The sequence below is a fragment of the Grus americana genome, chromosome 7 (genome assembly GCF_028858705.1).
Source record: "Grus americana isolate bGruAme1 chromosome 7, bGruAme1.mat, whole genome shotgun sequence".
Lineage (NCBI taxonomy): Eukaryota > Metazoa > Chordata > Aves > Gruiformes > Gruidae > Grus > Grus americana.
In genome coordinates this window covers 23,161,523-23,278,224 of record NC_072858.1, presented here as the reverse complement: position 1 = coordinate 23,278,224, position 116,702 = coordinate 23,161,523, and the positions used below count along the sequence as shown (strand labels likewise).

The window sequence follows — 116,702 nt, the reverse complement described above, 5'->3', positions numbered from 1 at the left end:
CCTTCTGCTCAGTTGGATATCTGTCTGCCTGTAAAAGTGCCACAGCTCAGGAGAGACAAAGGGATATGGCCAGACTGAGCAAGCTGAGCCACAGCCCTGAGGGTCCTTCCTACCTGCCACTGCTGTTGGGACCTCACAGGTATGCGGCCCCTGGACTAATCTTGGGCAGGAAGGCTCCAGCTCTTTTTGAAGTCCTTGCAACACACCAGACATGCCCTGCACCTTTGGCCTTTCCAGGGGAGCAATTCCTCATAGTGAAGTGTGTTGGGTTTGCATGGCAAGGTTTTGGTAGCGGGGGGGCTACAGGGGTGGCTTCTGTGAGAAGCTGCTAGAAGCTCCCCCTGTGTCTGACAGAGCCAATGCCAGCCGGCTCCAAGACGGACCCGCCGCTGGCCAAGGCCAAGCCCATCAGCGCCTCTGTGATAACATATTTAAGAAGAAGAAAAACACTTAGAGAGAGAGAACTTTTGCAGCCAGAGAGAGGAGTGAGAAGATGTAAGAAACTCTGCAGACACCAAGGTCAGTGCAGATGGAGGGGGAGGAGGAGCTCCAGGCGCCGGAGCAGAGACCCCCCTGCAGCCCGTGGTGAAGGCCATGGTGAAGCAGGCTGTCCCCCCGCAGCCTATGGAGGAAGGATGAGGGGGTGTAGAGATTCCACCTGCAGCCCGTGGAGGACCCCACGCCGGAGCAGGTGGAGGCACCTGAAGGAGGCTGCGGCCCGTGGGAAGCCCACACTGGAGCAAGTTCCTGGCCGGACCGGTGGACCCGTGAAGAGGGGAGCCCACGCCAGGGCAGGTTTGCTGGCAGGACTTGTGACCTCGTGGGGGACCCACGCTGGAGCAGTTTGCTCCTGAAGGTCTGCACCCCGTGAGAGGGACTCCATGCTGGAGCAGGGGAACGACGAGAGGAGTCCTCCCCCTGAGGATGAAGAAGCGGCAGAAACACCGTGAGATGAACTGACCATAACCCCCACCCCCCATCCCCCTGTGCCGCTGAGGGGGGGAAGGTTGAAGCCGGGAGTGAAGTTGAGCCCGGGAAGATGGGAGGGGTGGGGGGAGGTGTTTTAAGAGTTGATTTTATTTTCTCATTCCTCTACTCTGTTTTGCCTAGTAATAAATCAGATGAATTCCCTCTCTAAGTTCGGTCTGTTTTGCTCGTGACGATAATTAGTGAGTGATCTCTCCCTGTCCTTATCTCGACCTACAAGCATTTTGTTATGCCTTTTCTCCCCTGTTTATTGAATGAGGGGAGTGAGAGAGCGGCTCTGGTGGGCACCTGGCCTTCAGCCAGGGTCAACCCACCACATGAAGTCAGACATCAACAAACCAGGAACTTGTGCATGCCACCTTCCAGTAGTAGGTTGGGTGGGCTTCTTTGGTCATTGCAAGGACTACTTGCCAGATTCCACTAACCTATACCCAGCCCCTCACAAGTGCAGCTCTGTCTCAGCTTGGGAAGCCATTCCCCAGAGACGGTCTCAAGTTCTTGATTGCTCTCTTCTCTACCTACTTCTCTCACTCTTTCTCTCCTCTAGGAGACCTTGAAGAGATCAGACTCCCAAGGTCTAGTCCCTTTTTCTTATGTCTTTATCTTATCTCTCCCAGCAAGTCCTTTCTTGTCTATTGTGATGTCTAGAGACCTTTCTGCCCTTGCTAAATGAATATTTTATACTTTCCTCTCTTGTGAGGCCAGACACCCCTAGGGAGAGAGACTGAGGCAATTGCTGTGCACTGAGGAGAACACGTCAGCATGTTCTTTGGCGCATCACATGCAGTGTAAACTCCACTGATAATGTCAGGAAGACTTCAGGAACCAGCTGGTGAAAGTGGCTCACTCCACTGAAAGCTTGTACAATTAATACTGAAGAATAAAAAAACCCAAATGGCATTGAAGTACTTGTAAGATGCCCTTGTGATAGTGAATTTCTGGGAGCACCTCAGTAGAAGAGTACGCCCCTAGTGTGATCTCTTTAACAATGATCTTTAGGATAAACAAAACAAATTTTATGAGCACATTATAAATTTCTTAACCTCTGTTGGCCTCTTCAGTTGTTTGAGATAAGGCGTGTCTTCAATGACCAATTAACACCAAGAGAAGTCCTAGTTTCATAACGCAGGGCAGTCTAGCAAATGATTGACAAGTAACATTGACTAACTCAGCCACATGATCCAAAATCTGCTATTGAGGTAACATAGCTAACATAGCCCTTCAGTATATAAACTCAGGCTCTGGCAACCAGAGTCACTCCCTCCGGAGCTGCAGAAGCAAATGGAGCTCCTGGGAGCAGCCACTGTTGTCCTCATGGTTTGCATTGCTTGCCTACTCTCCTTCACAGCATGGAGAAGGAGGTCTGGAAAGGGGAAAATGCCGCCAGGACCAGCTCCCCTTCCCATCCTAGGTAATCTGCTGCAGGTGAAACCAAAGAACTTGGCCAAAACCCTCCAAAAGGTAAGGTCGCTTTCTTCTCTCTTACTTTCTTCTGTTGGTGAGAAATGTGTGTGGGACAGCCTGTGGCTATGGCTTGATGAGCGGCAATCCCAGAGGAGCAGAAAAGTCATGGAGATCTCAGCTGCTCCCCCTCACTGCTGTTGCCATTGTTGTTCAACAACATAGCTGGGAACCCTCTCCGCACCCAGATTTATCATGAGAGGACCAAATCTGGACATTGCTGGTTGCTGAGGCTGCACTGCCTGCAGTGGGATGAAGCAGCAAGGACACTTTTCAACTCCTCCCTATCTGCTCTATGGCCATGTTCTTTCTTATATGTTGACAGCTCAGTGAAGAGTATGGACCAGTGTTCACAGTGCACCTGGGCTCTGACCCAGTGGTGGTGCTGCATGGACATGATGTGGTGAAAGAAGCCTTGGTTGATCGTGCAGATGAGTTTGCTGCCAGAGGACACATGCCAATAGGAGACAGAGCTAACAATGGATTAGGTATGTTTGCTGACTGAGCTCCTTCTGAGGAGAAGGGAAGGGCTGAGGGTGTGTTTGGTAGATTAGAGATGGAGCGTACCATGCATGAGGGAAGACTGGTGAGTCAGTGGGTCCCACCTGGATAAGGGAAGGCAGAGTGGGCTTCCACCACACAAAGAGAGTAGCAGAGAAATGGAGCCAGATTGATGTGAGTAATGGGCAGTGAAAGAGCAAGAGCAACAGCCACCAGCTGCAGCAAGGGAAATTATGTGCAGATATGAGTGATGAATTGCTCACAAGGAGATTGGGTATGTGGTGGAGAAGGCCAAAAGCAGGCATTTGGACTATGGAACCTCCAGAGATTGTTTCCAAACCACAGTACTCTGTGACACTACCGTGTCAGTGCTCTCCCAGGGAAGAGGGTTCACTGTCACTGTGAGCCTCTGTTCATCATCACCCAGCACACCCAAGCCAAGTCTTCCCTCTTCCTTCTTCCTCTGCAGGGATTGTTTTTAGCAACAATGAGGAGTGGTTACAAGTCCGGCGGTTTGCTCTCAGCACTCTGCGCAACTTTGGAATGGGGAAGAGGAGCATTGAAGAGAGGATCCAGGATGAAACTGAACACTTGCTGGAAGAGATCAACAAAACAAAGAGTATGGTCCATTTTTAATATAGCTTATGTTTGCAAAAAGAGGACTGTATTAAGGGAGACCATGTCTTTAGCACAGAATTGAAGTTCCCATGTGTTTGGTCCATGGACCAGCTACCCCTTTTTTCAAAGCAACAAATAATTCCTTGATCACATACTGTTCATTTTGGAGGACCCTTCTGTGTCACTCAGAGACTGTGATCTGGTGTTTCCACTAACAACCAGAGGTCAGGTTACCCACAGTAGCCATAAGTAGCCATAGTTTAGTTTGGTTTGGTTTTATGGTTTGTAACTTTTCTGAAATCACAGGAACACCTTTTGACCCAACCTTCATGCTGAGCTGTGCTGTCTCCAATGTCATATGCTGCATTGTCTTTGGGAAACGATATGACTATAAAGACAAGAAGTTCCTGTCCCTGATGAACAACATGAACAACATCTTTCAGATGATGAACTCCCACTGGGGACAGGTACATTCAGTAGCCATTTCACAGTGGCAACATCCTCCCAGGGTAGCAGGAGGTCTCTCTTGCAACAAAGTCCCATTTCAGTCTTCTAACTAGGTCCCCTTCAATGCTCTGCTGCACAGGAGGGAATTCATTCAAGAGCAAGAAGCACCCTCACCAATGGAGCTGGCTTTGCCAGCTAAGTGCAGCTTCCCCCTAGTCCTGAATACCCTTCTCCACCTCTAAGGTTCATACTGCTACTAAGCAAGCCCTTACCACCCTGTCAGACTGCTCAGCCTCACAGCCCTTCTGCTTGGTTCAGTTGAGAAGGTCGTGGCCTTCCTAGACTTTTTGCTAATATCGAAGGATGGGCAATGGTCATGCAAGGGACCTTCCTGTTTCTTTCCTTCCAGCTCTACCAGATGTTCTCAAAGGTCCTGGATTACTTGCCTGGCCCACACAACAACATTTTCACAGAATTTGATGCTCTAAAAGCCTTTGTGTCAGAGGAGGTGAAGATGCACCAAGCCTCCCTAGATCCCAGCTCCCCTCAAGATTTCATTGACTGCTTCCTCAACAAAATGCAGGAGGTAAGGAGACAGCGTACAGCCCCAGCTCATCCCCAAACATGCCTACGCTGAGCCCCTTCCCTCTCCGAAGTAACACAGACATTGGGATGACCCCTTCCCAGGCAGCTGGGCTGTGCGGTGGGAAGACACCAACGATACCTCAGATATTGCCTGTGCTAAAGTTTATAGCTCTGGGTCTGCACACTCACCAGCCACTACCTGCAACTGCTTGGACATGAAGACGTTCATCTGCTCACACAGATACATTTGCAGTCTGGTCTTGTAGTTCTTTTTCTGGAAAGCAGTTGGCACAGCAAGGGCAAACAGGCAGCTACATACCATTCCGTGCACAGCTTGAGAGAAGGTTGCTTTGGGGTTGAGCTTAGGGCACAAAGATAGCATTGCAATGTCCCATATGGCTGCTGCACCTTAGCAGAGAAATGCAACAGCTCTAGGTGAAAAGGAAGGCCTGGGATGACACAAGAAAGGGCCACTTTTCTCAGCTCTGCCAGAGAAACAGCCCAGCCTTTTCCCTAGGAGAAAGAGCATCCCAATTCCAGTTTCCACATGAAGAACCTGATAACCAGCGCCTTCGACTTGTTCATTGCTGGAACAGAGACAACTAGCACCACTGTAAGATACGGGCTTCTGCTGCTTCTCAAATACCCGAAGATACAAGGTACCAGTCTGTGACCTCTTCCTCTCTAGCTATTCCCCTGGGCTGGGTGCGTGTCTACCGCCACACTCTTCTCTCAACATTTCTCGTCTCTCTCTCATATTTTACCCAAATGGGCAAAGTCCTTGCACTGTCATTCCCCAGGGTGGCCATTAGAGATCCCTCAGCCTCACTGGCATCATCATCAGCTGCACTCTCCTCACAGCCAGGGACTTGACCGTGTCCACGTCTTTATCTCCCAGTACTCCTATTTAGTCAAGTCACTAGGAGGACATTCTTTGCATGGGCTGCAGTGGACTTGTGTTCTAGTCACTACTAACACCAACTTCAATTCTCCTGTCATTTGTGATTTGTGGACAGCTTAGGGAAACCTGTTTAGGTAGGCTTGGTTTTATTTACCAATTTTATGGTTTGTGCCTCTCACGGCAGAGAAAGTTCAGGAAGAGATTGACCGGGTAGTAGGACGATCACGAAGACCTTGTGTGGCTGACCGGACCCAGATGCCCTACACGGATGCGGTGGTCCATGAAATCCAGCGCTTCATCTCCCTCATCCCCCTGGCTCTCCCTCACACTGTCACCAAACACACCCGCTTCAGAGAATACGTCATTCCCAAGGTTAGTGGGCAAGCTCCCTCAAGTTCAACAACGTGGCAGCACATTTGCTCTTAGGGTGTTAGTTACAAGCCAGAAGCTAGAAAAGCTGTGGCCTGACCTTGCTGTCACTCAGCCCTTCATGAAGGTTTTATCATCAGGCTCCTGTAGTTCACTTGCAATCCCTTTGTTGTCCCAAACGGATATCACCTTGTTGCCTCTCCATGGGCCAAGACTGGAAGTAGTTCTGCCCCACACCTTTGCTCCCTTGCTCTGCAGCTTTACCTATCTGTGGAAACACAGTGGGTTCACAAAAAAACCAGAGTAGTGACTCCTCACACAAAAGGCAGCAAAGCCATGGAACTGCCTAACACCATCCAGGAGAGCCTGTGCACATGCTTGGAAGCAAAGTCAGTTGGTAGTTATTGGGCACAGAAAGCCCCTGAGCCACAAAGTGCTGGAGGTTATGTTTGCATTCACAGGAACAAGCATAACCCATTTGCCTTGTTCTTACACACTTCTTGAGGCAGTCGCTGCTGGCCACTGCCAGAGGCAGGCTGATGGGCTAGAGCAACCCATGACCTGGCCTGGCCCACTGCAGCAATGCTGATTTTACATCCTATCTTCTGGGTGACCTGTACAGCAGGGGAACAGCAGCACACAAGCTGTTGGCATTTCGATTTTCAGCTGTCTGTGTAAAATCAAAAGGCAGGATCTGGGGAACTGCTCAGCTTCCAGCTGAGGGCTCTTGTATCATCACTGCTGGAATATTTATATTTTCCCCCCCCCATCAATGGCTGGCCAGGAAGAGGGAAGGAGGAGGATCGTGGCAGGAGAAATTCGTCAGGAGAGAGGAAAAGAGTTTCATTTTCACAACCTTGTGTACTTTTGCCTTTGGAGGCTCGCAGAAAAGTAGGAACATAGTGCAGCTACAAGTTCATTACTGTGAAACACTAAGAAAGATGAAGAATTATGTGGGGTGTTCCCAGATCACCAGAGTAAGGTGAGGATAAATGGTCCAAAAGTGAGAGGGAGCATTCAGGAAGAGCAGCCAACAACTGTCCCTGGTGTGACATCTAGCAGGGTCTTACTAAAGCTGCCTTCCCAAAGGAAGGGTCCCCAAAGGGAAACCAAAGGCACTGGTAGGGCTGAGCTGGGAAGCTCAGTCTTAACTTGGCAGGCAGTTGGATTTAAGTGATCTAACTTAACCTCCCCTTCATGTTCTACTCTTCTTGTGTTACCTCAGGGCACCACAATCTTTCCCATCCTCAGTTCTGTCCTTCATGACAGTAAAGAGTTTCCAAACCCAAATGAGTTCAATCCTGGACATTTCTTGAACGAGAATGGCACCTTTAGGAAGAGTGAGTTCTTCATGCCCTTCTCAGCAGGTAAAGCACAGGCTTTCTTTCTCTTCCTCTCTCTGTCCACCTCCTCCTCTGGAGACCACCCTGCCTTTCCCTATAACACCACTCCCTCTTCCCAGCATGGTGCACAAGTGCTTCCTTGGGGCTCACTATCCTCTGGAAAACTCTTCCCTGCTGCTCCCTTTCCCAGCTGCATCTCCCATCTTATTTGGGCCTGGTGGCTCCCCAAACCTCCTTAGAGTTGCCAATGTAATGATGTGAATCAGACCCGTTGACACTTTCTAAGATACCTGTCACCTTCCTATACTTAACCAACCTGTCTTTCTGTGGTAGCTCCACTTTTCCCCAGTACCTCTTAAGTACGTCTCAGGGTACATGCAACCAACTCACCTACCAATAGCCCCAGCCCTCTGTTTTCTCACACGTGCCTTACATCACTTTGGTCTCTCTCATCTTGCCTCCTGTGATACCCCCTCCACGTTTAAGACTTGTCCTACTCCTGTTCTTCCTTCACACACCCAACCAAACTACCAAGGGGCTTTCTCCACCAAATTCTTCTCTTGCAAATGTCCTTAGCAACTCTGACAGTCATCTCACTGCTGCGGCTGTGCCTGCTAAAGCTGCGCAACACATCTGCTTAGTACAAACTCTGGCAACACCTGTTGAGTGCTATTTGCTGGTTTTGCTTTCAGGGAAGCGAATATGCCCTGGAGAAGGCCTGGCACGCATGGAGATATTCTTACTCATAGCCACCATCTTGCAGAACTTTACCTTGAAGCCTGTCATCGACCTTCAGGAACTCGACATAACCCCAACACTGAGTGGGACAGGCAACGTACCTCCTGACTACCAGCTCTGTGCTCTCCCTCGCTGAAAAGCACAAACCCTCTCTCTACAGTGTCCTGAGCCTGGCTACTCCTTTACATCTCCCTTACCAAAACCAATGGCAGGAGCATTGGCCCACCTTTCCAAAGCTTCCAGGAAGGCAGCCCAAACACAGGTACATGCACAGAGTAGACAACTTCAAAGCCTCCCAGAACTGCTCTACCACATCGCAGGGAGGCCCTGGGTGACACTGCAGCCTGTTGCACTGTCCATGGGCTCATTGAGCACAATGGCTGCATGAAACAGCTGATTTTCTCACAAACACAGTTCCCATGGCTGCCCACAACCTGCTTCTCCTGCAGCACATGTCCTACTAAAAGCAGCACGCTTTGCAGATGGATAGTGCTGCATGTGTGTATGTTAGTGACCCAATAAAGAAAAATCTATTTATGGGGGTCTGAGCCATTATTTTCTTTGGGTTGGGGCAGTGCCCACATCTGCTCCTCCACTGCAGACTACATCTACAGCACCTGCGGCCAGTGCCCTCTGAGAAGGGCTGTCCCTCCTGGGGCAAGAGTTCTGCCTGCTTCAGCTGCTAGACCCACTGCTGCTGCCTGCAAGGAGCCCCTAGCCAGTTGCAGCACTACATGAGTTGGGAAGGCTCATGGTGTGGGAGGTGAAGGGGGTCCTGTGGCCTGGGGGCTATCAGCAGCCCTATCTGCTGTTCTTAGGGCTGCCAATCCTGCTACCCACAGCCAAAGGATAGCTGCAGCATCCCTCCTGGAGGAGAGCGCTCCCATACCCCACAGTTCAGAGGCTGAAGTTCCAGCTGCCTTCATCCCATTGGTGGGACCTGTGGCTGCTCCTGGGGACTTCTCTCATTTCTCAGGCACTCTATGGCCCAGCATTTCCACAAGCTAGGAGCACCTTCCCTATGGCTCCTCTCTGTCCTCCTCCCACCATCTCCCCCAGGCCTTCTGCTCTCCTCGAGGCATTTGTCAGCACAACCCCACCTGTCATTGTGGCCACTTGGCACCCCCACATGAGTCAAGATGGAGCTGCTGAGGAGATCTTTCCTCTGGATGGTGTCTCCTGCCTGAATCACACTCCCACCCCACCTCACAGCTGAAATGCCAAGGTACAGAGGAGAGAACAGTGCAAGTGAGAGGACATTGCAGGTAAGGAACTGCTGAGAACTAAGGTAAGTTGCCGTCACGAGTGCTGAGTTCTGCAGCTAGAGTTGCATTTTTCTTCCAGTTTTCTTGGGCATATCATTTCATCTCACTTATGTTCTGGACTCCTCCTGCCAAATGAAAAGCACATCCCTGTCTTTGCAGGCTGTTGCAAGGAGCTCAGGCACCTGACAGGGACTCCAACCAACTCTCTGGCTGCTCTTTTCTACCATCATCATCACTGCAAGGTTCTTTATTAAAATGAATTAATTTAAATTTAGGAGGACAGCAAAACCATCTCTCCCAGAGAGCTTGGGTACTCCAGGGGAATCTCATTTTGCTTCCATGTCTCAGAGGCATCATTGCGAACAAGTTCTTTCCCCATATAGAATCTCTTTGTCCTGTCCTTCACAGAATTTCATGTATGCACAAAGAGGAAACTCTCTTGTTCATAAACTGCAACTGTGTGACCCCTAGTGTCCAGGAAAAGGCTAGTGTCTGTTATTTCTGGTCCCAGCCACTATTTGGTGCTTTGCTTTCAGTGATAGGGCGGATGGTTTTCATAAATGGATTCCACCACAGATGGCTCTCTTCTGGGTTTCTTCACCCTCATGGGCTTTGGTTGTTTTTGGATGTCTGGTTTGCGGTGTTTGTCTGCATCTTCATTTACATAGATATTTGTTGTCGCCTGCATCATGGTCATATAAAAGTCCTAGGAGCAAAATATAATTTCTGTGATGGTTGTCACAAGGTACTCAGAGATCTTGTGAGTACTACAGAGAATACAGTATGCAAGAATTCCCACCTCTCTTTGGAAATGTTTGCTAGTATTTTGAAGAAAATATCATATTTGCTCACATGTCAGATTCATCCCTCTTTCTCCCTCCATTTTTGTTCATGCAGGATGCAGCTTTAATGCCTGTGTACTCTGAAACAATGGCAAACCATTGCTGGCCTTTCATCTGGGATTGCACCAAATGGACAGACATGCAACCAAAACCAGCAGTCATGAAGGAGCCCCAGGCAAGCATGGGGAGAGAGCTTACCATAAGCTTCTCTGTTAGACTAGGGCTACCCTTAAAGCCAGTCCTGCATTTAGTAACTCACTCAGCAGCATGTGTGCTATGTTGAGAATCATTTAAAAGATTACTTACGTCTGGAGGTCTGGGAGGGGATGATTCATATTCATGTTCTTCCTGCCCATTGGGATGTTGATTCGTCTGAAACAATGAACAAAACAGTGACAAACAACATCTAGCTACAATTCACAAACAACTGCATAAGCAGCACAGGGCAGCGATAAAACGTTCTGTTACTAAATAGCTCCAGAACTCAGGACACAGGTGATAAATAACTACACGGGGGATAATATCGGGGATAATATCCAACATATTCTAAGCTGGATGCCAAAACGCTCTTTCATTTGGAACAATCACAGGCTCCCCTTGATGCCTGCCCATAAGAATGACCTTGCAGAGGGGGAGGAAACTTCTATGCCTGAGTGTTGCCCTTACTAGAATATCCAAAATCTGTCTGGTCTTTTAACACAGGGGAAAAACCTCACTTTCACATTTACACCCAGAAAAAGAAAAAAAAAAAAAAAAAAGGATGATGTTAACCAACAACAACTATAGGGAAGTCATCTCCCTACGTACTGTTACACCTTTCTTTCTGAAGTAAGGAAAGATCTGTGCAATTATTAGAGCTAGTTAAAAACATCTGTAAAGTGGCAGGGGAAGGAAAGGGCCCTTTCCTTCAATGTTGGCCTGCAAGAGTGCTTCATGGCTTTCTTCCTCCATGGGCAGGTTGACTATCTCTTTGGTGATGTGGGTGCTTTTTTCACCCCAGAGGAAGGAAGCATGGCGCTACAGAAACCCCTGACTCTACTCCAGCAGTGAGGAGGTAGGCAAGGTGCAAAGACCCACCCCCCGCCATGGGCTGGAATACAGAAAAAAAAAGGTGACCAAGCTATACATACTATGAAACACCTTGGAGTATTTTGGGTGCTAAGTAACGCCTTTTTGGAGTGAGAGGATCCCTAAATGAATGATTTCCTGTGGGAAATGACAGAGAAATCCCCTGAAGAACAGTTGTGATAGATTCTTTTTTTTAATTCCCTGCTAGTTAACAGATAATTTGGAGATACCCCCTCAGTATTTTGATATGAAATTCTCTTTTATCCTTATGAACCTGCACCTCCTAAGCTGAGGTCCAGCTTTTGAGAAACAGCAGAGACAGTCTGAGTGCCTAGAGATGTGGTCCTGAACTTGCCGAGAACTTCAGAGGGTGTTGAATCAGGTTTCTGATGTGGAGGTCTAGGCTTGGAAGTAGCAAGGCACCCAGGAGATGGAAGGTTAGTCACCTGATTCCAGCTGTAGGTCTTCTGCTGGAGAACACAGACCACCAAGATGACTGCAAGGACCAAGGCCAGGAAGCTGGGTATCCCTGCGGCTACTCCAACCACCCAGGGCTCATACTAACTCACAAAGACAGACAGTCAGGTCAAATGCATGCAGTGTGATCCTTTAACTCTGTGCTTAGTAGCTGAGTGAGTGGTACCATACAACAGCAAGAAAAGCCAATGCAAGGAACAAAACTGCAGTCCTGGATCAAAACAGTGGTGTCCAGCCCAGCTGTACTGCACACTGAGACAGACAGGGGAAGCAGAGATTTCATTTCAGAGGGAAAACGTTCTGCATAATCAAATGGATTAAATAATGAAACAAACTCTTACCCTAGAAGAAAAATCTGCCTGGATGGTTGTGTTTCCAGATGTATGTGCAGAAGTCTAGAAATAAGATGGTTATAGAACATTTACAAAAAAGTGTTTCATACAAAGCAAGCAAGGAGAGAGGCTAAGTGAGCAGTTGTGGTCAGTAACACATGGAGCACCCAGCTGCACCCTGAGGTTGTGGCCTGTACTTGCCAGTCATAAGCAAGAACCCAAACTCTGGTTCTTCCGACAATAGCTTTGACTGAATGGAAGGAATATATATTTTTCCTCAAAAAGGGGCTTGAGTCTGGAAAAAAAGCATACACAAGAGATAAGCACAAATACATGCCAGAGAAAGCTGTATTCAGAAGGAAAAGCAGCACAAAGGGGAGTGGGAAGCCCCAAGAAAAGATGTGCTTTTGCAACAGTCTGTTCTCTGTCCTTGCCATGATGCTGGAAGCAGCTACCTGCACAGCCTTGCCTGGAGGATCAATCAGCGCCTTGGCTCACAGATGCAAGGCATGCAGTGCAGGGCACTGGCAAACCTGGGGTACTCCAAACCAAAACCATCTGGCTTTTTCTAGCCATTGCAAAATGTACACCCAGCTCCAAATGACAATGTAGCTCCAGCAAGGAGAAAGTCCATCACCCAGGCAGTGATGACAGCATGTGCCTTGCTTGTTATCCCCTCTGCCAGGCTGACCCACCATCTCAAGCTGACATTGCTGCAGCTGAGAGCCACAGGACCCAGCAGCCACCCCAGGCAGCCAGGGGAGCAGCCTCCATGTACAGGCCAGAGCTCAAGAGCTGTACACATCTCCTCAAAGGCCACAGGCCAGCCAGGTCTCCTCTGGCTCCCACAGCTAACAGATGCTCTGTTTAGTCAAGAACAACCATGACCAATACCCACATCTACATCCAGCGTTCAGTAACTCAGTAGCTGGAAAAATTGCCCTTCCCCATTCTGAGGCTGGTTGTGGCTGGACTGATTGTCCTCAATGCCTGTAACTCAGCAGTAAAATGCTGCTGAACCCTGGCTGGGAAGATGCAAAACCAGAAAGGGTCTCTGTGTCAGAACAGAGACTACATTTCACGGTACAGCAAGCAGGAAGGTAGGATTAAAAAGCCCAGATCTTCGCACGCCCACAACTTTTTGTGGGAAGACAGAGGAACTTCATGTCTTTTAGCAAAGAATTAGCAGTGACACATATCTTAATTGAGTGTCAGGACATGTAAAGGGCCCTCTGGTCACTGCTGCGATGGCTATGGCCTGCTCCCCTCGTCACCCCCTCTCTCACTGGGAGAGAACAGAAATGAAATCTGAAACAATGCTCACATTTCCTTTGGTAAAGGAGCAGGAAGAAAGTTCAGCTGCATTACAGGCTTAGCAAACTCACCTCTCTCTGGATTTGCTCATTTCTAAACAGGAAAACAGGCACGAATGCAGGAATCTGGGTACTTTAAGCATCTCACCTGTCTTTACTGCTATAATATAATGTCAGCAGCCTTAGGACAGTCTGTCAGAAGATTCGCATCAACACTCAGCCATAAAAGCAGAAATTTCTCTTCCAGATTCCCACCACCCCAGCTCCTACAGATAACATTGATACCAAGTAGTCAATTGATTTTCATCCTATGCAGTGTACTTACTGAATTTACAGTTGTGTTGTAAAATGGTGAGAAAGATGTTGTCTCCTGCAGAGAAATAAAAAAGAAAAAAAAATTAAGAAAACCAGAACTGAGTATTAGCAATTGGGAGATGCCCCTGGCCAGCTGTGGGAGTGGGGAGAGGTGCTTCTGAAGTAACTGGAAATGATAGCATGAGATACACTCATTTGAGCTGAACAGGGAAGGCACGCTAGTTAGTCCAGAGAAAACAAAACCCGTGCCATGATACTGAAGAAGGTGATATGAGGTAACATGAACTGGTTTGTCTGAATTGTTTATACCATGCAGGGCCTCTGAATAGTCAGGGCCTTATCACTGAGTGCATTTACCCTGACAGCTCCTGAGTGAGAAAGGGTAAGGCTGTTTAACCCCACTGTGGCCTGGGAGCTGAAGTACAGCAGCAGCTTGTAATATAGCAAGGAGTTGCACCTGCAGCCTTTAAGCCTCAAACTGTTCTATGTGCCTGCTTCTGTTGATTGAAGGACAGCTAGAAATGATAGAAACATGTTAACTCCTTCTTGACTGGATTGTTTCCACACATAGAAAGGGAGGTATTCAGAAGAGTCTCTGCTAGATGAGAGACTTGGCTCAGCCCAAGTCCCGCAGTCTAGGAGCAGGGCACATCACTGGGTGTCGAGGACTATAATCCACAGCAAAGTCAAAGAGGGGATGAGTTATTGAAATATCCAGAAGTCATCTTCCCATTACAGACTCCAGCCAGAGGCTTGTTTAGAAGTGTGGTCTTTATATACAAGCTGTGGACATTGCACTGGAAGTGTAACCTTTGAACAGTTTAGCTGGGGGCACTGCAGATTGTGGGAAATGCCTCTGAGCACGCAGACACAGCTGGGAATATCCGAGTGAAAAGGATCTCTTTTGAACTCCTCAGAAGTCCAGGGATTGCTGCACCCAGACTGCCAGCTGGGAATGAAATATAACAGAAACATTTCTCACCCAAATTTTCTACTGTGCCTTCTTTGAACTTCCTCACTGAAACACACCTTTGTGAACAGCCGACCTGTTAATGTTTGAGCTTGGATTTTCATACCTGCCTCTTCTCTGAAGCTGTAAAATTATTTTATTTCCTCCTTCTTGGTTAAAGACAGTGTACTTAATGGACTTCATGATTATTTCCAGGATTGTACATGCAGGTTAAATGCAGCTGTTGGAGCGAGTCCAGAGGAGGGCCACGAAGCTGATCAGAGGGCTGGAGCACCTCTCCTATGAGGACAGGCTGAGAGAGTTGAGATTGTTCATCCTGGAGAAAAGGCGGCTCTGGGGAGATCTAATTGCGGCTTACCAGTATCTGAAGGGGGCCTACAGGAAAGATGGTGAGGGACTGTTTATCAGGGAGTGTAGTGACAGGACAAGGGGTAATGGGTTTAAGCTAAAAGAGGGTTGATTTAGATTAGATGTTAGAAAGAAATTCTTTACTGTTAGAGTGGTGAGGTACTGGAACAGGTTGCCCAGAGAGGTTGTGGATGCCCCATCCCTGGAAGTGTTTAAGACCAGGTTGGATGAGGCTTTGGGCAACGTGGTCTAGTGGAGGGTGTCCCTGCCCGCAGCAGGGGGGTTGGAACTAGATGATCCTTAAGGTCCCTTCCAACCCAAACCATTCTATGATTCTATGATTAAAGTTTGAATAGAAAGAGCCACACAAAGAGCACATTTACATATGGGCACCTTTCTGTGCTGAAGTTATTTGTAAAACTATATTTGTGTGAGCAACTGACTATTTACAAATTTAAGTTGCCAGCTAGGAATAGGTAGCCCTTGATTTGAGTAGAAATGTTTTTCCTAGTTTATTCCATCACAGTTCCAGATCAGGGTTAAATACTTAGTTTCTTAAGGTGGGACACAAGCAAGCAGACTGTATGAAGTAAGTCCTTATTTAAAGAAAAAGCCCAGTTCTGCACTTAAATCTCTGACAGGTGACTTGCAGGGTACTGGGCATTTGTGCTCTCCTCTGAGCTGCCTTTACTTACAAAATGCAGGATTCAGGGTATCTTACTAAGACTCTTATGTTTGGAAACCAAAGGGTCTAACTCACTAGCAAGCAAATGCAGAAAACTCTAGCAGGACACTGGGAAATAAGTTGTTTCTCTCAATTGTACAATGGTTTAAAGCCATCATCTCAAGCCACTTGCATGAATGGATCAGTACGCACGTTTGTATGCTAGCTTCGTCAGGAGAGACAAGGATGTCCTTTACGTGAAAATTACTATTGACTTCCAATTTATTTAGTTCAAAAAATAAAGCACACTTCTAATCCTCCTGATTAAAACTCCTGACCACTGGTCTGAAATTTCTAAATGTATAGTGAATGTAACTCAATATTGTGACATCTTTCTATGCCTGCACTACCCCTGCTCTTGCTCATAGATTGCCCTGACTACTCCAGAGTGATGTTTATAGGGCTCCGAGTATCAGTGACCCTGACGTGAGTCAGGTAGGTCTCCCAGCAGCACTAACTACAGCATCTACTGTCTGCCAAGAGCACATCTTGGCTGAGAGAAGGCCTTATACTGCAGCTGAGCTAAAAATAACTGCTGCAACCTCTCCCTTTTTGCCACTCAATAACTCACAGCAGCCTACAGTCCTGGAAACTGATGGACAGACCACAAGGGGACAGGCCTCTTCCCTAACCAAAACCAGTATCACTGGGCCCCTGCAGCTCTGTACAGAGAGCTTCTTACTGAATGGAGCAGAGGAGAGAAGGATGAATGCAGTTGACGCACACATCCAGCAATCAAATGCCCTGGATTTACTTCTCGGATTTACCACAGATGCTTCCAACTCTCAGCATCAACTCTCCAGCATATGGATAACACTCCCTTTCCCCCAGCTATTCTCACACTTGCTCAAATTGTGCTTGCTCATGGGCAGGGGTAACACCTGGCCAGCTCTTGGATGTAGCCAGGACAGGCTACGTGCCATTCACTGGATAGGGCTGTGAAAGAGAGAGACAAAGGGAGATCCCAAGGGAACCAATATGGGGAAGTGAAAGAAGATCAACAGAGGTTAGAGACACCAAAGCCACTGATCCATTTCTGTTTGTATGCCACTAACAAGTAACTTTGTGCTGTGCTTCCCTAGCTCTGCTGTCAATCCAAGACTTTTCAGACCATGTTTTCAGTGAATGCTCATGGAATTAATTCATTATTACATTTCAGAGGATAACATTGCTTTAGCCTCAGAGCAAGCTAGCTGCTAGGAGGAAGTAAGTTTTTCTCCCAGGCACTCTCACCTGGCCATTTCTAAACAGACAGTGTGTGTTTCAGCAGGTCCCATCTCCCAGGACAGGAAATATCCTCAAGAAGGCTCCACTGCATGATCCAGAGCACAAGCTTCCTCTTCGCTCCAACCACCCTAAGAACAGGTGATACCTCCAGGACAGAAAAATTGGGGTAGACACTAAAATCCAAGCAGGCATCTGAAACCACTGGTCGCACTGTAAGGAAATGCAGAGCTAACAAAAGGGCCAGCTTGATTGATCTGGTCAGGGCAGAGAACAGGAGTGTTAAACACTCCCAGGCAGCTTTTCATCCAACAGCTAAGCAGATCCATGGCCTCGCCTCTCCTGTACTCCGACCTCCCCACACTGCTTCCATCAAAACAAGACCCAATGACTCAATGGATGACTCCTACTCACCATTTTGCTCTTCTCCCCAAGAAATCCCTGCACGCGTTAACAGCAGGCTGCCTGACGGCAGGGTTAGCACTCCTTTTAGGACGAGTTTCTCTTCCTGCTAAAAACCAAACTGCAGACCTGCAAAGAGGAAGAGATGATGGCATTTCTCTCTGGCTGACTCAGACAACCTGGCTGGGTCCCAGCACACCTGACATAGCCAGGTTCCTGCCAGGGGCAGGGTCTTGCATGCGCCTGGAAAGCTGGGCTTCAGGGCACTGGGGACTCCGCCTCTTCTCTGCCAGCCCCACGGCAAATAAAACTGCTCCTGGCTCCAAGAGCATATTTAATATGTACCACAGATGAGCCTGAGGGGAATCCTGCTTTTGCTTTCTAAGGCTCACACTTTGTTTGCCAGAGCACTTTTGCTGGAAACACCAAGACAAAGTGGAGGATTTCTGCTGGCTTGATGCTGAAACCAATGAGCCTGCCTGGTCTGAGGCATCATTCTGTGTCTGAAATATGCTGTACCACCAGGTACTCATGTTTTCAAAAGATGAAGAATCTCCTGGCAGACAATGGATATTCCCTTCAGCATCTCACACATGGCAACTGGACAGTCCTTGAGTGCTTTCTGGAAAATGAAGTCCTGTTTCTAGAAATAAGTCAAGAAAATGAGGACCAGCCATGTCACATGGCACCGGTGGCAGGCAATCAGTGTGGAAAGACACATTAAAGGAACAAGCTAGTTGAACAACAGGGAAGATATAAGCCTGCAAAAGATCTTTACAAGTACAACAGATAGATCATGCACACAGCAAGAATCTATCTCGCTGCGATTGCAAATGTCTGTGTGTTTCTCTAACAGCTGTGACTCCTATTTTACCTCCTATTTCCCACTCGCTTTACTTGGGCTGCATCGTTTCTAATGTTTCAACATTTCTTTGGACTGTAACTCTCTGTGTGACTGTAGGCTTCTGGCTCTCATTTTGGGGATGACATCCAGCTGGTCACTTGGCTGTCAGCCTCCAGGCTCATTCCAGGGTTATACCATGCCATGATACTTGGGAGCAGGAGGCCGCATGCAGGTGCTTGTTCCTTACTTCATTTCTGTTGCTGCTTTGCCTTTGGGAACAGCTGGGAGGAAATTCAGTCACCATGAAGGTTTGAGTGGCCCTGACACATACCATAGGAAACGTTCTGGGTGGTAAGACATGCATGAACTGGGTATGTGTTGGGGAAGGAACACAGGCATGATCCTTAGCAAGCAGCATAGACATCAAGCAGTGGACAGAAAGAGGAACAAAAGCATTTTAGGTGCTGCCTAGTTACTAAACATTTTGCTGCCACAGTGAGAGTGCAGACCACAACTTTGCAGTAAGGAACATCTGCCTCATGCTCATCCTGCTGTCCTTTGCACAGGAGTTTCATGTCCCAGGGTCTTTAGGACCTGCTGCTGAAGGCCATACCCTGTAGCGTAGTAAGTGAGCCTCCTCTTTTGAAGTCTGCTTAAGGACTAATTCCCAGATCCCTAATGTTTATTGCTGCAGATCTGCATCTCAGCCACTAAAGCATGAGTGCAGAACATGAAACACAATGATGTAGCCCTTTGGCTGACCAACCTGCCCCACTTCCTAAATGCCCTCTTGATTGCAAAAGCCAAGACAAAGCTAAAGGCTTGAGGGAAAGTTGCTTCCTACAGAGAGTAAATCCCATCTGGTATTAGCAGTAGACACAAACAACATTTGGCAGAACAAGGAATGTATTAAGAAATTTCCTCCCCTTGAGGAAGTGGTAAATTCATGCATACAACAGAATGTGCAACTGAATCCACAGTCTTTAATGAATGCAGAGACTCGTTCTGGGCACAGGTACATTTGTGATTGCCCTCACACCCTCCTCGCCCCTCTTCTAAAAAATTATTGTAGTTAGTGAAATGTAAAAGCACACAAAGACCAGAATAAGTATACACACCTTAGAGGGTCTGACATTTTTTTCTTTTTTTTCTTAAGAAACTTTCACATATTTAGAATTATTGACTGTTAAGCCCAGTCAGTACAGCAGAAATATTCTACATAGATCATTGGTTGAAATGCACAGTACAACATTTGTGAGCACACTGTCACAAGAGACACCTGCATGAATGCTAACAAGTGTAGTAGATCTGTCACACCACATTGCAAGCATCTGCAATGAACCAGTCTGGGGAAGGTGGGAAATGACCAGAACATGGACCAGAGATGTTAAGGTACATGGAAAGCTCCTGCAGTCACTTGTCTCCAGAGTCATTCCTCCCATTAAAGAGCCAGGAAGTCTGAACTGCTGCTTGCCACCTGAAACCTTCCTTCTGTTTCACAGGGATTGGTGTCTTGTTTTTATTTCCAGACCTGAGTCACTGTGATTTTGCTTGAATGGGGGCAAGGAAGAGAAGGACAAACGCAGACCCCATATAGCAGAGCTCACTTCCCCAGACCTGCACAGTCAAACAGCTTGAGATCAGAGGTCTTGCCTGTAAAAAGGCCACAAAATTTGAAAAGGAACAAAACAGAGCTATAAAGTCAAAACAGAAGTAACATGGTTTTATACAGCCTGCAATAAAGCTATAGTCGGTGGTACAGTATTGTTCACATGACACTTATTAAGGCTTTGACTACTGGTCTTCTACATGCGCATTTTATATACATATAATCTTGTGTGTGTGTATAAATTACTTTATTTTTCTTGTTCTAAGCAAGAAAATATTTTCATGCATTGCTTCTCCTAGTATTCACAATACTTGGACCATATTCTGTTCAAGGACTTCTGGAGAGGGCTGGGTTTATCTATTATCCATCTAGAAATGCCCTCATCTCCAGGAATGGTGTTTGTGCCTGACAGTGGTGCTGGCCCCACATTTCTCCACAGTCATACACCAGAGAGGAGGTGTCACCCCAGAGCCTGACAGTACATTGGTTATGTAAACATAGTAATCCTTGGATTATAAATACTTTATTAAAGCTAACATACCTCAGCTTTTAGCTCATAATTGCCCATGAGTGCCTTAATGAAATATCATTCAGAATAAAGTCTTTTTTTCTTGTTTTTTTTTTCTTCCCATATCAAGAGCTCAATTACAGTGGTTCCCCCAAAAGCAGAGTTTTCCCTACTTTTTCCCAAGGAAGTGCCAAGCTACCTGTTAATTCTGCAAGCCCATGGCTCGGTAACTTCCATGTACATAAATAGCTGCAACACAGAGCATGTCTGGGCCTTATAGCTCAAAGTGCTTAAGTCATCACCTCACTTGCACCCCTGCCATGAATTAAGAGACTGGGCCATGGGCCAGCAAGGAAAAGGGAGAAAGCAGAAACCAGCAGAGCTCTCCCGTTCACTAGTCCCATGCCTCGAGCTTGCACATCTTTGACAGGTTCCCAGAGCTCACTAGACCTGACCTGTAGCATGGCCTGTGTCCCTCTGCCCCAGGGACACCCCGGCTATCTCTGGTCCAGCATTTCCTTCGGTAAGATGCTCCGGCCAGCTGATGTTGCAGAGCACTCCTAGGTTGTGGTGGGGAGCCCTGGGGAGAGCAGCTCAGCTGTGAAAAGGAAGAGCTCACAGGGAAGTGGTACTAAGGAAAGGAAGCAGCATAAAGAAGGCTGAGAAAGCAAACATGGGTGGATTGAGCAGGAAAGACTCCTTATTTAAGATAAGGCCTGGACTGCTGTCACAGCCCTCTGATCTGCCTTGTCTGATGGTGTAACTGGAGCACTCTGTCAGCACTCCAGTTGCTAAACTTTGCCACCATCACACAGTCATGCCTTGCATTTCACCATAGCACTTCCCTGTCAGCCACCACTTTTCCCTTGGCCACTGCATTGAAGTACTTTCATTCAACATCAGGCACTGGGCCCTTCTCATTCACCATGATCCAAGTAGCTAGCAGCCCTAAGAGAGTGTCTCTGTGCCCCTGTCTAGCTCTTGACCAACAATAACCAAGACGACAAATAGATGGGACAGAAGGAGTGATGGAGTTTCAGCCATCTGGTTGTTCACTTATTGCACAGAGTATTTTGGGCTGGTAGGGGAGAGTGGATGGCTCCCAAGGTCCTGTGAGAAAATCCTACTGGGTGACTGTCCACATCGCCTGCTCCAAAAAAATGTGTTCAGACAGCTCATGTGTACCGGATGTTTAGGAAATGTCACCTAGAAACAGGATATGCACAAGATGAAGGCTTTTCTCAATTCAAGCTCAGTCTTCACTCAGCCCCATGGCAAGCTGTGCAAAATACAATGTTTATGCCCTGGCAGGTATGATTAGAAGACAATTTTTGGTCCTGGGTATGTTAACAAGAAAGTGTCATCCTAATAATTTTAGAGGCAAACCTTTGAGACTAGATTTAGTTTTAGTTACAGAAAATACTGTACATTGCTTTTGGCCAGGTGCACAGAAGCCTTAAAAAAAAGACAAAGATCACAGTTAAATGTCTCAATCTTCAGATGGGAATGTCTGTGAGGGGCAAACTACTTTCTCATGTGCAATGCATCCTGAAATTTGGTACTTATGTATCGGGCGTGAAACCCTTTCTTGTTGATGGTGTCGTCTGTATGGAATCGAATCATGATGGAATCCCCTGCAGAGTAGATTTCTTCCAGAGGCTGCAGAAAAGTAAAGACAGCACAGAGTGGTCATGTCTGTGGGCTAAATAACTATCTGTGCTATGATATTAGAATTTAAGCTCACAGTAAAGACAGACTAGCCAGGAAACACAAACATTGAGCGCTCAGTACCTCCTGCTCTGCTCTGGCTTCCTGAACACATTCTCTGCTATTTGCATGCTTGCCTTTTATGTTTGAAGACTGATGCCAGCCCACTACAATCCCAGTTCTTCCAGTTGTTTTTTGTAGGTCACATTCACAGGACTCCCTGGATGTTCTTGTTCCAATCTTCTAAATTTTCTTTAATTTGTCCTAATCTTTTCAGGAAATGACACAATCCAAACTGGACCCTGTTGGGCAGCTGAGGCTCTCCCAGGTTTTACTAGCAGCAGAATAACTTAGCCATGTATTTTACATGATAACTCTGGCTATCTCCCCCACTGTTGTGACCTGCTACAACCTCCATGTGCTTCTCTGCAGGACCAATGCTTTTCCAGCAATTCTCCGTTTGTCAGTGTACAGGTAGGTAGATTACTACCCTGCTGCCCTGATTTTTTTTGCACCAAGCTGCTATGCCTTTGTTTATTTTCAAGACCATTTCCCCAATTTGCAAGGACTGCTCCAACACACCTGCTCCCTGGATGTCTCTCTTTAAATGCAATAAGAACCTTCTCCATTTCATTGCCAAAGTCCTAGAGAAATTAAACATAGAACCTCTGGTTTTAAATACCACACAGTATTGCTCACGCTAACAGAGTCACTTCTCTTAATGTGGACAGAGATAACAGTTTAAGAGACAGCACACCACCCTGGACTCAACAAGCTCTGCAAATCCCTCCACCCTTGCCATAGCATGGCCACAATGTGACTTGGCTTCAGGCAGGAAGTGACTGAGAATGAAACTGGCCTTTGGAAGCTGTTTCCCACATTTACACAATGCTTTTGTGGGAGCACTGGGGCACAGCAGTGCTGGCAGTCCAGTGCTGCTGCATGTGGCCCTGGGCTAACAAGGGAAAGTCAGTCAGCAAGGTTTTCAGACCAATTCTGCACCAGATAAAATGGCTGTGATCTCTAGCAACAGGAGAAGCAGCAAAACCCAGACACACAAGGCATTCTCATCACCAGTTTGAGAGAGCTGCCCCTGGCCAAAAAGGGTACAAGAGTACCTTTCCTTTCCACCTCCAGTTATGCCTATGAAATCCCCACCACCATAGCTTACCCCTGAGCCACAGAAGCATCCCAGGCGTGGTGCAGTGCTGTCATAACCATCATAAATCTCCATGTAGTCATACCCACAGTCGGCCTCCTCCTCCATCTCAAATGTCTGGAATATCAACTCCACCCCATAACCATCTTCAGCTACAATCACCCATTCACAGTTGGCTTGACCTGGGTAGTTGTTGTCCCCAAACTGAGCATGGGAATATAGCTCCTTAGTTCGTACTTCAGCCTTTAAGAGCCCACCACACTCTGGAGGAAGAAAAAGGCACAAAACACAGTCTTGTCAAAGGCCCTACCTCACAACAAAAACTCACCATCCTGCTTTTGGCCAGCTGTGGCGAGAAAAGACCTCCAGCATGAAGTGCATGAACAATAGGGAATGTCATTAGCCACTGCACCAAACTACCGTGAATCAGTGAATTCACCAGTCACCCATGAATCCAATGACCCACATAGTGTAGAGAAGCTTGGCCCTTTTAGTAGAGAACATGCAGGGAAAGAGATGACCAATTAAAACTGGCAGGATAGGGTTCCTGCCACATTATACTCTGGAAAAACGTATTATTTTAGAGAGCAATTGCTTAAAGGAAGACTTAACATGTTCTTTGCACTCGTCCTGCAGCTGCAATTCTGACCCCAAGTATTTTGCCAGCAGGAAGTTGAATCACGTTAAAAGACTGGGGACCAAAACAATCCTTTTCTGCCCACACAATGCACAAAAGTAGCCCTGTGCTTGTGCAAGACACGTGCTTTAGTTCAGTTTCCCTGCAGCCAAACAAGACGACGCCTCTTCACCAGTCTCTCACGCACTGTCACTCAGAGCACGTTTCACCTGTTTACAGTGGAAGGGATTTAAAAAAAGTGAACCTTGGTACAACACGCTCACCTCCAGGCTGCCACAGATAAGAGGATCAAGCTGTGTCTGGCCACAGTACATCTCTGTTTCTGCCATAATCAATCTAGCATGGGCCTGTTCTGTGCATGGGCCAATACATGGGCTAAGTTGCATCACCTCCTTTTCCAAGGGTTGATGAGGAACAGAAGGGGTTGCTGCTCAACCAAACACATCCAATTTAAACAAAAAAAACCCACGAGCAGGAATGTCTGCCATCAAGAGACCTCTGAGCTGATAAGGAAGCTGGCATTTATGGTATGGTGCCAACAATGGTCTGGGAACTGGTTAGCACAATATACAACCACTTAAAATTCAGGCTAAGTTTATTTGGGAGAAAAGCATGTCTGGTTTTGCCTGGTCAAAAAAATGCAGTGAGACTTGATGACATCTTATCGCACTGAGGTATTGGCAGGCAACCAGCTTACCTGTGCTGTGCTTTGCCTGGAAACCTTTTCTTTGCACAGAAGCATCAGAGTAAAACCTGAGGAACATCTTGTTGGTAGAAGCCACTACAGGGTCTGGTTTCTTGCTGCCACAAAAGCGGCCAAGGATAGGTGACTTGCTGTTGGGCCCATCATACATTTCTAAGTGGTCATAGGCACATTCTTGGTGCTGTTCAATCTCAAACTCATTGAAGGTCTACAGCAAGAATAAGGAGAATTAAGACAGACATCTGTAAATCTGAATATGCAATTTAGCAGAGGATGAAATGCCAAGTGAGAAACAGGTCAAATGGTAGGTCTGCCCCACTCCTCCCACAAACTAAAACAGAATAGCGTGCTTTCTCACAAGAGTGATCTCAGGGTGGCAAAGCTCAGAAGTTCATATGAATGTGCCGTGTAGCCTTAGCTTTGCTGCCTCACATATGTGCATGACAACAGTTTTCAACAGCAAGCCTTATTTTTCCTGCTGGGAACTCTGCCTAGCACACTGAATGGGCAGTTCTTCAATATTACTTCCACTGAGCACAGGGATCCAGGCATTATTTCCCCCAGCGCATGGGCCATCTGCACAGCTTTGGGCATGTCCTGCCATATGCACCAGGCCATGCTGTAAAACGTGCCCGATGCTTCTCCCTCAGAGGGGCTGGGGACTGGTGCTGCCACCACCTCATGCAGAGATGGTCCCAAAGGAGTGGCTCACGAGGAGGGGTAGGGGCGGGAGAGCATGTAATACCTTCTGTTAACAGAGACAGCAATGCTCTACAGTTGTCATCTGCTAGAGTCTCCTCCAAACTGCCTCACCCTTGCCTCGTGTCCCTCTGAGACCTTCTGCCCTTTTGCCTGCCAGGAGCAGCCTCCTGGGACGCCCTCCTCTGAGCACCCCAAACAGGAGCTATGGGGATCAACCTCCCACTCACACAGCAGCAGGGGAAAGTCACTTCAGCTCCTCACAACCCAGGCTGCTTCTCCCCCTTGCACTCCTGCTCACTGGTTACTCACTACTTTTACTCGGTGGCCAGGTGTTGCAGAGATGTCCCAGGTGCACTCTTTCCGGCTGGGGTACTTGTCAGGCCAGTTTGGGCTGCTCATCGTTCCCTCTGCACCACTCAGCTTGTGCTCGCAACCAGCTTGAGAGAGATCACAACATGGAGGCATTGAGGCAGGTCTCACGTGGGAATCATGTAATGTCCCACGTGCTCCTCTCTGCTCGAGACCCTCAACAGGGCAGAGGCTTCAGTCACTGAACAGTATCTTTTAGGATTACTGCCTAGTTCTGTTGGGTTTGTCCTCAGAAAGGCCTATACTTTTTTGAGCTAACTTGGTAGCTGGTGAAATGGACCATCTTATTCCCTTGGGCCTCATTAACTCATTCACCTTCTCACTCCCAAACATGGACTTGGCAGTGCTAGGTTAACAGTTAGACTTGATCTTAAAGGTCATTTGCAACCAAAACGATTCTATGATTGTATATTCTCCTGCTCCTCCATCTTGTCTGCTCTGCTCCCAGTGACATGGTCTCCAACCCCACCATGTTGACACTGGTGCTATCTCAGCATCGAGTCATTTGTGTTTCTGACTTGGAAAGCTGAATCAGCTCATGGAAAGATCAGACAAGGACCAGAGACGATACACAGAAGGGCCATGACAGCACACAGCAGAGGTGAGGGTAAAGGAAGAGAGGTATTTTTGGCAGCAGCAAATGGTTAGATCAGCTCAGCCTTTCTCTTCTGACTCAACCCAATAATTAAACGAAGCAACAGTGACTAGTCTAATGGTGATGTCCCACAACTGCTCTTTTCGCTAGCCCAGTTTCTTGTCCCCACCCTGTCCATCTCCATGGCCATATAGAGGGCCAGACTGGGGAACAGATCCAGCTGAAAACAAGCTCTCTTCTTCCTTTTCTTAGGTAGTTTTTCAGCTAGCTGGGGCTTTTTCAGCACCCCAGCCTGGTACACTGTACAAACACCCTTCCAACGCTGGGCAGGAGGCACCGTAGCTCAAACCATGTTTGAGACACCTTGTCTTTCCTGACAGCAAGGAGCAAGGACCTTACCTTCTTTACAGTCGTGGCCATTTTCATGCAGCATGAAGCCATTTCTGCACTGGCATACGTAGCTCCCAAAGGTGTTGATACATTCGTGCTGGCAACCACCATTGTCTTTGGAACATTCATCCTTGTCTGGGCAGGATCAAACCAACAAACACTGAGTTGCCACTGAGAAATAGGCTACTGCAATTGCCAGCTGGGAGACCCAGATGGGCAGATACCAGTGCAAACCTCCAACCTCTGCTGCTGGATTGGTCTAGTCAGCTTTTTAATCCAGATACAGTTCTCTTCAATTGTCTTTCAATACATCACAAAGTGTTTTATTATATAATGTAGGTTTTGAATGATTAAAGGCTCCTATCTAAAAGAAACCTATAGCAAATGTCTCATTCTTTTAGAATAGGGTCCAGGAAAAGTGTCACACAAATTCACTAGCCTAGGCAAAAAAAATCCACTGGCCAATCTTTATACTTTCAAGTTCCTACATGCTCTGATGAGCCTCCATCTTTAAATAGCTCTGAGAGCAGAAGCAGCCAGATGGAGAAGAGGGTCTAAGGTAAGAACTGCTCTCTGATGCTGAAATATGCCCCAGTGGATGTTCACTCCTGTGTATTCAGGACTACGTATTCCTGAATGTCACTGTTCTGAGCACAGGATCTGCTCCTGGTTTGCAGTCTAATTTCATTTATGAGCTGTTTGTATCCACTCTTTCTTGGGCCAGTGCTCTCCCTGGACCTTATTAACCTCATCTGTCTCCTCACTCCTAAAAGTATTTCTAGATAAAACATACCCCACCTCACCCTTCCTCTTGTTAGATTTAAGAGGCCAAACCCTAGCCCCAATTCTACCCTAACTGCTTTAATTCAAGGTCATTTGCCTGATCACCCTCCTCAGAAATATTAATACTCCTTGACCTCTGCTGAAAACATAGAACTGAATTTCCACTTCCATACAATGTACAGTTAACCTCTGGAACTACCTGCTAACAAGGGGCATCACTGACACCAAGAGCTACGAAGGATTCAGAACAGAGGATTAGAAACTTCCACTAGCATGCGCTGCTTTGATGGGAAGGATTGCTATAGAAAATGTCCAGAAGTCTTCTGTAACTCTTGTAGTTTCAAAGGAAGAAGCTATACTCTAATGACACCAGAGAGAGCAATAACTTCTACGATCAGGTTCCCCATTGCTTCCTGCTGTGGAAGGACTGGAGGCATTGATGAAATCCATACATCTTGCCGATGACACGCTATGAAACTGGACCATGTGTTGCACTGAGAAACCAAGATGAAAGGTGACATAGCACAGAGCAACCATGCTTTTTAGATGTAACTAAGCATGTCAGGCTCTGCCTGATTTGACAGGAGGTTGAAGAAAATTCACCAAAACCAAGAGGTTCAGTCAGAGGAGACAGCTAAGCAAGTGAAAGAATACAGCCACATACCTGAGAAGTAGTGAACTTTAAAGCCTTTCTTGGAGACCGTGTTGTCTGATTTGAACTCCAGTCTCATGTTGTTGCCATACGACGTGATTACTTCAGGTTTCTCTGAGCCACAGAATTTGCCATGCAGCTTGGAGTCAGAAGCCAACCCACTACGAATCTCAACATAGTCATATTTACAGACCTGCCGAGAGAGGAGGAGATTTCTCAGCTCCGCAAACTTGGAACAGAGCATTTCAGAGGAAAGGGACAGAGGCTTGACTGAGAGGGAACAGAAACAGCCTTATACTGAAACACACTCCTAACTTTCCCAAATTCTCCTCTGTCAGTGTTCTCAACCCCTTCCCTTGCTGCCCTGGTCTTAAAGCATAGGTGTGTTCATCAGAATAGCAAAGGTTCCATTTAATTTAGCTAAAATAATTACTCCCACCTTTATCCAAGAATGTGACAGTGTTGAATGAACTTCAGCAGCCTGCTGAATTAAGGAAGAGCCACTGCTCCCATTTACAGTGGGGAAAGTGAGACCTGAATGCTTTGTTTAAATTTCACCCTACCCCTGGCAGGGCAGAAAACGGACTCTATTACTCGTTATTTTGTTTATCCTTGAAGAACTCTGCTTCATTGTTCACTTCCAATTATTTTCCTGCAAAGGCAGCTTGGGGGAAGGGGGAGGATGGGACACCTATTAGGGATGGAAAACACCTACAATTATGCAAAACTGGTAGAGAAAAGAAGCCCTTTTATAACAGAACAGCTTTAATCCTTCCACTCTATAGAGAAAGCAGATCCAGGCTTCAAGGAGAACAATCACTGTTATTGGCTTATTATATCAAGGGTAGGGAAACAACCAGAAGCTCCACCAGCAAGACAGAGTCTCCTATTCCTTGTACCCCAAGGACTTATCCAATTCTGAGTTAGCCAATAGTCACACCTCTGAGATGCAGGGACTGGTTACGTACATCATTGCCTTCCAGCTCAAACACTTCGAACTGCAGAGAGATCCGGTACTGGGCTGGAGCTACCACCTGCCAGACGCAGTTTTTGTTAGTAGGATATTCCTTGGGCCATCCAGGGCTAGTAATGGTCCCATTGAGCTTGGTGATGAAGCCCCCACAGGCAGCTGGAGAGGCAATAAATGAACACAAGTTTTACTTGGTTCTGTTCAGACACACAGATTGGGCCACACTGTTAGCTAGGAAATCAATCTGATCCTGGTTGGTGGCACATTTCAAATCCTGGCCTCCAGAACAGGTTTAAAATGCTGGGAGCTGCAAAGACGACAGAAACCTCACCTGCTATAAATCACCAGTGAAACACACACAGCCAAGATATGGCCCTGAGAGGAACTTAAACTGTGTAAGATTGATCTTTTTACTCTCGAGCCTTGGGCTTACTGTGGCTCAGTTGATTTGACATGCACAATACAGTCATAAAGGCCAGCTTGGTAAATTCAACCACACTTAGTCCTAACAAACCTTACTATTTCAAGTTTATCAGTAATGGAATAATTAGAAGATTATTATTAGAAGATTCCTAGAGAAGACATCTCTGTCACATCTTCGGTGGCTTACTTTATATAAATTGCATCTTCTCTAGGGAAAATTGAAGACAAAGCCAAAGACTTAACTTTACTATCCAATTTTCTTTAAAAATTTAGGACATCTAAGCTTCATCCTCTTGTGGGAGGGCATGGTTTTTACCTCAAAGGAATCAACCTCAGTCTGCGCTCTTGCTGAAAAATTGTACTTGCAAAGCAGCAATTTTTTTCTTGCTATTTCTTGGGAGTAATGAGATACGGCCAGATCTTGAAAACCCACAGGGATAAAAGCTTCCTGCCTCTTGTTCCCAGTGTAATTTTGCATTAAAAGAACTAAGTCAAGGGAGCAGCTTCAATACAGAAAGGGTAGCAAGCAACTGTGTCTGGAGAAACAAAAGCAATTTACTCTGATGTGCATCACTAGAATCACAAAGACTATCCTTCCTGTATTGCCCACAAATGAAGTTTAAAATAAAAAGTTAAGAGCAAAGTTCAAAAAACACTTGCCAAATTATATCAACTGGCTTACTCAAAATTGCAAGAAATTATTTTAAGAAATAAAGCTTGCAAAATCCTTTTGCACACACCTAACATTGCCCTCACCAAGTCAATAGCAACCTTCCCCAAACAATTTGACAGAAGCAGAAGTCAGGGCAATCTGGGTGACTCAACGTGTGGAGCTCCCTACACATCTCAGCTGAAAAGCAGAGCTAGAAGACAAGAACAATGGATGGATTCTCACCACACCAACAGCTGTATTGATGGTGGGAGCAAATACTTGTCACAAGAGATTAACCGTATGAATAGAAAGCTGACAGAAACAGTTTCTATCAAAGACATGGGAGTTTTTCCCCCCATAACAGAAGGGAATTGACTCCTCAGTATGGAGAATGTCTGTTTTGCAAGGCAAATGTTTGCAGGCAAAACATTGATATTTTATTCCACAAAATAAATTTCTTTAAAAATAATTAATAAATTCAGCCGTAGATTGAAATACTTTGGGGCCATTCAACAGTTAGGTTGTAATGTCTGCCCTCCCTTATGCTGCACCGTGCAAGATCTGGGCTGAACAGGGATCTCTGGCCATGAAGGACAACTGGTTTTAGAGAAGTTTAGCAGTAGAGAATCAGAGTATTTTCAGTTTTTGAACCCAAACTTGGTTTTCAATGGAAAATGTTGACAAAAAAGAGTTTCAGGTAGGGGAAGATAAACAGAAACAAAGAGGATGTAGGGGCAAAGAGAATCATCTCCAAGACTGTTCCATTTCATTATTAACTGTAGTACTCATCCTATAGACGAACGCCTCAATCTGTAGGTTACTCACCTTCACAGCTCTTTTTATCAGCTGCCAACTCATAGCCAGGCTCGCAAGTGCATTTGTAGCTGCCCAGTGTGTTTTCACAGTGCTGCTCACACCCACCATTGTCCGGCAGAGAACATTCATCCATCTCTGTCAGAAGTAAACCAGGACAAGTCACACTTTCCTGACCACCCAAACTCCACCATATTCCTCATGCAACACTTCTGGACAGAAGGACCAGAGCACCACCTGACAAACAGAGGCCATGGAGCAGGCACTGCAGCAAACATCACAAGTGCTAAAAACCCACCAAAACCGTAAAAGGACTACAATTACTATTACTAGTGAAGAGTGCTTTTTCTAGACAGGAGCAGGAAAACATGGTCTCCTGTAAAGATTTCACTGCATTTTGTTCTCAGTGGGAATCCCCCACTGCAACAGTTCCAGTCCAAACAGATTTTATTTTCTGGTTTCTGTTTATGGACTCACTATGAAGAAAGTAGAATATTTGCCAGTCCATGTGTGGGTACAGGTTCAATAGCTTCTAATTTGGCTGTTAAAGCACTTGCTTGAGAGAAGAGAGAGGCTGCAACTCCTTCAATCACTAAAACCCCCCGTGATCAGTCTTTACCATGGGAGGGACATGTCCTGGCTATGGGCAGGTATATTTTGCAAAGTATTGTCTTTCTTCTAATGTTTGCTATGAAGAAGAAAGGCACAACAATGTGAGCGTAAGACAAGCACATCCCTACTAATGCTTCAATTGTATACAAAATAGGCTTCAGTGATACAATTTGTTACCAAAATGAAGATAAATTACAAAGAATAATCCTAGAGCTTTCCCTTGAGATATATGTGATGGGATGGACATAAGGTAATTGCTCTTCCTATCTTCCTGACATCATGTCTTGGATATGACTTACCCTCTCTGAGCTGTCTCACTCTCTCTGAGCTGTTTGCAGGTTTATTTTCTCTGAAAAGTTAGAAGTTACCACTGCAAGTTCTCACAAAGCATAACATTCAATTCCATCCTTAACTATGTTTGTGGGTTTTTTTAAGCTGAGTTATTTTCTTTGTTGAAAGACATGTAATTGAAGCCTTATTCCTTTCATAGCTCATTAAGGCGAAGCTGACCTGTTGCTCAATCAGCTATGGGTGGCAGTCTGAGGAGTGCCTGCAGAACCATCTAATTTTTTCATTTACTTTGTTCATGGAGTGGCTGGTAGTCACGATCCCTCTGGATATGGAGGTACAGGCTGCAGACTTCATATCCCAGCTTGAAACTCCACATATAGCCTGCAGGTATGTCTACCCAGCTTTTGCAAACTGACGTGAGCTCTGCCCACGATACAAGCTGGCTAGAAGTTGCGTAGCTATGGCTACTGTGGTGCTTGATCCAAGCAAATACACATTGCTCCTCAGCTGGACTTACTGGCATGGCCTTAGCAACACCCTAACAACTCACAAACTACACGGTTTCTAGTTCAAACGTGAAGTCTGAGCAGACTGCAAGATCTAATCTGCCAGCAAAAATTCCAAAGACAATACCCATGTCTGCAATTGTACTAGCAGTGCATGTTTATGGTTTTTTTTTTTTTTAATAAAAAAGAAAAAAGTTTATTTCTCACTATCTGCATCACAAGGAAAGCATCCCAGGTTCAGGTGTGTAACTTTCTTCCCCTACAAACTTGCAGAACCTCAGATTCTACAAACTGACTTGCTGCTGGTCAAGAAGTCTCCACATAGCGCTAAATCCTGGAAGACACTTCTGCTGCAGTCAGCCTGTACTATCAGCTCCTGAAAGAAGCCAAAATGTCTTCAGGAAGAAGTATTCTCTGTTTCTTTATGGAATCTGAGAAATTTAAACAAGGAAGTCTAGGCACTGTGAGAGCTGTTCAGAGACTGGAATTAAACATCACAGTATTTGCCAGTGATCTTGCAATCACCCTTTTTCACGGTCCATTTGGATCTCTCAAATTTACAGAACAATGTACTCTGTGAATTAAACTTTATTTAACTAATTCTTTTTTCTTGCACATAAGTGCACAGATTAAGAATTATGGCTTATAAGTTACGTAACCTTATGACTTGAATGGTGCATACATAAATTCACGTGATAGACTAGTCTGAGCAAAAGAGATTGAGCCTTGCCATGTTTGCTGTATTTCTTAATGAGCTAATGAAATAAAGCTCAGAGTACATTGTCTTGAAAATTTGAGATACAAACGGACTGTGACACCCTTAACATAAGACAGAAGTTAAAGTAGAAATAAATAAAGGACTTAGGCAATCCAAATATTGGCATTGCAGCTATCATTTCTGTACAACTGTCACTGAACCTAAGAGAAACATGACTATCTACCTCGCAGCAGCTCTACAGGTATTTTCCCAAGAGGTAAGGTATTTGGTTCTTGCCTCTATCAAGTCACCAGGATGTTGGTAAAGGACTATGGCTTGGGTCCAGCTCTTAAGAAGAATCTTGGTCTTCATTTGCATCTTCTTGAAGAGGGTCTCAGTTTGGGAACATATTTGTCTCCTGATGCACTCTGAAATTTTCCCAGGTATTCTACTTGGAATCAAATTTATCCTCTCTCCAGAAGTTTCTTTTTGGAATAAAACTTAAGCAGAGAGTTGTTTTTAACACTCTTTGTAGAGTACTAGTACCTTCTTTGAACATGTCAATGTCCCCTGGCCTGGGTAAATGGGGGTCACATTCTGTCCAGCTGTGCTAGTGCCTGTGCTAGTACTGAACAGTTATTGAAAGGCTAATGTTTTCTGAGGTAGGCTTTCTGTCTTAATCAGCAAGGTGGTGTTCATGCCTCAGCATCAAATCCCTATATGCTCTCAAAGCAATTTGTATATAAACTTGATATTGGCAGTTATACAGACAAGTCTAACAGACCTTAACTACAAGTACATACAATAGTAACTGATCACTTTGGGATGGCAGTAGGTTAGGGAATGAGTGATCCCTACCTTTGACCTTGAGAGGTACTAGATCACATACCTTTAAAGAAATTTGCTGCAAAGCCTGCTTTATTGATGGTTGCATCAGATGCAAACTTCATCCATACTTTATTTGAGCTGGATTTGATATCTTCTGGCTTCTCGTAGCCACAGAAGTGACCAATCAGTGGGCTGTATTCAGTGAGGCCATCTCGGATCTCCAGGTAGTCATAAGAACATGCATCATGCCATTCAATCTGCAACGGGAAAAGTGTATGCCTGTAGCTCACTGGTATGAGTGCTCTGAGTCAGGCTAGCTACCCAGTTAGACTTTGGCCAGAGATCAGCTTCCAAAGGAGCATCCCAGACAACTGGTCACAGCTAGGTACTTGCCTCATGGTTGCCACTGAACTCTCCAGTAGTTGAAATTGCATTCAAGACAGGGCACATCTCAGTTCTCTGCTATTTCATGGCTACCCTGCAGTGAAACCTGGTCCCTGACCACCTGCAAGCTGCTTTTCCATTATAAGTTGTAAATGACAATGCAGAACAACTACAAAAAGGCTCAAGGAATAGCCATGGGGTCACAGCCAGGAGGTAATGGTGTCAGCCCTTTCCAGGACAAGCACAGTAAGTGCACACAAAGCCACAGGAGCCTATGGACTAGATGCGTTTTATGCACTAATCTAGGTCCTGTCCACTCCTGTCTATGACTTCTACATCAGTAGTCAGAAACATATCACTGGGCACCTAAGAGTGTAAGACATCTTATAATCAATAGGAGAAAACTTCTTCTGAGCTCTTCAATTTCTGAACATTCAATTTCATTTGACCAGAGTGAAAATTTAAGGACTCATGAGTCCCTACTTTACATCATCAGCAATTTTGTGCCCCTTCCAATTCTTTCTGTCTAGAATAACAGTTTTTGAAAACTCATAATACTTAAAAACTTGGTTTCAAAATCTCTGAACAAACTTCTGGTGAGGAGAAATGTTGTTCTGAACTATTCAAAAGATTTATTTTATTATTATTATTTACATCACTTCCTTCTTAATTTTAAAGGACCTACGGAAGTGATATCTGTAATATAATAGATAATGACATTTCTCACCTCAAAGGCTTGGAACATGATTCCTATGTGAAAGCCCTCAGAAACTGTGATCTTCCAGATGCACTCTTTGGAAGGTCTGTAGTCATCTGGGTAATTGGGAGATTGGATCTGGCCAGCATCTTTGTGAATTTCGCCACCACAAATAGCTTCATAAAAAAAACAAACAGAAAAAACATGAGATTGCAGGCTTTTCCTTAGGTAAAGCCTGTTCCATACATAGCCTTCTTCCTCATTCAAATCTGTATCAATACTCCTTTTTCCACAAAGGCAACACACAAGTCTTGGAAGTTTTTACACATTTAACATTTTGTCCTAGTGACAGTGTCTTCTGTCTTGCTGTGTCAACCTCTTTAGAAGGTGAACTCACTGGGACAGAGAATTTTTATGGATTTGTGCGTTTCACACTCCTGGTCACCTTTATAACTGCTTAAAATCTGGTACCAGCACTACAGACCAAGAAAAGCTGGCAAAAAAAGCCAAACAAAAAATAGTTGCAAACCTAATCCAGCCACATGAGGGCAATATTAACAAGCATGAGTTGAGGACACCAACAGGCTGACTGCTATGCATGAAAAATTAAGTTTTGTGCTAAGTGTAAGAATGAGTAAGTTTAAAGACCAAGAACAGAAAATTTAATTAAAATCTAGTTTAATATAAAAGTAGCAAAGACTTCAAAGACAATAGCAGTTCGGCATAATTGTCTGCAAGACTACATAACAATTGAAAGTAAGATCACACGCTAAACCTTGTGTTACCCCATGATGCAAGACACACGTGTCTAAAGAAGGCATAGGAATGTTTTGGCTGTCCAAAACATTTGGCTGCTCATTTAAAGTCCAGCAAACCAAAACCGCTGACAGTAAGTACAAGAGAGATGGCACCGAAATGACACCTGCCAGACATCAACCACCTTTGCACTTGGGGTCTCCCCACAACACATTGCAATAGCATTTCAGATGTGGGTCTCCCTGTAGCGTCCTGGAAATTGCTTGCATTGGGTAACATTGTCTTGGGTTTGCCATGAAAGCTGCTAGTTTAACTGCGACCTGGTTAAAGGCACTGTTTCACGAGTGCAGTGCTAATTTCTTTCTTAGAGAATCAGTGCAAAGGCACCACCAAATAGTTGCACCCAAAATTCAGCTGCAGAGCACAATTTAGATTGTAGTTTGAGTTCACGTATTCAGAGCTACAAGTGGTGCTAGAGAGAGCCTCTGAGGGACCCGTTAGAGAACTGTCTCCTCCACCTAAGAGAAAGAGGACTACATGAGCAGAGAACTGACAATTACATTTTTTTTTTTTTTTTAACAGCCATAAAACTGTCAGCCAGCAAACAGTATTTTCTGTATCTATTGAAGTAATTCACACTGAAATTCAGTGGAGCAGCTAAGTATACTGGAAGAGCTTTACTGCAAAATGGAAAGAACATCTGCTCGTAGAGCTTGAAAAGGCAGTAACGATGACAAATTTGGGGCTGCCAGCAGTGCTGTAAGGCAAAACCACCAGCATCTTCCCATCTTGAATCTCATGAAAGAAAAGGAACAATATGACTGAACTCTGAGGACACACTCACTGCTTTTACTGTCATCTAGTATCAAGTAATTCTCCCATCATGTGGCTACATGCTTCTGCCTCTTTCCTCCCATCTACTGAAAACTTCAGGGCCAAGACCTGGAGGAATCCAAATCCAAAAAATCAGTCCTCACGCACAGAGCTCCCAGCAAAGTTCAGATGCACAAGTATTTACACGCACCCTCACTAAAGCAGAGGACAGAGAAGCAGTGCTAAAACCCACTTTGGCTTTTTAGCATGTGAGGGAGAAGAGTTCAAAAGAAAAAGAGGAACTAACAGCAATACAGAGAGTTTTTGGACAAAAACTGATAGAAAATTAAACATGTAAGATCAATCCCTCCTGGAAACAAAAATCACCCTTATTGCATAGACACAGAAGGCACAAAACAGCTAAGCAAGCTACCTGACAATGGAGGAAAAAACCAAACCATTACCAGAGCTTGCATCAGAGGGAAATAGGGATTAAGGGAGACTTTTGGAAATGCTTATTTCCGCAAATACATTATGGAGAGGGATGCAGATAATCTCATTACCTGCTGCTCTGATAAGAGGAGGCTGAGCTAAGAAAAGAACTATGCAACTGTTTCTGTGCTACAAGCTGGCTTCCACCAGTCATACTCCATGCTTGCTCTCAGGCTTAGCAAGAGATTTCATACCTTTCCAATGGCAAGTTTCTTGCAAGAAAGGGTTATATAAAAAGCCAGAGCCTTGAAGAAGCAGGAAAATATGAACAGCCAGAGGGACACAAAGTTTGACCACTAGATGAAGATTTCACTTTCATTTGCTCTCCTCAAAAGTCCAGTGAAGCAAGTATTGCTTGTCTTTACTGAACCTTCAGGGGTCATTTATGAATCAACAGGAAATACAGAAAATTATCAAGAGAAAAGTTTTGCAAAGTGACTTCAGCACATAGCCAACATATCATTTTTTTTCTTTCAGTATCATTTAGCAATATGAAGCATGATGCCATATTAACACATATGATGAAGAACAGAGAAGTTGCTTCCCAAAAACATTCCTCACCTCGTTTTTTTCTTTTTCTTTTAAAGTTGGAGCAGATATCACTGCGGGATAACCCACTGTAAGAATTAAGCTGACTAGCCCGTCAAAGTAATAAGCCAAAATAAAACAGTCTATTAGAGACACAGTAGTTTGATCACTTCTAATTCCAACAAACTACCATAAAAGCGGTGTTACAAACCACATGGTTCAGGCAACAGCTGCTTCTCAAGAGAAACAAAACAAAACAAAAAATCAGGCAAGCTACCTCTGTCTCTGGGGCAACAATTCCTGCAGAAACCAGATATTTCTCCTGTGAAACAGGTTTGTTAGCCTCACACTGCTGTGAGATCCCCAGGTACTTTATTTGCACCTCCCCAGTAGTCCCATGTTTTCTTCGCTTCCCTCTGTTAGTATCATTATTCATGAGTACATTGGACACTTGGGCACTGGGATTCCAGTGGCATGCTTCTTCCTGTGGCTGCAGAAAGACGATGTGAAGTTGGTACCAATACAGTCAACCTCAATACTGTTGACAACACTGGTACTTCTAGTAAAATGCCTGTTGCTCAGAGAATAAGGAGGGCTTTTAATGCACTTTAGAATCATTATTGTAAAAAATAAGCATATATGGAGAACTGATTTGTTAGTGACTTTGATAGTATTGCTCCTCTGAAGTGGTTTCAACATCCCAGTTCCATTCAAGTTTCCAAAGTACCTGACCTGCAGAAGATCTGATGTGCTAATTTCTAATCTTGTCTAAGTAAAACATACAAGGGACAAACTGAAGAACAATCTTTGCATTTGAGCAAAAAAAAACCCAAACAAAACCCAAAATAAGCTGCATTAAGTGATATAAAATGTATGATCCAAAACAGAACTTTGCCTGTTAAATTACTGGAAGGAACTCCTGCTATACCCAGCACTGCTGCTTGCAGGAGCTAGTTAGGGCAAACAGAACCCGGCCCATGAACAGAAACTATTGCTCTGTGCTGCCATCCTGTTGTCCCCCCAAAAATGTGATGATCTAGGTGAACAATCCATGCCTTGTCTGTTGAAACTGCCCACAAAAATCTGCCAATTCCCATAAAAACAAGAGTGGGGGCTGCGTATAGCCACATGGTGAAGCAGAACTCCTACTGATCCCATAAACCCCTGCATCCTGTCCTGGCTGCTCCAGGATGCGACAGACAACTTCCAGCTAAAGGCTGTACCTTCATAGACCACAAAGAAGCCTTTGCCCAGGATGTTACTGCTGCTCCGGAACTCGATCCACAGCCTGCTGTCCGTGGAGATTACCGGTTCAGGGATCTTGTCGCCACAAAATCTACCTAGAAGGCAGGAAAGAGACGATCAAGATCTCCTGGCTGACAGGTAGCACAATGTAGCAGGCACCTGTGGCTCCAGGAAGCAAAGAGTCTGTGGTTAAAGGAGCTGTGCTTGTGTAAAACACTCTTTCACTCTCACCACTTGTGCTTTTGAATGAGTTTCTGGGTTTTTTACCCCATTAATTCATACCCTCTTAAATTATTAAATTAATAAAGTTTTCTTCAGCTGGAAGCAGAATCCAGTAGTCACAGATGCAGCCTCTGTTGCCCTGGTAAATTCAAAAAACCTCTTGTTTTTATCACCTGATGGGGCAAATGAGTTGCTGTATTGAGTCTGGCTGAGATGGAGTTAATTTTCCCCACAGCAGCCCTCACAGCACTGTGCTGTGTATCGGTAGTGACCAAGGCGTTGATAACACACCAGTGTTTTGGCCACTGCTGAGCAGTTCTGGCACAGCACCAAGGCTGTCTCTCCAACATTCCCCCTCACCAGTAGGCTGGGGGTGGGCAAGGTCTTGGGAGGGGACACAGCCAGAACAGCTGACCCAAACTGACCAAAGTGATATTCCATACCATACGATGGCTGCTCAGCAATAAAAGCTAAGAGAAAGGAGCAGGGAGGTGCGGGGCATTCATTATTTATGATGTTTGTCTTCTGGAGCAATCACTATGCATACTGAAGCCCTGCTTCCCAAGAAGTGGCTAGACATCACGTGCTGATGGGAAATAGAGAATAAATCTTTTGTTTTTCCTTTGCTTCTGCATGCAGTCTTTTGCTTTATTAAACTGCCTTTATCTTGACCCATGAGGTTTTTTCCATCTTATTTTTCTTCCCTCCCTGTCCTGCTGAGGAGGGGAGTGATAAAGCAGCTTGGTGGACACCTGGCATCCAGCCAAGGTCAACCCACCACAGCTGCAAGGGTGGGGAGCCATCTCCTGTCCTTCTAAGAGGTGACATGAGGGAACATCCTTTCCACCTGCTAGGTATCAGAAACTCCTTCATTTATTTGCGCCCAAGAGCAAAGTCAAACCAAGAGTGGGATGCGGCCATGCTGACAAGAAAACACTCTTTATCTCATCCTCTTCTCTCACTCTCCTCATAAATCTACGTCTTCCCACTTAAGCCTCTGCAGTCATTCAATCTCTTCCAAGAGCTTTGTGACCAAGGGTCTCTTTGCTCCATGTTTCACCCATCTCTGAGCTCTCTGTCATGCACTAGCACTGGTAAATACCCGAATCCTACCAGTGAGGGAGAATCCAGAAACAAAACAGCTGCAGATAGCATCTGCAGCCCAAACAATCTCAACGACCCTCACGTGGTGCTCCTCTACCTGCTCCAGCCAGAAGCTCCTCACGGAAACAGAGCAAGCACCAAGTATGCACTGAGAGCACACAGTGCAAATGTGTTTTTTCACTTCAGCTGACACCAGCAGGGCTATATACTGAATCCAACTGAATCCCCAGTGGGAATTTGATAGCAGTGGAGAACAGTTCCTCAGGTTGAATTCAGTCAGGACAGCGGTGATAGGGATCCTGGCCTTGCAACACCAGGCAAAGGCTTCTTTGAACAACCTCCACTGGGTAAAAACCTGGTTAATGCCTTACCTGCACGGCAGCACCTTAGTTCCCATTAACAGGCTACATTGGTGGTTCCCTACACGGGACAAGGAGACAGGTAGTTCAAGACCTGTTGGCTGACAGGCAGAGAAGGCTGTTGCTTTTCTTACGTATGGGGGGGCAGAGTATAGAATCACAGAATCATTTACATTGGAAAAGATCTTTAAGATTATCAAGTCCAACCATTAACCTAGCAAGTCCACCACTAAACCATGTCCCTAAGCACCACATCTACATGTCTTTTAATGCCTCCAGGGATGGTGACTCAACCACTTCCCTGGGCAGCCTGTTCCAGTGCTTGATAACCCTTTCAGTGAATAAATTTTTCCTAATATCCTGGCACAATTTGAGGCCATTTCCTCTTGTCCCATCAGTTGTTACTTGGGAGAAGACCCCGGCACCCACCTGGCTACACCCTCCTTTCAGGTAGTTGTAGGGAGCGATAAGGTCTGCCCCCAGCCTCCTTTTCTCCAGGCTAAACAACCCCAGGTCCCTCAGCTGCTCCTCATAAGACTTGTGCTTCAGACCCTTCACCAGCTTTGCTGCCCTTCTTTGGACGTGCTCCAGCACCTCAGTGTCTGTCTTGTAATGAAGGGCCCAAAACTGAACACAGTATTTGAGGTGCAGCCTCACCAGTACCGAGTACAGGGGGACAATCACTTCCCTAGTCCTGCTGGCCACACTATTTCTGATACCAGCCAGTAGCTGGCATGAATCCTGTGCATTAAAAGCCATGGGGCCCCCTGCTTAGATAGCTGCCCTCACAGTCAGCTACTGCCACTTTTGGCTCTGCCTGCCCCACCTTCACCACTTGGCAGCCTCGGGAAGGCTATGACCTTCAAGGATGCAAGAGCTATGCCTCTGTCACAGGCCAGTCAGTGCAAATGAGACTGCAAAGTGAGTTGCAAACTTCATTTCTCTTCAATGCCAGTTTCATTGCCAACGTTTTCCCCTTGGAGATTCCCCATCCAAATATTAGCACAGACTCTAGCTTTATCCAACTATTCAATTCTGTGCCCCTGTACCCTAAAGCTGCCCAGCACTGTTGGGGCAGCATGACAGCCCTGCAGCATACCAAGAGCATCTCCCATCTCCACTTCCAAAGGGGATGCTAACAAACAGCATAAGTGTTGCAAAGCTCCTTCCTCTAGGGTCACTGAGCAACTGCCTCCTGGATTTAGACCTGGAGTTTAACAAGGGTGTCAAGGAGAGGAAACGCAGATGAGGAACGAGAATGAGCAAACTCCTTAGAGTGTGATAAAGGGCCCATTCATAAAAAGTTATACACCATTTAAAGGCTGGGTTTTCACACACTTCTCTGGGAAAATATGCAGCGCACATGTATTTTTTTCTCTCCACAAGAAGCCCATGCTTTCACAATTCACACTAATCCCCCTCCCCACCCCCTGCTGAATTGCCGTCTGTCTGCCTGTTCCGAGCTAATTTCATGGGCTCAGCCCCTTGCGGGAGCCGTGGCCACTCATGCAGCATCTCTTTCCAGATGGAAACACTCACGAGTCCACCTGCATTAGGGGGATGCGGAGGTGCTTGGCTTCTGAAATACCTTTAAATTACTCGGCAGAAAAAAAATAAATAACGAGGAGCTAAGTTGCAGCTGCTGGAGCAATGTTACCTGACGCATGTGCAGCAGAAAACAGCAATAACTGCTGCCAACCCCAAAACAGGCAGGAAACAGTAAAACTGGCTGCCAACTCTGCACTGAAAGGCAGGCCCACAGAAACCTCTAGAGAGCAGGACGGCTCCAGCCTCAGCACTACACCTGGTACTGGGGCTGGGATGTCCAGTGGGGCCAAGGCAAGCACCCAGACCTCCCCAAGCCCACTGACCCCACACTGACTAGCCCGGTCCTGTGCTGCAGCATGGAGCACAGCACCTCTAATGCAGCTGGTGATGCTACACAACTGGATTTCTTCTTTCCTTTCAGGCAGAAGGGGTTGTTTGCGGTGAAGCACTTCACACGTTGGGACACTGAGGTTAGGAGATGGGGTCAGGATCAGAGCCAGTGGCAAAGCAGGCGGGGACTCCTGACTGCCACAGAACATTTGCGGTTACGATAGCAGGAGGCAGAGGAACAGGGAGGACATAGAGGAACTGTGCTTCCTTGAGATCTTTGGGAGCAGGAGCAGAGTAGAGCCCTTGCACAGTCTGATATCCTAGGCATGGTCTAGCAAGTTCCCTGCTAGAAACAGAAAGGCCCAAAGTACAGATTACTGTGTACTTGTAGACACAAATATTTGAGAAATAATGGCAGGAGCTTGGGCCAGGAGCTGTATGGCTGCCTCGTTCTGACTGCCTGACAGTTCTACCCAGGTTTTAGGAAAAAGCAATAATAAAACTCCAGAGACCACATTTTTAATCCCAGCCATGCCCCTGACTTGATTCCCTCTCTGCCTCAGTTCTCAAGCTGAAAAAGGAAGGAATAAAAGTCTTTGCTACCAAAGGACATGAAGCATGGATCATTTGGTGTGAATACCACACACCAATATCTCTGGATGAAGACATTAATGGATGGCCAGTGCACTGGCTGGACATAAGCTCCTTCCAGGTAAAGGAAGGTCTGTATCTGTTTGGGTTTTTTCCTCAAAAAAGCTTCAAGAACAACATATGAAATGCAATTAAAATGAAACAGCTACTCACCCAGTAACGGAGCCTTCCTCCAGTAGCCATCACGCACCTCCACATAGTCATACCAGCAAAGGCGACTTTTAAACAGGTCCATTGATGTGAAGTTTAACATAATCTGAAAGGAGAGAGCGAGAGCACACGCTTCTTTGGGAAGGGAGCTACTTTAAAAAGAAGACCCTAGCAGTTATGTGCTTCACCTCTGCTACAGTGCTGCCTCAGTGAGTATGCGGGAAAAGCCAGTTGGACAGTTGGTTGGATTTTTTAATCAGTTTTCCTCAAAAAAGAAAGGCATCTCAAGGTATTTTAGTGAAACCATGAAAGTACATGACAGCAGACAGCACTTTACTATCCATTCTGTAATTCACAGTCACTGCTCCTCAGTTACTAAAATGCTACTAAAAAAAGCCCAATTTGCGGTTGGTTTGTTTGTTGGTTTTTTGCTTGGTGGGTTTTTTTTTTAAATTTAAAATTAAATCCTTGGATTTGATTAATGGGAATATCATAAAGAAACATATTGCCCCAAAATGCAGCTGGGGTTTGGGGTCTATACCCTTATATAAATGACAGAATATATAAATGTAAGAAAGAGCTAAATTTGCTGACAAGCTTCCACATTCTGATAATTACACTCACATCATCATCATGATGCAGTTATGTTCAGTGGCTTTACCAAGCAGAGCTTAGCAAGAAAATTTTATCCCTTTGGTCTGCTTCCTCTGTAACAAGGATTACATAGGCTTTGCTCTGGGCCTATGGAATTCACCAATGGGGATGTACTTGTGGCATTTTTGTCCTTACAAGATTTGACCCATGTATTAATTCATATCCATAGTCTGCTACAGAAACATCATTAGATTAAAATAGGTATAGATACAACTCTTCTGAAGAGGCTGAGAGACAAAGGGAGAATTTACAGTAAGATTTACACTGAAAAACTCCCAGTGCCAGAGTTTCAAAACCTGGATGGTTCTCAGCACCTCTGTCCCTGGCGAAGCTCTCCCTGCAGCTAATGGCGGGTGCTCAGCACTGCATGGGACTGGGCTTGCAGGTGACAGAACTGGGTCCCAGAACAAGACAGCTGCTGCAAAATGAGTGAGCTCTGCTCTTCTTTGTTCAAGTCCAAGTCTTAAGTGTGTCTTGAGGGTGGTCCTCAGCAAAGCCGCTCTGTCGAGGAGCTCCCAAGCCAGCCTGTGCATTCCTGCAGCCTGGTACAGCATGAAAGGCCTGAAGGGCTGGTATTAGTGGATTAAGGAAAGATTTAATTTCCACAGGAAGATCAATAAAACAAAAGGAGCTGCGAAGAAAGCAGACAGGGTGGGTGATTGATGCGCAGCTGGGCTCAGCGTTTCAAGGCAGGGAGCGGGAGTGCCCTGACAGGGACATTATGCCTGCATGACAGGGGCAGGCCGCTGGTGTCACTCATGGCTCCTCAGCTCCCTCCGGGACCCCAGCTTGCTGGCGTATTTTATCTAACTCGTCTGACTGGCACCTGGCTTTGAAAGGTAGCTCAGCCAGAGCATGTGGGTGGCAGGAAATGTCCACACAGAGTTCAGCCTCAAATAGAGAGGACGGATCAGAGATCAACATGCAGCCCAGACCTGTGAGGGGTCTCTGCTCCAGCATTACCTCTTCCTCCTCAGCACCATGTATTGCTGACCCCATCTCTGGGAGGACAGCAATGGTGCTCAGGAGCCTTTCCAGGCTCCATCCCTGCACTCCAGGCATGCAGAGATCTTTTGGCAGCCGCTAACACTGTCATCATGGGCAAAAACACACACAAGGGAAGTGCAGAGTCCACCTTGCACTGGTGTGGCACTTACCTTCTCCCCTGGGGTCACTGAGATCCTCCAGACACAGTGGGAATAGGATGGGTAGCCATTTGGAAAGCCAGGGGCTGAGAAATTCCCTGTTGAGTCCTGCAAGGTCTCTCCACAAGCTGTGAGAGAGGGAGAAAAAAAGAAGAAAACCAAACCAGCAACAAGGAGTGACTCTCTGAATGACATCAGGGTCTATCAAAATGTTTGCACATGGCTGCTGCGTGCCTTTTGGTGGCTGGTACTCTAAGGATGTTCGTTCATGGTACTGGCCCAAAGGTCATTGACCACCTGAGACCTTGCCAAAGGGTGGTATGAAATTTGTCAGAATTCCCAGGATAGATGATGATCAGTGCAAGGACACAGGGAAAACAGCTTTAAAAGAGGCATCGTTCTTCCTTCATCTTCCTTCCACATGCCAGTACTTTCAGATTTCAAACCTACTGAGGAATATCTCATCCACTAATCAAATGCAAAAATATTAACCCCACCCCACCTTGCAATTCCATGACAACTGACAGCAACTCTGTTTTCCCTTCATTACAAGCTGCTCGACGAAGTTCTTCTTAGATACCATTGCTAAGTGTCTTTTTTAACAAAAGCAGGGCAAGCCCCACTGCCCTCATGCTTTGGCTGTCCAGCACCTATCCTGCCGTCACACTGCACAGGATAAAACGTGAGCAGTGCAGCTCACTCTGCTCTCCACCTTCCCAGTTTTGTGGCCTGATGCAGTTGATGAAATGTAGTTCCTAGGGTGACTTTTGGGAAGCAAGTAATATGCAGACGTATATGCTCCTTTAGGGAACTGCAGCTTCCAACATCTGGGAAAGCTGCGACTACTGTAGCTCCTGCTCTCTGAGCCAGAAGAACTGAGCTGGAACAAGGAGTGACCATCTACATCTGCAGAGCAGCTGACTGGCTAGGTCAGAGGATCACAAATATCAAAGCTCCCATTTCTTTGAGTGCACAGTAGACACATGAAGATACCCATTCCAAGGAGCAAGGACCTTGGTTTGCCTGCTTTCCAGTTGCTTCTTCTAATTTCATAACCCACTGATTTTACAAAGCTGCCCTTGACATGCAACTTGGTTTCCTCAGCGATGGTAAAGCAGCTCCCAAAAATCCCTTGTTAAGCAGCAGTGCTTTGAAAGATCTGACAAGGCCAAACATCTGGCTCCCTTTCTCATGGAAATGCCAGGGGATGTTCCTCTGCCTGATGCTATCACACACTCACTAATTTTTCAGCCATGATGACATTTAGATGGGCAGGTTGGAAGTCGGAGGTGAAAAGAGACTGGTCCCATTCAAAAAGCTTAATATCTTCAAAAAGGAGAGAGGGAGTCACCTATGCCAGAAATTCTTAATTTCCCTGACATACTTTGACCCACAGCTTGACAGGTCAGACTAAACGAACAATAGGCAGGGACACAAAAAGGGGTTTTGGTCAACCAAACAGCTCCTAGGGGTGCACTGGAAGGTGAAGTCACTACTAGGAACAATTTGCACATATTTCAAGGCACAAGTCAGCACGGGATCTGGCAAAGTGATTCCTGTCAGGAAAGACAAAGTCATTTTAAACTACTAGAAAAAAGCACCACTGACCAAAACAGGCAGGTAAATGCACACATGTGCCTCAAAGGAATGAAGAAAAGAGTACAAAACCTCTACACTGCCCCTTCCTTCTCAAGCAGTTTTCAGCCCTGAGAACTGCCCCTACCACTATGCAACTATGAAGGAGCATTGCACAGAAAGTTTTACTTTCAATTCTGCAAAAATAGCTAATATTCTCCTACCTCTCCCAACATGTTTGGCAGGCGATGCTGTCTGTATTCTTCAGGTGGGTAGGGAGAGATGCTTGTAAAAGGTAATGACCTGTATGAACTAGAGAAGAAATCTGGACTTCTATTTGCAGAATAAATACACTTCCTTCCTTTCTACCTGTTGCAAAGATTCCTTGCCTTGTTATCTGTGTCAGAATCTGTTAGGATAATTCCAGCTCTCAGGATGCTCCTAGGACCCTCAACCAGGAAATGCATGCTGCCCCAGCAGATAAACTTCTCAAGGAAGCTGAGTGTCGGCCATATTTATTCTGAGGACAGCAAGCCATTCTTCAGCTGATCCTCCAGCATCACCACTAGTCTGGAGTCACCACCACCTTAGGATGGCTCTAGAAATGGCAACATCTGACAAGGTGTCACAATAAAGAAGGGATTCCAATCCATAACTCACCAAGATACATAAATGTTCTTTTTCTCTGCTAAAAAAAAAATCTGTTTAAACAAATATGAAATGATGAAGAGAGCTCTAAATCATTTGGAACACGTACTACATGACCGTAATGACACAGGACAAAGAGGATTACTGCTCTCAGCTGAACCACAGTGAAGGTTTCTGACAGCCCAGGCTGAATTCTCTCAAGTGTAATTACACAGTACCTGGCAAGACTGTGTAATTATGGAACAGGTACTAACGTATCTACCACCAAACACTGCTCCACTGAAACATCATGAAAGGAGACCTAGCTAACTATCCAACCCTTGCAGAGGAAACTCTCCAGACATGCTAGGAGAGGCTGGCCTTTCAGCACACGCAAGCTGCTAGAAAGGAACAGAGGCAAAAAGCAAGGTAGAAAAGGTGAATGTTTCAGAAGTCATCTGTAAATTAAGTAGTTGAGTGACAGGCACTTACTGCTCATCAGCAGTTACTGGTACACCACACCTTTTTGAAGCTGCACGGAGAATTGGATGGGATGACATACAGCAGGACCATTCTCAATTTATAGTTTAACCATTTCTGCACAGTTAGCACAGCCACACAGGCCTGTTTCCTTTAGCACAGCACAAGGCAGCAGGATGTGCTGGTTTAAAGTCTTTGGTAGTGACTATACTCATCAAATCCTCAACCATACAGCCATATCAAATCTAGCATTTACCACTGTGCAGCAGAACGCATCTTGCCTTGTAGAAATTCCTTCAACAAATTTCATTTGGTTTCACCTGGTTTGGCACTAACTGTAACCCAGCAGGTATAAGCTTTGGGGAATTAAGAGCAATTTAAAACAGCAGGGTTTTAGAATGGAAAAGCTAAGCCAGCCCTAACTGTAGCAGCCACAAGAGCTCCAGTCTAATGAGTTGGAAAGCCCTGTTTCTTACAATAGACACAGCAGTCATTCAGGCTTATACCGGTGCATGCTTGCAATTCATCTTCCACCACGCTAGCTCTTTTTTTTGGGGCATTTTCTCAGACATTCTCAGGTGGATACTCTCTAAAAGTGAAACCATCTGCCATTCAACTTCTGCATTATATTGTTGTGTTTTACCTAAAAATCCTCAGCTTCATTACTGAACAAAGTTGTCCTCAACCAAAAGTCTCATTCAGACCCTGCTCAAACATGCAACTGAAGTCCCTTGGTTTTGAACTCCTGTAGTTTGCATTTTGCAGAAGAGAACTTTTCAAGCTAGAGATTCAATAAATTTTCACGCAAAGCAAAAGAAAAAAAAAAAAGAAAGAAACAAAAACCCAATAGATATTTGAAGAAAATTTGTTTAGTAGGCTTAAAGCTCTGATCATTCTGCTGCCAGGTATTTTCTGAACTGCAATAACCTCTGCTAAAGCTTTGTGGGAAAAAGCCTAAAAAGTAGAAAAGTTCTACTTTGCAAATGGAAACTTGAGACTCAGAAGGGTCCTCATTTTAAGAAAGTTGCTTTGTAGCTTTTAGTTCGACTTTAACCTCAGGCCAAAGTGGCTTTTCAGCTTGCCTCAAGAAATCTGAATCTAGTCAATGCTTCTAGCTATGAGAATGAAAAGCTGCTTGGATTAAGTCTGACCCAATCAAAAAAACATGGTGCACGACATTCCTTTTTTTTATTTTTTAGTATTCAAACAAACCAATCCCTAAACTAATCCGTGAGATAATTTTCCAAGAACTACATCTTGTTCAACCAAAAGCAAAGTAGAGAAAATTATGAGTGGTAAAAAGAAAAAAGGTAGTTAGAACTAGCACACCTAAGAAAGTTACATCACTCACTGTAAGTTAAGCAGTGATCCTCAAACATCATGGACCCTGAAGCACTGCTGATCCTCAGAATTTATTCTAGACCATTATGAACCCATACTCTCTGACTCATAGCTGGATACAGAGCAAAAATGGATTTGCACACCAGCTATTGACATTTTCCATGGCCTCATGAATGGTTCACAGAGCAGTGCTAGCCAGCCATTCACTTAAGGTGTGACTTTATATCGGTAATACTTATCTCTCCTCCTCACCTTCTCCCCTCTCTCCGATATACTTATTCCAAGAGGATTAATCATTTATCTTTTTATTAGGTTTATGATCAGTCAAACCACTCTCAATGAGATCAATATGCTGGCCAGATTGACCCATTTAGATAACCTCCTGCTCCACACTTGCAGAAGTCCTTTTTTTCCCTCCCTGCATGATTACAAATGTTACTGACTCATTCTGCAAAATTAGGGCAAGTCTCTCATTCTCCAATATCTTTTCATGGATGTTTCACTACCAGCAGAAATTCAACAGAGTTTATTAAAATTTCTCCTTCTGAGCATCACACCTCCCATGCTATCTCCCTTCTCAGTCACCGCAGTCCACGCCACAGGCACCAGATTGGATGTCACTTTTGCTTCAAGTCTCTTTACATCCTCATATTCAACCCACCCTTAAGTCTAGCAGATTTGTTCTCCAAAATTTAGTTTTCTCTTTTAACCTATTCAGCTAAAACTGTTGCATAAACTTTCACTAACATCTCCACTTTAAAACAGTCTTTTTGTTCTGATGGGTAAATTTAATCTCCTAATTGTATCTGGGATCCCAATGCTCTTTTTGTCAATCTTTTCAGACCCCAGATAAAGCAGGACCCAGACTATTGGTCTTTAGTATGTCACACATACTTAGTTGGGTTCTCTAGCAAAGCTCTTCCTGGTCTATCAACCAGGATACAGCCCTCCCCCAAACAACCCAAAGCACCAGCTTCCAGCACCTGGTTGTTTCACAAATCAGCATCTTTGAGCATTCTTCCAGGTTATCTCCCAAGCCTCAGTGCAACACTTCATTATCACAGAGATACATTTAGGGTTTCCTTAAGGCTCATCGCTGGGACAACATCTGTATAAATAACTCAACAGAAGTTTGATGGTTGGTGTGCAGAGACCTTGGTCTACCAGATCCCTCTGCCACTTTGCTAACTCCTAGTCCCCTCTCTGTCCATGGTCTTGTACATTGATTTCATTTTCTATGAACAGAGCCTACACCCTTCATTCTAGACAGTGTATGTATATAAAAACACCAGCAAAATACAAGCCTCATCCTCGTCCCTCTTTCCCAGCCTCCTCTGCACCTCCTCTTACTAGTTTCAGTAGACAACACCAGACAAATCTGAAGCCCTAAACCAAACAGGAATACTGACAAAATACTAATAGGGGAGGACATGTTAGGCAAGTTCAATTCTCCCACAGCTCCAGCTTGAAGCATTTGATGGTCTACATTTCCTGAATTTCCTTCATCAAAGGGATCACTAAGGTGCTTTTGAACCCTAACACCTTCTAGATAAACCACGTGTCTACAATAAAGCTGGAGCCATCTCCACAAGCCATATTTACCTGGGCATTTGTATAACTTCCTTGCCTGAGCGATGTCTCCCTGACTCAGGCGAATACGCTGACCAATAGTTGGCCGGACCCCATTATCATCACGACGGGGAAGGATGGTGTCGAGGAAAACCCCTCTAAAGGGAAGAGCAGAGAGACAAAGAGCAGTGAAGTAGGGAAAGTGACACGATGCACAGAAAGTCATCCTGGCAGGCCTCCCACACCATCCCCATGACCATATAGCCCATGCTAACAAGCAATAGTAATGCAGATTGTGATAACCACATGTCTTGAGGTGGTGTCGTGGTTTAACCCCAGTCAGGAACTAAGCCCTACACAGCCGCTCGCTCACTCCCCCCGGTGGGATGGAGAGAGAATCAGAAGAGTAAAAGTGAAAAAACTTGTGGGCTGAGATAAAGACAGTTTAATAGGTAAAGCAAAAGCCGCACATACAGGCAAAGCAAAACCAGGAATTCATTCACCGCTTCCCATTGACAGGCAGGTGTTCAGCCATCTCCAGGAAAGCAGGGCTCCATCAGGTGCAATGGTTACTTGGGAAGACAAACGCCATCACTCCAAACATCCCCCTCTTCCTCCTTCTTCCCCCAGCTTTATATTCTGAGCATGATGTCATATGGTATGGAATGTCCCTTTGGTCAGTTGGGGTCAGCTGTCCCGCTTGCATCCCCTCTCAACTTCTTGTACATCCCCAGCCTGCTCACAGGTGGGGTGGGGTGAGGGGCAGAAAAGGCCTTGACTCAGTGTAAGCACTGCTCAGCAATAACAAAAACATCCCTCTGTTATTAACACTGTTTTCAGCACAGATACAAAACACGGCCCCATACCGGTTACTATAAGGAAATTAACTCTATCCCAGCCAGAACCAGCACAGCTGGCCTTCTTGCTATAGCAGACAGCTTCCAAATGTACAGGCAAGTCTGCCAGTCCAGTAAATTCCTCTTATGATATATCAAGATTGCTGCTGCCTCTGTTGGAGTATAGACAGGTTCCTTGCCATAAATCAGAAAAGGCAATGAAATATTCTTGCAGAAAGTTCATGGCACATCTGGCTCAGCAGGAGGACAGATTGGGCACTTAAGCCGAAGGAGCAGAGGGAAGGGGAATTTGTTCAGCAGCAGATGGGGTTGCGCTGGCAGTGACTGCGGTTGCCACAGACAAGAGAAAAAGATCAAGCACTCTACCTTTGTTCTGCACGAGTTTCCAAGCTAATAACTCCATTTCTCTCTGCCTCTTTTTCCTCGCTGCTATTTCTTCCATGTGGTACTTCATATTCAGGAGCTCTCTACTGCGCTTCTGATCTCAGTCCAGAAAAGGATTTAAGCTCACTTCCATGAAAATGCAAAGTCTGTGCATCCAAGCAAAAGCTTGCACGCAAGAGAGACCCCAAGGCAGCATTAGGACTAAAGTGGGAGGGAGAAATCAGAAGCCTGAACTCCAGGTTGGTAAATCCAAGCTCTCACGGCCAGGCTGTCCAGTCCACAGAAACCATTTCACTGCAGCCCTGAATGTCTAAGAGGCTTGGAGGTGCCAAGGCTAACAGTGAGCTTGAAACTCAGCATCAGCTCTGGGAGGCAGACTTCTTTTTCTGAAGGACAGGACACAGCTGCCCATGGAGTCCGATGGGAAATCGGGGCAGAAGCAATAATTTTAGTGCTGCCTAGCCCTGATACAAAAGTCTTCAAGTAAGGGTAAAGCTCTAAGTACACCAGTAATTCTGTTCATTAGGCTGCTCAGCTGCATAAGAGCCGTAAGGAAGGAGTTTGAGAGAGGGGTTTTTTGTATTGGTTTAATTTTAAATAAATACTGCAAGCAGAGTACTTGGATCACAGCTGTCCAGAGCTGCAGCCAATGTTCTTGAACAGAAAATATCATTCTATTAGACATATTTTGGGGGGAAAAATTATGTTGTAAATACTCAAACTGAAGGAAGGAATAGCGGAGAAGGAATTTAATCTGTTTTTAAAACTAGAATCAATGTTTGGGGTTTTTTTCCAGTGGTAGGAAAATTCCTGATCAGCACTAAAATCAGTGCTTACAAGCTCTGAGGTGAGCCCATCAAATTTTGATTGACAAATTCAGACTGGCATTCTACATGCCAGCTGCATGCCTCAAGCTAAATTTATTTGTGTATTGAAAATAAATCCTCCAATTCCAGAAATACCACGAACAGAGAAACAGGTCGATTTGCTCACAGTAAGTTTTCAAGCCTCCTCAGGAGTTCACAGAAGAACTCAGCATTTGGCAGGGACTTCTGTGGCCAGTGAAATGCTTTCTGCAGATATCCAGGCTCATCCAGGGAAGAACGACAAAGTTTAATAGAGAAACCACCACTTGGACATTCCAACTTTTGATTCTTTTCCCCATTCCAGCCCCCACGACTGCCTACTCACAGCCCCCAGCCTCCTGCACATAGCATACACCTAAGGTAGTGCTCACGTAACACAAACAACCTACAGCTTCAAATTACCTTGTGATCCCTTATTACTTGCCAGACATGTTTTCTTCCAGAAGGCTGTACCCTAGGTTGGGCCAGTAAGATTTCTGGGTTTGCTTTTTCCACCAACTGAATTTTGTGCTTCCTTCACATGCATTGCTGAACATGACTCCAAATTAGGAGGTAGTAAGTATAGTTCCTCTCATTTTACAACCAAAGGAACTGAGAACAGTGGAGAGTCTTTCTGGCCTAAACCACCCCCATCCCAGCAGTCCCATGCTGTCCACCCAAACCCCATCTGCTTATGATGTTAAGTTGCATGTTTGGTGAGTGTCTCTAAGAGCACCAAAACTTTGGCTCACAAATTAATAAGCACCAAGCAGACATCATTAAACAGAGCAGCTCAGGTACTCTGACATCAAAACCCTCCCAGAGGTAGAAAAAGAACCCAGGAATCCTGGATGCTCCATTCTCCTGCTGTCCAGGCACAGGCAGAGCATGAATTAGCTGCCCAATGCAGTGGTAAGTCAAGCACAACAACCCACCATTGCTACTAGCTAAGAACGACAGAGTTTAAGGAGAGATGCTCTCAAGAGTCATTAGCACCTACATAGTACCCTGAATGTGTAAAGTGTTAAGTAAACATTATGAAATTATCAACTGATCTTGAGAAATGCGGAATATTCACCATCCCATCTGAGGGCAATAGACAGAGGTGCTTTAAACACCACTCAAGGAAGCAGATGTTCAAGGCAGGTTAAGCACTCAGCTGCAGGTAGCTACATTTCGTCCCAACTCTGTATTTATATCCCAAACTACAGAGGAGAGACAACATAACCCTACTTCACACAGTAAAACCTGTGGAGGATTTATCTGGTGCAGGATTAGGATGGCATGTTGTCAATACCTCAAGAAGATGCCCCTTGACATGCAGGTGGTACTACCTGCATCCTGATTCAAACAGGAGCTTTGCAAAGGTCACGTTTTGTAACTCCAGGCTGTGCTGCCACGTTCACTAGCAAGAGGCTTAGTGAATTAAGGTAACCCACTATTTGCTTAGGGCTGCATGGAGGTTTAAGCTTTCTTATTGCTAAGCTGCCATTTATGCATCTTGACATCAGTAAAAAAAAAAAAAAAAAAAATTGGTTAATGAGACAGCAATATTCAATTTAATTTGCTGCCATGTCTGTAAGGAACGTACCAGGAAATAAAAGCCTGCAGCCATACTCTGCAAAATAGGCAACTTTCTGACATAGACAAGAGCAGAAGTTCCCATGGTAAAACCTTGTTACTGCTCTCACTACAGCCTCTTGTGCCATACTCCTATTCCTATTACCCACAGACACAAATGAGAAACGTGTTTCGCTCTGCACTGAAAATGAGCAGTGACTCCTGCAGCAACTTTCAAAAGCACCACTGGAAACAGTTTCCATTGCTAGTACTCATTGTGTCTCAGAAAAACTGCCCCTTTCTGTTCTAGGTACAAAGTTTCGAATAAAAGAGCCTAGGATCTGCAGTAGCATTTGACCATGGCAACACCATGTGATTTGCTATTGTCCATGTTCACAGGAGACATAAACAACAAGGTTGTGCTAAGTGCCACGTAAGAGTTGCTTCAAGACAATGAGCCACAGACACAGCTCTGAGTCCTTCACCTCCTTCTCACTCACACACCCCATCTCACTGGTCGGGTGCTCAGACCATCTTCCTCCTACGTGGACTTTCTGGTGCATGCTAACATACTAACACACCCACTACAGCTCTTCCCTTAGCAGCGTCACGCAGGGGCTATCTCCCTAGCTAGCCACAGATCTTAACGAAACTTGCTGGAACTTAGTATCTTCATGGGCTCTATTGCAGTTTTGGTTGCAATTGGCCAGCACCCGCAAACCTCAGTAAGGTGGGAAGGGGACATGCGTACGTTCACAAGTCTCCACTGATTGGCAAAGTAAGTGTGGTTCCCTTAGGGGAGCAGATGTCAAGACAGGTCTTGGTAAAGTAACAGCCTGTTCCCAGCACTGCCTATTTACGGTGAGAGCACAATCAGTCCACAGAGGCACTTAGTGCTCAGTTCAATTACTGCACAAAGGCTGCTACTGGGGTGAGGGTGGGTCACAGAGACAAAGGGCTTAAAGAAAACAGACTTAAAAATCCTATTAAGCACCAATTTAAATTTAGAAGGACTCTTGCCATTTTTATCCCTTTTTGGCCCAGCAGTGTTCTGAAGGACCCTGGTTTTCAAGAGACACAGACTCAAAGGCATCCACAATATAAATGGTGGTAATAACTTAATCCTGCTTTTGTGCAAGACAATTCTAACCATTTAGAGTTTAGCAAATGCTGTAAGGGTCCAGCAGATGCATCAAGGGAAGAAAAATTGTTTGCTTTGGGTATCTGATCCAAAGAAATCTCTGAAGGTTGCAAAGCACCCTTGCCCAGCCACCATCTCCCCCTGCCAGAACAAGCAGCATTTCAGCAAGTTTGATAATTTTCCCCTGGTTGACGCAAAGTTTCAGAAACAAAAGCACAAAATAATAGGCTTGGCAACTCCATATAACTGGGGAGCGAGAAAATTAAAAGCACCCCAAAGACACGTTTAATTTTTGCAACAAAAAGTTCTCAAGAGCGTGAATATTTGCGTTCTGCCTCCCATTCCCTTTACTCATGGCATGTAGTGAAGGAAAGCTCTTGGGAAGGAGCGGTAGTGGGATTTATAGAAAAAACTTCAAATAATGCAGCAAAACAGAGCTGGTCATCCAGCAGCTCTCATTCCAAATCCAGGACATAAATAACTATGCTTATTTCACCTCTCTATCCAGTAGGGCTATCTGATCACAAAACAGACTCCATCTGGAGGGATGAGATGGGAGTCAAGAGCAAACAGGCTACACAGAAATTGGCCAGTTAGCTGGGGCAGGAACAGGACTGAAAACTTCTCCATGAAGAACCCAGTCACACAGAATCACAGACCTGCAGAGGCCATGATATAAAGCACATGCATAAATGGTTAAAAAAATAGCCAAGCAATTAAAGATCATGATCTAAAGTTTAAAGTCTCTTTATCCCTTGGCAAAATTGCTAGGGATTCAGAAGGCAATATTGCAACTCCAAAGCATGAGCTGGACAGCCGAGAGATTCAAAGGTGTTTTTAGCATTACCTCCTTGAAGTTGGGCAGATACATACACACATACATACGTGCTCTATGGGAAAGTTGCAAAACATGCTAACATGGCTTTGGAAGGTCTCTGAGATTATCAGCACTGGGTGAAGATAATGGGAAAGGGAAAACAGGAGTCCACCATACTTCACCCACCTTGCTTTCTCAAATACTTTCCAAGCTTTGCAATGCAGCAAAGCTCACTGCAACTGCACATATCTCTGCAATAGATCACAGGTCTCCTTCTAGGCTCCATATATCCCACAGAGCTAATCACAACTACTGAAAATAGTCCTAAGGATATGTAAACTTAGCTTATCACCTGGAGAATGTGTTCCTAGCATAGTGCATGATGCTGTCAAAGTCATAGGTCTCTCCCAGCGAGTTCACTTCCCCAGCTTCCATCTTTAAAAAGTTGTACTCCTGACCTGTGATGCCAAACACAAAGGGAAAAAAACAAATCACTTAAGAAAAAGAAAAAAGAATGAAAAAGCCTCCCACCTCTGCGCACCTAGAATGAAAAGGAATATACTCCTACATTCTAACAATTCCAGCTGGGCATCCAAAACCTCTATTCACCCACCTATTTTGACCCTTATTCTAGGCAAGGACTGGTAATATTTCTTCTTCTCCATCCCAACTCACAGACCACTAGGGTTTTCCACAAGTCCAGCAAGAATGGTTTCCACCCACCCAAAAGCCAAGTGGAATAACCTGAAGTGCTATTTCACCTTGCTGTATGTTCTCTCTGATGATCGTGACATGCTGGTCCCTGTCAGGCCGGGTGTGCTCATGCCAGAAACCCACCACATGACCCAGCTCATGAGCCACAATACCAAACTTGTCACAGTTCTTCCCAATGGATATAGCCTGAGGGCCTCCTCCTCGGCGACCCACATATGAGCAGCATCTGGAAAAGAAAACCCACAAACCCATGCAGTACGTCAATCTGTAGGGGAAGCCTGAGACATGGAAACAGAAGATGGCATTTGGCAAGGTCCAGGACCGGCCAGCGGTTGCGTACACTATATGTACTTAACGTGCGTGTGTGTGTGTGTCCATATAAAGAAAACACATAAGTGCATGTCTATAAAAATGCATATATACACTTAAGTGTTATCCCAGGAAAAAGAATCAAGAAAGGCTTATCACCTTCTGAGCAAATACTAGATTATCCTGGCATAAGGGAATAAGAACGGATCTCTCTGACAGATTCCCCAACGTAGCCTTTGGTTTATTCTGACTAGAGCTAGACTTACAAAAACATCCATCAATGAAAGGGATGTTTGTGACAGATAGCTGCAGGTAATGTGTGTATCACTTACCCACACGTTCTATACGTGAACACAATGAAACTCTCTTCATCAGTTCTCTCCACAAATGTCACACAAGTATGCTTCTCCCAGTGCCTCATCGCTTGCTTAAAGATAGCTCTTTGGGTTCCTGAAAAAGAAATCCAAAAAGAGCAAATAGTGAAGGCCAGGCTTTCAGGAAAATCTCTGATGAAGTTCATCTGGAAAAGGGAACAGTCAATCTTTCCCAACAGTCAATCTTATACCTGTAGACACCTCTAGGAATCTGGGACCCACTTCCTACTATAGCACTAACCTACTGTATCATACTTTTCTCTCCTTCTATTTGATGAACCAATTGCTCTAATTAAACAGGTAGCAAACTTGGTTAAGCACATCAACACTTCTGCACATGAGACATGTCACCTCACTAGGTAGAGGTCATTCTGGCAGAGCTGCTGGGTGTTCTGATCTGTGCACCAGCTACTCGATGGTGTGCCAAATTTGCTCTCATGCTGCAGCATAACATGATCACACACAGCTTTCAACCTCACGAATCCTACAGATGCTCCTCAAAACTAAGGCAAAACTGCCACTAGGTATTCAAAATTAGAAGCAAAAACTATATAGGAGCTAAAGGCAGTCACAGGGCAGCGTAAGAAGGTATAGAGATACACTGCTGCTCTGTGCTTGAACTGAGGCACAGCTCAGGACTTGCACAGAGACACACCTGAGAAGTCAGGTATTATACCTGTTGCACACTAGCAAGAAGACAGCCCACAGGACCTTCCCTCCCCAGGGAGCAGCATACCTCCAGTGGTCACTCAGCAGCATCCAGCACAGTCACACAGACAGCTGGGAAGTGATGCCCCAGAGCAGCACATGGCCAGGAGCCTCCCTACACTGCCTTTCCAGCACAGCCGCTGCACAGAGCAAGCGGCCGCTCTCAAGAGGGGCTAGAGAGCGGGGAAAGGCCGGAAGTACATCAAAAATGCACAAGGAATACAGACAGGAGCTCCAGGGTGGGATTAAGCTGAAGCAAACCACCAAGCTGAACGCAAGAGAGAATTGTGCTATGGTGAGAGCTGCTTCTTACACACTCACCCACATGGAAAGATGGTGTTACCTACTCTGGATGGGTTAGGGCAGTAGGACACACATAACACAGAGAAGACTTTCTCATCAGACCCTGAGGGATGGGGATGGCTGTTCTCTGGGAAATGCAGGGGGACAGCTGTGGCTAGCAGGCTACTCAATATCCTGCCAGGTTGCATGAGCCCCTCCTTTTGTAAGAGGTGAACAGACCCTTCCACTGGGGCTTCACAGACTCCTGGCAGCAGTGCGGGTGCCAGTATGAGACAGGGTCTGGGTGAACATGTTAAAGAGGTCTCGAGGATCACCCCAAGCTTGCAGAAGAGGCATGACTGGGGGGGCAAACCCACGCTGTACAGGAGTGGTTCCCAAACTGCCCTTTGCTGCTGGGACAAAAGTATATCACAGGAGCTCAAGGGAATAAGTTCTGCTGGATCTAAGTGGCAACCTGGGGGACACAGGAAGGAGCTGGCTCCAGTGAGGCACAGAGCATTTGTCATCAAATCAAGGAAACCAATTTGTCTTGATTTGTCATCAAGTCAAGGAAACCAATCCCATGGGGAACCATTGAGCTACAGAGAGGTGGCATCAGAGCAAGCTGTCTGTCTGCTTTGCATGAGGGACTTATCTGCTGCACCCCAACAGACATCTTAGTTTGGACAGCGCCCCAGAGATGCTATAAAGATCCTGAAAAGGATACTCTGGAGAGCTCCTCATCCACCCTGGGACTCAGCTCACTGTTCCTCTCCCTCACACAGCTAGAGGAAACCCTGAAGTTTGGTGCCCAGAAAACTGCAGGTCAGGAAGCAGAGTGCACAGGGAAAATTATCTGACTGAGGATTCAGGAAGCAACCCACTGTACTGCTCCTGCTCTTCCAACAGCAGAGAGGATCTCTTTGTGGAAAAACAGGGTATGAGTGCAGCTCACAAGTGCTGGCTCCTGAAGCAAGTAAGAAAAGTGACCAAGTCACCCAATTACTTCTTGGACTCCAAGAGAAGAACCATCTCATTGCACACTTCAGTCTCAGGCTTCCACAGTGCACAATTACTTGTGCAACCACATGCCCACCCTGTCTCAGGAGAGAGGTTCCCAAGGACCCGAGTCATTTGTGGGAAAACTCTGCTCCCGTGATCTCCCACACATTTTGAGACACTCACCCCTGAGCAAACAGGGAGCAACGTTTTCACTACTGACCAGTGAAGTTTCCTCCGATCACATAGGGGATGACCCCCCCTGGCCAGATCCTCTCAGCCCTGGATGTGGTTGCCCTGCGCACTCTGGGAGAGGAGGGCGTATCCATCCCAGACTCATTTTTATATTCCTTCCTCTTCGGTCTCCTCACAAGCGTTGTGTTCTGCCCGACGTCTGCAAGACAGAGTGGCAACACTGTTTAAATCCTCTTTAGTTCCACGTGCAGCCCTCAGGTAATACCTTGGAGCTTCAGAAAAACAGAAAAAGCAAGATGTTAATCCAAACCAGAAGCCATAGCCAGATTTCCCAGTGATTTGTTTGGGACTTAGAGACAGTTAATCTGTAGTAACCAGGCCCTTCTGCCTTGGAGCCTCCCTATGCACTATGCCAAACCTATTCTCCCAGAAAAGTGTAAAGGGACACCCCCCCGCCCCCCCATCTCGAGCCACTCGCTCTCTCCAACAGCAGCTTCACAGATGGGGACACAGTACTTAAACAAGGGGAATGGGAGGAAGGAGGTCAAACAAGCCCAGATGTCACTGTGTATTCTCAACCTGCCCTACTCATCCAGATCTGCAGAGAAAGGGTTGTTCTGGCAGGGCTAGCTTCACAACTGCAACAACTACTCATTCAAGTTGGCTTTGGAAGAAGAGGACAAGCCTCTTCGACTGAAACCTGTACTCCAGGCTGAAAGGTATTATATAAAAGTGTTTGTTTTCACATGCTAGGTCTTGGGTGGTTTGGAAACATACACAGATCAGACAGTCTCTGCTGGAGGAGGGATGCTCAGGGTGGAAAAGTGAGGAATTCTATACTTAACGCAAATGTCCATCTCTTCATTTTAATGAAAAGGAGCAAAAATACAAAAGGGAAAAGACAACACATGTCTCATTTCTTGCTAAAAAGGTAGAGGAGCCCTGGCTGTGTAGTGCTTGGTGCTGGCCATAAAACCTGCCTGAGGATTCACGCAGGTTTCCAGTGGGACCTGTACCTTGCCCTGCATCTGTGCTGCTGCAGCTCTGCTCAGATACTGGTTACACCTACACAAGTTGCACTTTTAATGTGGTGTGGGTCTGATCCAGCAGAAAATATCCTCCATTCAGAGCTTCCTGGCTGTTCACCTCCTATTTGCTGTGCCATGGGTGACCCCAAACCTCAAAGCAGCCTTAGTCCAGCTGGGCTTTACTAGCATGTGTAAGGACTGTGTAGACACCATTTCTTAGATAAGCTGCCTGTATTGCACAGTCAACCCATCAGCTGGACTTGGGCAAAGGAATAATAGAGTGCAGGGGTTGCTACACCTGCAGAGAGTGCTGGCCTAAAGGGAACTCTCCTCACCTCAAAAGGCAGTGCTGCTAGCAGTGGCTCCTCAGTGCTGGTGGGCCTCTCTAAAGCTCCAAGAGGAGGGATCTAAGCTCCAATTGTGGTCTTGTGATTCATATGGAAATTAGCAAGACTGGCTACAGCTTTGCTTCCAAATCAGGGACATGGGCTGCTGGTTTATGAAAAAGCACAAGCCCCAGTGAGACCCTCCTCCAGTGACTAGAAGGGCTGCTGAGAGCCTCTCCTTCCATTCATACCTCCATCAGCAGCATGGCTAAGCAAACCACTACTGTCAAGGCTGAGGGGATCAAATCAATGGGAAGGAAATTAAGGCAGTGCAGGGGGATTGAAGGAATGAACTTCAAACCCTCCCCTCCTGCTCCACCAGGTCCAGCCCTTCTTGCTGGAGGACTTTGCTCGGAGCTGCAGGACAAAGATGGGAATTTGCCTTTTGCTCCTTTTCCTCCTGAACATCTCCCCAGCACACTGGCTGCACCCGGCATTTCAGAAGCTGCCCCATCCCCAAACCAGCTGCTGGACCCTGGAAAGCAGATGCTCTGAGGTTGGGGGTTCCCACAACAAAATAAGAGCTGCCCTCCCCTTCTTTGCATACACCTATTCCACAGAGGTACTGCTGGGGCATTACAAGGGTCACAGCTGGAAGAAGGGAGAGGGTCTCAAGACACAAGTAATCTTCTGGATACCTGTTCTCCAGTCACAAATTGCTCCTAGGCCTGCCTAAAATCTCTGAATTTGCACACAGACAGCTTCTGCCAGCAAAGCCAAGTGAGAAGTCATCTGCCCCACATTCTCCTGTGCCTGGTGCAGTAGGAGCCCTGCACAGAGGACTCTGTGCCACCAACATTTCCATTCCTCACCAGCAACAGATCTTCCTGGGTAAATTCTCCACACCAGTCCTGCAACAGCTCAACTGCTCCTAATTCTTGCTAAAACTTTCTGCCTTTAACAACTTAAGTTTGCAGTGGATCCTTGTAGAGGCCTGGCACACCCTCCTAGCAGGGACATGGGGAAAGCAGGCAGCAGATGCCCTATCACCAGGGGGCAGAAGAAATCCAGACAGCATATCCCATACCATATGTCATCACGCTCAGCAATTAAAAACTGTGGGATTTTGTCTTCCAAGGTAGGCATTGCTCAGAAACCGGCTGGCCATCAGTCTGCTTGTGGATAGGGGTGAGCAACTGCTTTTATATCACTTGGTTTTGTTTCTATTTTCCTCTTTTCTTCACTTATTAAACTCTCTTTATCTCAACCAATGAGTTTTCTCACTTTTCCTGATCTCTCCCCTATCCTGCTGAAGGACAACAGTGACTGAGCAGCTGCGTGGGTGCTTGGCTGCTGGCTGTGGTCAACCCACCACACTATACAAGGCAAACCCACCCTTGCAGAGAGTCCACCACCACCAACAGGCAGATGCCTGGGCAAGGCTGGTCTCCTAGGCACGAAGGCACACACGTGTACAAAGGACAAAATGTGGTTTTACAGGGGGTAAAAAAGTAAATGAAAGATACCCAAAGGTCTGGGTGGGGTACCACATTACCCTTTTTAACTGCTTTGTTACTACGATCGGTTGAAGTGGTGTTCTCACTTGACACAAAAGACTGTTCTCCCAGGCCTCCTGCAAAGGAAAAAGAGCAGACATGTCCTGGTGAGTAGGCTGGCAGAGGTCCGACATAGAAAGATCAGAAGCTGTCAGTGATGCCATTTGTGGGTCTGCAGCCACAGAAACCAGCTGCTTTCCCTGTAAAAGGAACAAGGACTAAGAGCCTGATAAAGCTGGATTTGTTCCTAGCTTACAGTGACATCTTGCAACTCATTACCATCCTGTGCCTTAGTTTCTCCACATACTGAGTAGGCAGAAAGTCTCTTCGGGGAAGGCTAGTTCCATGGAGATTTACTGAGAATAGGAGCTATACTATTGCTACCATCCTCCTTATAAGTACCACTATTAAATCTCAAATTAAAAAAGGTACACTGTCAAGGCAAAGAATGATCTACATTCAGACCAATAAGCTCTATCAACTCTTATACATCTGGCCTGAATTCTGCTTCACTTGAAAACAAAAGTCCTTTTCTGCGATGCTAATATCCCACTGGCTGCCAAAACAGGAAGAACTGTGTGATGTTAGCTCCTGGGTATTTCTTGTGGCTTATCCAGCACTAGCTACCTCTCCCTTTTGGAACACACTGCCAGGTACGTGGAGGTCCCCAGGGTGGCCACAGAGGTCAGGCACCAAAACAAAACTGGTTTGTCCCACTCTGAGTGCCTTGCTGCCTGGCTTTCCTATTTCCTCCATGGAAAACGAACTCACAATGTTCCTGTGATGCACAAGACACCAACATGTTGGGGGAGGGATTTGACTGACTGCGTGATGTCACAGCTATTTGGCACAGAAACCACAGCAGTCCCATGACATCTTCGTACCTTTCCTCCAGGCAGCACTGCTGCTTCCTGTTCCCACCAGCATGCTATAGCAGAGCATTGCTGCAGCAGGGTACGGGGGCTGCAGAAACAACTCCACCAGGTTAGGCTGTCTGGCACACCAAGAGGGCTGAGGGGGCTCAGTGCATCCAGAATCCTCTACCATAAGATGAAGACTCAGGGAGAGACCCTATCTCCAGGGAATGGAGATAGAGACCCCTGTATATAGCCCCTACTGGTCTTTTGACCATTAAGGTATCATGATATTTAGCAATACCCCAGTACTTGAATTTTAGTTTTTCTGATGTATGACATGGAAATAGGATCTTCCCTCAATGCTGAATCCATTCTGCCACAGAAAAAGATTGTAAATGCCACTCAGTGCCAGAAACTGATTTAAAACAAACAATAACTTGTTCCCACTTCCTTTTCAGAGGACTTCAGAATAGTTCTGCTCACTATAAGGGAAAATACCAACTGTGCAAACTCACCTGTGCTGCAGGAAGCAAACTGAGATCTCCCTCCCTTACACAACGTTACCACTAAAACCTTATTTCTATAAGCACTGTTATGTCCACTGTGGTACAGTTCTCAGGTCTACAGACAACCCTTCCATGAGCAGCACATAAGAGAGAATCACAACCAGGTAACACAGGAGAAGGACTGAGTTCCACTTCATATTCACTTGGCTACTGGGCTAGCAAGGTGCCGGACACAGTGAAGTTCTGAGTGCTCACAAGCAGCTCGTGGACAACTGTTTTAATCAAAGCAGATTTTAGAGCACTGGAAAGACCCTGAATAGGGTGTTCTGTCTCAATTTTGTAACTGTATTTTGTGTTCACAAAATATTTTCTGATCTTTCTTCCCACCACCATCACCTTCAACTTCCCCTAAAATGCATGTTTCTAAATTAACTCCCCCAATACTAGACAGCAAAAAAACCCCAAAAAACCAAACCACCACCAACAAAAAAAACCCCCAAAGACCCCAAAACTCAGAAAGACTAAATATTTCAAAATAGGTAAAGAAGCAGAGGTATTTTCACAATATTGGTTTTCTGTTTTTCAGTTTCTTAAAAATGTCTAAAAGAATAAAAAGTTGAGAGTACTTAATGATTTTGCACCCTACTCTAAAATCTACCCAGGAATCTGCTGGTAGGGGAGCAGGGGGAAAAGGATGGAATCTCCAACGTCAGGTGCACCAAACTGTGTACCTCAAAGCCTTTCAAGGCTTGTTATGATGTGTCTTGCCCTGTGGACAAAAAAATACACAAATGAATTTCTAGCAATCAGCATCTGGGCATTTCAATAGGTGCAAATCTTCACAATTTAAACCAGAATTCTACAAGGAAGGGGCTTGGGACATTTCACATTATTTCTGCATACCTGCTCCAGCCTCTTGCCACATTGTTAATCTGAGCTATGCCAAATGCAATCTTCCAGGAAGCATTTAAACCTCCTGGGATAGCTTTCAAATTTTAGCCATCCCTTAAATGCAGGTTTACCAACAATCATACAATCTTGAGATTTGAATTCTATGTAGTACCAGCAGCTGCTGAGCGTGGGGAGGGAGAGAGCACTAGGAGATCACCCAGCAGCAAGACGACCTTCAGGACAGGGACGGTAGAAGAAAAATGCAGTGAAAGGAACAGAAAAATGGTTGGAAAATGAGGGAGGGGGAAGAGAGAACAACAACGGTCTTCTTTCTATAGCTGTCTGTCTTCCAGGTTTCCTGGGCTTTCCATTTTGCAAGGTCCAACTTGGGAACACCACAGAAACCAGAGAGCAACTATACAGAGTATAGAAACCTGGGCAGCAAGCCACTGAACAGTCACAGACCCAACATGGAAAACCAGCCCAGCATCTCTTTGGCAGCAAAGCTCTCTATGGAGGCTGTAGTAGGAGGGAGAACTCAAAAACAGTGCCTAGGGTGAGAACGCACAACACACGAGACAGCAAGATGTATAGCAGATAAATAAAACGTGCTTTGGGAATACATTCACAGCCTTAAGAAGGTGGTGCTAATACCACCACTGTTGTCCCGCTCCCTCCTTCCCCATCTTGTTATCGTGGTTCCCCTGTGAGCAGAAGGGAGGCTGAATGAGCCGACCTCTGCAGAGCTATTAGCAAGAGCAAGTTTCTACAGTCTTTGCAGCATGGTAAAGCAGCAACAGCATGATCAACCACCATACGCAGAAAGGGAGATACCGTTGGTCATACAGCACTGCTGGATGCTGTGTGGACACTTCAAGAGAGATGTCCCACTTTCAAGAGAGTTGGACATCTTCCAGACCCTGAAGCAGTCTTACTTTGCCAGCTGGAAAACTCTTCTTTTTGTTCTGGAGCTGGCTTCTTGCAAACCCTTCTCCAGCCCCTCCAAGGGGGCAAGGACAGGGGAAAAGGCACATCCCTGACACCTTGGAGGAGGGCTGAGAGGAGGGTATCAAATTCTACCTCTCTGACATTATACTACTATAACTAATTAGAATATCAGGAAAAGGATGATGAAAGAGCAATAAAATGAACCAGAGGAAAGTAAAATACTAAGACTCTCAGCTGAGTATAGGATAAAGCTTCCTGGTCCAAGAGACGCACTAAATCAGGGGACTGTCTCCCAAAGGAAGTGCCATAATTTAACAGAGCTTGACTGGACAAAAGCCACTAGATGTGTGAACAGGAACAAGCCTGATTCAACAAGATGGATTGCTCTGAACTCTATCACTCTTTTCCAGCCTCAATGTCGCATCCTACGATTTCCCTTTGTTTTCTTTCATGCCCAGTCCTCGTCACTTCCTTAAGCCCAAGCTCAACAAAAGTTCCTCTTCTCAGCTAAATTTTACAGCCCCAGGACTTCTCACCACCACCGCCCCCCCAAAGTATGCTATTCTTCACACAATATCCCATTCCATTTAAAGGAAACTCCAACCAGCCATTCACCACCAGAATTATTAAGGCATGTGGTCTTTGCTAAAGCAAAGGATAATTTTGTATTTCTAAATAAATGCAGCTTGCTTCCAGTCACAAACAGATTGCTTCTTAATTGAACTTGGGAGGTGAATTATATGGTGAATTAGGAAAAAAGAACAACTCTGCATTTAGTGAATTGTTCCCCTAAGAGGGAACTGTATGGGATTGAATTGCAAATGATGGCACCAAACCCTACAGCCGGGCCCCCTCTCCTGCACCCGAGCTGCTGACCTCTGCCGTGCTGCAGTGTCATTTGCGCAGACTGCTTTTCCAAGCTGTGAGCACATTCTTTCCCAGAGATCAGTGCAAGCCTTGGTTTCTTATGCAAAGGAGATGTTTGAATAAACTAGTGTGACTAATGAAATCTACAACATCTTTGCATATTTTGTCTCATTGTAGCTGATGAAAAGGGAAAGCACTACACAAAGGCCAGATATGGGTGTGCAGATATACCGGATATTTTCAAACACTACTAATCTCACCAGTAGAGACAGGGAGCACCCATAGCCTTGCATCCCATGACTCCGTTTTTGAATCATACATGAGAATTTTGGAAGATCCTGTGCTGGTTCACTTGAGCTTTTAGACGTTTCCTATCCTTATGATAGTTAAACATATCCCAGAGATTAAGGTGACTTGACAGACATTTAGTCCTCTTTTCTGATTCTTCCCAAGAGAAGGCTAAGGCACGATCCTAGCAAAACAGAGATATGTAACTGATATGTCACAATCAATAAATAAGGAAGCCAAGAAAGGCACCTTGCATCTGGAAGCGGCTGCACACAGGTTGCAGGCAACGTGCAGGTTCTGTTGCCCCCTCAACACATTCCTGAAGTTGTACCTCTCTGTCAGACTATTCCGTCACCTCCAAGAGCAGAGCAGATTCTGGCATTACTGCTTCAGAGCATGAAATGTATGTATTGAAGCCTATTATCATTAGAAACACTGAAGAGGAGAATGGAGATTTTCAGTTTGACACCATGCTCTGTGGAAAGCCAATACGCTAATAAAAAGGCAGGTTTGGTCTACCGCTTCCAGTAACACGTAATAAGATAAGCAAAACAGGATTGACCTTTCTGGTTTTTAATGCATATCCAGCAGTTAACAAGATCACTTTCATCCTCAGTACTTCCTGCCTGCTGCTGTACCAGACCAGCCATCACCTTTCTCCAGCCTGACTGTTTAAGCCTTTTTTGCTTCTCCCACAACCAGGGATGATACAGAATTTATTAGATCATGTCTTCATGCAGGGAGCTGTACTAGATCTCCTAAGCTCTTTTAACTCCCACATTTTTGTGATTCAATCCTTCCTAACAATTCGTCCTGCTTAACAGCTACAACCCCAGCAGGACACTGCCGGACTCCCTAACTAGATAACTGAGTTTCTGACCACGACCTGACAGAGAACACACAAGAGATTCTCCACCCAGGCTGGGAATATTTCATCTTCTACCTACAGTGCACTTGTACAGCAACTTATTTTTCTGTTGTCCACAGACCAGTACTGCCAAGGGAGCTTGACTGACTGAAAGAAACGTCCAGAAGCTTAAATGCACCATGAAGCTGAGATAAATCCACCACGCTTGCAACCCTGGCTGAAGAACAGGTGCCTAAGTTGTTTGCAGGAACTAGAGAGGCAGCCTGAGGTGGTAGGTAAGGGTCCAGCGAAGCAGAAAGCAGGAGGCTGCTGCATTGTTGGCAAGAAAGCAGTTTCTCTCACTCTTCCAGGAAAGCAGTTTCTCTCACTCTTTCAGAAGAGGAAAACGAAAATACAATTTTGTTAAAAGAAGTCCAAGTTGTTCAGCTAGAATCAAAATAAAAGACAACATATTAAGAGAGAGAGCGAGCACAAAGCATGCCATCAAAACCATACTGTTTGCAGTTCCCTAGTACCACTACCACTGGATAAAAGACGTGTAACCTGAGGGAAGAGCAGGAAGCAGACTCCATTCAGTACCCATACTTCCCACAAGAAAAGGTGGGACTGGGAGCAGTAGTAATATATTGGACCTGAAAATTTGTCTTCTACAAGATGCAACTTAGGGTTGAAGGTATTTATTATGGTGCATGTTCTTCTATTTTTTAAAGCCCAGGTAGTCTGAACCACCAAAGAGGGGGCAATCAAATCCCTTACTTAATAAAGTTTCTGTGCTTGCTTCCACTTGATTACAACCCATGAGGGGCTTCTTGCCTAAACCAGGAGAGGAAGGCTAGGCAAAGCAGCTAAGCAGCCCGCTGGTGAATCGGGATGCATGTAGTGGGCCTAGAAATGCCCACCACCCTCCTATTGAGTACCTCTAAGACCTCCAAGCTGCTTGAGAGGCAGCTGACTTCTAAAACATTTTAACACCATCTGTCTTCTAGCTTTTATCTGAAAATGCTACTCTGGGGCCAGATGAGTTAAGTCACCTGAAATCAAAGGAGAAACATCAGTCCATATCGATATATAAAGCTTCATTTCAGACTACACCTACCTAGAATTTGAGTCTAAAACCCAACTACTGCCAATAGGAATTGTAGGTGTCTGAAAAATTGCAGTTTGAGAACACAAAATGTTCCTACATGGGAAGCTAGATAGGATGAAGCTTGCGACATCTCCCTTTTTTCCAAAGTGGAAAAGTTTTCATTAAAATCAAAATCTCCCACCTTCAGAGCAGTTCCAAGCCAGGATGATTTTTCCTCTCCAGACCAACAAAGACCCTCTCTGTGTTCACCGGACCTCCTCTTCCTTCCCTGGTTGCTGTCCACACAGGGAAGTGCTCCATAGCTGAACTACAACCGCTCCTTTCATCACCTCCACTGGGGACAAAGGAGTCCCCCGTGAGCACTGAGGACTCTGCCAGGTTATCCCATTTTTCTGATTCAGCACAGAATAACTTGACTGTATGCATAATTATCTGGTCTCATGTGTATTGAGCCTCAGTAAGACTTTTTCTAATATGTCTTACTGTGGAAGAAAGACCATTTTAGATCTGGGACACAACCAGGGAAAAACGTGTCATAAAATACATTTAGAAAAAATTATTAACAATTTCAGGTCTCCTGCCTGTGCCTTAAAACACCTCACTTTCATACTCTCATCCAATATACGTGCTACTCACGTGCCACAGCTTAGAGACTGGATTTCAAACTGAGGCTACAACGAAGCATCAACAAAACCAAGAAGTGCAGGTAACATTAAACACCTGTCACTGTTCAGAGCTTGGGTTCTGGTAAACTCTGTCATATTGTGACCATCAGAGATGCTTCTGGAAGAACAGGGTAAGTCAAACGATGTTACATGCTGCTTTTTAACTTCCTCATTAATCAGTGGTCAACAACTCTTAAGTGTAGAAAAAAACCACTTTATGGCACTGGATTTTCTAACCACAGAGAAAGTGATGATTTTATTAAAACACGCTCTGCTGGGAAAATGCATTCAGAATGCGGAACAGATGTTTCCCAGAGCTGGTGGAGAGTCTATAGCAAAAACCTTTCATAAACCCCAGGGCCCTGGAGATCTGAGCAAATTATTTGAGATAGATCCTTCAGCATTTCCTGTCAGTGGAATAGCTGAAGTTCCCTCAATTTACTTAAAGAAAAATAAATTAAAAAGGACAAGAATTCTGAACCCCAAATTCCCTGCAGGAATCTGTTTTTCATATTCAGAGTAAGCTGACTAGCTGCAATAATTCAGGAGAGTCCCAGGGTCCAGAGGCTTGACAAGCAGATGTGTCATCTCCACATCAGCCCTGCAAATGCTTGTGCAGGGCAAGGACACTGGCCTCCCAGGGAAGTTCACGAGAAGAGGAAGGTGAACACAGCTAAGCAAATGCAGAGCAGCCACAAACATGAGCTGCAAAGCACTTAAAGCACCAAGCCCTTCTGCTGGCCATCTTTGGAACGGCAGAGCAGAAGTACAGGCAGCACTGTTCCTCAACACCCCATTTTCTCCCTGGGCACTCCCTGCTGTTCTGGAAGTGGCAGTATCACTTTTATACTGTGATGCATCTTCTTTTTAAAGAAGGCATTGCAAGAAATGTGACAGCCTGACCCAACCTTTCAACCGAGAGTCAATGCTTAAGGGACCAATGTCCTCTGGAGACAAGGAAGGACTGAGAAGACTGGAAGGGGCCTTTTCCTGCAAGCTGTAACATCTACCTCTGTTCCCTGGGGTAAACAGACAGACAGACAGATGAGAAAGAAAAGAAAGGAAAAAAGTTACCTATTACCTGTGTCATGTCACCAATTTCTTCCAGTGAGAGTCCTGCAAGTCCCTGGCTTACAGTGCTTTACTGAGGGAAGTGAAAATTAAAAGATAGAGCACACAAGTACTATGGCCATGTGCATGTCTCTGCTGTATGGCCAGGTCCACCCCCACAGTGCACAACTTCTCCCTTCCCACCACATCAAAGCAGTAATGTGTAGCACCAAGTACCCCCACCCCGCTGCACTTGATTTCTCATCAATCTGATGGATCAAGATCTATTTTTAACAGGTGTCTGCCTCTCCATCACATTCCTCTTGATTCACAATAATCCTCCTCCTTCCCTGTCTCTCCTTTGAAAGGAAAGAAAACCAGAAGCGAACTTGCAGGTGATAAGGAGACTCTAAGAGCTGTTTTGGGTTCACCCATTACTGTTCTAGCAGGCAGTACACCCCCCCGCTAACATCCCTTTCCCTGTGACCTGCACAGCCTAATTGCCTCGGCCTCACTCGACCCCAAGACCCCTCAGGCACGGCCACGCACAGCTCCCTGCGCTGCCTCGCAGCATCCCCTGCCCCGTTCCAGCTGTGGGCTCCCAGTCAGAGCCCAGGGCTCTCCGCAGACCAGCCAGACCACTCCTCCCACTCAGCCTTCCTAATCCTTTTGTTTTCCCTCTACCTTGTTTGTACTGGATAAAAATTAACTCAAAATGAAAACACTACACTAGAAGCTAAATTATGTTTGAATGCAATTAAAACTCCTTCCACAAAGAGTATGTGGTGCCAGCACAGAGACCTTTCTTCCAGCTTGCTTTCTGCCTGGGTACTCAGATGCTCCCAGTCTTGGAGATTTTTGGTGCCTTCTTACCCCCCCAGGAGCCTGTGCCATGTTTAACAGGCAGCTGAGCAGAGCACCCTAAGTAGATATAAGCAGAGACACCCCATCTGCTTGGTTACCTACCAGCTCCACCACAGCTCCTTTAGAGGACACCCCAAACCGATTGCCAACAGCGGGGTAACCTCCAGCCCCATGGTCAAACGGATGCCTGAATCATTTGCAGTCGTTAAAGATGCAGCGGGGAAGCTGGGGGGGTAAGTGGCAGAGCAGCTTTCCTCACTGCAGCGAGCTGCCCACGGAGAGCTGCTGGCAGAGCAGCTGCCCCATCCATCCCAGGGATGGCTGCACTTCCACGGGGGAGTCAGCTCTCAAACTCACTCCTCTCTGCCACAGACTGACTCCAGGATTCAGAAACACCATCAACTGCAAAGGGAAGAGTGCTAATGCCCTCCCCACCACAGCTTTATAAATCTCCTAGTATCTTCTCCGCTCTAGGAAGTGGAACAGCAAGATAATCTGAATATTTCCTTTTGCCTCTGATCTTTGCCCCGGAGAAACTTGTTACCCATTCCCCAGGGCTGTCCAAGTCACCATCTGGCCTCAGAACTACAGCAGCACACACAGTCCAGCATTTCAGCCTAAAACTAATTTGCTTTCTTTCCCCACTTGACAGCTGAATAAATACTTTGTCCTTGCCATTTGAAAAGGGGAGCTGCAGTGAAGGTTTTTTTGTCCACTGTAGCTACAAACACCAGCCTTCTTTCCAAATTAGGCCTGAACAAGCAGGAGTTTATTCCACAAATGTAACCCCTTTCTGTTCACAATCAACCACGAGCAGTTTACAACTTCTTCTAATTTATTTCTTGTTTGCTATTATCCATCAAGGCATTTTGGCTACTGATTGTTTCTTGGCCCTGCCAGCTATTTTGCTGAACGGGATAAGCAACTTTTATTTTGTGGGCACAGCAACATCCCTGCTTGAAAGGGGAGAGCCTGAGGGTCAAGGCATCCAAGCCACCCTCATGGAGCAACCATCCTGCAATGACTGCTCTCAGAGCTTACTAGACCCTACTCTTTCGCTGACCATTTCTGCTTCCAAATTAATTTGCTAAAACACTCTCGGAAATGATAAGGCAGCCTACGCAGTTGAGGCAAATTCAATTTTTCATTTGAGCAAGTATTCAAGGAAATTAGGCATTTGCCCAGCTCTGAAACAAATGCATGATTTAGGCAATTCCACAGTTATTGGTGAAGCACTGTCGAATTTTACAATTAGGGTAATGGATTTAACATCCAATGTAATTTCCATATGGATAAACTGATCTACTCAAGTACATTTGCCCATGTGTTCCCTGAATCACAGTTAATTAATATAAAGCTATTTAATAACGTCCACTTAAACACAAAAGACTATTCAGACTCTTCTGGCATCAGTAAAAGGAACAGCCTCCCCGTGTGTTACAGCAGCTGTAGACAAGAGCAAAAGAAAATTTAATTAAGAGCGATCAAGAGCAAGACAGTTGCAAACAGAAATCAGATGTTATAAATGCTCTACATGGTGACTACCCCAGCTCCGTAAAGGGCTAATAACACCAGCTAGCACCAACTTCCAGGTGCCTGAGATGTGCCCAAAAGAGAACTCAGAGGATGGGGGAAGCAGTGGGGCTGGGAGCCAAAGACAGGCAAAGTCAAGCAGGGAGCAGCAGGGATTCAGCATCATCCGTGCAGTGACGCTGCTGCAGCTCTGCCCAAAGCTGATGGTGGCACCACATTGAATAGGAAGGAGCTATAGAAACAGGCTGTTGGGAAGCAGCTTCAACCGTGGTATCAACATATATAGTTTCTGCAGATGTCTTTGGGTGCTTAAAGAAAGTTAATTGCTTATTAACAAAATCCAAGTTGATTAATTTCTAATGTGCAGCACTTGACAAGAGTGATACTGAGTTATTGCCTTCCTGGCTGATTTCTGAAAGCAGCATATGAATTGGACTCGCAGGATAAACACCACCAAAGTTTCCACTAAGAATGAATAAGTGGCAGAGTTTGAAATAGCTGGGGATTTTTGTTACAATGGAGAAAGCTTTATTGCTTGTGTGGATTAATTTGAGCAATATTGCAAAGCTCATAAAATCACTAAAAAAATCCAACTATGTAAGGCTGAATGTTGGCTGCACAGCAGAAATAAAACCACTTGTTTTGACAGGCGGGAGGCCACCATCCAGAAAACTTGATTTCAGGGAACAGTGCATTTACAAAACAAACTTTGTGGTGCATGTGACCAGCTGCCATCGGGAACCTAGGCAAGAGGAAGAAAATACATCTTAGTCCATGGGGAACGCAGAGCAAGTAGCAGGGCTGTGTCATTCAGGCTGCGCTCTGGCAAGGGCCAGATGGTATCTTCACCTGTTGCTTGGGAGTCTTTACCCTGCCCTGCAGGACCTTTATCACAAGCAAAGGGGAAAGAGGAGATAGACTCTTGCGGTGAGTGAAGCATTTCTCTGCTTGTCACAAGCCAAGTTCGGAACACCACAGCCCACCGTGTGAAGGAACACTGCAAGCCTCACTGGTCCCAACTGGTTTTGAAACACGTCGTACTGGAAAGACCCTAGTCCAAAGAAAACTGGAGCCTGCCTACCTTTTGGTGGGACAGGTGGAGTAAAGACTCTAGCACCTCTTGTTGCTACTCAGGCACACCACAAGCAGCACCTCGCTGCTGGGGAGGCAGTGGACAGCCCTCCATTAACATCTGATGTTAACTCAAACGTTATCTAGCACTCAAGGACCACTCACTCTCCCGCATCACACTTCAAGGTCACAGAGACTGTAGAAAACACAGCAAAAGTAGGAACAAAAACCACATTGGGAAGCAGGGATAACAGTAAGACAGTATTTGTCAGCATGTGAGAGCACTCTCCATGGGCATCACCTAAGGGAGAGGGGTTTGAGGAGGCAAGTAAGGAAAACAATGAACTCCCTTCGGTGAATATAGGAAGGAAGAAATGGGCAAACGTACCAAACCCTCTCTGGGCAGGGTCCAAGGTGAAACTTCCTCCTGAGGGAGGAGAATACAGCCCTCTGGTAAGGGGCTACGGGCAACCCAGCATTGAATGGGAATCTCAGAAGCAGGACAGCCAAACGTGCAACACACAGGAGCTTGTGGAGCGAGGAAATCAGAAGAATCCCTAACACAAGGGCAGGAGCAAAGAAATGAGCTGCTTCTCTGCATCTCTCTTGTGCCCCCGACACTGAACAGCTAGGGGAATTCCTCCTTACTGGAAGCAAGCAGTGCTAAAAGGACAAAACAGCCCAGCCAAAAGCTCAAAGCTGGCCTGTGCTGTGCTTTTGGAAGCGTAAGGTGCAAAGCCCTCCAGAGCAGAATCCGTGCCTGTGAACTGAGCTGCAGCTCACCGGATGGGCCAGCAAACACGCCATGCAGCATATCCCCAGGGCTCTAGACTGAAACCTGTGCAATCACCCCACAGGCACTGCCTGACTGACAGATCAAGCCAGTAACAGTGACAGGATGAGAACAGGCAGACACGCCTGACAAGTCAACTTCCCCGCTCCTGACAGCCACGCTGTCCTGACTCAGGGCTGCTTCTCCGACCTTGCAAGGGATCTCTTTGCACATACACACCTCCCATGCTTTGGCACCTTGACCCGATCACCTTCTCTCCTCTCCTCTCCTCCGATCAGGCATCAGACTGGCAGACTGTTCTTGTGACTAGCAAAAGAGCATGCCTAAGATCAGCAATTAGAGAGGAAAATCCCTCTCAACATTTTCCAAAAAGGACTTCAAGTTGGTACACAGGAATCAAAAAACAAAAGCATATCAACCCTGCAGATTAGGATCTGCTAGCAGGACAGCCTTAACTACAGGGGGAATTAGCAGTAGCCAAGGGTCATGGGCTTTCTAGGCAATTATCTTTATGCTGGAGAAAATCAGGCAGTCCTGAGAAGGTTGCAATAGGATTGCAAGACTCTGGGCTAGAAGGAAAAAACACAGTATCTGTTTTTCTCCAAAGAGAAGATCACTGGCTTATTGCACAAAAACGTGGAATTGGGAAAGGGGGTAACTCAGAAAAGCAGTGTGAACAGGAGCATTCACCCAGTTCTTCCAAAGGGGAGCTCCTGCCTTGCCTTAGCAAACGACAGAACTACGGGAAATTCATTTCATGGTTGTATGCTCTGGTAAAACCCCTGACTGAATAGACTCAAAAAGGTAAACACTGGGGCTAGTGATAGGAAAATAATTTGGCACAGCTAAACAAACCTCAGTGTCAGGCCAGGCGTCAGGCATTTGGCACCTACCTTTCCGCAGAGCGGGTTGAGTGAGGCTCCTCTTCCTGTTAAGAGGCTGCATGGACTGCAAAGGGACATCCCTAGAGTGCATGTCACATGTTGTGGAAGACTGAAAGGAGGTATGCAAACAGATGGACAGAGCCCTCAGACAGGTCTCTTGGAACAAAGATGTTCCTCTACCCACATAAGAGGAAGCAACCTTCGCTAAGATTTCCCAGTGGAAGAGTAGACCCCTGTAGCGAGTTCACAGATGTGGGTTATGTTACAGCACGTAGATAGTTATTTGCATTGCTTCTGGCCAGTTATGACCAACACAGCTGAGATTAAGTTAGTACAACCCATAGATATGCAATAAGCCTAAATGAATTAAAGGTCGGGCCACAGGCAGCCCCGAATCCAGCAATGCTGAAGTCCACCCCTGCTACCCTGAACCAAGCACCGCTACAACAGGGCGCCAAACATGAGTTACAAGGGAAAACCAGCTCTGAACTTGGTATGCATGTGCCAAGTCAGTTGAATTTAACTGTCTCTCCTTCAAATCCACAAATCGGATCTTCCCTGGAATCTCAGTCAGTCACAGTCTAAAATCCCTGGATTTTGCATTCTTCTGGAAGTGCATTTTGCATTAACTGAAATTTCACTAGAAACACACCAGTAGCATCAAAGAGGACTTTGAAGTAATGTGCAGCACTACTGCTGGCCACAGCCCCTAGACTGAGCGCCCTCTCCCAAAGCGAAGCAGCAGAAGCCCTGCTTGTGACTGCTTCCAGCACCTTAACCATTCCAGTGGAGAAGTCTTACTTTCCTCCCTGAGGCTAAACAGCACAACTCTTAGCAGGAGAGCTGCACTCAAGCAACCTGTCCTGCAAGCAATCCCAGCTCAGGTGGGAGTCAACACCTTGCCTCAGGAATGTAACCAGAGAGCACTGAACCATGTTTCAGGTGCTGACAGCCCACCAGAGGTGAATGAAAAGCTGCTATGTAACTTGAAAGCGTTGCAGTCAACCCCCTGCACCATTCGGACTTTCAGGTGTGCACTCACACAGGGCTGCACATTCTTCTGCTCCCTTCCAGATCTCTTCAAGGTTTGCCTCCATGCCCCAAAGCAGTTTACACACAATGCATTTACATCTGTGATTCCTGGGTGGCTGTGCTACAAAAAAAGCTATGAGCCAGTCCTGAAACAGGAAGAGTCCCGGGAAACAAGGTGACCAAGAGCATCCCAAAGCAAGAAAAAGCACAGCAGCTTGCTGCAGATGTGGGTCTTGTGCAGATCTGGTGGAGCAGCGGAGTAGCTGCCTGCATTTTCACAGCATGCTAAAGAACAGCGGAGCTAGCATGTGCCAACAAACCAACTCCCTGCTCTTATTCAGAGAAGGCTTAATGCAGAAATCCTGTCTGCCTTGTTTGCCAGAGAATAACTTACATAAAGTTTCCGTCAGAGCCTCAAGCCGTTCACGGCAGCTTCTGTCTCCCCTCTGATTTCAGTAGAAATCCTGGGATCAAACATATCCCTGTCCCAGCTGCACTGTTATCTGAAGTATTACTCACTCTAGCCAGCAAAGATGCTCTGTAAATCCTTCCTGCCACTCATTTGTGGTAGTGTTAAAGCCTCCTCAAGGCCTTCAAGCCATGAGCCTAAAAACCTCTCAGGATCAGAAGCAAAAGAAAACCTGTTTTGACTGTTCTTGAAAAGCATTCTTGGCAGCAGCGGGATGCAGAGTCAGTGCCTCAGCAGCCAGCCCAGCGCAGCATGACATCAGCGAGGGCAGCCAGAATCCCGTGTCTTCTGATCTGCTGGTGCCAAACCTAGAAGAGACAAACTTGCCTTTCTCACTTGCAGAGGTGCCTTTCAGGACTAGAAACTGCCTCCGTGATACAAAAAAAAAAAAAAAAAAAATCAGGAAAAGAGGTAATATATCAGAAAAGTCTTCTTAATCCCTAAGCTGCCTGCAAAGACTTAAATTAAAGCTGTTAGGATTAAATAGGCACATCCTTCCTATAGGCATGGCAAGAAAAGAAAATGCCTTCTTCCTCTGTGGTGAATGCTTCAGCAGATAAAGCAATAAAGCAAAGACAATCACCTTGCACCAGCGGTGCAAGGTCCAAAAGAGAAGTGACACTGTGCAGATACACAGCCTGCCTGTGGGTTTTCTTGTTTCCCCACATTTCAAAGCCATCCAGGGGTTCTCAGCAGCACAGGAATCCTCAAAGCTTTGACTCAAGTTTCTTCTAAACTAAAATTATATTGTAAAAGCAACTATTTTCACTAAAGTTTAAAAAAAAAAATCTATGAGAAACTTTTCAAAACTGTAAGCTCTGAAAAAAAAAATCTTTCATCCAAGTAATTAGGAGTTGGTGAAGCACGGGCTTGCTGAGGATAGCGCTCACTGGCAGATCTCCAGGTACCTGATGCATTTCATTATGTTTTGAACCATTACTGTGTCTCTGCGGGGCCAAATCCTGAGGGTGTCCACTTCAACACCACTGCATGAGAACAACTGATAAACATGACATCTAAACTCGATCCCACAGAAACAGAGACAGGGAGGCAGGCAACTTAAACATTTTAAATGCAAAGTAACACTTTCATTTTAAGAACGCCCCTTACTGTTTTCCCCCCTTCTAGCTGCAAAACATTTTTAAGGGGGAGAAGGAAATTTCCTGTTTGGCAGATTTTTAGGTGGCATTACAGATGGTAATAGCAGGATGAACAGATGATGCAGAGGGCATAGTTTAGCCTGCAGAATCTCTAGTAATATAAAAAGCAGTAAACAAAAAGAACAGAAGCAATCCTCTGAGCTTAGGACCTAGGTTTCAAAGAGCAGCAGCTAATGGGGGGGGGGTGTAAACAAACTTTTTTTTCCTGGTCTAGAAAATTAGAAAAAATTACTTCAACTCAGAGAGGTCAAATTGTGCAACTTTAAATAGTTCTTTTACCAGATCATTGATGAGAGTAAAACTAAGCTTCAGGTAGAACAAAGCTGAGGTTGAGAGACTTGTGGAAAGGAGCACAGAAGTCATATTACTGGAATGATTTAAAATGAGGTTGGAGGAAAACACTTCAGAATTAATCTTGAGGGAAATCCTGAAAGGGTTCAGACGAGAGATGAACTAGTTGGTAGTCCTGAGCCCTCTTACAAGAGCACATCTCCTGGCATTCACTCCGAGTTCATCTGCACTGTTTGCGAATACTCTCTACTAACTCAGAGTTTTAACCAAGTCAACACGCAGACATCTAAAAACTAGTTGGATTAAATGGACTAGACTTAGCTGTGGACTGGCATCATGCCTGTCTTTCCCTCAACATGGCCTGAAGAAAACCCCAGTGCTATAAACATATCGGAGAATGATGTTTGCATGCAAGATGCTATTGCAAAGCCCTTTTGCAGATCAGTTTTCAGCTGCTCAGCCTGTCCTCTTCCTGACAAATCCTTGGAAAGGAAGCTCCTTTGGAACAAAGGAGACTGCTCATTTGAATAAGGACTATCAGGTCATATTCTGCACTCCAAAAGACTTTAAGTACATAACACAAGTGATGCAATTCCCTGTGTAATGCCAATCCCCTATGTGACCAATCACACAAAATAATCCGGACACACTGGATAGAGACATCCAGACAAAGCCAGAGAGGGACACAGCTGCTGGAGCTCTGAAGCAAGGTACCAAGTTGGGTGCCAAGGAGATAGCTACCCCTAACTGTAAACCTCACATGAACAGTCTTCAAGGGGATCACCAGAGAGCTCTGACCCAATATCCCTCAGAGGGAAGGAACCATGACCCCAACTCTGTGACTTCAGCAGAGGATAATGCTATTCAGTCCATTGCTTTATGTCCCAGACAATGGGAACAAAACACTAGCTCCAAATTTGCTGAGAAAATGCCTGCAAACACTGAACTTTAAGGCATCCATTCTCCCAAAATCCAAACCAAGGGCACTGCTGATTCAGCAAAATAAAAGGCATCCCACTCTCAAGCACATTCACAAATTTTGGGGGCCTGAATAGCGATTATAGCATTTCTGCAAGCAGGAAATTAATGCAGAAACCAAGCCTGAAGCACATCCATGACATGAAATTAAGCTCAGCGCAGAGATCTGTGGCAGAATCCACGCACTCCTCAGATCAGATTCCCTGCCACTCTCTCAAGGGCCTAGAGAAGGGCATAGCTATCTTTCTAGACCGAGACTGGAAGAAGCTGAAGAGGAGTTGGAATAGGAAACCTCGAAACATCTGACAGTGTTGGCCCTCGTGAACCAAGGCAGAACTTTTACTATAACAGATCATCTCCAGTTGGATCCAGTGAAGAACCACGTCCACTGCCACCCATAAGAACACAGGAACCTCATTCTTCCTCCAGAGCCTGACAGCTGCAGTTGCTCCACACAAGCTAATGGGGTGTACGTCTATAAACAGCTCAGTGTCAAATGGCACAATTTTCATCCCTCCTCTCAGCCAAACAGCATTTTCTGGGGACAAGGAAACAACAGAGGGGAAGAAGAATGCCTGGCCTAATAGTGTGTTCAGAACTGCAGCTCCCAGATACGAAGAGCCTGTGTGTCTGTATATAGTATTAAGTACTTCCTCCACTATGCAACTAATCCGATTAACAGCTTTAGGAAACTCTGAAATGTTATAATTCAAGGGGTCCCATTCAAAAAAGGTCTTAGGCTGCTTCTGTACAGAGGTTGCATTCTTCCCACTGGAAATAAAAAAAGTGGAGAGCAGGACTTTCTCCCAGGAAAGAATGGGTCCCAATCCCCATCATACTGAAGTAGACCACCCTCTTAAAATTCACATGAGTGTCAAGCAAGTCCCACAAGAGAAGAATCACCCCCTCCTGCCCCTGCAGAGACCCCCCCTCGCAGGGCAGGTGAACAGAGAGGTCCTTCTGTGCATGCTCCACAGAACAGGGCTGCCCATTTTTCAGCTTGCACCTCCAGGGACTGAAAGCCAGGGGGCCAACAAAGCCTGCTGGAGATGAGGACAGGGCCGAGTGATATGACATCACCATTTACCTAATGCAAAGCATTGTATGATGCACCAGCTTTGCCTCAGTCAATAAAAGGTGCCAGGAAGAGACGAGTCCAACTGCACAACATGAGCCATGGTTGTAAGAGACCAGTACCTGCATTACATGATGCAGATGTGGGTTATAAAATTCAGTTAATTTGCCAGATGGTGTGGGTCTGGCACCAGTGCCAAGTGAAAAGAGACATGCTAGATATGACAGCTAACAAAGCCACGAGAGCAAACTAACACAGTCAAACACTGTTTGGCTTTGCTTCCCCAGTAGTCTCCTCATCTAACTTCAGGAACTGACAAAGGGATGGGAAAGAGATGTCACTTAGTCCTTATTTTCTAACTTATCTTCTCTTCCGAAGGCAACCTACTCCTAATCACCTATACCTGAGAATGCACCACAGCCCAAAACACGATACAAATGGGCTGACACGACAGCACAGGATAATTGCATTTCCAGGGAGCAATCCGTAATCTGAAGAAGGGGACAGCCCTCCTCTGCCCAGAATGTCAGCATCTGCATGAGTTTAATCAGTCACATCGACATCAAAAGCACGCCTCTGTGCTGGATGTGTCATCTTTCATGCTCAGCCCAACAGGAAGCTGGAGCAGTGATCCCCAGAACAGGACCTACACAGTGCTTGGATGCTCTAAAACCAAAGCTAGGTGGTCACAAGGATACAGAACCAGCCACCAGTCCTTACAAATGATAAAATAGGAGCTGAGATGCATGGGGTCAGGTGAACATGTGATTTCAGTGATTTCTGGCACTACCCAACCTGTCACCCTACTTACTAACCTAAGAGCGTAACAGCAGAGAGAGAAAAGAAGTTTGTCCTGACCTACTCTGTCTCCAGTCCCTTTGGTATTTCTAGAACTCAGACCTCCAACAATTTATCCCTTGTAGCATAAAGTGGAGTAGAGGCAACAATTCTGCAGGGAGCCCTCCAAACCAGCTGCAGAGTGCTTCAGAGACTGTCAGAGCTGGAGACCAGTCAGAGCTCCTGAGTCAAGAAACACCTCTCGCCTGGCACAAGACTAAGCATGCCTAAGAGCTGTGTAGGGGGACAACATAAGCATATGTTACCCCATCTATTGGTTTTATAGAAAATCAACACAATTGTTAACCTATTCCAATTATAACATCACTTCAAGGGTATTCTGTATGCAAGACTGCAGTGGGTTTTACCTAGGTAGACAGATGAAAAAATGCATTATTCCCTTAAGATCATACATTGCACAAAAAGCGGGGGAGGACAATAAGAGTCAAAACTAATGTCAAACTGAGTGTCCTTTTTTCAAACACATTTCCTTCCAAATTTGCAGAAAGGTAGCTCCTTGTAGAAACAGACCAGCGCTGCAAATTTGAAAATCTCCCTCAGACAAGATAGGAATTGCTATATCAAATTGAGATTTGTTTTTTTGTTTAACAAAGTTCAGAGTTGAATCCCACCCTCAATCACATTACCAAGGAACAAGCGTTAGGAGTGAGAGGGAACTCCTTCCTCCCTAAAGACAAAAGCAGAGGAAAGAAGGCATCACCACCCCAGGGCTGCCCTTACCTGAAGTGTGTCTTGCGTTTCCGTCTGAGTGCTTTGTCAAGTCAACAGTTCTGTCTATTTGAAACAGCTTCAGATCATCTTCGTCTAAAGCGATATCTCCCCAAAAGGCAGCTGGAGAGAAACAAACTGCAATTAGTTTAGTTTTTATTTTGGAAGGAAAGTACAGTTCCTATGTGGCCCACATCACACCTAAAAGGTGATTACTCCACGGACCAGCAAAAGGTAATACATAGCAGTAGTTTTAAAAGTACAGACGGAGCAGACATCGGTGGAGGCCAAGCGACAACATTTAAATTAAGCCACTGAGCTGGGATTCCTCGTGTTGCTCGTTTTTGCAGGTCTGGCTCTCAACCAGGCACTAAGGTGGTGGCATTCACTCTTCATTAAAGCCTACAAGGAGAACAATCACTGGCATTTCCCTTGTTAGTGTGAGGAGTTAGCTAAGCTGCAGCTTGAATCCTGAGATGTTGCATCCGCACCATCCCTAGGCCAACAATTTGCATAAGAAAGGAGGATGGTGGTGAAGGACTCAAGCTCAGGAGCATACATCGAAAGGCTACAGCTGTCAGCCTGCAGGATCTCATACACATGGTTAGCACTCAGACACACTGCACTGCTCTAAATCCAAGCTGAGAGCCAGCCTATCATTTCCACTTCGGTGGAGAAACACCAGTTATTTGTCCCCTTGTGGATCAGTTACACAGATTTAAGTTTGCAGAGTTTTTAATTTTCAGCCAGAAGCCATGAAAATAAGGTAAACAAACTGATACTTCGACACTCACAGCTCAGAGAAACAGACTGGAAATCATTTTAGTGGAAAAAATTATATCCCGGGAGTATCCTGACCAAGTTGATGCTGTAGTATATAGTTAACATTTGGGGAATTTGAACAAAATAAACACAGGCGATGAAGCAGTTGACCAAGCAGAATAGATCTTTCAGAGATAACAAACAGGTTATGAACAGAGTTGCTAAAACTCATATGAGAAGCCTGCATAGGTTGATGAAAAATAAAAACCAACCCCAAAACTAAACAACAGAGCAAATTAATTGGTGGTACAGTTCAAGAGAACTCAGTAAGTCAGACAAGGAGCAATGCTGAGTCATTGCAACAGCAATCAGATCTGATGGAATAATTTTTTTCTTCTCTTGTTAAGTCAACAACATTTACTTTACTGGGAGGGGAAACATCCCGTTGCTGCACTAGCAACATCACTGATCAAAGTATGTTAGGCTTGAGAAACCAATGAGTTTTACTGATCATCTCACTTTTACTGCCAAGACCAAATGAAATATGGACCTTTGCCTGAACATCAGAAACTTGCAATCAGATCTGTGGCAATTGAGTTATGAAAGGTTAACTCAGAGATTTTTTTTTTTTTTATTTCTGATACAACACGGCACTGGTTCTGATGCAGCACCTCAGTCAGTACAATAGCATTTGCCAATGTCACTGTTCCGGGACACAGGAATTGCAAGAGGTCTTTGCCTGCTACTAGGCACATCCCAGCTACCACAAACTTCCCCAGCCAAGAGCTGCTACGACCAGCAAAGCCTTGGCATGAGCACAGGGGGACTCAGATGCTTCCTCCTTTCCCTGGAACAAAGCTGTCTCCCCCTGGTTACCTGGCCACAGCAGAGGAACAGAAGGCAGCCTCAAAGGAGGCTGGCTCTGGCTGTTTGATTGGGTCTCCTTAACAGTGCTACCAAACCCCAGAGTACAGAAATATGGCAATAGCTCCAGAAGAGACCATAGTTAGCGCAGACAAACCTATACACAGACTGACATCAGTTGTAACTAGGACAGAGCCTCTGTTTGCTACACAAACAGAACTCAGGCTCTCCCCAACTTTTGGCAATCCAAGTCCTCACGATGAACAGAGAAGAACCTAAAATACTGTCAGATCCCACCAGCTAACAAGACTACCAGCATGGCCAAGCATCCCAAGCTGACTGGGAATGGTCAGTAGAAGAAAGCAGAGACCTATGCTCCTGTAACTGCAATTTGAAGAAAAGACATTTTATCCATCCAGAGAAATTATTTGCTCAGGACAATGTTGCAGTCAAGGGGAAGAGATGCAGACAGCATCCCATGCCATCAGACTCCCTCCCCAGTCGCATTCGGTTAGTCGCTATTATAGTGGCCAACTAGATATCCATTCCCTACCCTCCTGCCAAACCCAATGTCCCATTTCAGCCCCAAACTAACTGCTACCACCTTGGGCTCTCGGTAGCTCTTTGCCACTAGTGCCACACAGTTTGTTTCTCAGGCTAAGGTAGCCCATGCCAAAGCACAGCTTTCAGGGCAAGCCTGCAGCATGGATTTACATCAACAGAATTGTTACATTTTCCTTCCCAATGGAAGGCAGCAGTTTCTCCCAGCCCTAGCAAAGGAATCTCTTTCTGTTACAGAGCCATACATCATCCTGAAAGATGGCCCACTACAAAAGCTGAATTTCCCTAGCATTTATTTCCAGCTCTCTGCAGTCCCAGCGTGCTCCAGGGGAACCATGATTTATCACAGTCCCAAACCAGCTGAACAACTTTCCTCGCTGGAAGTCCTGGCTGAGAATGTTGCACTGCAACTTCTCCTGTGCTGTCAAAGGCTCCTTCCTAAAGGCACGCAAGCCTGAAAGAAGCTTGCTTCCACCCCAAGGGAGCTGTCCCACAGGAAAGCCCAAGTACTTTATTTTAAAGGGTCACAAGTTCAGAGACTGCTGGCAAATGAAGCATCTCAAAGCATCCCTTCTGATTTCCTTTACCAAGGTCTCCCTTTTAAATTAATGTGGGAGGATTTCCAAAAAGAAAACAAAAACAAACAAAAAAAATTTAAACTCTCCAAACAGCAGGCTAACGAACTTGGAAACCAGTATTTCTCTTGGCAGAGAGCTCTGCAGTGTACAGCCAGGTGCAAACTCTTAACACTCGGTGCAACAACGTGCCAGCTTTTCTTTAAGAAATCGCTCTGGATAGTAAAAGGCAGAGCAGCTCTTATTGAGGTTGATGAAGCCAATATGATAGAGTTTGCTTCCACGCTGGACTAGCAACCTGCACCAACCACTCTGAATGTTTAACCTCACCACTTCCCAGCATATGCAACCAGACAGCATTTGTCTATTGGGGCAAAGGGGAAGGATGACTGTTTAACAAAAAAACTCAGCACCCAAATGAAAAAAGCAGACTGGCAAGCTGTCTTCGTTTTCACCACATTTCTCCCCCAGGAGAACGGTGTCTACATTGCATCTGGAGCACAGAGGTGCCATGACACCTGGAAGGTACGGGAGATGGCACTGAGAAGGAGAACACGTTCTTCTAGGCAGAGGACAGGCTGAACATTTTCTCCAGGTGCTTCACATACAACCACAGAGTCCAAACCCACTAATGCCTTCACAGTCCTCATTTTCCACAGTAACTTTTTGGGGGAGCTCTGGCAGGCTCCCACTCCAAAGCAACATGATGGCCCAAAGCGTCGTCTTTATAAAATCTTCACGGCTCTTCCCTGCAAATCACTTCCAATCTGTTTTTTCCCCTCAACACCTCCAAGCAATTCCCTGCTTGTGTTTTCTCCTTTCCTTAGTTCCGAGTAGCATAATCTGATTTCAGGGGAGAAAAATAATTTTGCTGTCTCTTATGAGAACTCAATATAAAAGTGTTCACAATAGTTTAAAATATTCTTTTTTTGTGAAAGATATGTTTCATCCAGGTCTTTTAAAAATTTTTTTTTCCCCAAAGACAAAGCAGGAAAAAAAAAATCACCAAGAAAAGCTTCTGCTATTCAGCCAGAAAATTGAATAACATTGCTCCTACAAACACATCTCAAAAGAAAATGCAATATTGTGGTTTGTTAAAAGCAGGCTGATCTCTAACACTTCAGGACAAATACCTGGGGACAGGTATCCTTCACCCTCACCGCAGTCAGCTCAAAGTTTATACAAATATACAAGAGCCACTTGAGCTGGCAGAAGAAGAATATAATTCCACGCTCAAGAAATGTCACCAGAGGTCTGTGTTTGAACTGATCTCCAGCCACCAAGCTGGAGCAAAACTTTCACCCATTTGTCTGCCATGACCCCTTGCCAGGAAGCCCCCATTCCTGCACCAGGGCTTCAGTATAGGCCATAGATTTACACCGATGACAAGGATCAGCAAAGCAGTCACCCTCTAGACGCTATGGGAGACCACTGCAATTTTCCCTGTAGCGCCCATCAGGACCAGCTGTGACAGAGATTCACAGAAAAAGAGGCCTTGGAAATGGGCATCCCCTGCCTGCCAAGAAAGCTCCCTCCACCCCACTCCACCTCAGACTCTTTCACCAACTAAAGCTTTCATTAAGAAATGGCAGGTTTTAGGTGCTGAATGGGATCTGAACCTCGATTGAGAGCCATGCCCTCTAACTTGAGCCAAAGGAGCCCTCTTTCTGTGGGGCCAGAGCCACGCTAAGTTAGTATATGTCACCAGCCCGAGGGTCTCGTCTGAACTTGCAGCCAGCTGGCACAGCTCACTCTGACAGACTTCAGAGTCTGTTTTAAAACAATTTTGCTGGAAGGACTTTACTCTTGCTCAGCAGGTTTCCCACAGTGCAGTACAGCAACCAGCATGGAAAACAAAGAGCAATGTGAGCCCAAGCAGATACATCAGACTTGTTTCATCAGTACTCATGACTCAAACTCAGTTTTTGCTAGTATTCACAACCTCTGTGTGTAGATGGTTCTCAAGCAGGGATGCCTCATGACTACTCGTGCCAGTGCATAATACCCAGTGAAGAAACATTTGCACAATTAACCTTGTCATCTCCAATTTTGTGAGCATCAACAGATGTCGCTGTCAGGCAACCCAGGTTGCAAACTCAACTGTATCATCCAAGTGATGAGCCACACTGGCTGTTTGTGGCTCACAGTGCAAAGGGTATGCTCTGAACCCACCCATGAGATCAATCACACATGTATTTGCAACTGGCAACGTCTATCCCCACCCAGATCTCTGCTCTCCATCACCTGTGTTACTGAAAGATCCTAGGGCACCAGCTGCTCCTGTTCCAGAGGTGATTTCACCACATCCAAATAGTACACGGGAAAATCGCTGTCCCACTTTGGCCACATGAGCTACGGCCAAGGAGCACTGGGCATATGGAGACACAGGTAGGCAATAATGAGTGCCATCTCCTGGCAAACAACAATGTGAATATTCATGCACTGGCAAAACCACGCAAGTTATTTTTGAGCATTTGCTGATGCTTCCCAATCTGACAGGTCTGAGCACTGGGAGATTTAATTTTCAGGGCTGGCCACACTTTCATTAGGGCTAACGCTCTGCAGTGTAACAACAAATAAATAAATCAACAGATCAAAGCGTGTTCCCAGCACCTCCATATTTCTTTCTTCGCAAGAAGACAGGTCTGCTGCTGTCGCTGAACCGCCTGCTGGCACAGGAACCAGTAGAACAGTATTCTGAAGTATGCTAAGAAAGATTTATACCTTGGAGAAAAAACTTGACACATTCCTTTGAGCAAAGTAACAACTGTGTCAGAGGGAAGAGCAAAGCCTCAAAATAAGGCAGAAACCAGTGGAAGAAGAGAGAGAAAAAAATCCCAAACCAACAGTTTGGAAATAGGGCCACATCCATCGAACACTGAAGCCAAAGGAGGATGGAAAACAAGTGGCAATAACGAGTAAAAGAAAAACATCAAGACCACCATATTCAGCCATTATGTTTTCATTTGGATGATTTTTTTTCTCCTCAGTAGGAATGATCAGAAGTTTCCCACTGGCTGCTTTAGGGATAAGCTGGCTTGAAGGTTCTGGTGGTAAACCTGTCCACACAGCAAGGGTGTCTGGAGCCAGAGCTGCTGCCTGGCATGAGCAGGGTTCACCTGGCAATAGGGACTTGGCAATTCAGTTTTCAGTGACCAGGAGTTCCCTGCCAAGGGAGCACGTTTCATTTCAGAAATGAGTTTCTGTGGAGGAATGTCTAAGAAGATGGTCCACTTCTAAACATCAACAAATATTTCAAGAGTATCAAAACCTGGGAATCAGAGTCTGAATCCCTGTTCAAACTTCCGCAGAAACCTGAATCGCCTAAAAAATTATCATGTGTAGTGCTGCCACAGCACCCTCTCTTGGGAAGATATCTGCAGGTGACTGAATTAGGCCAGAAATTCCAATTCATGTTCAATGAATTTCCTTTCCTGGAAGGTGACGATGCAGAAATGAAGAAATACTTTGGGTTTCAGTTTGTTCAAAGCTGCAAACATACATATGACCCTACACAATGACCGGCTTTAAGGAACTGTACATACTCTCCGTTGGCTGAGTGCCACATTATTTTAACCAAGAACTGAACAATTCAGTGGCATGGATTATACTGCCTGCCACAATTAGGTTAAGAGAAAGATCTTTTCCTTTTAATATTCATAACTCTCCTGCTGCTGGTTGCTTCCTTACCGAAGGTATTCATCCTTTCCACATCGACATGGCAGTCACTCCAGTCCAGTGATCCATTAATCCCTTCCTGGCACAATGAGCAATGCAGGAGGGCATATGTGAACACACAGAGCAGGAATCCATGCCACAGGCAGCAAAGCAGCTCCCTCTACGGGCTCTTAAATGGTTAAACACCTGCCTCTTCATAAGGGAGCACTGCAGGGGGGTGTCTGCTGCCCAGTTCTTCAGCATGCCTTACAGGGTTAAGGATGCTACTCGCCTGTAATCCAGTGGGCAAAACCCAAGGGACTGGTTTAACCCCTCCTGTTTCCATTCACATTAAATTGAGCTATGTGAGTTTCACAACATTTTTGCACTCTCTGCTTTCTGTTCCAGGTGACAGTGCACGTCCCATGGCAATGCTGATATGAGACAGGGCTTTGGCTGTGCATCTCAGAATTGACCTGCCTGAAAGCTGTATGCAGTCCACAGAGCACCGCTTGGCCACATTTTACATGTGGGCAGACAACAGATTTTAGGAAGAAGCTATCATAGACACACAAACATATGTAGTTTGATCCCTACCCCCCAACACAGATGGACATGCACAGAGCCACCCCACAGGCAGTTAAATTCACTTGGAGACCTCACTCCAGTGCAAGTGAAATCAAACTCTGCAGCTCCCTTGGCTGTCCTTCTGCCCAGGCAACCCTGGCCGGCCCCCTCCTGCTGCCTGAGGGACACAGGTACCAGATCCTGTCCCACTCCACTGTGGCCATGGATGCTCCACTCTGCTGAGGTGGGGGCTCAATTTCAGCACCTTCTTTTCTCACAAGCCAGGAAGGGCTTTCAGATCCAGCTTGTTCCTGAGTGCAAGCAGCATGCCCCCACCCTGTGCCAACACTTCAAAGTGAGATTCTTCCTCTGCAACTTCTGCCAGCTCAGCATTTCTTCCCTCCACCCTAGTGTCTAGCTCTCACCTGGATACCATCCCATCCTATCCTTGCCTGGACATCTCTCCAATTGTTATTACTTAGTGTTTGAGGAAGCAGTCTGCACATAAGGTAGGCGAGGGAAAAAAAAAAAATAAATCTTTTACTGTACCGAGCTAGTGGACTATGAAGCAACAATCTCTCCTTAGAGCATCCAGGGCTGATAAGAAATCACATTTTGTGTCTTTAGCTACCTACATCCATAAGCTGAGCAGCTGACACCTTCCTAGCCAGTAGAAGAGAATTCAGGGAAATTGCTTTTAAACAGGGCTAGTGTTCATAAGTCTGTTTGTCCTCCAAGTCACACAAAGCTCAGAGCCACATAGAGGGAAAGCCAACAGTGACTCAGAGCAAACCTGGTATCTTCTCTTTAAGCCAACAGCCTGGCAAGATGTCTTTCCCAAAAACAAAATAGAACAAGAAACAAACCCTTGATTTGCCAACTTCATGTAATTTAACCAACTCATTGTTTTTTCTGTCCTAGCTAGTTTAAGAAGTGCCAAACTCAGCATCTGCACTAAGCTGCAATCACTTTCTCCTCTTCTTGGCCCAATCAATTACAATCGATTTTAGCAAAATCTAGTGCTGGCCTTGAGTCAAGAGATTGTTATACATATTTTTTTAACCAAAAAAGTTCTTTTCTGCAGTATCCCACAGCCAGGTGCTGTCAGCCATCAGAGTAATAATGCACAACAAACAGAAGTCGGGCATGGCCACAGTGCTCATATTGCCAATAAAGACTAGAGCCACTGCATCCAATTAATCCAAAGCTTCAGCCTGCTCTACGTCTCCCAGTCCCGTACTAGTGAGCATATTCAGTAATTTATTATGGAAATCAACAGAGGAAACAAACTTCTGGCATCACCAGACCTTGGACCTCTGGGCAGACAGCAAAGCTTTTGCCTTATAACAGCATGGTGTGTAGAAACTCCCTCTGGCATCACAAAGTCCCTTAGAGAGGACTGCTGCAGCTCCTTTTCAGGAGGATAGGAGCAGAAAGCTTCATATTCAGCCAGATTTAAGGGAAGCTCTGGCATCAAACCAAGCAAAGATCTTCAAGAGAAAATTTGGGAGGAAATGCTCTAGTCACAGATAGGTAGAACCTGGCAGGTTGAGCTGCACCTCAGCATACAGGAGTTGGCTTCAAACTCCATCACAAAGGCAAAGCCCTGGTGTGTCCAAAGACTACCCCAGAGAGGTGGAGGGAAAGTAATACGCAACAGCCCCAAAAAGCAGCTGGTGCAAGCAGGAAAAGCATCTCAGAAAGACAGCACTGATCAGGTGCAGGTTTTCATGAAACACACAGAAGGGACACAGATGGGAGCTGGATCATGATGCAGGGAGAGGGGAGCCACATACAATTCTCTCCCTGTTTGACAGCAGCAAGTGGTCCAGACAAGCCCTGGCCTTCTACAGTTTTTGTCACACCCTGCTCAAAATTTATCCCAACTAAATAAAGGCAGCAGAGATGAGAGACCTAGCCACCAGCTATCTCCCTGCTGTCAAACACCTCCACTTTGCAGTGCATACAGCAATGAATCTTAGTAGAACCAGGAAAGAAAACCACAAGCAGATAAAAGCGTTTTGTGGTCTGATCCTAAATGATAGGACCCATAAATAGCACGGTGGCACTACTTGACAGAGGCAGCGCCTTCCCCAAGTGCCTATGAAGTGTTCCTCGTTAGCTCAACCTGCAAGGCAGCAACACAAGCTTGGAAATCCAGGATCGCCTCAGCTGCCCTTTAAGAGCAGGAGACGGCAAGGTTCTGGGTAATGAAATCCAAAAACGCCTTTGTCAATTAATTATGGAGAAAGCTGTACCACACGAGCTCCATCTCACACCCTCCATCATTTTTGCTGCTCAATATAACTTTAATTAATCTTTCCTTTGGCAATTTGAAGGAAGGGTGAGCACGCTGCAAACACCCACTGAGTATTAAATTGATTTCCTGTTTTATAGTCCTCTTTCCCTCCCTATTGGCCCAGCTATGATTTGTGGCCCTTCACTTGGAGGCATTTTTTTCCACGCTAATATAATCCAAAGCCCCAAGCAACAATCGTATTCAGAAAAGTAACACTTTGCACAGCCGATTGCTCCAGCCCAGCCTCTGCCAGCACAGAGCAGGTCCGCTCCTGTTCCCTTTCCTCCCCCTCCCCAAGAATTCAAACCAACCACCTTATCTCCGTACCTGCAGCATTTTTGCCTAAAAAATTGGCAGCTTTTTTGTCCTAAGTAACTAGACAATCAGATCCCCATAGTTTCCCGCCTACCATTCGTAGCAGCTCACCTTAACTACCAAAGCACTAAGGCAAAGTCTATTCTGCTTGCAAACACGACGTCCTGGCTGAGGTACCTGGCTGGTCTTGTACTCCAGATATGTGGACCTAAAACCTGAATGTAGGAACTCCAAGCACAGCTGAGCTCCCCAATAACTCACCTACCCTCAGAGAGAGACACCACTCCACCTTGGGCTCATGGGGCTGAAAGCGAGGTCTTTAGTGGCAAGCACAGAGCACAAGCCAGGTCTGGGGTAGGCAGGAAAATAAGGACAACCCACTGCAGTCCAGCTGTGCGGTAATGGAACAAGCTCTTTCCCAAAGGACCTTCCTCTCCACCTTTTCGGGAACACAGACCCTGATTTTCAGCAGTGAACCTTTAAGGCTGGGGGCAGTTAGGGATCACGCTCTCACCCTAGTGTCACCTCAAGGACAGGCACGGGCACTGGCTGCCAGCAGTTTCTGTCTCAGGCATTCACGTCCTTGTTCAACACTTTGACGGTACCACGGGTTAAGAGACCTTGACCTAAAACATGCATCCCCCTCAGCAGCTGTTCCACAAGAGAGACCTTCCGAGTCTTCTGGCCACCAGCGTCAGTCTTCCAGGAGGAGACAATCCAGGTCAGACCTTCTCCACAGGTAATTCCCATACCATGGGTCATGCCCTAGATTTATTCCTCAAAATTAAGTTGAGGAATGATAACCTTTGAGATGGCAGAAGAAAATTTAAGACTAAAACTGCTCTAACCCTAAACTTAATTTGGCACAGTTCAGTGGCTAAGCACTATCCCCTCACTGAGGACATTTCACCAACCATGCTCACAACATGGAGTGAACCATTACAGCTTATTCAACTGCATCATTTGCAGAGGGATGTTCTTCCTTCAGGTGACAGGTTCCTTTGCAAAACCTGCCCCCTTTCCCTGATGCACTAGGTGTCAAAACCTCGCTGTTCTCGCCCCAAGCAATGCAACAGGGGAATGGGTGACCCCAAACAGACAGGCAGGAAATTCACTGCCACCTGCCCACCCACCGAAAAAAAAATGGCTCATTGCAAAATTGAACAGAAGCAGAGCCATAAGCTGAGCTGCATCCTCAAAAAAGGAAGGAAGCAACCAAGGCCTGCTTGGAGCAAACTTTAAGGCAGGCTTTCAATTTAAAACCACATGGTCCTGGATGAAAGGGGGTAGCTCACGATAGATCATGTCTACTCAAGGGCCAGACAAGGAAAGCAAACATAGGCTCATTTTACTTATTGTTCTTTATCCACCAACACCAGGAAAGGAGTGTTGCAGCACTGTTGGTAGAGAGAAGAGAAAGGGACAGCAGGCAGGAAAGAAATGAGAGCTATTTACAGAGGATAGCTAATTTGAGCTGTTTACAGACTTCCCCTCCGAGAGCTCAGGGATGGGAGGGTGGCAGGGGGTGGTTTCAGCCATTAAAAATACAACGTGAGAATCCATTAATTTTCCATAGAAACAATGTCGTCATAGAAGCGAGACAAATCTGATCAGTCATGCAAATGTGCTGATGTTAAATTCTCAGGCCCGGGTGGGGAATTTGGGTTGCCAAAAACACAACAATAAAGAGATCAGAATGAGATTAGCTGCCAGAGCAGTTGTGGCACTGAATGGCGTGGTAGGGGCATGGGGTGTGACCAAGGGCACCCCCAGGCTATAGCGGGGTTTGTGCCTTAAGCCGGGCACAAGTGCCCAACAGAATGGACCAAAAGAAAAAAAAAAGCCATCCGTACATGAGATCTCAGAAACTGGGCAAATGCCACAGTCCTGCTCTGCAAACCAGCATGAACCTCCACAGACCGTCGAGCCCGCTCCAGGGAAGGAAAGGCTCAGCACCCCACAGGGCTGGGACCCTCGCAAGCTGCGAAATCACAGTGCCAAGGAAAAGCAAGAGGTGATAGCAGAGGAAACAGGTGAGTGTGTCTCATAGCTCAACACAGGAAAGCAGTAAGCAGCACAAGGTTAGGAGAGAAACCAAAGAAGCAGGCTGGCTGCACAAGGCACCAGCACTGTCCCAGGTGCATACTGAGCTGTGATGCAGTCTGAAACATGACATTGATGTTGCATTAATAAGGGGCAAAATACAAAAATGTATTTTTTCCCTTCCCAATCAAAAAAAACCCCAACCAAACAAAACACAACAAAAGGGGATCAGCAGATTTTATCTCCTTTCCTCCCTCTTCCCTCTAAAAATCAAACTTTACAAACACTCCCCAGAAGGAGATACTATGCACAGAAAATTAAAGTGGCACCCCGAGCAGGAGTAGAAATCGCTCACCCTGGCAGCGGAACGCAGCCCTTCCTTGCGAAGAATCCAGCCACCATCCTGGACTGGCCTCGCCACAAGTATTTAGGAGTTAAAAATAACCTTGGAAAATGAAGCGCTCCACCCCCTGCAGTACGCAAAACATTACTAGAGTAACGCCTGTGGCAAGGATGCTTCAGGGAAATCTCATCGCCGGCAAAAACAGTTCAAAAGAAACATATGAACAAAATTAAAAAAATAAAAAAAAAAAAGAGAGGTCAAAACACATCCCAAGAGATGTTTCACTGGGGTTCATCCATAAGCCAAAATACCAGTATTTGTCATGACAGACAGCTGTTTGTGACGTTAAGTTTGAAAACACTTTGTTTTTACATCTGAAGCCTTTGATGCTGACAGCAAAGGGAACCCTCTCTGCACAGGCGCTGCCTGTGCTTGTTGGTGCCTGCTGCTGCCCACAAGCCTGGGGAAGGGCTCAGCCCCTCAGCAGCTGAGAAGGGGCACTCGTACCTGCCCCTCAGGGAAACTCCCCGTACCACCAGTTTGCCCAGAAACAGGCATTTCCCAAGTAACTCACCTTGATCACAGAAACCTGACCTCTAGTGCCATGTAATCCCAAGAGGTGGTGTTCCCAGAAGGGGACAATCCTGCCAGGATACAGCAATGCCCCAGGCGGGAACCGTGCTGCTAGCTCAGTGTGACACAGCCCAGCACACAGGCTGCTGTAAGGGACACACGGTTCAGGGAGACAACTAGAGCCCCCTAAAACACCCCATAACCCCCAGTAATTCCCTGCCTGCTTTAAACTCCTACAAGAAATCCTGAAAAAAACAGTGACTGCCTTTTCTCATATTTGTACAGAGTAAACAGGATCTCCTGCTTCCCCTTCTGCAGCTCATAAGCCTTGTCAAATACCTCTCTGGATTCGCACCTTTAGAGACACGAGGCAAAGGATCCAAGCAGCTCGCTCCAGCAGATGCTCTTCAAGTCTGCTTTGTGATGGGGAGCATTGCCATTGTCAGCTGCACGCCCACAGATGAATACTGCATTGTGCAGATATCCCTGTGCGGCACACAAAATCACAGTGCTTCCTGTGTACGACAGATTCGCATCCTGCCATGGTCTTCCTTTGGGTGGTTCCTTCTGATGCCCAAAAACCTCTTCCTTTCCAGTCAGCCCTATCGGCACTGCTCTCAGAGCTCTTCTTTCACTGCTTCCTCGCCCTTTTCTGAACCCCACTGCCATAAACTCTCCATTCTTGTCTTTCAGTGTGACTGTCTCACATCAGCTAAACTCAGCCAAACATCCACACCAACCATCACTGCAGTCTCCGAACTCCCACCTCGGTCTATCCCATCGCAGTTGGCATGTATAAAGTCAATGCTTCTAATATTCAAGGCCACTTTTTGTTGTGCCAGACGTACATACCACAGCCGAGCATTTAGGGCTGTGCAGCAACACAACAGCCTACAGAGCTCCACAAGGATTTAAAGTTCAGAAGCTGTCACAGCTCCAGTTACGGAGGCATTCTGGGTGCAATTTGTCCCTATACAAAGTTCCTCTCAGGATTCACACCCAAAAGCCACAGCAGTCATAATGTTCTGCTCTCTTCAACAAGATCTCATTCCTCCGCATTTACTAAGATTGCTCAAAAAAAGTGTAGAACTGTGCTCTGGTCAAACTTCAGAGCTTTAGTCTAGCGTGTTGATATACCAGCATACAAGTGGAAGACACAAGCAAGACAGCCATGGACCAAACAGTCTTCTGTTGACACAACTGATCCTGCACCAGCAGTGAGCAATCAGGAAAGCAGTGAAGGGTTAAGTGTCATTACATCCGTTCATCTTATTTATGCAGTAGGTGCCCGTGACAAGTTGGTCTTTATTGACACACATCTTGTAATGTTCTGGTTCTCTGCTTCACTTCAAGCACTTAACTACATCTGGGTGAGGACATGTTCCCCACTTCCCAAGCAAGCCAGCTGCACCCTTCACTCGCTCAAACACCAACGACAAAAGCCTGCTCAAGAATATGCATCTGTTTCATGTATGGTTCATACGGCTAATTTAAACGGTTTCCATATGTTGCCAAAAAACTGTGACCGAATGCCACTTGCAAATAAATGGGGAGATTGTCTGGCTTCCACAGAGAAAGGTTTCATCACACAGCTTGGAGCAACAGCTCCTTTGTTCCCAGGTCTGCCTGGGCTTCCCCAGCCCCTTCTGCAGTCAGATGCTGCTGACCGGTCCAAACGCTACCTCCTCCTGGGATCGTGCCACCACAGCAACATGGTTTACAGACCGTGGTGAGTAGCCTTTGGAGAAGACTTGTAATGAACACCTCAACATGTGAGGAAGATCTATCAGGTCAGGCATTGCAACCACCCCCTGCTCCTGGTTCCAGAGAAGTGAGTTACTCTAGGACAGGCACGCTTTTTGCACAGCCCTCATACAGACATTACCATCAGGCACCAGGTTGTAGCTGTTAGTACTTCTCAAAGCATAAATGAGGCTCTGGGGCTCCATGTAAGCTATAATTTCATGTTTCTACATTGTGTTGTAGAGCTGAAATTAACATCACACTTTTAATGTGCCCGTTGTGTCTTCCTGCTCAGTTCCAGCCTAGCAACAGGTCATTTGCCCTATAACAGCTAGGCCACTTCCAAACCAACATCTGTAGCTGGGCAGATGAGAAGATTGAACAGGTAGGCAGATAAGGTTTTCACGCAGGGCTACTGCTCTCCAAAAAGTAGATCTGGTCAGGGAAGCGAGCAATAAATATCTCTATTTGGAAACGCAGGGAAGGCTATTAGCAGGATTTAAAAATTCTAGGGGGAAAAGTACATGAATGCCACTATTTTCCTTGTCAATAATGGCACGTTATACTAGCACCCCAAGAAAGTGCAATGCAGAATCTGTGTCCTTTGGAAGAGGCCCTGCACAGTAAAACCTGCCTCATCTCTTTAGACAAAGCTTGCTGAAGCAGGAACCAAATAGATGTCCCAAAGAGATGTTTCTCAGGCTGTCCTGAAGAAGCAAAGCAATTTTTTTTTGATTACAGAATCCAAGATCATGCTGGATGTGCCAGCTCCCCAGCCTGGTACTCCATCCATTAGACAGACCACCTGCTGCTCACCAGCACTCAGATGCTGGAGTTCCCTTCCCTCTCTTGAAGGACTGCAAGTCCTTGCCACTTCACAGGACAGCCATGCCACAGGAAGGGCAGTCGGACCAAGCAGATGAGGACATTCAGCTCCAAGTTCACTTGCACACCAGGCTGTCTCCCATTGCCCAAGGCAAGGGGATTCACATTCACCACAGCTATCCTACTCCTACACCTAGCTGCCATCGCGAAGCATCTCCTCCCTCTTTGGGGAAGCTGTTGGGGACCACAGACACAGTTAACCAAAGTCCCCCTCAAATCTGATGTAGGGTGAAGCACATGAAAAATTACTCATGCAATTGATTCACATGGTTTCCGTCATTCATAAATTCCTATGCACGAAGGGGAGGCATCGGATTTGCACGTAACCGATCCAGACAGCTGCAGATTTCCATAGGCACTAAGTGCCGGCAGGCAGAAGCCACTCATCATGTAATCCTGTTAAACAGCTGGAATGAATGAAAATGCTGTAGATTCAGCATGCTAACAGCAGCCACCTCTGCTTCCTCCACTGGTAGTGCAGGGTCCTCTCCAGTTCAGCCTCTTCCCGTGGGCCCAAATTACAGGAGTTATTTCATGCCCTGAACTCTTCAGGAAGCCTGGAGCACGTGCGAGTATGAGGCTACAGTAATGGCAGGCTGCCCTCAGAGAGTGCTAGGAACATATCCAGGCTCGCCATTGCAGTCTGTCTCCTCACAGTAAGATGCAGCTTTTGGGGACATCGCTGCAGAACGCACAAGTCTTCTCATGAACAGAAATCAGTACACTGGAGATTGGATATAGAAGGAAAATCAACACACAGCCATCTCCAAAGGCAAGGTGGAAATCAGACAAAATATAACTGCTAGTAGAACCAGTTCCAGACTGGAAGCAAAGGCTCTGAAGTCAGGAGGGTCTCAGGTGGAAGCCATTTGCCATTTAAAGGCCTTTCAGGGCATTCAGCATTGTATCACATCACAGCAGATGTGAAAAGTTAGCATAAACCCACAGCATTAAGTAATTTGAAGGAGGTATTGTTAATCCTTTACCTCCTAGGAAAGGCCAGAGAGGTCAGCCTAACTGAGCTCTGTCCTCTCATGCAGCAAGACTTGCTTAAAGCATCCATCAGAAGATGACATTCAGCAAGGCTTATGCTTCACGCATAGACAAATATGGTCTAACTTCTACACCTCCATAAACTGCTAACTCATTATTAGTGCCTTCCAGTCACATTTGATTGCTAATACATAAAATCTCCTACAACTTTGTGGAAACTGGAGGGTCTCTCAATGAAGATTAGCCACTTTGTTGTTCTTGTTTGAAGATTAGCTACCGCCAGTTTGTTCTCAACCAGCTCAGTTCCTGATTCCGCTCACTTGCCACAGCTCACCAATACTGGGAGAAAAAAAAGAAGATGAGAAGGAAGACTGTCCTCCTCAGGACCATGTAGGAACGCTGATGCAGAGCATGAGCACGCACTCTGCCACGGTGCCACTCAGCTGTCTAAAAGACAGAGGGTTTTTTTCATCCTTGCTCAGTGTGCACCTCCCTGGCTCTGCAAGAAAAGAGAAAGGATCCCTGTCATCATCCATCCCCTTCACCCCACAGCTGGATCTATTCCAGGAGCAGTGTAATGCAGTCATATAATTAGTGAATCACAACACACAAGCAGGACTGGTACAAAAGCAACTTTGATTTTTGACATTTCCCAGCCTTAATAAAATAACTTTACACAGGGAATGAAGACAACTTCTTCCCCTGACATGCTGTTTGTGCCCTCTGGTTAGCAAACAGTCTTGAGTCAGGAGCGTGCCTGTCTTTGAAGTGGGAGGTTGCAGTCTGACAAAAGCAGGGAGCAAAGGGGAGAGGGGACAGAGCTGCTTTGAGGCAGTTGCCAGGATTTAACAGCGCCAGTAAGGTCTCCCTGCGTTAGCCTTGCTCTGAGGCAGTGAAGCCCTTTTTTGGCTCAGGGTCTGAAAATACTTCCCAGCCCCAGGCAGACCAATGTCAGGAAAAACTCCAGCCCTAAAGAACGGCAAGCTAGAAGCTGGTTCCAGTTTCCCAGAGCAGTAGGCCAGGCCGTGCCATGAGCACGCACGCCTGGGCATCGGCAGGAGGCCAGGTCACCAGCACTGCTGGAGAAAGGAAGGTACCAGAAATGGGAAGCGGCTCATTTTATTGCAGAGGGACGCTTGTGCTCGGTCTGAAGGCAGACTTAGTGCCCAGGCATTTGCTCCAGTAGCTGCTGATTTTCAACACCTCCTGCTCCTCCTGAAGATGCCACAGAGAGGGGATTAGCTCAGCAGGAGAATCTGAGGGAGCTCGCACCATTAGCAGAAAGGATGAGCAGGGAGATCTGCCCACAGCTCACCCTCTCAGGGAGCAGGGTTCCCATGCCAGCTCTGGATCATTGGAAAGCAAAATATGAGTACTTTCCAGAAGGGCTGCCACCATCGCAAAGTTTCCAGCTATTGAGCTATTGTAACAACCCAGCAACAGCAGATCTGCTCCCCCTCCTGTCAGTTATCCCTCCACAGCCACACCACCACCACAATTTTTAACCCATCAAATGCCAGTGCTTCCCTGCATGGTACACACCTGCACTTTGATATTAACCTTGCACAAGATTAAAGCCGCCATAAAGCAGCATTGCCTAGCATGGAGGTCTTCAAGCTGTACTATTCTGATTCCCCTCCAGATTTTGCATAGACCTGCGGTACAGCGGGGCGCAAAGCTTTACCCGTTCTTCATGTACCTCCAAGAGAGGACAGAGTTCCCTCACCATCAGACACTGAAGAGCCGAGAGCAGGCAAATCCACTGCTATAAAGGGGTATTACCAGGGTCTAGAAGTCTGAGGAATAGAAACGTGATATTTAAGGTAGTCCAGAAAACATAACTCGGCTCCTAACATACCATTCCTCAAACAAAGCAACCAACACATGACAATTGCTTCTCCAGACTCAACTACACAAATAGCCTCATGTCTGTGTTTCACTCATTTATCTGGACATTACTGCCCTGCATCAGTCTTCATCAAACACATTCAAATACTCCAGTCTTTGCAGCATACACACCACTCCTGAGATACACCAATATGACAGAGACTGTTGAACTACAATGCTGACAGAGGGGTGATGTAAACACATCAACCCAATTTTTATTTTACTCAGCTAGGAAGAAACTGAGTGCACCAAGATCCTTAAATTTTTTGTCACCCTAACAGGAACTGCTGTGACAAAAAGATACTGTCAGCACCACAAAGAAAAAGCTTGCATCCAGCACACAGATTTATACTTTGTTTGTATTTAATGCTGGTTAGGTAGGACAAGCATAGTTCACAGCATCCTTTCACATCAAGGGTGTCCCTACTGCAGGACGTGGCACAGCTGTCACACAGGAACTGGGTGTCATGAAACGGGGAACCAGTATTTCCATGGCTGGTGATGGCTTCACATGCTAAGGCTGGTTTTGTCACCTCACCAGGTCTGACCACACATGAAACGTCACAAGATCAATGACAGAAGGTTGCATGATGGGCTCAGAGAGCAAGGGAAAGGGGGAACGCATCAATATATTTCTCTGGGGTTATTGCTGGTAGGTGCCTTTACATCCACACACTAGATGTTGAAAATCAGTCATGACTCATGTGAAACCTCATCTGCTCCACTAGTCCCAGATGCAGGGAAACAGCCATTGGGAAGTTTGGGGAAGACAACCCAAGGAACTTCACAGATCTAGCAGTGATAAATAAAACCCAAAATATTCCCCCCCAAGAAAAAAAAAAAACCAATACACTGCACTAAATACACATGCTTCTGCCATCAGCAGAGAATACCATGTATAAACTACCTGAAGGAGGTGCACTGTCACTGCATGCTTTCCAGATGCTATCAGAATGACAGGTTGCGAACTTTTACAAGTTGGAAGTGCTCTTATCAATTGCTCTTTAAAGCTGCTCTTCCCTAGTCACCCCTAGCTCCTAAGCAGAATCCCAAACTAGCTGAAAGACAGTTATAGGGTCATATAATCAAAGCTTCACTCTGGACCAGCATGCTCTGGGTTCAGGGCAAGCCACAGAACCAACTCGCCCACAGCACTACCCTTCTATTTCCTTCTGTTGACACTGACAGAGCGTGCATATTTATTCTCATGCATCTCAACTTCTTCACCTCGTCCAACACAGCTGACTGAGCACCACTAGAGATCTGCTACTGACTCTGTGAAAATTCTCTTTTTTATTCTTCTTAACCTCGCTGGTTCACCCACTGACTGTCCATAGGATGAGTATTTTCTGCTACTAAAAACACCCGTGTTACCCTGAATTTCCCCAGGACAGAGACAACACATGGGAAGCTTTGGTGTAAAAGACGACAAGAATAGAAACTGGTAGGCAACACTAACTAAACCTCTGCAACACCTGATGCACTGATTCACAAGTGGATAAGAAAAGAGTAAAGGAATGCTGCAGTTAAGCTCTGGCACTTCTCATCCCAGGAGCCTATGGATGCTAAAAGCTTTTGCAGGTTCAAAAAGAAAGCAGATGGAAGACAAAGCTATCAAAAAATCATTAAAGACAACGAATCATCTCTGGCTCAGGGATTGTGGAGTCCACTGCAGTCAGGGAGACTTTTTGGGCATATCACTCTGTTTTACCCTGCCTTTCTACACCTCCCTTGGCATTTGCTGCTGGCCTGATGGAACAGGCTACAGAGTTTGTTTCGAGGCAGATCAGCCATTCTGAAGTATTAACAGCACATTTCTAAGGGATCATTATAGCTTTAGCAAAGCTCCGAATACGAATAAACAGATTTATAGAAGGCCTTTAGAAAGTATTTTCCAAGTGCTTATCCACACCTTTAGGCTCCCAACTAACTTTAAAATTCTGGTCTGAACTGCCTTCAATGGAAAAGGAGAATTTTTTTTTTTTTTGTAAAGCATTTTTAATAAAATGGCAGGATGTAATCATCTCTCTGGGATGTTCCTAGAAAAAAGTCACAATAAAACACGCAGTATGTTGGGCATTGAATGACAGGCCAAGGTATGTGAGCAGAGGAGGAATAACATGGTTACCAGCTGGTAAACTACTGAACAGGCAGAGCCACAGGTCAGTCTTCATGGCTGGAAAGCTTCTCTGATTCCCCCCACTAGTAGTTATATTCCAACCCAGCTCAGAGAGCAACAATAACAGGTTGGATCGTTCCTGCCAAACCCCAAAGCACCACAAACATTTTCAGAAATGGAGGGGGTGTTCAGAAGAGCTTAATTTGCAGGACCCAACTTCCAGGCAGCGAGAGGGCGAGAGAGAAAATGTGAGGCTGAAATCACCCCCAGACACATTCAGCTCGTTCAAAGCTTCCAGCAGCGGGATTTAGCCGGAGCTTAAAGCAGTTCTCTGTGACTCTTTGTCACAGGAGTGTAGGTACAAACAAACAGGAGCTGGGACAAAGGGAGTCAACGTACATTTTATTAGTAAAAAGTTAATCGGCTTAAAGTGTGCAACTAAATAAGCAAAGCTTACATTAAAGTGACCCGCCAAGAAAAGATGCCATGGAAATAAAGTTATAGGAAATACAATATAGTCTCTATGTTCTTTTGTAATCCAGCATGATAAATATTCATGATTCTGGGTTAATGGGGTACCCAGCTCTCAGCCACCACAATAGTTTTTTGTTTATTCTCAAGACCATGAACTTTAGAACCATGAACCTGAATTTCAGGACTCTGCACTCATGCATGTTAGCAAAATTCGGGGCAAGGCAGGGGGATGGAGACAGCGCTGAGACCTTGGCTTGTGATAGTGTAACAGAGGTTGCTGTCAGGTTTTTGATAATGAGTAACAACAGCCCCAGGACACGCAGGACTTCTGGTGTATCCATCACCCCCCTCTCTGCCTCACCACCAGCGGCAGAATGAGAGAAGAGGCACCACCTGCAACACAACCCCGACCCTCACCTCCAGTCTCTCCAGGATATGGCTCATTCCAGAGTTTCTCTCCCCAGAGGAGAACGGCATCCTGAGGCCAGTCCTCAAGGAAGCAGCAGCTGTCCGCATCACACAGCGGCATCACGGAGCAGAGGAGAGGTCCACTCCTTACACGAGAAGACCACCTGTATGCCCCTAAACACAACCCCTTGAGCCTTCATATTGACTGAAAAGGTATTTTGGCATTCTGAAAACAGTCCTGCAGGAAGAGGTCACCAAGCTCCAGCCCAGCACTCACACTGGATAGCAAAGCATCCCAAAATTTTCAAGTGTCCCAAACCTCCCTAGCCAGCCCCACATCCAGTTGCTCCTTTGACGGTGCCACCTTCTGCAGATAGCAACATTGCCAGCTTTCCCAGTTTTGCTACAAGACCTTCCAAAGTCTCCACTCCAAGATTATTGTTCCCCCTTTCAAGGTATATTAGCAGTCTTTGGGGTTTAGGAAGGACATGAGGAAACTTTATTTTTTAAAAAATGAACAACAACATAGAAACTGAAAGTTCAAGACCTTAAAAACAATATGAGGAAAACAACTTTAAATGCAGGATTGAATGCTTTTTAAGACTTTTGAGCTTGTTGGTTCATTTCCCCACTTCCGCTCACAATTAAAAGCAAGGACAACCATGATCTGGTAAGATCTTCAGGAGTTTCCTAGTGTATTCCACTCAAAGCACCCACCCTCTTTCCCTACAAAAACTTCCTATTAGCTTTTCACCCTTCTCCCACGTAAGGTACTGAACCACGAAAGCAAGCCTTCCAACAGCCTGGCACCAAACAGCCAGGCCCTGTTTTGCTGAGAGGCAGGAGCACAGCTCTCCACATCACTGTGCATCAGTCTGCTTGGTCTGCAAACAGAGCTCGTGTCCCATCACTGGCCCCTCAGGGCTTAACTGCCCATTTGAGAGAAAGAGCAGACTAGTATTTGTAAATTAACAGGATCTGTTCTTCATGCATCTTCCTTTAGGACAACCTAGATGACAAACCTTGCCACAGCGAGCTTTATTTCTCCTTTTTGGCAGAGCTCCTCTAGCTGATCAGCTGAACCTAGGCAGCAATAAGACAGGCAGTGCAAAGGCCAACAGTTTCTTCAGAATATGGCTTCCTGTAACAATGCAAAAGTCTAAAAGAAACAACAATGCTCCCTTAGATTTTAAGTTTTTGATGCTTCATTTGCATTACTTCTAACAGGACTACCATAAAATATTCATACATAAAGGGAAGGAATTTAGCAAGAGCTGCGAAAGTTGAGAAATTAATACAAAATGTGAAAGTGTACTTTTGGAAGGAAAACTATGTCTCCAACTAGTGAAATATCTGCCTTGAATCACAGAAAGGCTCTGTCTAAAAATCAAATACATTAGTAAACTGCAACATCCTTCTCAAAACTGAGGTATCCTGCTCAGAGAGCACGTATTCAGCATTCACCTTTGTAATATTTTATATTTGCAATAGCTGCATTGGCATAAAGATGACTGTCCAGAGGGAGGAAAGAAAACGACGTCCCCGTTCCCTGTGTGGAATTTTGCGCAGAATGACCTGTTCTTCCTGAAACAGGGGACACCCCATGCCCTCCCACCCAGCTCCAAGGACATGCCCTCACCCTTGCCACAACCCACCTCCGTAATGACGAGCCAGTGGACAGCCCAAACCTGGCAGCTCCTTCCATTTCACACCAAGCAGAGGTGAGGCTATGAAACACACAGGCTCCTCAAAAGCATTGGGACCCAGCTGCCAACACCACCCAGGAAGACTGAAGGAGCTAGCACACTTGATGGTTTGAGGATCTCCATTTCATGCCTGCTTGTGAACCCCATGGCAAACGTGTCACACCTCTGCCAGGAGATGAGGGATTGCACAATGGGCAAAGACAACAAAAGGACAGAAAATGCTCTTGATGTTAAGGGGAAAAAAAAAAAAAAGAGAGACCAGCCAGGATGTTTTGTTCCTCGTGTCAACATCCCATTACTAACCAGCAGTTTACCTTGACAACAAAGCTTTCCAAGAAAAGGCAAAGACTTCGGCACTCGAGCAACAGCCTTAGGAGATCCCAGCTCTCTGCCCAGGAAACAGCAAAAAACCCCCAGCATATCACATATCACCTTCCTACTGAAGCATGACAAAGAAGAGAATATATGACAGAAGAGGCCAAAGAGGGGAAAAACAGAAATCAATAGGATCTAACAGAGCGTGACGGAAAATCACTTCCCCCATAAAAAGGGGTTACTTGCCAGGTTAATGAATCTTTTCTGTTCTGTACTTAGACACCCAGGAAATGGAAGGGGTCACAGGAGCAGTGTGGGTGGGAATGCAATCCCTAGAACATGCTTTCAAGAACAATCAAAGGTTAGAGATTAAATCCAGGCAGCGGTCAACTGCACAACACACCAGCAGCTTGATACACGGGCCAGCTGCAGCTCAGAGCGTCGCTGAGCAAAATACACTTCCAACATCAACAGCACAGCAAATAACAGGCTACTCTCCAAGGCAAAAACAGCCCAACAGGCCACCCCAGCCTCTGCCCCCCCACCAAGGGTCAGCCCCAAGAATCAGAGCATCTCTGCATTCCCAGGTCACTGGTGCCAGCAGGGACAAAACAAACGGGTCTGTAGGTCTCTGATCTGAATGACTGCAATAGAACCACAAAAGACAGCCCGCACCAGAAGTCACACCGTGCAAGTAACTCTCAAACCTCTTGGCCCAGCAGCCAAAACTTCTCAAAACTCACTTTTAGGTAAAGAGCTGTGCCTTACACTTGTTGGGATTGTGCAGGCAGCAGACAAACCAACAGAGTAGTGTCTGGACAATGGCAAGGTACAAGATCTGGTGGCCACAGAAGCCTGAACTGGACCTCTGGAGTATCAAACACATCTAAAGCCAGGTGCATATAACTTTGAACCACAATTTCTTCTAACTGGAGCCCTCCTGACAGGCTCCACAGAAGAAGTGCAGACCCTTGCTGTCTTCTCACTCTCCTGCCCACATCTAGCTTGAGCTACTGACAATAGGACACCCAAGGATTAGCCCTACTTAGGCCCAAGATACTCAGTAAGAGAAATGCAGGTGCATGATTTCCATTCTTTTCAAGGCCACCTAACTCACATGTCACTATATTAGGTTCCCCACTGCCTGCCAGCTCCCTGACCTGGCAGGATCATTTACCAACTGCTGTTTCTCAGTCTGGGGCTTCTTGATTCCAGTAAGGCTCAAACACCTTTGCCATGCAGCTACCCAAGTTTCTCCTGCAGCAGTTGCCTCATTTGCTACCCACTACCCAACTTCTTCAACAGAGACACAGACAATTCAGCCAAAAGTCCCCTCTGTTACCTGTATTTGATGCAGTCTCAGGGTAGACAGGTTGCACAGGATAGCTGTTCGAGACAGAGTTCCAGTTCACATCATCAAAGCCTACCTTTAGGCCCAAGGAGCTACATTACAAGCTCCAAAGCAAACCTAATGCTGCCATTTCTGCAAGAGAGAGTTCTAACTTTGCAAGTGCATCTGAGTGGTTTTGTATCTGGAGAATTGTAAAGCAAAACCAATGCCTTACCAAGCAAATACCTTCATCACGCAGCATCCTGCCAACACATACATCAGTGTGAACAGTCCTCTGCTTCCACAACAGACACCTGCCCCTGGAGCAGGCATCAGCCCTCCTGCCAGGGACAGCCACTGCTAGCGGGAGGCAGGGCACGGTTTGTAAACAAATCTCAATCTCTCTCCTCCAAACTCTGCTCTCTGAAATGAATGAACAACCCCCAGCAGGTCTCACCTGAAATTCAACATGCAAAACACCAACTAAAACAGCTAACTTTGCCAAAGTTCAGAGCAAATGAAAACGCTGTTGATTAGGCAACGCCGTTTGCAGACAGAGCTATCTAAGTTCAAAGTCACACTGATGAGGTGTGGGAGACTGACAACACCCACTGCTATGACACAAGAAGTGGAGAAAGGTAATCCTCAGCACCTCCAGGACTGCATCAACCAGCTTCTAATAAACAAAGGGACTCAACCGTACTCCAATACTAACTCTCAACAGGAGAGGATAAAATGCTCAGCAGACTTGAACCTCTGTCTTATAAAACTGTGGTATGGTTTGCTCTGCAAATAGCTTTTGGAGTTTGTGGATGGGGAGGTTAAACAGATGCTTTTTGCCTTGGTGCTGACATTTGCACGAATACAAAATGACTTGAGAGGATGAGAATTTCTGTTCAGGTCTAAAGCCGAGCTGATTCATGGACTGGCAGCAGCTGCGGGTCTCTGACAATTTGTATCAGTCAAACCAGAGGGTGATTTACCAGTGGCTGGGGTTTTGCGTGGGCTTCCTTCTCAACACGCAGTTAAACATTTCTCTCCATTCCAAGCTGGGCTGACACAAACTGGCCAAGAAAGAGCAATCAATCATTGAGAGTTCTTTAATCAAGGGCTTCCTTGCACATTTAAGCAGTTTCTATTGACAGAAAACCTTCCTGTTCAGGAAGTGCTAGAGTGGATCTGAACATCAAAGTACAGGCGCCCCTGGAGATCAGCATTTCTGGGAGCTCAGCTACAACAAAGGGGGTGGGGGGAGAGCAGAAGACCTAGTAGCTGAATCAAAACAACAGCCAGTTTCTACTCAATCTTCCATCCTTTCTCAGCAGTGAAAGCACATTTCAGCACTAGTTGAAAGCAGTTTTGTTGCAGGTTCGTACCTGCAATACTCGTGATCTGGGACAACCAGGTCATTCAGTGTCAGAGGTGGCTCCTTCCCTCCAAGGCAGCCTGTCTCTGAAAAGAGCATACAGACCTCCTCCCCAATGGGTCAGCGTTCTCCCCTGCCCCAGCACCACCTCCTTGGCACAGACAGCTCTGGACAGAATTACAGAAGCCAGCCCCACCGTTTCCCCGTGGTTTCTTGAGGGCAAGGGGAGATCGGCACAGCGGCCCACCTATTACAGCAAACGTCCCAATGCACAGAACGGGTTCATCAAGCAACACAGCAGGTAAATGCACACCGTAGCACGGGGCTGCTGTTCAGGTGAGCAAGGATGGAAGAACAGCACAAGGTACTGCTGGGGTGGGAGAGGAGAGAGAGGGTACCCCACAGCCACAGCCTGGGGGAGGATGCATTGCAGAACACCTGAGGCAGAAAGGAGAGAAGGATATGATCAACGCTCCAGGTGGGGACTGGAAAGAGCTTCAGGAAAAGGGAGACAAAGGAACATCCGAAACAGATCTGTAGGGAACACAGAGGGAAGCAGACAGAGAGCACAAGGGTCTCCGCAGCAAAGGCAATGCGAAAAAAAGGGGAAATGGACATATTAGAGAAAGGAGACTAGAAAATCCAGCATATCAGGCACACGGCACCTGCAATTCCCCAAGTACAAATGCGTGAGCCTGAACACGCTGCAGCGGGTGTTTGTAGTCACACAGCTCTTCCCCGTTCCGACTGGGGCAGCAGCCGCTCACCTGGGAGACACCCACAGGCACAGTGTTAGCAGAGAGAAAGAGGTGGCTTACCAGTAAAATGGAGCTAGTTCTTGGGTTAGCCATCCAGCAAGGTGTAGACACACTACACAGGAGGAGGACAAAAACTCCAAGCATGACTACAAAGGTAGAAGATAATTACACAAGTGGAAAGTGCCTCAAACCAAACCTCTTGGCTTTGTGGACTTTTGAAGCCTGGAAGACTTACAGCATAGTTTCTAAATGCCTTTGTCTGGGGCTCTGTGACTCACTAATCATATGCTACAAAACACCTGAGGAATGAGCAGTCTTCATTGATCAAACCTGTGCAGGTTATGGTCAAGGGCATACACCTGTGACCTGCACCCAGACTATGAAGTTCAATAAAAGCTCTACAAGGTCTTTTCAGAAAATTTCCATGACAATTCCAAACATCTCTTCCCCTCCCTACCAGACTTCTTTGAGGAAATAAAAGCCCCCTGCCCATGTCTTGTCCCGCCCATTGCTAAATCCCAAGGTGTATGTATAGCACTGCGTGTTACATCTCATGCAGGGCAAGCAGATCCAACATAACCCAGGAAGTGTCAAAGATTAAGCATGTTTTTGTCAGATCTCAAGTAGACAGCTAAACACTGGAAAGATGTCAGACCTGGATCTCAAGGGCTCCTTTGCCCAGGGATCATAAAGTTCTGCTCTCCAATTCCCCAGGCTTCTGCACCTGGGAATCTCAAGCTGCAAGAAAATGGTTGGTGGTTATTTTTTCTTTAAGCCACAGCCATTAGCTTGTTCTTGGCTAGGATTATAATAAAAGCCACCTTAAACCTTCCCTCTTAGGGTGAGGCTTCTTTGCAGCTCTACCTCACTGCAAAACACAGCCTCCCTTGACAGCAAACAGCTGCATCGCCGAATGCCTGTAAAGACCGGGTGTCTCCAGTAGTCCTCACCCACCTGTTTTCTGTTCTGTAAGTGCTGTCACCTCCCCAAAGCAGGTAAATTAAAGACTGAATAGTCTATTCTCTCATTCTTTCCCAGACCACCCAAAAAGACTCAGTCAACTTCCTCCTTGAGCATTTAACCCTTTCTGCAACCTACTGGGGGCAGTGGGAAACGTAAGGGGAATGATTGCTGATGAGAGCTTTCTCCTTCCTCTATAAAGTTATTTGCATCAGCACTGAGGAATCCAGAGACTGGGTTATGTCCCAGACTCTTCCCTCAAAGCACATGCCTAAGTATTGGTAGCAAAGAAAGGAGGAAGGAAGCTTTCTCTATTGAAAGTCCACGTGGCTTCAAATGTCAGAAGACCAGGACTCAGCTCCCAGCACTGCCACCACCGTACTGACCACCCTTGGGTAAGCCACTGGCTCTCACCACCATGTTCTACCACTCAGAGCCCCATGCCAGAGGCACTGGTACCTTCACCACAGCTGCTGCCGCTCACCTCTACTTTCCACACCAGCTCAGAGGCTTCAGAGCTTTACAGAAAATGCGTAAGATGCAAAGGAGATTCCTCCTCAGGAATCTGGGATTCCCAAGCAAAGGGCAGGTTGGCACATGATCTGCCAGTGCTCCTGCCATTGCCAAACCAAACGGGACAACTTGTGAGATTGCAGGAAGGCCCTCATCGAGAACTGACTGGGCTGGATCCACAGCACGGCCTGCAAAGAGCTTTCAGATTTCCCTGCTGACGTGATGGATCTGTGCTTCCAACAGAGAAAACAGCATCTGCATCCCACTCAAACCCCAAGCAATATTCAAGTGACCCAGACTTTACAGATCCTCTCTCCCCTTTCTCATTTGATTACCCCTGCAAGCCTTTCAGTTCCTAACAGTAAATTCCTCAGCTGCCCACAGAAATGCCTGCACGCGACTTCAGATGTTTGCACCACAACCCAAACGAAATTCGCGGCCTCCAGAACAAAAGGCACTGTGCCTATACAGAGGGAAGCTAGGAGGAACGGAACAACAGAAAAGCACAATTTACATCTCTCTGCAAGAACTTCTCTCAGGACAGCACTCAGTCAGGGTGGGAGACCTCTGGCATGGGGGATTTAGGAGCCAGTGGGTGAAATCAGCAGGTGGAGCAGGAACAGGGATGCACAGTGGTACCCCACGACTGGGCAAATGGCACCCACCCTCAAAGGGGCAGTGGTTTGGCAGGAACCACTATTCTATCATTACAGAACTGTTTCTCTAACAACTCTTCTAGTGATAAAGAAACAGGAGAGATGGGACCAGCACTCAGTTCCCTAACAGTGCCCCCCCTCACACCTCCTGCCTCAGCTCTTCCCCTTCTGAGCTCACACCCCCAGCACTCCGTAAAATCCCCAGGGACTAACTCACTTTGCTGGTGCCATCTCCCTGCAGAGCCCCACTCCTGTTCCACAGCCTCCCCACGCCAGGTCTGCCTGCCCAGGAGCTCTGCAAGCAACGGCCCAGAGCAAAAGCCATCTCTGATGAAGGTCTCGTGGAAAGAAGCCGAGCTGCAAGTCTCATTTGTCCCTATACGCAATTTCTCCTCAGTGTGGCTCTCCTCAGCAATGCAAACCCTCCTGAAGGGTACTTGAGACACGCACGGGCAGCAGGAGCCCTAGACCCTTTTGGCATCTGGCTCAGGAGCACGTGGCTAGGCAGGCAGGTCTGTCTGTCTCCTAACGCAAACACCTGCACAGAGAAACACCGTGTTGCCTGTTTGGCCTCGGAGTCAAGGACTGCAGGTTGGCCTGTTTCCGGACCATGGTCAGCCTATAGACAGGATGTGTCACATGAGAATAAACTGCCTAGCCAGAGCAGACAGAAATGCATCAAGAAACAGGGGACTCCAGCACAGGACATCCTCAATGGACCCCACCCTGGAAAATGAGCTACTGAGGGAGATGCCAGGCCTTGGGAAGCAACACTGCACCTCCGGCTCACAAATGGCACCATACTAGGAGCCAAAGTACCCGGGAACCAAGATGCTGAGACCGAACTGCAGCTTTTTCTCCTCACCTGCTGATTTGGCAAGTGGAAAAGAGCCTCATCACAGGCTTGCTGCTGGAGGGAACGGGTCATTGAGCCTGTAAATATCCAGGGGACAAATTATTCAGTGCCCAGCTCTCCTTCCTATTTATGTCTCCCACCTCCCCTTGCTGACTTAAGTTGGACTATACCATCTCCAGAGGTCACTTTGAAGATCAGAGATTCTGCTCTTCACCTCAAATGAAAGTTCATATAAGCTTGCACCAAAATAACCACCAGAACGAATTGCAGCCTATTTAATTCCTTTGGTTCCAGTTTGCCTGAGGAGCCCCAGAAGGATGTGCTTGTTTTGTTTACCAGGCATCCGTAGTTTCTCCTGCTGCCTGTCTGTCAGGCAGCCTCACTCAGACCTGCACCCTGGCCTGGGTGTCCTTAGCTGGACCCTCTGAGCAGCAGATCTATCCGAAGCACATGTCAGGCTTACGACATTTTCCCATCTATAACAGAGCAGATCTGGGCAGGAACCTTTGTACTGTTCCCTTTGAAAAGCTCCAGTGACTTGCCACATCACTCAGCAAAACCCACTCAGCAGAGTCAGCACTGTCACCTCCCCTGGCAACTCAAACCCGCGGTGCAGCCCTGCCTCAGCTGCCCCTTTGTCAGCCATTCAGGCCTCTTGTCCTCTCTTTCTACCCTATCAAAAAGGCAGGAAAGCAGCCTCAGATTAGGAAAATGAAATCCTGGGTGGCTGGAGTTAAGAGGTCGAGCAGCAGTGGAGTTGTGGCACATCAGCTGAGCCCTGGTAACTGGACACGTTTATACCAGTAGCTCAGCAGTTGCAGTGATTTAGGGGGTTACTGCCCTGTGCTATCCGTCCCGCGTTGCTGTTAGAGATTATTACTCCCTTAGCTAATGCAACAGAGAGCAGCATGTGCCAGGCTTTTCGCTCGCAGTCTAGCAGATCAACCATCAACAGTCTGCACTCAACCTCAGGGCACGAGTTGCAAGGGTAAGGAATTGGCAAGCTTTCATTTCGTAACCTGCCAGATCCATCACGGCCTCTGGGTCACAGCCATTAGCCCGCAGCAAAGTAGCAGCAAAGCACTATAGTTTTAGCAGCTTTGGAAAACACGTATGCGGAGCAGCAGTTTGTCTTTGCAATGGGCTAAGAGCCTGCATACAATCTGCAGCCACAAGACCGTGCACAGGAGCCTGTGCCTACAGCAGCAATGGAAACATGACTGCAAGTGTCACAGTGCCAGCTCTGCTTCCACAAACCATCAAAAACTTTCCCTTGCAAAACATACCAGGCACCTGAGCTTTTCACAGCAGGTCTGAAACCACTGCCCTCTCGCCAGTCATGCTTCTAGACATGTTCCACTGGTGGAGAAAGTCAGGCCAAGGAAGTTGGCTCTAGCACATCAGGCACAGAACACGATAGACTTCCTATATAGGCATTAGACAACAGCCCCGACAGAGCCTGTCTTGGAGGGACAACTCCATTAGAGGTGTCTTCACCTCATCTCATTTACAGCAATGGATCTCTTCACTCATTAACCTTGGCTGGACTAACCCTTTGGGATGGCATTTGCCGCAGTGAACACCTGCTTAGCTCTGTTGATGGTCTAGCATTGGAAGAAGGCAGCGGCTGTGAATGCAAGGCAAGGCAAGGAGGAGAGGCAGGGTCTAACAAGGGCCTGTGTACAAGTCCTGCTTGCTCCATTTTAGGGCTGACTTTAAAAAGTAGAGCCATTCAGTGCACAGAGATAGGTGGCATGTAGGGAGTGTCTTGTTCCCTAAGTGCTCTGCTCTTATGGTTGTACAGCCCACATGGAGAGAAACCGAATCAGAGAGCCAGAAAGCACAGCCAGGCACGACAGACTGCAAGAACCAGCCTCTTCTACAGAAAAGGTGACTGAAACTTGAGAAAGCCGGTAACAGTGCTCACGGATGAAAAAGGCTGCAGCAAAGCAGAAGGTACTGTACTGTCCTCCACACCCATGCAGTCTGGGTGAGAAAGGCAGATTTAAACTGCAGTACTGGAGCCTCAGGTTAGACAACAGAAAAGCCAAAGCAATGCCAGGCTAGGCTGCCTGGCAGCCTCTGCCACAGACAGATGTGTGCCAGCCACGTCAGAAACACCAGCCTGGCCCTGGGCTCCAGAAAAGGACTGTGTGACCTCCAGAGGTCTTGTGCACTCCTTCCATTCTGTTGGAAAGAAGACATTGGAAAAATATTAGAGGCAAACACTGAGAAGTCAGAATATAAAGACCATTTCTGCGATTGACCCTGACTGAACTGAATTGACAGGAATAACACATAAGGTTTTTCTGCCCACCAGGAGAGAGGAGGTGAGGATGTACAACAAAGGGAAGCTGTTGTTTGCAGTCCAAGCTCTTCTCTGTGTAAGTGCAGAAGTGAGAGGCAGAGCCTGGAAGATGGAGGGACTGCAGGAGAAAGAAAGGGTCTTACAGCAAAGGCAGGTAAATGACAGACTGGGGAAATAATTATTTCCTTTTCCTTTTCTGCCACAGGTTCCTTGTCTGATGTAGGTAAGTCAAAGTAAATGTTCTCTATGTGGTCCTTAAAGGACCATTCCTCATCTTCCATGCACCTGACCTGACAGTAATACCAAACACTCCCAAGGGCAAATGAGACACACTGGAAATGATGCCATACTTTCAAGAAGAAAGCAAGGATAATACATTTTCAGACCAGAAGGCCAAAGCTACTATACCTGCAGCTCTCCAGGTCTGAACCACAGCCATATCACTAACACCTAGTTTCACTGGAAAGAGAGAGAGATGAATTCATCACCATTTAGGAATTAGACACAAATACAGTAAAAGCATGTTTGGGTGGGCTGGGTCCCACATTGATTAAAAAGACTAAAAAAAACCCAACCCCACCCACCAAACCATATATCAAATCACAAATGACTTGCTGATCAAGGGAATCTTTTATGCAAAAAATACTCTGTGGAGAGAACTGAGATGGTTTTTATTCCAAAATCTACCACTCATAACACAACCAGCATACGATGCCAGTTAAACAACTTGCTATACAAGACAGAGGAGCTCTGATAGATGTTGCTTTGACAGAGCTCGTCTATGTGAGCAGATACGGCTGCAAGCCCCCTAAAAGCAGTCAGGAGAGAGCTGGTAACAAGGGAAGCTATCACCAAGGGACACTGAGGAACAGCTAGGAGAGCATTCGAGGGGCAAAGCTCCAACGCAGAAGAAAGACCAAGAACACCGCACACAAAGAAACTTCTTCCTTGTTTTGATTCGTACAGCATTAAGAAAATAAGACTTTGCACAAAGTTATCTGTAAATGGAATAGGACTAACAAGGTATCGATTGCCAATTTCCCAGCAGAGAAGCAATTCACAAGACCACAATAGTTGCTGATAGCTGGAACCAAAAGGAGGAACAGTCACACCAAGAGTACAACCCAGTTTTCCAGAGAAAACCTGGGTTGATAATCCCTTCAAATCAAGATATTAGGGATGACAGAAGCTCTTGGAGAAATCAAACAGTTAAAAAGGGTTACAACGAGCTCAGAAACAACCGAGTGCAGTCTAACACGGGAACGAAAAACTCTGAAAAAGGGAGGGAGGCAGCAGCTGAGGGCTTCCTGGAGAGGATGCGGTAACTTGCAACTGTAGAGTATCTTAATTCGTAGGGAGGCTCGGCTGCAGCCCTGAGCTGGTCGCACGGGCTCCCTGCCCGCCGGGAGCCCCGGGAGAGCCCCAGGAGGGCCCCGGGAGAGCCCCTGCGCCAGCCCGCGGAGCCGCAGGCAGAGAGGCGGCCCGCGAAGCGCCGGCGTGCTCCTGCCTCCCCGGGGCACGCACCGCAACTTCGGGCCGGATGGACCCCGGGACAAGTTGAAACAGCTGCCAACAGGCTGCAAAAATGCACAGAATAAGCCTACCATGGGGGGGGGGGGGGGGGGAGATGGGGGGAACAACCCCAAAACGCAAAACACCGCCGGGCATTTCCCTGGCTTCGCAGAGGGGATCTCGCGTGGGAGGGGCGGATAACAGGTGAGTGAGCGAAAGGATGGGGGGAACGTGGGATAATTTTTTAACCCCCCCAGGAGGAGCCTCCGACCTGGGGCTGCAACCCGCAGGTAACGGAGGCAGCAGGGGAGCAGGTTGGGGGGCAAGCAGAAACCCCCCGCACCGGCGGGACGGGGAGCAGCGGGGGAGCTCCCCGGGTGCCCGCGGGGGTTTGGGAGGGCAGCAGGATGCCAAGGCGGCTCCTGGTCGGGGGTCTCCCGCCGCGACCAGGTGAGCCCGTGGCCGCTCCCGCCGCACAGTACCGGGCGACACCGGGGTACCGAGAAGCGCTTCGCAGGGACACCTGTCCACCACCGCTGTGCTTGCAAACTTCTCCCGGAGTTGCATCCCGCCCGCTCCCCTACCGGCTTTGCAAGGATCGCGGTACTCCATCAGCTCCTCCGCCGTCTCCGGTTCCCCCACCGTTAAAGCAGCTCCCCGTCCACCCGTCCCCGCGGCGGGTAGAAGTAGCAGCGATAGCAGCAGGCGGCGGAGCGGGACGGCCCCGCGGCCCATAGCGGCGGAGAGGGCGGCACGGCTGCCCGGGCTGCGGGCACTGCGCGGCGCCAGCAGCCCCGCCGCCGCGGGTAGCGGAGGGGGGGGCCCCGCTGCCGCTGTCACTCAAGGCATGGACAGCCAATCCCGTCTGCGCCCGCGCCTCTGCCCCGCCCCCGACGGACCCCGCAGGCTCCCCCCCCCCCCAGCCCGGGGCGCGGGTCCCCCGCGCCCCGGGCTGGGGGGGGGGGGAGCCTGCGGGGTCCGTCGGGGGCGGGGAACCCGCTCCCTCTCCCGGTTGTTTGTTGCCGCACTTGAGCAACAAAAGCTTAGATATAATAATAATAATTATTTTTAATTTTTTTTTTTTTTTTAGCCCTCAAATTAATCTTCACTTCACAGGCAGCTGAAGAGAAGCAGCTTGTCCGCTGCCAGGAGAAACAGTATTTCTC

At 46.3% G+C, this 116,702-nt stretch overlaps 2 protein-coding genes across 8 annotated transcripts; one reads left to right on the top strand and one right to left on the bottom strand.

The window, feature by feature from the left end:
* The first annotated feature begins 2,235 nt into the window (after positions 1-2,235).
* On the top strand, positions 2,236-8,487 carry LOC129208938 (cytochrome P450 2C19-like). Its single transcript, XM_054832478.1, has 9 exons — positions 2,236-2,448; positions 2,774-2,936; positions 3,419-3,568; positions 3,874-4,034; positions 4,424-4,600; positions 5,117-5,258; positions 5,685-5,872; positions 7,095-7,236; positions 7,905-8,487. Exons 1-9 carry the CDS (start codon positions 2,269-2,271, stop codon positions 8,084-8,086), a joined length of 1,485 nt encoding a protein of 494 aa, XP_054688453.1. The 5' UTR covers positions 2,236-2,268; the 3' UTR covers positions 8,087-8,487.
* Positions 8,488-19,929: 11,442 nt separating this feature from the next.
* Positions 19,930-116,294, bottom strand: TLL2 (tolloid like 2). Of its 7 annotated transcripts, none has more exons than XM_054831833.1 (21): positions 116,121-116,294; positions 82,201-82,311; positions 62,445-62,522; positions 59,564-59,734; positions 57,310-57,427; positions 56,716-56,894; positions 56,307-56,412; positions 50,384-50,508; positions 44,771-44,886; positions 42,963-43,065; positions 38,574-38,690; positions 34,792-34,937; positions 33,742-33,937; positions 30,759-30,884; positions 28,857-29,017; positions 27,901-28,081; positions 26,463-26,588; positions 25,409-25,536; positions 24,392-24,605; positions 23,070-23,320; positions 19,930-21,850 (listed from the first exon to the last, which is right to left on the bottom strand). In XM_054831833.1, the coding sequence occupies exons 1-21, from the start codon at positions 116,269-116,271 to the stop codon at positions 21,716-21,718; spliced, it is 3,039 nt and encodes a 1,012-aa protein (XP_054687808.1). In that variant the 5' UTR covers positions 116,272-116,294; the 3' UTR covers positions 19,930-21,715. The 7 variants fall into 7 exon arrangements, with proteins under 7 accessions (XP_054687808.1, XP_054687811.1, XP_054687814.1 ...); XM_054831836.1 differs by lacking the exon at positions 116,121-116,294 and adding an exon at positions 106,854-106,946; XM_054831839.1 differs by lacking the exon at positions 116,121-116,294 and adding an exon at positions 94,187-94,215.
* Positions 116,295-116,702: the final 408 nt, after the last annotated feature.

Bases quoted from the DNA above. Each gene is read 5' to 3' on its own strand.
- LOC129208938 (XM_054832478.1), top strand. From the start codon at position 2,269: ATGGAGCTCCTGGGAGCAGCCACTGTTGTCCTCATGGTTTGCATTGCT. The intron at 2,449-2,773 runs GTAAGGTCGCTT...ATATGTTGACAG, and splicing joins TGGCCAAAACCCTCCAAAAG to CTCAGTGAAGAGTATGGACC. The intron at 4,035-4,423 runs GTACATTCAGTA...CTTTCCTTCCAG, and splicing joins TGAACTCCCACTGGGGACAG to CTCTACCAGATGTTCTCAAA.
- TLL2 (XM_054831833.1), bottom strand. From the start codon at position 116,271: ATGGGCCGCGGGGCCGTCCCGCTCCGCCGCCTGCTGCTATCGCTGCTA. The intron at 33,938-34,791 runs GTGAGAAATGTC...TTCCCGTTGCAG, and splicing joins TCATGTTCCAAGCCTTTGAG to ATTGAATGGCATGATGCATG. The intron at 23,321-24,391 runs GTAAGCTGGTTG...TTCTTCCTCCAG, and splicing joins CCAGGCAAAGCACAGCACAG to AGTGTGGTGGGCTCTTAAAG.